We start from the raw sequence: 113,108 nt of genomic DNA, 5'->3' as shown, positions 1-113,108 counted from the left end.
GGAGATGTTTATTCCAAATTCCCAGGTACCTGTCGGTGGTAGATCTCAGTCCTGGTATGGCGGATCCTGTAGATCGGGGTCTCGCTATAAGAAGGAATGCTTCCGTGCCTGGATTGCAGCTGGGAAGTCGAGTGATCCAGATACCAGGGCCCATAAAAGGTAGTATAACTCCGCTTCCAGGTTCTTCAAAAGAGTTATAGCCACAGCAAAGTCACAATCGCGCACAAGAGCACATCAGCAGAATTGGTAAGAGACTAAACAGTCTTCCATCTGGATCCCGGGCTTTTTGGTCTCTTGCCAAAGCTGCTCAGGGAAATTTCTGTCAGTCATCTTTCCCACCACTGCGCAGAGAGGATAACTCGTTGGCCCAACATGCTAAAGAGAAGGCCGATCTCCTTGGGTCTCTTTTTGCATCCAACTCGACACTGGACGATAAGGAGCAATCACCGCCGGTTATCTCGCGGTGTGAGATTTTTATGCCAGAGGTAAAATTTACCCAAAAGCTGGTACGTAGTCTCTTTTCTCCCTTGATATCCACAAGTCGAGTGGGCCTGACGGTATTCCTGCTATTGTGCTCAGGACGTGTGCACCTGAGTTGGCTCCGGTACTAACGCGTCTTTTCCGGTACTGCTACTCTACAGGTGTAGTCCCGAAAGTTTGGAAGACGGCTTTGGTTCATCCGATCCCTAAGAAGGGAGATCGCTCAGATCCAGCTAACTATAGGCCCATAGCCATCACCTCCTTATTCTCAAAGACCATGGAGTCGAATGTCAACATTCATTGCTATGCGGATGACAGTACCGGAGATGCCTTGTACAGCGGCCATGCTAAAATGTCGCAGACAAAAGTTATAGAGTACCAGAACAAACTTGTGTCCGAAATCGAAACTTCACTCCATCAAGTTTCGGTTTGGGGTCAGGAAAATTGTGTTCAATTCTACCCCAAGACACAAGTTTGCGCTAAAAACAATCCATTTATCGTATCTCATCAGTTTCAAGACACTCTCCTTGATGTGAAGCCAAATTTCGAGGTTCTTGGCGTTGATATATCCAGTGACGTTCAGTTTTGTGGTCATTTGGAGGACAAGGCTAAAATAGCCTCAAAAAAGCTTGGTGTGCTCAGTAGAGTGAGACGGTATTTCACGGCGGACCAACGCTTGCAATTATACAAGGCGCAAATCCAGCCGCATATGGAATACTGTTCTCATCTCTGGGCAGGAGCACCACAATACCACAATACTTCCATTTGACCGCATTCAGAACCGAGCAGCCAGAATCATTGGTAATCAAAGTGTATGTGACAGACTCGACCCATTGGCTTTGCGGCGTGATATTGCATCTCTGTGCATTTTCTACCGCATATATCACGGGGAGTGTTCTGAGGAATTGTTCGGATTAATACCAGCTGCTGAGTTTCACCACCGGCGGCCAGAAACTGAAATACCATCCCGATCATCTGGATGAATGGCGGTCTTCCACAGTACGGTTTTCTAGAAACTTTTTGCCTCGCACAACCACATTGTGGAATCACCTTCCAGCAATGGTATTTCCGATCCGATACGATATTAAAACCTTCAAGAAAAGAGCTTATTCCTTTTTAAAAGACCGACAACGTACTTGCAATTCCCCTGGTGTTGCGGGTGAGCACGAGATCAGGTGATCCCGCATGCTAGTTTGTCCCTTGTGTTATAAAAAAAAATGTTGCTAAGCCTAGACGTACTGTACTGTCTTTTTAATATAATTAAATTATACCGTTCATGCCATTGTCTTATAGCTATTTATACAGATTACAACACATTTAATGTAATAACACAGTTACGAAGTAGTCCATAACAACCGAGATGTCAACATTTTTTAATTTCGTTCATCCTGCCACTTTGTGGGACATAAACAAGAGTTAAACAATAATTTAGTTCAATCAATGAAAGGGAACATAGTTGATTCAATTGAAAAGCAAATTATGTTTCATCTTCTGATCTAACCAACTACAATAGTAGTAAGTATATATTACATGTAATGTTCAATTTAACAGCTGTGAAAGTAATAAATTTTTACCAATAGAATAATCCATTCACAATAACGGTAATCCAAATCCATATTCATTTATATAATTTACGGCCTGAAAGACATTCTACGAAAGTTTTTTTATGAAAATACGATACCGCATTACTTGACATTGTCAACATTCATAGAAGAAAGTTGGCATTATTGTATATTGTACGAGTTACGTAAATGCGCAGTAGGGCGGCGAACTAGGCGCAACGGCGGTGCTGGGCGGCGGACGGCGCGGCGGGCGGCAAACGGCATTGGCAAAATACGAAGCACCAAGGACGCTCGCCCCTATTCTGGATTATTTGTTTTGACTGAAAAACTGCTTACCAGCTGCATTGCTACACTGCGCCTCTGTAGGAACACTAAAACAATCCAAGGTAAGTTCCATTAACATCCATCAGCAAAAAATAATAGTTTGACCTATAACTATGATTACAAATACCCATATTGCAGTATAAAAAGTAAAATAAACAACCACTTACGCCCTTTCCCTTGAGAGGGATTTCGAGATTAATAAAGATATAATTATTTTTTCTTGTACTTTTATTGAATTACATTATTATATACAATATATATATAATAAATTTGAAAAGATAATGATTGCTTATTAACTACAAGCCAATATTATATATTTTTTTAAATTAACATAGAATTGTTTTCTCCATTACAATTCATTAGTATAAAGTCTTACGCAATAAATAAACCGACTTACGAATATTTCTATTCTGTCGTCATTAGTTGATGTAGCCATGAATTGGTTGATTTGATATTTTCTTGGCCAACGGATTGTTATTGCTCAAGATTCAACTACATAGTTACAAATTACAATATTTATTATGTGAAGTAAAATGTTATCGAATAATTAATTTAAAGTTAAGTTACTGCTAAACTAATTAATCTATATTCAAATGGAAAAAAAGAACCTGAAACAATTTGTCCGCTTTTGAAGAAAGAGTACCTACTTTAAATCTTAATACGGTCACTGATACTTTAGACTATTATGCCTCTCTCAGGGATATAAAAAAAATAGTCAATTCTGATTTTCCACTCTCTCTTTGGATAAGGTTACGATCACTAGATACATGTCTCATTGGTCAAAAGATATTTGAAAAAAGTCGATACATTTAGATTTTATAGTCGAATAAAATTCACGTTCATTATTTTTTAATTTCGATTTGTAATACACATGGATGGATATTTCCGCAACGCATGCGAGAAAAGCCATTTTAAACAATTTTTTTTACACCTGTGTTACATTATGGAATAGAGTATCACAGTAGATCACAGTTTTCTTTTTCTAATATAGCCATATTTATATCTTAAAAATCTTTTCAAATCGGTTGAATAGTTTTTAATTTTATTCGTTAAGAACATTCAATAATACAAATCTTTCCGCTTTATATTATTAGTGTAGACTACGGATGGACAATTAGTTCATTGTCCCTATAGATATAAATATTATAAATCCTAACATTTATCAACAAAATATAATTCGGGTCTAAATATAGACATTTCAAAGTGACTTTGCAAAATAAAGTAAGATATGAACCGACAATGTAAGGACTTCGGTACATAAGCCAATTGGAGGCTTCATGGCATTACGGAGAATTTGAGGTCAACAAACTTTTGCCGTTTGGTCGATAGGGACAAACGTTCCAAACTTCGAATTCATGGCAGAAATGTAATAGATTCTCATTTCATTTAAGTATGTACCTCTTATATTTAAATACCAACCTACATAAATATTTTCATTAATACGGAACAGACAAACTTAGATGTTTTAAAATATTAATTTTCTTTAAAAAAGGGACTAAAATATTATATTACAAAAATATATTACACACCTCTCTCACTAATTTATACCGTCAATATCACTCGAATGTTGTGTGGGAGGTATAACAGTTCCATAACGTTAATATTATAAAATATCACGACACACAGTTAAATTTATGCCCACGTAGGTTAGGTGTGGTTTCATAATGCTTACGGTACGTTACTACTACCCCACTCTAAACTATTACTTTGATCACATTCAGATATTTTTTATGAAAGCAATGATGCGCAAGTTTGATTGATAATACCGGATAATTTAACTATGCATAGAAATGTATTGTGATTAATAGACATCTAAAAAGATTGATACTAGAAATTATTTAAATTTCATACGTTAAGAAAATGACTAGATTCTAATTCAATCAATTCCATTATAAATACCCGAGTATTTATAATGGTATACATAACCCATGCATGTGCAAAACCGCGGTATAATAAGCTAATTTCATTTTTTTCCTCAAACTTATTCAATAACGTATGACAGTGTAGTGAGTGAAGTGGACTCACAAGTTACATCAAGTAATAGTGGTAAAGAAATATTACTGCATAAACGCTTTTCTGTGCTCTGTAAATTTACACAAGCGCCCAAATTTAAACTGTTACGTCATTATGCGTTTGAATAGGTACAGCCAACGACAGTAAACAGTGAGACCAAGTTCCCACATTGTCGTGGTAACTACATGTTACTCATTAAAATTCGATACATCACAAATTGTTAACTGTATGTGAATACAAGAGTACGTGCTTTTGAACACCGAGTTACCACAACCATTATTGCTATTGTCTAACGGTCATATAAAAATGTATCTACCCATCGGACATTATTGGTTTGTTTCGGTTCTAATAAAACTAAACATTTATCTAAGCATGACTTTAGTAACAAACAAAAGTAAAACGTATAAAATAGAAAATTACATACAGTTCTATCTTTACTGTAGTAATGTAATAATTATAATTAACGTAATGTAATGCTTTCGTAATTTAGCTTTTAATCCAATTCTACCCCTAATAAAGATAGGGAAAAGGATTTGTTGGTAATGGGACCATCGTCGTTAATTCTGGCTGAGTTTGCAGAAATGGCTAATTGACCCGATTTGTCCTCATCCTTTAATAATTCTCTGTGTCACTCAGTAACCCAGAATATGGGTACTGAAGATGCGAACGAGATCACTATTCTGTTATCTAAAAACTAATATGCCGGTGCCTAGAACAAGACAATTTTAGTGTTCAGACCAATAGGTACAATAAAGTAACTACGCTGGAACAAAATGTTCATATTAGTACTTGACGCTATATCGGTTGAGCTCAATATGAAGACAAACGTGGCGTGTTCACGGAGACGCATAGACGCGCGGCCGTATCAGTATTACTCACGCAAACTAATTTTGTTGCTGATATCGTAACTTACATCATATGAAAGATATCTTTACAATTAGAGAACTAGACATTTTCGTAAAAAATAGAAATAAACAATAAAATATTGTAACTAATAAAATTAACGTGCTTCAAAAAGTGATTTTTAGTTTATTGCTGACCTCTTACGTACGTTAGTACGTACTCGTATTTCGGACATTATAAACTGTGATTTTGAATATTGTAAAAGTAAGTATACATTTACCACCAATTTTTATTTATTGTAGACATATAATAATACTATGTAATATTATGTTATCTGTGATAATACTATATATATTATTAGTAGAATTCAGCTTAATATTTTAAAATTTTTGTTTCTTCTTAACTCCTACTATCCATAAAAATGTTTTACTTGAAAGAGTTTTTTTCTAAATTGTTTTTTTTTACTTTTTGAGTCGTTTTTTTCTTAAAGTTATGCCCGTTTTACTCTAACATAGTTAAAATACATGTACCACCTACCTACCTTATAGTAGATATAATAATATGTTATAAATCAGAAATTAAATAATATAAAATTTTATTTCATATATTGAAATAAAAGTCACAATTATATTCCAATAAATGTTAGTTATGATTTTATTGACAATGTTATTAACCATTGATAATGATAATTTTATTAATCAGAAATATTTTAGGAACCTCTAGACTTTAGTTAGTTATTTAATATTGAAAACGTAAATGGGTCAAGGAGGATTTCCCACCCACTGTGCTAGATCATCGACCTAGTTGCAAAAAGTTTACATAAGCCAAATTATACGACCATAACTTCGATAGGGGAGCGTAGATTTTCTTTCATCTCCTATTCTGCATTAAATTATAACATTAAATAGGCATTGAATAATCAAAATAGATAGATAGATACTGTAGGTATCTATCTATCTATTTTGATTATTCAATATGTAAAAGAAATCAAAGAGATACCTATTAATTTAAATACTATTCCAGTGTTTAAAGTCTACACTGCCATAATTCTCCATCATTGATCTGAACTATTGTAATTAGTACCATTGAGATTCCATTAATTATATGTTCACTAGCTGTACACCGGACCTCGTATGCGTTGTTAACATTAGATTTACTTTTTTTATAAAACGAATGGAATGAAACAAGTACTAAATATTACGAAAAATTTGCCTCAGTTAAATCGGCTAAGCCGTTTCTAAAATAAAAATAAAATATATACATATAAAACAGACAAAAATAAAAAATACGATGTTTTTGACCTGAGCACCAACACCGTAATAAAACAACATGTACATGCATATCTATGATTTTTAAATATATTTTATATACAAATACAGCTAGTTTACATTTTTTGTTATATGTACGTTTACTCATGTTTCTCTATCCGTAGGTGAGTGCGGCTCCACCAAAATAGGTGCATGCAAGTATACCTACTGTATCGCATGTCAAACTTATTGAATTTAAATATATACCATACACGTATGTATACTTAGAATTAGGCAGAAAGGAGGCTATTACTGTCACACGATGACACGCCAGGCGGCACGAGCTGGATCTCGTTAGCCTATATTGATATGAACATGTTACGCCGTTGCGTCATGTCGTAGGTACGTGCGGGTCGTGGTCGTGGGCGTCGCTTCGTCACAGATAGGGTTGCCATCTATACCTACCTTTTATTTCTGTTAAAGGTTCTACACAGAATACATAAATATTTACGTAATACCACAGATAACATAATATTACATAGTAATACCAACTTATGCCTACGTACTGCTATGAAACTTTTAGTGACTTCCATTTTGACTTCCATTGTAAAGTAGAATACTGTATAACGCGATTGATAGTAGTATAAAAACACCGTTATCCGAAACAAATTCCACATGACAAATGTCCATATTAATTAGTTCGATATAAACTTATTTTAAAATGTTGGCTAGGCGGCGAACTTGTATATTTATTTCATCATCATAATAACTACAGATGCGATCGTATCATGCGTAATCAATTTTGAATCATAGGGTAGGTGACATCATATAGTGTTAGTTTATTTATTAAAATATAATATAATAATTAATAATAAATTAATGGTATTCACATTTGCTGCACCCGCGGCTTCGTCCGCGTGGAATTTTACTTTATTTTCTAAAATAAGAGTAGCGTAAACTGATGTAATAAGGAGTACCTTATTACATCAGCTACCTGTCAAAAAAAGTAAAAATCGGTCCAGCCATTTCAGAGATTAGCCGGAACAAATAGAGACAGACAGACAAAAATTGTAAAAAATGTTATTTTGGTGTATGTACCGTATTTATATTCATATGCATGTAGCAAAAAACGGTTTCAATATTGCAAACAGAAATTCCAATTTTATTTATATGTATAGATGTATAAAGAACTAACTACCTATAATATTTATTAAAAATATGTAGTATAGCTCAACAGCTGACAGACATTAGTTCTTCGTTGGATGATAAATTTTTAGCTGTTAGTATATGATAAATGCTTAGTGGATTGTCACAATACTATGATCCACTTATCATGGCTTTGGAAAATTCTAATCATATATAAGTTAACAAGTGAATTTATAAAAATGAAACTATTACAAGAAGATTTACGATGGAATGACAATAGTCCAGAACCGACTGAAAAGGTCTTAGCAGCGAAACATCGTCAAAAGCAGATAAAATGTTTTCGATGTAAGAAACCTGGACATTATGCTAAGGATTGTCCGAGCAGGTTTACAAAGAAAACTGATTCTTCCAGTGGTTCTTCGGCAGAAGCCACGATAGTGTCTGCGTTGTCGACGGCTGTACAAAAAGATGTATTTTACATTGATTCGGGCGCGAGTTGTCATATGTGTAATAATATGAATATGTTGTCTAATATTGTTTGGGACGATAGTGTAGAAGTTACAGTAGCGAACGGAGAGAAAATTCGTAGTGCGGGTCGCGGTAGTACGAACTTTTTAGTCAAAGCAGGATTGAAAAATATAAATGATATATTATTTGTGCCAAAGTTGTCATGTAATTTGTTGTCAGTCAACGCATTGACAAAAGACGGGTATGGAATATTATTTTCGTTTGATTTTTGCAAAATTCTGTTAAACGATAAAGTAGTAGCGTCTGCAAAAAGGGAGAATGGTTCGTACAAATTACAAATTAATTCTGTTATTCGTAATGATGTGCGTAAAGTGTGTAATGTGAATAATGAGTACTTTAATTCTTCTACTGCACAAATAAAGGTCCCGGCTGCCTCTTTACTGTCGTTAACAAAGTCGAAAATGCCTGCATATGAATATCTTGTACCTACTGGTAGACGTATGTATCAGAATACGTGGCACCGTCGGGATGCATCTCAAAATACTCGAATCATTGGAATGCCAAAGCATGGAGTGGTAGATAGAATCTTGTTTGGTAATGATTACAAACCTTATGTTACTTGCATTGAAGGTAAGTTACCAAGAATACCAGATAAAAAAAAAAGAATATTATAAGCGACCGTCCATAAAATTGGGTTGCTATACACTGACGTGTGTGGATCAGTACCGCTGAATTGATTTTGCGAGGGTAAATGTTTGTATGTTGTATTGTTGTGTCCAAAATTAATTAGCGCAGAAGTTTAAAAAATGCTTTGTTTGAATGCATTGATTGACAATAATTGCACAATTATTATTTGTTTTTTACAAACGTTGTGTTTTTGTGTACATAAAGTGTATATGTGTGACGATTAGAACTTGAATTGTACCATTGTGATTAAGGGGCTGTGTTGTAGCATGTAACCTCAATGGTTTATAATATTTTGACGTCGATCGTCAACTCTACTTCTTGTATTACAATTTTACTAATGTCTACCAATACGTGTTGTTTTCTTCAATAATATTTTTCTCCAATACAATTGACAAAATAATTGTTGAACAAATGTGGCTTCAAATTTCTCCCTTTACTTGCCATTGATAGAAACCCAAAAAATCACGTTCTCTATTCCTGGTACATGAGTATTTTCATACCTCCCATGGTGGATTCATATTGTTTAGTGAAATGCAAACTGAGAAAATCGAGTGATGATACTTTTAGCACAGAAGAGTAACTTTTTACAAGCTCTTATTTTACGTAACTACACAAAAATACTGGTCAAATGAGTTTCGATCAAATACGTATTGTTAATTTCTATTCTGTTTATCAAACGATACAACTGATACAAGATCTAGGCCAGGGCCATCCACCAAGTATTGCGCGCCATATAGTAACGTATCGCAACAGAAAAACAAAATTGTGCAGGTGCAATATTGTTACAATAATATGTACCTTCAGAAAGCATATAATAAAAAAGAAATCATTTATAAAAAATTAGGAATTGTTAGTAATAAGGACTATAGTCGACGGTACATTGCTGGCAATGGGGTAGCATTTGGTAACAATCAATTATATGCAAAATAGTTGCAGTTTGACACACCGCCTTACTACCGCAGTCGCGGGTGACACACCTTCTCACTCACTTCCTCGCACGTTACATTTGTATTCATGAGTATGATAGTTTGTATAGGTATACAAACAGTTTCTGATGCCTGTAGTACTCCTCACTCTTGTCTTTTCTGACAAAGTCAATTAGAGTAGCTTTCTAACAACATAATCCTAAATTATAATAAACTTCTAAATGTATTTTGCATTTAGCATATACAAAATAGATCCTAAAATGTATTTGAAATAATATCCAAAATGCTTTTGTAACAAAATGTTGAAAGAAGGGGTAAGAGGTTTTTTTGTATTTCAAATACTGTCATCTTACATACATCTTATATGTACCATATCAGATTGACCACCACGTGGCCCTTCTTGGATCTTGGTTATTTCCTGGTAAGTTTAGTAACGTCGGGCTAATTCATCTGACTTCAGTCTCAACTGATCATAATCCAATGGGGCACCTCCAGCGAATACTGTTAGGCCAGGTTTTGCATCATAATGTCATAAAAATATCTTATAGACAAAACTTCAGACAAAAAATTGTGTACATACATATAAAATCTACTAATTTATGATTGTCAAAGTCGTAGTTGCTGCTTGCATGCTCCAGATTCATTTGGGTCACCCCTAAAGCGACGTTACTGATTACAGGATGTGCACTTTGTAACGCTTGTACATCAATTAGTAGGTATTGTTTTATATTATTACTTTAATAAATTAACACAGTATATACACAAACACGCAACTGAACATAATAAATACCTATTGTAATGTTATTTAATTTAGTATAAGAATATTAATAATTTAAGGTAGATACATAATAGCATTATCGATCATGTTCTGATGATGTGAAATTTTTAACCTAAAGACGCAGGTTCTGATTGAACTATCAACGCAACCGTAATTCACAAAACTAACAACAAAAATAAATAGCAAGCTATAGCAAGAGTACCTACTTATAATTTACAAGATGTTCGAGTTCACATTAGTATAATCATGTTAAAATGTTAGTTACCTATTATATATATAAATATATGAGAGTAGAGAACAAACTGGCGTTAAAAACTGGTGACTAAGGGCACTGCACCTAAGGTAACTACACAATATGAGATTTCATATTGCTAATAAATATCGCACCACCATCGGAACATTACGTATATAGATTGTTGATGACAATGTTAGTTATCTTCTTATACCTATGTCCGCCCTATGGTACAATCTATACCTATTCACGGAAATTTCATTAAGAGTCTATCGATTTTATAATTTTATTATGAATATAAATGAAGATAGCATTTTTAGTAATATCACAGATAATATAATATTACATAACCTCTTACATCTACCTAATATTCACAAATTGTTCTCTTCGATACTAATTTTCAGTAGAATGGAAATTTTGACTATTTTGGTTTTATAATACTTTTTAACATTATATAAATCATCCTAGTAGATCTATGTCCGTAGCGGTTGGCGGTCTATTTAGGTATTTCTAGACAGGGCAATGAACCATATTATAATATTCTGCTCTACTTATATAGTTTGTCGTGTATTTTCACTCGCAAACTATCATTGCCCGCTAATTAGTAAAAAATTCACTGCATTACGTTGGCTGGTCTTCCAGCCGAGCGGCCTTATCTCTGAAAGAGATCAAGAGATAAGGCCACCCTTGCTCACATTAATTTTAATATTCATGTACTTACTATTTTAAGTTACAAGTGCAATAAAGAGTAATAATTTCAGAATGACGTCGCCAGCTATTACCAAGTCTCCAGACAACCAGAAGGGTGACAAGAAATCGCCTACACACTCAGCTGGCGGTGCAGAGCGAGCACCGTCCCGCGCCGAGTCTGCCAGTACCTCGGCCGCGATCGCTCCACCGCAGCAATCCGAGTCATTTAGTTGGCTTCGAATCTTTAAACTTGCCGATCTTATGATGAAACAGGGATGTTAAAAAGAATCCATACTTCCGATTTCCTGATTTTTTTAGATCTTTAGATTTTTGCTGTTATAGATAAATTTGTAAACTTATAGCAATAAATCACAATAATAGTTACTGAAAATAAAAAATTAAAAGAATAATAATTATAATATTGCTGCTGTTTAAAGAAGAGGAATTGTTAATCCTGTCGTCAAAATTTTGATGCTTTAAAAACTATTTTACATATTAGAATTAGGGTTTTAGATACAGAGTTTCTAGTGTAGTTAACATAAATTCCGCCTTTTATAAAATAAAATATTCCGGCTCTTAATAATGGCTCTGAAAAAAATTGTGCGTTACAATTATAAAATATTTTAATATCCATTACAGTATAGTATATGAAAATATGTTAATTGTAGCAACATAATGTGAAATTTAAATTTAGTTATTATTTTTAAACGATTCAAATATTATTATTAAATACTACACATGTGAGTGTTCCATCGCTATGATAGAACTCTCATGCAGGAACAGGTTTGTTAGCCATAGATTCAGTTGTCACTTGTCCAATCATAGTCATAATGTTACGTTTTCATACATTCACTTCATAATACATTTTAGATAATCGTTATATTAAACGATACAAATTAGTAGATGGAAATATATACAAATATTTTTGTTGGTAGTACTATGTAAATTATAGTGGTTTAAAAAAATTACATCAACATTATATAAGCTGGTATGATTTAATTGATCTAATATGTCATTTGTTAGACACAAATAAATGTTGTGTAGTTTTTAAAGATTTAATAAAGTTAGTAATTAAATAATCAATTGAATCACTCAAACCAATGTTTTTTTTACAACAAAATAGGTATATTTATATACATATATTCCAGCTGCCGTCGGCAGACGTCATAAGTAAAAGTATTTGCGTAAAAAACAAAAACTCTTATAAAGATAGCTTAAAAGTCACTCAAGTGCTCTATGCCAGTGATTTCTGATGTACAATGATAATTTTGGAAAAATCTTCTGGCTGTATTACCGTCATTAGTGTTGCCACTAACTTGCTTCAGTTTATCTTTTAATCCAAGTTCTTCTCTGAACCTTCTTTGTACATAAATAATTTGAATTTGAATTTAAATCTTTATTTTCTGTTGTTGTGGCAGGCATGACATTTTTCAAAACTTAGATTCTAAGATTCCTCTTTTCCCTGTCGCAGTAGAAGGTTCAGTTTCGCATGTATTTTTTTCTAGATTTACAGTGAAAATGCCATCCAGCTAATTGCTATTTTGCAATTGCAATTGCTTTTCGGATGCGAATATAGCAAAAGTATCGCAAGTATTCTTGCGATAATTTTTGCTATATTCGCATCTGAAGATTCGGTAAAATTATTTCGTATATATATATTAGTTTGAGATAAAATCAACATAATTTGTATAACTTTCAATCAATAAGAGACCTGCGTACCAGACAAGAATTCACTCATTGCGGAGAGAACAATTGTTTAGTAATGACAAATGCTTATGAAGAACTTGTAATATTTCATATGGAAATGCACTATTTTATACTTAATAATGATCTATGATCATTATTAAGTATAAAATAGTGCATAGTGCACGTGTGCAAAATTACTTGATAAAAAATATTTATCATTATGCGGTATAGAATAGGTCTGTATGGGAATGGGAACTATATTCTGCGTGAAATACTTATAAAAGATTAAATATAAAGTAATAATTGAGCTAAAAGTATCCAGACAGAGAATATAAAATAAAGAAAAAAAACTTAATATACGTACTTAGAAAAAAAATTTCTCAACATGATATTATACTAGATTTTTTAAATATAGGTATTAATAACAAATATATTATTTTTTAAACTGCAAAAAAAAATGTTATGCCATCCAATTACATTATATTTCTTAATAAATAAAACCAAATTCAGAACTTCAGCAAGCTTCGGCAACCGTCAAATCTCCAACTGAAAGCTTGAGAAAAGAAAATAGTACATATAACGATATACGGATCTTTGGTCAAATAATATTCTACTAAACTAAATATATTTCTATTTTGTAGTAATGTACACATTCTAAGCATTATAAAATGGTATCACACTATATCACTTGATATTGTTTTGATACTATAAACTTATACCAAATTTAAGTTACAAAATTATTTTTGTATCTTTTTCATTCCTTGACTTTAGATGCTCTATTCTATGAAGTATGAATAGTTGAGAGATTTAAATATTTATAACTAGGGGTACCCGCGACTTCGTCCCGTGGAATTTAACTTTATTTTTCTAAATTAAAGTAGCCTAAGTTACTCCTTATTACATCAGCTACCTACCAAACAAAGGCCCGTCAAAATCGGTCCAGCCATTTCAGAGATTAGCCGGAGTAAACAGACAGACAGACAGACAGGCAAAAATTGTAAAAAATATTATTTTGGTGTATGTACCGTATTTATATGCTTATTATTATTCCTGTAGTAAAAACGGTTATTTCAATATTACAAACAGACACTCTAATTTTATTTATATGTATAGATGATAGAGTAACTCTTTAGCTACAATTTGAGGTATTATACATGCATATCCACGGAGTTTTAGAAAAACTATTTATGAGATGGCTTTCTTAGGCGAGTTCCCACTGTGCGTTGGTAGTGTTTCTAATTATGCGCCCACCACTGTATATTTAGTACCATATATGAACTATGCTACTATATATAAAATATTCATTGACTACAGATATATATCTGTAACAGGAAATGTAACACAAGAAATATAAAATAAAAACGATTTTGTGTAATATTTTTTTAATAGTATTGGTAGGTAGGAGGTACATAACACGCAGGAGTCTGGGTTGTTTGGATAAAGGGAAGTAAAGATACAATACTATTTTCAGTATGTACAAAATATACAATTATCTCTATAACCTAGCTTTTAAAACTACAATATAATTATGATCACAATATTTTTATAACCTTACGCTCTGCTAAATCAAACCGAACGTTAGAAATCGGCAACGGGTCATATCTGGTAGAGGTTGTTGCGTTATAACAGTCTAGCTCTCACTTTCACTTTTGCTGCACACTTGAGATCAAATGTTATTTTTACAAATATTAAAATTCTAACATCTCCCACGCCAGCAACAACCCCGGCCAGAGAAGGCACGCCTTACATGGCCATTCCATCCTCATATTACCATCCAGAACATGAGTACATGTTCGAGAACAGAATGACATATGTGCAATATAATTCTCAATGTTCAATGTCATAACACTCTCAATTATTGTTGATTGAGGGTGCTATAACGTGGAACATTTATTTTAAAAAAATACAAAATAAGCAAAACTATATTATACTTCTCACGTTAGATTTGTTATATGTATTAAGTCTGCATTAAAATATGACTTTTCTGAAAAAACCGACTTGATTCTGCGGCTGAATTCACGATTATGAAGACTGAGAAATCTTTAAAAGCATCTTTATATTAGTAATTGACATTTAACAGCGATTGCAAGGATGTCATAAAGTCTTCAGTGTTTTTGATTCAACATAATTAGCCAAAAAGTTTATCACATCCTTGTTACAAAGGAAAACCAGTAAATACCAAATTTACCGTAATATACATATTTTTCATAATTCTCATTTGTTACTTATCTCTTATATTTTTTAATATCAAGTCTAAATACTGTACTGCTATGTTTCACGAAGACAATTATTTACATCAAGTTCCTTCATAAGGATCCAAATAAGAATAAATAGTGTACATTATTGGGCATCTGTTCGCTAATAAAATTATATATTAAAATTAATGGACGAAGTGATGAGTTCGTTAGTGTTCCTCCTAGCCAAGTTAAGAACTGTTTGCGACGGAAACATGACAAACAATCTTTATAATATTTATACAGTCTACAGTTTTATCCTTAAAAAGAATTTTTATAATAATTATTACCTGCACTATTTATTCCCTATATCGTACATATAAAAATTACAATACATAAAATATTTTGTACTTTGTTTTTACGTACGACAGAAGAGTCGCACCATTATCTAACTACACAATGTTATGCGAGATGCCGACGAATCCAAATCATCAGCAGTCCAAAAAGCGCAGAAATAGGTCGCGTCGCACATCAGTTATCATAACATGCTGTCAACATGCAGACGATTGAGAAACTTATGAGAAGTACAATATCGTTAGTTATTAAAGTGTCGCATTATTGCTTTCCAGAGATGTAGTAGAAAAAAAACCCATCAAAATTATTCCAAAAACGATTACAATTTTTTTTTAAGTTTGATCATATACTGTAAGCAACGTTTTCAAATGAGAATGGCGAATAAGAATATATTGATGTCACTTTGCTAGTGAATTACGTACTGTTTGTGAAGAAAAAAGACTGTAAGCAAGAGAAGATGGGCATCTTTACCCGACGTAGAGAGCGAGAAAAGACAACAGTCTCATCAGATTACAATTATAGGCAAAGAAATTAAATTAAGTCAATGTTATTCATTCAATTAATTACGACATAATACACAATACCTACGTTCCCCATGGTTTATAACGATAATCTCACTCTGTTTAGACTACCGTTTTCCATCGTATGATGAATAGCACATAAACCATACAAGAGAAAACACACGACTAACTGTTGTACTAGAGCATACTACTATGGTTATATCCTCACAAGGTACAAAGTGATCTAAGTATTAGAACAAAATAATTGCTGAACTCACATTATGAAAGATGGAGACAGTTATAAAAATAAACTAGCAGTGTTACAATAAGTTAGTGTTATAAATTTACACAAGTTATCGGTACTATATATATATAAAACAAACATATATTTATGGTTATATTAGTCAGCGTGAGAAAGTCGTCACATCGTTTACTTTTAGTAAAGTGTCATCTTCACATATTCTTACACACGGTTATGCATTATTAAGAGTTTCAAATGAAATCGTTGATCATTATTTGCTAAGAAAACAGTGCAGCTCATCCTATTCGCAAAACACTGTTACATTCTACCCCTGTTGATTTATAAATTAAAACATAGATAATGGAACATAAAACCCAATATATCGGTAATTATTCACAGTGGGTAAATCGCACTGCGACATCTACTCTTAATGCTTCGTAAGACTAACTACAGTCTATTATATTAAAAGTCAGAATCACAGTTTATTTTCCATGTTATTCTTACTGTAATTACAAGTTTTATTCAACTATCATATTCGTTACAGATAGTAATCATTCGACCCAGTATTTATGAGTTTTCCAAGCGAAATAAGTCGTATTTAGTATGAATAGATTCAATATTTACAGAATTTAAATTACTTTAGACCTAGTTGCTTAAAACAAAATAACAATTTACACTAACAATAAAAATGCTCGATAGATTGCCACACATCTAATCGGACCCCAAAAATTAAAGATATTTTTATCAACTGACTTTGCCATTTATTATTCATACTTTTATAAATTTAAACTCCAAATAACGTCGAACCCTGTCGACTATAACAAAAGTTTTTTTTACAAATAAGCTATTACTTACATCTAATACTTAAATAAGTGACGGCTTACCTAGTTACATGAGACTTTATACAAATGCGAGACACGTCACCGTCGCAGGTGCGACGTATCACGCGATAACAATAAATAAAACTAACATTACATCACTACGACGAGAGTTCAGTTTCACAGAGGTAATCCATCTCAATTCCTACGAACATTGTCATACACGAAAATCGATTTGTTTACGCAGCGATATTTTCACGACTCTACCAGGTCGATTGATAGATAAGATAAAAAATTAAAAAGATTCACAACCTGGCCATACTTAGAATTAATTATTATTATTAATCGTCTAAGCGTCCTTTTCAGTAAATTTGGTGTCATTTTTCTAATCCAGAAATCTCACAGTAGCGTTCGTTTACAAACGAAGACACTGGGTTTGGTGAGCGTATTATAGAATATAAAAAATGTACTACAGTATCGCAAAAGAATAGGCTTCGCTCACGTGTCACATTATGTGGTGGTGGTAGGGCGCAACATGTAAGGCTCACACGGTGGCGATAACGATGAGCAGGTGCGCGATATCGGCCACACGGTGCATCAGGTCTGGCGCGATGCGGTTAAGGTTCTCGTTTGCAAAGTCGCACGACGGGAATATGTGCACAGTGAACATGGCCTATAAGTAAATAATACAGATTTATAACATAATATAAGAACATAACAATGATATATGCGTAAACTTAATATTATCATGGATATTTGTCAAAAATTTAATAAAATGTTATGATTATCAAACCTTACCACACGAATTGAAAAATATTCACGATATGGTCTGACCAAATTAATGAAAACAGATTACTTGACAATACTTAAACAGCTAAATAAAGAGCTTTTTTATAATAAAAACAAATATTTAAATAATGACTAATATTTCCATCCGGTCATCACATATATGCCATATTTATTCAATCTATATTTCCTACTTTATTTCAGTTAGATGATATCCTAGTAATTAACCGGTTAACCGGAAAATTCCTTTCAATTACTCAACATATAATGGACCCGTACTTTTTCACTAGGATGTGTCAGTACGTCACGTCAGTTTTTTTTTATTTATACTTAATATTAATGAATATATAATAATATGATATATATATATATATATATATATATATATATATATATCTCATAAAATACAAAGACGTATTTATATGTCGTACACACCTGTTTTCGTTCGACACTCGCTTATAATCTAATAATAATATATTCACCTGTTGATGTCCGGGTGGCGCTACGTTGACTATGCCAGCGGCTTGTTTCCGCTGCAAATATGTGATAAAGCCGGCAGTCAGATTGGTCGACTGCTGTAATACGTCCATGTGATCACGGCCACATGGTAGCGCTAGTAGCATACAGTGTTCACTTTCCATCTGTAAATAAATAAACAATAATTATTTATTACTAATATATTATTCACTCTTCATAGCTAACCTCAGTATGAATTCCATGACGTCGCTAAAGTACAAATATGTAATTATAGAAGTTTCGTGCGTTAATAAAGTTTTTGTTTTAATTGTTATTCTTTAATCAATATTATTCAAAAATAGCTCTGACTTGACTTACGGTGTACGGTCACGTGTAAACGAACAAAGAGTTGCTGTGAATAAACTAAACTGTGCATACTTGTTGCTGAATAATGTAATAAAAAAAACCAATGACTTGAACCATGTTAGGCTAAGAACTTTTCAAATGACCCTCGTACTTAAATAGTTTGTTTGGCCTGTGTTTCCAGTGCCATCGTGTTATGTAGCCGTGTGTAGTGTAATATTGCGTGAGTGGTACGGACCTGCATCTTGCGATGCACCTGGTCGAGCTGCGCGGGCTCGAGTCGCATGCGCTGTGCGATGCGCAGCAGCGGCGTGGAGCTGTCGGCGTGGCGCGGCAGCGTGTCGGCCGCCACGCCCGGATTACCGCCTACGAAATGCATCTGCACGGCGGCCGAGTCGTTCTTCAGAGCCAGCAGTCCTTGCCACATCACCGGGTACCGCTGCGCAACATATCAACACGACATTAGCTCCACTATATCTTGCATCATTATGTATATGTGTGCGTCGAATGGTCACACATAACATAACCGCGTCATTTCAAATGTGGCAACATTCTTTACATACGAGCAAAAAATGTTTAATGATGTCCCTCAATTTAGTACGATCTTTTATGAAGTTATCACAATAACTGTTTAAATTAAAATAACAGACTTGTTTAGTTTTAATAATTCCCACCTACTTAAGATATCAAACTAATTAGTTTCGGATCATATAATATAATCATAATGTGGCTGCTATATTTTTAACTATTAACGTTTCGCTTAAAAATATGTGGATAAATTACGAAATAGTTTTCACAGAACGTTATTAAGTATAGATCAGCATATAGGTTAAGTAAAGTTGGAAAAAAGAACCTCAAAACGGGTCAATAAATAATAAAATAATAAAAAGACTCGTATATGCGGATGCTGTCGCTCAATCACCATCAATAGACTGCGATCTATAAGTGTACATGCGTAAAAATCCGCTATAGGCAATCACTAAAATAATGTGTAACTTATTCTAGAGAAACAATATGAATGTGTGTGGTATTGTATAGCGTATGTAGAGGTGCACTCACCCGTAGCAGCATCTGCAGGCTGTCGGCTTCGCGCGGCACCTGCGAAGCATGCGGCGGGCCGGGCGCGGCGGGCGGCGGCAGCGCGGCCGCCAGCCGAGACGTGCCGTGCGCCGGCGGCGGCGACCGCGGCGACCGGCCGCACCCCACCGCGTACACTGCGCCAACACACGGACACACATTACCACTGCGGGCTCTATCCGCCGCCGTCCCGTCTGTCCCGTCCGTCCCTCACCCTGCCGAGGTGGCCGAGACGGACGGCGGGAACAGGCCGACGCCAGCGTCCTACACGAGCCCGTTCGAGGCATTCATAAGGCCCGCTATAGCCAGTATAACAATAGTTACAGTAAAAAGTCATCCTACACACTCAGACGTGAGAGAAAAGTGAACGTTAATTTAATTTTGATTACTACTCGACGGTTACTTGAACAATAAATGCATCCCATAATAGTTGCGTTAAGAAAGTAATATTTAATTTGGGTAACAATATAACTGACATATATTTATATTACTCGTTCACTGACACTTACGATTTTTATTTATAATTTCATCATAATTGATGAAATATTTCGAGTATCACTATTTAAAAATATATATAATGAAATAAAAGAGCATCATAAAGAATGGTTAGATCTTAAAGATGTAAACGTGCGAGTCCCTTCTCTCGCAAACGAGACAGTGTTAACATATGTCCAAACTGGTGGAGGTGTACTGTAAGCAGCGGACTCACTGATGAGGCGGTCTGCGGGCGAGGGCGAGTGCGCGGGGCGCGGCACGCGCGCCGACGGCGGCCGGCGCAGCTCCAGCGGCGGCGTCGGCGCCTCCGAGCCCTCCGCCTCCAGGCTCCTGTCGCACCACACACTTACTGTTACATCCTCACATTCATCTACACCAGTATTCATGCCCCGCACGCACGAGCTTACATTATTACAATTATGCGATTAATGAAAACAGACTAAAATTATAAGAGAAATAACATTTGATTTAGATAGTAACTAAAGGGCGAACTAATTAAAATTGAAATTAAGTTTGGATTGTAGATACGTATAACTATTGGGCGACAGCACATTCCTCGCAAACATTGGTTGCATTTCATATAAAACTTTCAAATACTACAGATAAAAACTTAATTTTGAGTTTAACTACAGCATTTGTACATTATAGAAACGTGTACTTACTAGTAAGATTAGGATGAAGACTATCCTAAGTTATTATTGTGCTTATTTAAAAAAAAATGTATTCTAACATGTAATGAACATTTTTATTCTTGGCCAAAGAAGTTCACAAAGTTCAGAATAAACTCAAACAACATTACCTGGTATAAGGTGAAGGAGTGGCACGATTCTCATGTTGTGTAGCACGGAAATGTTGTTGGTACATCTGATAATGTTGATGTGAAAAATGTGGATACATTCCTTCGCCCTGGAAAAGAAAAATTGTTAAGTACTGGTTCTATTTCGATTAATTGCATAAAATATTGTCATAATAAACGACAAATGAATAAATATTTAAACAATAATTACATTGTGGTATACCGAGGTGATAGGAGATGTCTGTTGGTGTGCCGGCGGAGGACTTCGAACTAAATCCGCCGACTAATCCGGGTAGCGTGAACAGAATGACAATCATTAACAATTTGGAGAATGCTTTCCAAACAAACTAACTTATTCATGTAATATATTTAATTTGTAATTACAGTAAAACTACACAGCTAGTTTGTAGATTGAATATGAATTACGTATGGTATGGTTTATTGAATGCGAAATTTTGAACTCACCAATGCCATTTGACCTTGTGGGCTGACGTTCGGAACACTCGTAAGAGTAACACGGGAAGTGGACCCTGAAAACAAAAAAAATGTGGAAATACCATGTTAATAATATAACATAATGTTTATATCTATTATTTTGGCTAAAAAGTAATGAGATCCATATTCAGGATAATAATTATATTATAATTCATACATGCTTTACATATCTATCGAAAAGTACGAGTATATATACACGCGTGCAGTATAAACGCGAATAGTAAAGTATTATACTCCACATTCACATTATAGTTTTATAGTTGAGTTTATTTAAAATCAAGTGTGTTGAAAGTCGCCGTACGATATACGTCCGAAACACACTCAGCTGTATTACACCCCTGCCTTCGGCTCGGACTGAAATTTCGCCTCATGTGTTGTAACCATCATAACGCACTTATATCGTGATATATTATTACCGAATCGACGTACCGGAATGTTGGTGGTGGGGCCCAACGACGGCGACTTGCTTGATATGGTGGTGCGCGGGGTGCGCGGGGTGCGCAGGGTGTGCGGGGTGCGCGGGGTGCGCGGGGTGCGCGGGGTGCGCGGGGTGCGCGGGGTGCGCGACGTGCGGCGGGTGCGTGGGCGGGTGGTGTGCGCCGCGCGGCAAGCTGGCGGCGTCCGCGTACGCGGCGCGGTAGGAGCGCGAGGAGGCCGCGCCCGCCGCGCCCGGGCCCAGGCCCGGCTCGCCGCCCGCCGCGCTCGCGCCCCCCGCGCTGCCCTGACCCACCACGCCTGCCATGCCGCCCTCGCTCTCTCCTCCCCTAATGAGTAACGAACATATTTTACTTAAAATGTACTTACTCGTCGACCTAATAAACACTAATTTATGAACGATATGCACTAATGTTATAAGAACGAAAGTAAATCGGGTTGTCCACTTGTTACACCTAAACCGAAACCTTTAAGAGGTAAAAACATAAAAACAGGAAATTAAATTAATCTGAATTGTTGTTAAATTATTAGTAGATACCACAATCGATTAGTTGTGTAGGTATGTAAATTTTATTTAACAACGGATTTGGCATACTCCTATTTAAAGTAACGTAGACTAAGAAAAAATTAATTTAATTTTAAATTATTTGAATAAGCATTATTTCTATTCGATTTCGTTATATTGTACTTTAAATTTATGAAAATAATTCTAAATATTATATGAGACCTGTAACGATTCAAATGCTACATGCAGACTACCATGCTAGTGTACGAAAATGAAGGCAGCTGATCAATAACAATAATACTGAATTTTGATGAATTCTTCCACAAATCCATAATAAATATGATACAATACGATTGTGATTTTCAAGTCGAGACTATTTCTATTAACAGTTCAGTCGTCGTTTACACAACTACTCTAAATCTTACCTTATAAGAACAGGTGTAGCTCGGTCCGCAGGTCGATGACTCGAAGGTGGCCGATGTGGAAGTGCCGGCGATTGTACTCGCGCGTCTGTCGCTTCAGTGCCTACCGGCATCATTGGACCCGGGACGCTATCAACAAGGCGACGGGCGAATCTGGCATCGGTTCCTTGCTGTTCAGCCCGCACTGCACTAATACCGATACTGGTAGCCGTTGCCACTATGTCAGAAGTTGCAGGTGTTGCCGCGGCCGGTTCCAATATCCTAGGATCACGTAGTACTGGAGCTTGTTTATCAGCCTCTTGAGGAACGCGTTCTATCAAATTTTGCATCGTAGTAGTGGCTCGCGGGGGGCCAGCAGCTGCAGCGGCCTCGAATGCGCTAGCCAATTTGGCGCTGATCTCCGATATCATTTTTTTGGGAGGTTTCATAATAGGAGTTGATGTAACTGCCGGTTGAACGATAGCTTGTACTGCTGACGCTTTACTAACCACTGGGGTATCAGACTCAGTTTTAGCTGCAACTATCAGGTCTGGCAATTTGGGTATCTTCGCTTCCTTTACAAGTTCTTCTTTTTTAACTATTTTCTCATCCCCGCTGTCAATAGAAGCATCCGAAAGACTTCTATCTCGGGTTCTCTTAACACCTCGTGGAGATTTTCGGGTATCTGAGCTGTTCTTATCTTGATTCACTTTCAGAGCAGTCTGCTTAACAACTCTCTTTTTAGCTGTTTTTGTAGTTCCACTAGATCCTTTAATAACGTCGTCTATGATTTCATCAACAGTATTCCGTTGTACATCTTTTTCTTGAAGTCGTCTTGATTTCCGAGTGTTTGGTGATGGTGAGATAAAATCTTCCATCTTTTCTTCTTTAGTTGTTTTTTCGTTAATTTTACTTTGATCTTTTTGTATACTTAGTGAAGATGTAGCTATAGCATTCGATTGTCCTGACTGAGGGCTTTTTATAGTTAAAATTAATCTTGGCCGCGTTTCAGATTTACTTGGAGACGCAGCAGTTTCGTCACCAGAATCTTCATGGAAATCATAAACGTCTCCGGGCATATTACTAGAATTATTATTAACAAAGCTCTTTATTTTTTTATCAGTTTTGGCTCTTCCTCTGCCTCTTTTGGCTGATGTACCTCTGGTGGGTTTAGATATTTGTCGGGTCTGTACTCTATCTTGACTCTTATCCGATCTCTTTCCTCTTGTACTCCGACCCCCACGTTTACTAGGAGTGGCTGTCTTATCCAAATTTAGTTCATCAGTAATATTATAATTCCTTGTTTCAGTATGTGTATCCACCTTGTTCTCAGCTTCTGTAGACAACTTTTCAGAAATATTAGAATCCGATTGAACATCTTTTATTGGCTCCTTTGCTTCCAAATCTACTTCTTTTTCATTATTTATATCTATAGTTTCATTACACAATGAATCAACTTTTTTAATTACCGAATCTATATTAACATCCTTAGCACTCCAAGAATCATTTTCATCTAAAGTTTTTATATCTATAATTTCGGGTTGTTTTGAGACAAGACTTAAAAAAATATTTTCTTCTGGTTTCAATCTACTAGTAACATCTAATGAAATATTGTCTTCAGTTGAAATATTGTTATTTGATATAGTATCTATTGGATTACTGTTACTCGAAACTTCAAGACTAGACTCGAATATATGAGAATTATCATTTTCTTTCTCTAAAATAGGAGAATCTCTTATATGAGATACACTTTTATGGCATTCTATATCGTTTTCTAACACCAACTTCCTTTGAGTTTCTTCAGACGTCGATTTTGTTTCTACACACTCACTCTGGGGACACTCTGTACTTTGTTTTCTCTCTCGAATTGGATTAACAGCAGAAAACAATGTTACGGTTTTACCTACATTTACTTCGAGTTTTTTTTCAGGATCATTAGTTATTTTTATTTCATTTGTGTTATCTTTTAGTAATTCTTCAAAATCAGTTTCACACTTAGCAATATCTTCTATTGATGACACAGATTTAATATGAGATATGTGTTGCTCTTTTTGTCTGTCTATGGTGTCAAATACGGGCATTTTACAATTTTTTGATTGGTCATCTATTTTTAGTTCATTCTCTCGAGCCATGGGATTTTGCAGCAATTCAGGTAAATTATTAGTTTCAGTTTGTTCAGTTTCATGTTTTGTTTTAACTCTGACTGTCCCAGGAATAGTGTTTGTTTTTAATAACAACGGAGTCATTACAACATTTGTATGACTAGTAGTTGTAGCCGCTACAGAGGTAGAAGATTCTAATTTGGTTAAAACAGTTGGAGATCTAATTGTTGCCATAGACAATACAGAAGGTGGGCCTTTACTAGTATCTATTTGAATAACGTTACTTATAGGCGCCGTCGTTAATAATCTTTGAGAATTTAAAGTATGTATCACATTTGAAGCCTGTCCCCTGTTAACATTATTTGATTCTTGAAGTGTACATACAACAGGTTTAGCAACCGTTTGAATAATCGATGGAGTAGAATGGTTTATTCCTGTAACATGTATAATTGGTGTGGTACTAAATGGTACATGATTCTGTTGTTCTGATTTCTGAACTTGACTATCTCTTTTGTCACTTAACTGGTTTATATTGTTTATTAAGACCTTGTTTGGCAAATGTAAAGTTGAATTCATATTGCTGCCCTGTATAGCATTTTGCATTGATATCAAACGATTTTGTGCCATTACAGTAGGATTAGTGCTTTGTAAGCTTGTAGGAGATAGTATTATTTTAGAACTTTCTGTTTGGTCGTTTTTTCTACAATCGGTTGTTATAATTTTTGGTTGATGGACAGAACTGTTTAGACCAATGGATTTATTTTGTTGAACAATATTATTAGTACCTATCTGTTTGGATATCGGCGCCAATACTGGTGTAACAGGTAATCGGTTAAAATGTAATGGAGCCCCTTGCGTTTGTACCAATACAGAATTCGGTCTATTAGGAGACACCATAGTTCTTCCACCATGTGGTATATGCATTGTTTGAATAGGACTTAATGGAGGCTGTTGCATTCGCACAACAGTTACTTGACCTGGAGATCTTTGCTGTAACGCATTGGGAGTCGTTGGCATTCCAACAGAATTAACATTTTGGGGAGAAGTGTGAATAGTCACGTTTGATAATCTTGGTGAAGTCACTCCCTCGTTTTGTGCTTTAGGGCTCTGCAGTCTAGGATCACCAGTAGTTCTCGGCGATATAACAAAGCCTGAAGGTTTCTGGTATAAAATATGAGGTTCCGGTATCTTAATAGTAGGTGGTTGAATAGGCGCAGTGGGGCGAATAATTTGATTAATAACTTGATATGGAGCTCCTACTCTGTTAGGTGCAATAATAGGTCGAAGAGTGTTGTTCATTGGTACGTTTTGATTTTGGCCTTTAATTTGAACTATGTTTGCAGTGATATGAGTTGGTTTGTTTTCATTTTTGTCCCTGTTTGACAATTGATTTGTTTGAATATTTAATACGTGAGGTTCCAGTAATTTATTTCTTAATCCCAATGAAGTTATAACAGGTGTTGATGTTGAAGTAATTTGTTGGACAGTTTCACGTTTAGCTAAATGAAATTTAATTTCAGTTTCACTTACTTTAACATCAGGATCATTAGTTTCAGGATTCAAAACTTGTACTAAAGTAGTTTTGGGTTTCGCAATAACTATATTTGACATTTCCGTAGATTTACGTTGATCTGCGCAAGCGTTTAAGGTTTGATTAGTAGTGATAATATTTACAGGCAATTTTTCTATTGCATCTTGAGGAGTTTCGTCTACTTCTTCCGTATCAGTATCAATTAACAGAAGATCGTTATCAGATACAGGTGTATCTGGTTTTATTTCCATTTCACTAGCGTTTAAATTTTGAACCGCTTGTCTCATTTCCTCGGCGTCCTCCTCGGGTATGTTTTCGTTCTCTACTGATGGACTTTCAATCTCCGTTTGATGAGACGTATCATTTTCAACTTGTTCATAATCGGAAAATGTATTTACCTTTCCTCCAAAGCTTTCCCCCAAAAGTGCAGCGACTGCATCTTCCGTTTCTTCTTGAGAAATAATAGCCCTAGGTTTCTCTTCAGATTTTTTATCTATTTTACAAGTATGAGTATCTATTTTATCTGCTTGTTGCTCATGATCTGTGACATTAGGTATACTACGGACGGCATTTTCGCTATTAATATCTGTATTAATATCACCACCAAATGGTATAAATTTTTCTCTTTTACTTTGATCCATGGTAACAGGAGCAGGATCGTTAGGTAATGGTACTTCACTTATATCCTTTATAAAATTTTCAATTGGTGCCGGCATTGGAATATCATCGACTTCAATTACTTTTTCATGAATAACACTATTTTCAATATTTATGTTAACTGAAATCTCTCCTGAATATCCACTGATATCTTTACTATCCGTGTTTTCTTTTTTTTGTTTGTCTGAAACAGGTGGACTTTCTGTCAATCTTGGTAAGCTTGGAGATTCAGAAAGAGTTCTACGGTCATCTGACTTATCAATATTGGCCTCAGTTTCGTTTGGTAGGGGTATATCTAATAACGATGTTTTAGATGGTAGCTCTAAAAATGTAGTGGTTTCGAATACTAACTCAGATATATTGTGTGCTTTATCGTGATAATGATAATTATGATGTTCTTTACGATTTTGTCTTTCATCTTTATTTTTCTTTTTCTTCTTCTTTTTTTCTCTACAATCTCTTTTCATCTTCTCATATTTATCTCCTAATCTTACATTTTCATTGGTCTTATACTTTATTTCATTGGTATCAGTTTTCTTTAAGCGCTCAGAGAGTGCCTCCAAATTTGAGCGGTTATCTTCATCGCCAATATTATCAGCGAAAAGCCGGGCTTCAATAGCTTTACTGACAGCATCAACATCTAGGCTATTGTCATCTTCTTTAACGTAGTGTCGCTTTTCCTTACGTCTTTTCTCCTTTTTGCGTTTGATTTCATCTCGATCTTTGAATTTATTGTCATCAATATTTGTTACCGTTATTTGACTGTTAGAAACACTATACTCGGACTCATAATCATGTGATGAAAAATCAAGTTTATTAGTCAATGGTGCTCTAGTATCCTTATCCGACTCGTCTGATAGAGGTCCAAATATGTCTTCCATTTTCCCTTCTTTTTTAGAAATACATTCTGTGTTATATTCAAAGCTATTATTAATGTGTTTCTTTTCCTTTCTCAGTTTATTTTTATCATCGCGAGTTTCATCTGTATCAATACTTTCGCGAATCTTATCTTTTCGTTTCTCCTTTTTGTTACTATGTCGTCGACTTTTATGCCTGACGTCACTTTCTCCATCGTTATTTTCAATTTTATTATCATCATCCGATAGAACTTTGTGCTTCTTTTGTTTACGCTTGTGCTTTTTACGAACTTCTGAATTTCTATTCGACATTATAGATTCACTTTCTGAAGAAAAATCATTAGGATTTGTCTTCATGAAACTAGGTTTATACTCAGTGTCTATTTCTATACTAGATTTTAATTTACTATCATCGCTATCGCTTTTACCAAACAGATTTAATAATGAATTTCTCTTTATTTTATCATCACATTCTTTACTAAGAATTGATTCGTCTTTTGATCTCTGTAAAATCTCTGAGTCTGATATTATCTCTTTTTTGATGGCGACAATATAATTAGGACTTTTACTCAAACTTCTTTTTGATGTTTCATCATCAGATGTATCAGACATTATACGCGATCGAGAATTTTTACGAGATAGTTTGTTACGAGATTCTTCATTACTTGGCATGTTGAAATATTCATTATGTTTGTCATGATCATAATCAATGTTACAATCTACTAGTTTATCACGTTTTTTGTTATGTATGATGTTTTCGTCATCAGTAGAACTATCCATAGATAATTTTAGATTTTTCTTCCTATCATGGTCAGAATCACTATCTTCATCCCAACTTGACCTTTTCTTTTCCTCGCGTTTAGCTCTACTTTGTTTTAACTGACTAAACTTAGCTTTAATTTTTTCTTGACGTTTTTCTGCTTCTTGCTTCTGCATATTTTTACAAGAACGAGCCTTAACTTTGTCGTACATTGATATATAAGTAGGACCGTCGTCAATTATATCAAATATGGAGTGTTTCTTAGGTTCATCCGAATCAGAGCTGTCGGTGCTTTGTAACTGTTTTCGACTTTTTCGTTTATTGCTATCGTTTTTGTCTTCTCTACTTTTGCGGTCTGTTGACATTCGCTTTTCGCGAGCTGCTTCCTTTTTCTTGTCGTCGGGTTTTTGCTTTTTCTCTTCTTTTAATTTATTCAAAAGGTCCGCTTGAATCAAAGCGCCTTGTTGTAGCTGAAGTTCCTGGATCTGCTGTAACTGCTGAATGCGTTTCTTTTCTTTCATTTCTTTTCTTAAGGCTTTTTGCTTTTCATCTTCCTCGCTTGATCTAAGCTCTAAAGTAGCTAAGAAGTCTAAATCATTGTGTAAACCTTCAGTTACTCCATCACTGTTTGTTTTATCTTCAACATCTGTTTTTGGGCTCTTTTTAAGTTTAATTCTCTCTCCAGAAAATTTCAGTTCTTTCAGGTCATCTTTCACTTCATATGTATCATCTGGTGGTTTTACTTGATTCTTTTTATCATCTTTTGTCTTACTTTCTATTATTTTAGCATAATGACCTCTATTAAACTTAGCAGTTTTGTGTTTGTCAGAACTTTTTGAATCTTTAGAATCTCTCCTTTCATTTTTTTGATCATGTCTTGATTTTTTAAAATCTTCATTAAAGGACTCTAAACTGTCTTGTGATGACATTCTTCTCTTGTGACCAATATTGGAAGGGAGACTAGAACAAGAGTTCAACCGTTCTTTGCGTTTGGAATCAAGACTTGGCGAATCCACAGAATAATGTCTCGGTTTTTCAATTGTATCTCCTTTGAACTTGCCTGTGTGATCAAAAATATTATTTTTTACTTTAGAATATGTTTCCAATTGATCTTTTTCTTCTTTTATTTCCATTTTAATTTTCACTACAGGCTCCAATTTAACAGTATCGATAGACTTCATAAGCATTGAATCTTTATCTTCTTGTTTACAAAATAAGTCATTGTAATGCCTAACTTTCAATTTAATTTCTTCTTTAACTTCATTCTGTTCAAAATCTTTGAGTTTAGTTGAATCATGAGAAGCACGTGATGTTGATGAATCAGTGGAGTCTTTGCGACATAAATCTCGAGAGATTTCATCTCGGGACGACTTTCGTATTTTAGTACAATCAGATTCTTTTTTATTATCTCGTTTATTATCACCATTATCTTTCTTAGATTTTTCATGTTTATGTTTCTCTTCTTTCTTTGTTTTAAAATCTAATTCGACACTGTCCTTTCTTTTATCTTTTCTATGATGCTCATGTCTCGACTTATCTTCTGTGTGTTTAGTTTTTTCAGATTCACGATCACTTTTATCTTTACATATTTTCTCAGAATCACGATCAATTTTATCTTTGTGCGATTTATCTACATCTCTGTCTATTTTATTTTTTTCGCTATGATGATGTTTATCCGCTATAATGTCTTCTTTGTTCCTTTTCTCTTTATCACTTCTATCCAAACTTTTATCATGTTTATTGTTTTTTAATTTCTCTCGTTCGTAATCATGTCTATCTTTTTCTACGCGATCTCTGCCGTGCCGTACTTTGTCACGATCATGTCTAGTCCGATCTTCTTTGTCGCTCTCAGTAGTCTTTTTTTCTGAGAAAAATTGTGTGTTAGAGGTATATTTATCTTTATCAATACATTTCTCGAATTCAATATTCTCTTTTTCAAATTTGGTAATTTGGTAGGCTATATTTTGACTAAATCTCTCTTTTCCATTTTTGTCACTACCTTTCATAAATTCTTGACTGATTAATTCGGAAACCTCTTTATTTACTTTAGCTAAATTAGTAGAGGTTAAATGATTTTGTTGCGACTCTATTTCAATTAATTCTTTAATATGGTTTGGGGTAAATTTTTCTTTGCAATTATCATTTTCGTGTTTCATTTGGCTACCAGAATCGTTACACTTTTTTCCTCTATCTAAATGTGCTTTAATTTCTTTTTGAATGTGTAAATCAGTTTTTATGCCATTATCATTTGTAGTTTTTAATTGTCTCTCTTCAGATATATCTCCTTTAACAGTATCTTGTTCATCAGTACCTTCATTCAATAATATATCTGCTATGTCTCGATCGATATCACATTGGTTGCCGAGTGAAATACTATCAGTCCGTTTTTCATTCTGTTCGAATAGTTCAGTTCTAGATGATATTACAGAAGTCAATTTATCGTTATTACACTCCACGGTTTTATCTGATAAGCGTCTATGAGATACAAGGGTATTCTTTTGTCTGTTTTGGTATTCTTGATCAATTCCGTCAGAACTGTAACAAATATCCTTTTCGTCGCCGATATCCGTGCTGGTCTTACTTTCACCAAAAAGAGAATCCCGGCGCCTACGGTTTATGATACCTCTTGGATCACTATTGAGATCTCCGTCTATTCGGGGTGACTTCCTTTCACTCGAGTCGGGCTGCGATCGATCCGTCGAGGGTGTCCTCGGTCGAATCCTCGACTCAAGTCTATAGTCACTCTCACTAAATTTAGATAATCTGTCTAACTGGAAGTGCCTTTCATGGCGATTAAGTCGCGGATCCGCCGGCCGATCTGTGGTATCGACGTCAACATCGAGATGATGTGCATGTAACAAGGACGGCAGTGTTGGAGTAGTAGGTGTCGACGTAGGTGTAAGCGGCTGTGGTGGGTGCGTCGGGTGCACCGGGAACGGATAGCGAAGTGCGCGAGGGGTGCACGGAGCTGACCGGCGAGGGCTGCTAGCCGGACTCGGCGCCCGCGCCGCTCCTTCCAGCCGCTCAGAGTCCTCATCGAACACGGAACGTTTCGCGAGTAGCGATCGCACCACTTCCGATGGTTTTACTTCGTTGATATCGACATCGAGCAAACGGTGTCGGAGACGGGATCGATCTGGTGCATCTGCGATAGCACGTGAACCACTCCATCTCTCGTACTTCTCGTCGAGACTCCGAATACGCTCCTCCAAAGAAGGCGAATGTGGGGCTGAGCCCGCGCTCGAAGAAGACGCAGAAGGTGGGCGCGGTGGAGAATCCGGCGCCGGAGCAGGCGTCGGTGTCGGCCGTGGCGCCGAGGGTGCAGCTCGTAACAGCTGCGCAGCAAACTTGGGCAGAGGCAGAATCATAGGCAGCGGCGGGCGTTCCCGCGGGCGACGCGGCTCGCAAGGCAGCGCGTCCGGCTCGTCCCGTAACGGAGTTCCGGCGCGGGAGCCGGAACCGTCCCGCCGCCGCCGGTGCCGCCGCCGGCCGACGTGCCGTTCCCCTCCGCGGGATCCGGACCGCGACCGCCGTGCACTGCACTGTCCTGCCACTATGGAACTGCCACCGCTTGCGCCGATGCTCCGATGCCGCTCCTGTTTTAATATTTTAAAATCAATATTGAAACAAATATATTATTATAAATATATATTAAATGTTTTCCCAAAAATATATTACAAAAGTAAAGACTCAAAACTCAATAATATATTTTTACATTTGTTAATTATAATTATGTAAGACACATTGTTATATACGTGAGAAAAACTTACAGGTCAAGTAAAACCGATTTAATCTTTACATAAATAAAATTGGAGTCTGTTTGTAAAATTGAAATAACCGTTTTTTATTACATGCATATGAATATTACATAAGGTACATACACCAAAATAACATTTTTTTTTAAATTTTGTCTGTCTGTCTATTTGTTCCGGATAATCTCTGAAATGACTGGACCTATTTTGAAGGGACTTTTTTTGGCAGGTAGCTCATGTAATAAGGACTAACTTAGGCTACTTTTATTTTAGAAAAATAAAGTTAAATTCCGCGCGTACGAAGTCGCTGATACAGCTAGTTATTAATACAAACCTTTGAATGTTTTCGATCTTCCGTGCTAGAGTCGCGACGGCGGTGCCGCGCGCGGTGCGGTGACACCACGACAGACTGTAATCTGTCATCATAAGGTGCGTCTTCCGTCTGCGGACTCGAGCCTAATTCTTCGTATACCCTGCAACAGAAAACTTTTATTAAAACTACAACGAAATCAAGCTTTATTAAATTAATATTCAAAACAAGTTTCGATATTTCTGAGTGCTATAGGATGCGGTGCGTTCGGCCTTGATTAGCGATATAACGGAACTGTCATAACTTTCTTTAGTACCGCAAGGATACATGTACAATGCAGTGGAGTTAATAGCTGCCTTACATGGACGCACTTTCAGGCGCGAATAGGCTTTGATACGGAAAAAAGGTAGAGAAAATAACAAACAGAACAAGAAAAGTTGACGCACTAATCGTGCATTTCCGCGTGCTTAATGCAAAATATCGGAGATCTGACTACGGAGCAAAGATCAAATTAGAGTTTTGTTGGTAAGGAATGTATAAATATTAAACAACCTTTGGAAAAGAAGATCTGAAGAATATGTTAATAAAATTAATAGAACAGGATACAAGAAATACAAAGTCAATCGCGAAAGAGTGAACACAAGAAAAAAATAATCAAACATTCGTGATTGCGTGCGTTTTATCAAAGTAAAATCCAGCGCACTGCTGATCATTTCAAAGAACATATGGTTATAAAAGCAACTGACGAAGATGTTTACGAAACAATCTACAATATATAGAAATTAGGCTTGTTTTAATTACCCTGTTACGCTAATTAATGTAATTTTACAGTGTATTATATCTCAGCTAAAATATCTTTAAGTGAAATTAAAAAAAAAACCAATATATGTACGTATAAAATGTTTTACTCTAACTTCTTTGCACGACAGTTCAGCAGCAACTTCAAAAAAGAAATATATACTAATAAAATAAAACAAGCATTTAGAAGTACTAATAAATTTTGTATTCAGTAGAAAATAAATGTTCAAGTGATTTAGTATAAAAACCCAAGAAAATAAATATTTAATATGGCGATGGCGAAAAAAATTCAATATGGCGCATGGAGTTAACAAAACATATTTTTTTAGGTTCCCGTATATATACAAATTTTTACGGTGTTGAACTACAAACCACTATTTTTATCTTTCTAATTTAAAGTTTTATTCCAATATGACACCGTATGAAGGGCATTTACTTTATAACAATTGGATTGTATTAATTTTGGAATGGAATTACTCTCAATTATCGGATGCATTGTAAGCAATCCGAGAGCACTAACGATATAATACATGCTTAATATATTTATATAATATTAAATATTACATCGAAGGAGCTGCTTTCATATATAAATAGGTTACACAACACACCTGTAACGTCGATCCGCAGCATAATCAGTTGGATCGTAATGATCAATCGTTGTAAAACGGGGTGTTCGCGATGATGCTCGGCCATAACTGGAAGCTCGTGATCTTGAGCCGCAATTATCATAACTGAAAAATAACAATAATATAAAATAAAACTACGAAATAATAACCATTTGACAATAGGTAAATACAAAACAAAATTAATAAAAAAAAATCTCCCGTCTTTCTTTGTAATGTATAAAATAATTTCAAAGTATTGCTCGGATATTGATTAACAAAAACCATCGTGATCAATTTCTTGATAGATTTTGAATACGGAGGATGCAACATATAATTAATGTGAAATAACAATCGTAGGTTTATTTTAAACGCTCATTTTACCATAGACATGCAAATATAATCTGTTTGACGGTATTTTGATTTGATCGCGATTTAATTTTGTATAATTTTATATTTTAACTAATTACATCCTCATCATTCTTGCATAATTCGCCGATGAATCCTGGCGTAAACCAGACTGAAAGTATACTAAATATTCTCACCGAAGCGGATCATGTCGCGTACTGGGTAAATATCGCGAGGCGAGATCACCAGACAGTCTTTCGGCACCAGCGACAGCAGACGGACCGCCATGTTTTTCTAGCTGCTCATAAAACGCCTCCTGTTGGTAAGAACACATTTTTTTTATAAAGGCATACAATCATGTTTATTTAGGATTGTTTAAAGTGACAATTCTAACTTCACTAATCTAAAGGTTCTAATTCTTTTATGACTTCATTATGCCTACATCTACAAAAGAAAAGCCCTTTGGTGTCACCATACCAGAAAATTCTCTTAGATATGGATGACGATAGCAGCAATAATAAATTTTATAGCGTTAGGTAAGTATTGTGCTAGTATATATAAGTATATCCAATAGAAGCCGTATATACATTTTGAAGTGGTAGAGCAAGCTGTACGACCACACGTGGTTGTTAAGCTCGATTGGGCCGCCGGAACGGAAAATACCACACCTCGGCAGAAAACCGGCGTTAAGCGATATCGCGTTTCGCATGGTGAGCTGTAGGTTCCGGACGCCCTTCCCCCCCCCCCTATCCCTTTCCTACTTCCTTCCCCTACCCACCCCTTTCTTACATACCATGGCAGCGGATTACAAGAGATTTTTACCCCAGAGTGGTACCAGTAACCATTTTACTGGATAATCCACCCCTGAGATATCACACTCAGGCTGCCCTGCGTATTCTGGGGTGGGCAATACTCCGCTCAATTTGGCCTGTCCATTTTATGGTTGCGTGTAGATTGCGATGACCACCCCCGCATCTATGCATGCTTATACAGGTCCCATAGCGGTAACACCGAAACTGACCGATTCATTGAACACGTCCAAATGGCTACAGATTTTTTGCTCCAACAGATTCCCTCCGCTGAAGTCGTGATTATAGGTGACTTCAACGTCCATCACGCTGAATGGCTCGGTTCACGTACCACCGACTATGCGGGGAGATCTGTTCATGGCTTTGCTTTGGCGTATGGTTTGACGCAACTGGTATCCTCGCCTACGCGAATTCCTGATGTTGTTGACCATATATTCACTGTTGGCCCTTCTGTTGACTTCTTATCCGGACGGATATCAGATCTCTGTGGAAGCCCCACTGGGATCCTCTGATCATTGTCTGATACGGAGCGAAGTGCCTCTCACGCGTCCTTCTTTGCCGCGATCTATTGGTCGACGTCGTGTTTGGTATTTTAAGTCGGCAGATTGGGATGAGATGCGAAGTTTTTTAGCATCTTATCCATGGGGGCGAGTTTGCTTCGCACTGGATGATCCTGATGTAAAAGCTGAATCTGACACCGATGTAGTACTTCAGGGAATGGAGATGTTTATTCCAAAATCCCTGGTACCTGTTGGTCGTAGATCTCAGTCCTGGTATGGCGGATCCTGTAGATCGGCGTCTCGCCATAAGCAGGAATGCTTCCGTGCCTGGATTGCAGCTGTGAAGTCGAGTGATCCAGATACCAGTGCCCATAAAAGGAAGTATAACTCCGCTTCCAGGTCCTTCAAAAGAGTTATAGCCACAGCAAAATCGGAGCACATCAGCAGAATTGGTAAGAGACTGAACAGTCTTCCATCTGGATCCCGGGCTTTTTGGTCTCTTGCCAAAGCTGCTCAGGGAAATTTCTGTCAGCCATCTTTTCCACCAGTGCGCAGAGAGTATCACTCGTTGGCCCAACATGCCAAAGAGAAGGCCGATCTCCTTGGGTCTCTTTTTGCATCCAACTCGACACTGGACGATAGGGAGCAATCACCGCCGGTCATCTCGCGGTGTGAGATTTTTATGCCAGAGGTAAAATTTACCCAAAAGCTGGTACGTAAGTCTCTTTTCTCCCTAGATATCCACAAGTCGAGTGGGCCTGACGGTATTCCTGCTATTGTGCTCAGGACGTGTGCACCTGAGTTGGCTCCGGTACTAACGCGTCTTTTCCGGTACTGCTACTCTACAGGTGTAGTCCCGAAACTTTGGAAGACGGCATTGGTTCAACAGATCCCTAAGAAGGGAGATCGCTCAGATCCAGCTAACTATAGGCCCATAGCCATCACCTCCTTATTCTCAAAGATCATGGAGTCGATTGTCAACCGTCAACTCCTACGATACCTAATACTCAATACTCAATACTCAACATTTATTGCATTCCATAATATTACAATGAAAGATGTTTATAATTCGTTTTCGATCATTATGGACCCTGATAGGGCACGCAAACATAACATTATTATTACTATTATATATATATATATATAATAGTAAATCCTTTAAGTATTTTATAAATAGGCTATTTTATTTAAAGTTCTTATAGAAGTTGGAAGTTGGTTAAATATTTTAACAGACGATACCAAGGGGCTACTAGAATGTAATTTGAGACGAGAGGTGGGTAATTGTATTTTTTTATTATTACGCAACGCGTAATTATAGTATACGTCCTCTCGCAACTTGTACAGTTCCGGATATTTTTTTACAAATTTACACACTTCCAAAATATAGATGCAAGGCAGGGTGACTATTTTATTTATTATAAAATAAGGTTTACAGCTATCTCGGCTTCTTATGTTAAATATTATTCATATTAATGTCTTCTGGAGAGTGAAAAGAACAGATGCGTCCACGCTGTTCCCCCACATAACCACCCCATAACTGAGCCATGCATGTGCAAACGCATAATATGTGGAAAGAGCAGTAGAGACAGTTCACTTCCCGAAGAGCAAAAACGAAACACGACTTTTTTGTTTTTATCTTTTCTATGTGTGCTTTCCAATTTATATGGGTATCTATTACTAAACCTAGAAGTGTAAATTCATTAGCTGTTTCTATTGTGACGTTGTTAAATTTAAAGTTTATATTTAGGGGTTGTTTTTGATATGGATGAAAGCTGATTATTTTAGTTTTTGAAAAGTTAATAACTAGATTATGTAGGTTCATCCAATTTACTATTTTAACCATAATTTTATGTAATTTGTCGTTTAAATCATTGTTAATATCATATGAAGTCAAAAGTGACATATCATCCGCAAACAATACGCACAGTTCGTCTATAATTTTTGGCAGATCTTAAGAACAATAAGCATCCAATTACACTACCCTCGGGTATAGAAGCGTTTGTAACCGTACCACTTGATCTTATAGTTTGTATTTGTTTAGTGTCATAATTGAAGTATTCGATTTCTACAAATTATAAGCGATCTGCCAAATACGATTGAAACCATTCATGAGTTTTTCCTCTAATGCCAATTCCATATAATTTATTCAGTAATTAGTTAATTACCTAGAAGTGAACCAGTTGATTTCTGATCGTCAGTATGGCTTTCGCCAGGGTCGGTCGGCTGGTGATCTTCTAGCGTATTTGACACATCGATGGACAGAGGCTATTGAGAGTAAGGGGGAGGCCCTATCTGTTAGTCTGGATATTGCGAAGGCCTTTGATCGGGTTTGGCACAAGGCTCTTCTTTCAAAGCTACTATTCTTTGGGTTGCCTTCGAAGTTATGCAAATGGGTCGCCAGCTTTCTCGCTGATCGGAGCATCAAGATCGTCGTCGATGGTGCTTGCTCCGACCCACACTCTGTGAATGCTGGTGTTTCACAAGGCTGTGTGCTATCTCCGACTCTGTTCCTTCTGCATATCAATGACACGTTACAAGTCAACAACATTCATTGATATGCGGATGACAGTACCGGAGATGCCTTGTACAGCGGCCATACTAATATGTCGCAGGCAAAAGTTATAGAGTACCGGAACAAACTTGTGTCTGAAATCGAAACCTCCCTCCATCAAGTTTCGGTTTGGGGTCTGGAAAATTGTGTTCAATTCAACCCCAAGAAGACACAAGTTTGCGCGTTTACCGCTAAAAAGATTCCATTTATCGTATCTCCTCAGTTTTAAGACACTCTCCTTGATGTGAGGCCAAATCTCGAGGTCCTTGGCGTTGATATATCCAGTGACGTTCAGTTTTGTGGTCATTTGGAGGACAAGGCTGAAATAGCCTCAAAAAAGCTTGGTGTGCTCAGTAGAGTGAGACGGTATTTCACGGGGGGCATCGCTTGCAATTATACAAGGCGCAGATCCGGCCGCATATGGAATACTGTTCTCATCTCTGGGCGGGAACACCACAATACCAGCTACTTCCATTTGACCGCATTCAGAACCAAGCAGCCAGAATCATTGGTAATCAACGTCTATGACAGACTCGACCCATTGGCTTTGCGGCGAGATATTGCAACTCTGTGCTTTGTCTACCGCATATATCACGAGGAGTGTTCTGAGGAATTGTTCGAATTAATACCAGCTGCTGAGTTTCACCACCGTACCACCCGCCAGAAACTGAAATACCATGCTGATCATCTGGATGAATGGCGGTCTTCTAGAGTGCGGTTTTCTAGAAACTTTTTGTCTCGCACAACCACATTGTGGAATCACCTTCCAGCAATGGTATTTCCGAACCGATACGATATTGAAACCTTCAAGAAGAGCTTATTACTTTTTAAAAGGCCGATAACGTACTTGCAATTCTCCTGGTGTTGCGGGTGCTCATGGGCGGCGGTAATCACTTACCATCAGGTGAACCGCATGCTCGTTTGTATGTTATAAAAAAAAATACAGGTGTCCGGTAATGAATGGATAACCTACGATGGATAAACAATACGAAACAAAATAGATCGTAAGTAGTAACTTTGTTATCTTCATTTTAAAGAAAAGTAAAACTGCCCTGATCACTAGACTAGAAATGAATGAATTCTATTGGTTTTTTGTTGTTTCCTTATTATACACTAACTGTGCTGATAGATAGAAAGTGAATAGTATGTTAGCTATTGCAGTTTTTTTTTTTATTAATACCTAAGCTAATTATTTTTTGAAAAATATGCAAAAATAAGCAAAATTCAAACCTCTTGGGTATAAAAAAAATGTATGAATATGTATTCATACATTTTTTTTATACCCAAGAGGTTGCTTGAAACAGACATTATTTTAAAGTTATTGGGTGACCAATAACTTTAAAATAATGTCTGTTTCAAGTAGATTTTACAATGGTACAATTCATAACTGTATCTATCATAAATAGTGACTTATTGCCATTAATGTAGAAAAGGAGAAAATTTAACTAAATAACAAAATTTGTAATGGGAACATTTTTTTAAATAAATATATCTCATCATTTGGGAACAAACTGAAACCAAATTGTTAGAAATTTAAATTTTTAAATGTAATAAAAAAATTTTAAATGTGATAAAATGATCTCTCTAATTTATTAGAAGAGGTTTCCGAGGAGCTGAAGGAATCCTATTGGCAGCAAAATGACGGTTGTCCTATACATTATGCTGTACCGGTTCATGCATATTTAAATAGGTCTCCAAAAAGATGGACCGGGGGCCTAAGGCCAATTCTATGGCGTCCACGTTCACCGGATTTAAATCCATTGGATTTTCTTACTGGGGCTGCCTCAAAGAGGAAGTGTACCGTAAGCCTATAGTCTTTGGACGAATTACACAGTCGTGTCAGAGCAGCCGCGTCGAAAATAAACGAGCGACGGTACAAAAGACTGCTCAGAAGAGCATTTATCCGAAGATGCAGGGCATGCATAAGAGTGGTAGGAAAACAATTTGAGCATTTATTGTAAATTTATGTGAACTAAATTGTTTTCAATATTAAACGTTGTTTTTTATTAATCCCCAATGATGAGATATAATTTAATTTAAAAAATGTTCCCAAATTACTAATTTTGTTATTTATTCAAATTTTCTTCTTTTCTACATTTATGGCAAAAAGTCATTATTTATGATAGATACAGTTATGAATTGTACCATTGTAAAATCTACCATCTAAAATTACCATGTAAAATTACTAATAAAAAAAAGTACTTTTCTTTAAAATGAAGATAACAAAGGTACTACTTATGATAGCCATAAGTTGAACTAAGACGTTTCAAGGTTATCCATTCATTACCGGACACCCTGTATAAACACGATACCTGAACTACAGTAACTAGACAATAATAACACATTTAAGCATGTAATGTAATTAAGCGATTTATGGAATAGTCAGGGAAGATAAAATATAATGTAAAATTAGTCCATATGAACCTGGCACTCGCGCGACGCGTAATCGACGCAGAGTCGCGGATGGTCGGGCTCGGCGGCGGAGGCCTGCGCGGCGACGCGGCGCAGCTCGCGCACGGCGTTGCCGGCCGTGGTGGCCTGCTCGAAGTGCACCAGCGCCGCGCCCGCCGCGCGGTCCACGCACACCGACGTCGCCGCGCCGCATCGCGTCACGGCGCCCAGCACCTGCGCACACGTGCGTCTCATTACTAGCTCCTTTATCACCGCCAATTATTGTTTTCTAAACCAACTAACTAAACAAAATATCAATATATTTTTTCTACAAATACTGATGTGAATAAAACAAAACTATGCAAACGCCTCATATAAAAAATCTTAGAAATTATAATTAGAGATCTTTTCAACTATTAAGACATTCTTCAGTGTTACTATCGTGTTTTAGAATTTTTAATCGAGTATAATATAAAGAACAAAAAACGCTGGCCAATCGAGATTTACTGAAGTGATCAGAAACAGAGGAGAACAAACTTCTACTAAAACAGACTTATAAAATATAAAATAATTATATATTTAAAGAAATAAAATGATTTTTTTTTCTAGAATAATAAAATTTTGTGTTAATTAAGTAAATACTATTTACTCGATTTGACGTAATTTAATGTACTATATATGTCATACAAATGAAAACACAATATACCTGTTTCTCAGTGTGTTCTGTGAGGCCATCTACCCAGACGCAAGTGGTGGCCACGGGCTTTCCAAAACCTAATTTCACTCGTGAACCGCCGACATATTCCCCGTCCATTGAACGGATAGCTTCCACCACGCTAGATATCGATGCGTATTGGCAGAACGCGTAACCAGCTCCCCCTCCACTGCCTTTTTTAATATCGATCTCTATTATTCGGCCAAAATGCTTAAATTTATCTCTCAGCTGCTGTTGCGTTACTTCCTTCTCCAAATTACCGATAAATAAAGTTCTTGTCGCCTGTAGGAACAAAAGTATGTATTAAAAGTGAGAAAAAAATAGATGACATGAATTATAATAAGACGCTATAGAAAACCAAAAGAGAATCATGAACAGTACTGCAGAATGTAATATCCTAATATTAAAATGTTCAAATACTATGAACCTATTTTTATTTATATTTTTTCCAATCAATATTTTGTCTAATTGTTTAAGGCTTTGCACACACGGCAAGTCACGGCATGGTCGCGTCTATGCCTTGCGAGAACATGCCAAGCCAACAACAACGAAGTACCCAGAAGGGTTGTTCGGGTTTGGAGTACCATCTGCACTCGCCGCCTATCGTTCGGTGAATAAGCTGTAAAGGTCAGCTGCGGCCAACAGCGTTACAACAGCTCCAAAAAAAAACTACGCTATGTTTCTGTAACATACACCAATTAACCACATTCTAATTATTAATCACTAACCTTTGGATGATACTCATCAATATCAGTCTCGTAAGGTTTAGCCGAATCGGCATCTTCATCGCAACTTTGGTGGGGCGCAACTGAGATCTTGCATCCAAAAAAAAGTTTATCTTGAGAAACTTCGAGTGCTTTTTCTACATCGGACGGCTTCTTAAAACGTACAACTGCATACCGATCGGCATTCTGGCCGACCACTTTTACCCAAATCACTTTCCCGTGCTTTTTATATTCGTGGTAAAGACCATCTTTCAACGAAGTATCAGTAGATCGTGTAGGTAGATTTCGTACGCAAATTGCGAGAGGTCTACCACTCGCTGTTGATGCCCACTGTAAAACAAATATATTTGATTACTCCCATATCTAAAACAACACGCGACACGAAACTAGTGTTTCAAATCATTTCATAATATCAAAACGTTTTCTGTGGTAGTACGCAACTCAAATCAATTCCTAAACATGTTCCATTCAACAGGTTCGGAAACTATAATGTCATCAATAGATATTGTTAATATCATAAAAAAACCCTTTTAAATAAATATATGATTATTGATAACTAAATAAATATTAAAATTAACATTATTTTCAATAGTTCTTCCCGTCAATAATAATTCTAAATATGAAAACAATTATAACCAGCGCGATCAATTGTAATTATAATAACATAATTCAGCACTTAATAATCGATTCCTGTTTGTTGAATGTTTAACACATTGCTATTAAAAATCACTAAACTAACTATGGTTGTGTTAATGACTCGTTTCTGTAACTGTTCTTCGAGCTATATTGAAACAGAGTATATTGCCGTAACGCACAAAAATTGGAAAAATCCATGCTAATAATGAACGAAGGAAATACATATAATAATAATAATGTAAAACTAATTACACAGACCTGATATTGTAGTGCGGGGGTCGTGCGGTGGTTAGGGTGATGAGATAATGGAGGCGGCGCGGCAGGAGTGGAAGCGCGAGATGTGTCACTGGGCTCGGGCGAGGAGGATTCGGAGCGCGACGAGCCCGAGCCCGAATGGCGCCGCCGCCGACCGCCCTCCGTGCCGCCACCCGGAGTGCTTGGCGTGCTTTCACCACCCGTCGCGCCCCCCGCGCCTCCAGTACCACTTCCGGCCCGGTCACCACTCGTGTACCATCGATGATGAGGAGTTGATCTGTAACAAAACAATCAAGTATATAACATTCGACCTTATGTTATCTTCAAACTCTTGATTAACCCTACTAAGTATAGAAAGCTTACAAGTGTAGAAGAGTGAGGAGAAACACTTGCGAATTATCAATCTAAATTGTGCGCAAAAGAATAACTCAATTTACTTATTCACGTAAATTGAGTTATTCTAACTAACTAAGAACTGAAGGTATACAAGCGGTGCATTTAGGTTTATACGGTCTGACAATGATGAAATCTTAAAAGTTACTACTACTAGGCTCACAAACATATATTGTACAGTTTTATAAAAAATATCATAATATAGTTTTAGCAATAAAATATTTTGATCTCTACAATTGAATAAGTGTAGCAGCAAAGTGTAAAATAAGAGACAATAAGCATTGGCCGATAAACTAGCAACAGATGTAGATCAAATTCATCCCGGACGAAAACTTCTAAAATGGGTCACAATTAGTTGTGAACCGTAGTAAACGTCAGCTGCGATTCCGAGGATGTTTTGAGAAGCAGGACCCCTCATAAACATTTAATTTTTAAATATAAAAATAGACCTTATGCAAGTAATAAAGTTAATTTCGGCTCTTATTTAGATAAGAATTTATTTTAACAGGTTATCTCATTCTCACTATATGTCGTTGTACAAAATGTAGACGGTGCTATTAATTTATCCTTGCTTTTCATAGGATATTTTTTTTTATTATAATATTGTAATGAAAAAATATTTTTAACTTTTATATTATATATACGATGGTGGTTTTACAAGCACATTCGACAAGCACGTTTTATATTTACCCTAGAGCCTGTGAACGCCTGGAGTGATATGTGTGGGTTACCGACCCTTCAGAAACCTTAATATACCAGTCTTCTAGAAAAACTTTCATACATCATAATCTAAGTGTACGCGGGAAGAAGCTTATCTGAAACCGAACTATCGGAAATCTTAGGCTTAGGTTCTTAGTCTAGGAAAGTTAGGTTCCTCCGTTTGGAAATGAATTGCCTGGTATTCTCGTTGGAGAATGAACTACCTGTGAGAAACTATACCACCAGGGCAAATTCGTGAGCAGTCGCCCCGGCGTGGTCGAGAACGGAACCACTCGTTGTGACGTTTAAGTCTTCAAGTACTTGAATTCGCGGAGAGTTATTACACAAGAACTTTATCAGACATCAATTAAAAGTGCTCAAATAACGAGTCGTAGCCTTGTCGCCGCTATGAGTCCTGTATAAACATGTATAGATACCGGTGTAGTACACCCTGATCTACGCGTACCCAAAGAACTTTTCATTTAGGCCAAGAAGGCGGCGACAGCAGACACCCCCAAGTCATACAAACATATTTTCTGGCACAACGCATATATTTGTGCTCAACCGCACACCCGGGATACAGTATCTACCAGGAAGTATCAGCTGGACAGTGAAATACGTATGTCTACGAAAGGAATCATGATATCCTAAAAGTTTTCTCAAAACCTATATATGATAGAGTGTACGCGACTATACAAAGGTAACAAAAATCTTTGATTGTACTTTTTGTCTATGGGTTTTTTACTATTTGTAGGTATTAATTATTTTATTTATTTAACTTTAATGCACAAAATCAATGTGTACATGATGGCGGACTTAATATCTTGCGGCGTTATCTACCAGTCCACCATGAGTGGTGCAGAGAAAGATTGTTGGAGGTGCACTAATATAAATGATAAATGTCAAAAAAAAGATGTATAAATATAAAGCAAAATATTTTAAATATAAATATCTATAAAAAAAATTATACACATACATAAATATATATATAAATATAAACATAAATATATAAATAAATACATAATGATCAGATAATCAAATTATAAGAACAGCCTCAAATTGAATCTAAAAAAAATATAGATAGAACTATAGGGAAAAAGAAGGACAGTAAAAAAAGTTACAAATGAGCCGGGATATGAAGGAAGACTTTTCTGGTAGTCCGTAGAGAGCGATTGATGTTGTCCCCATATAAATGAAATTTACTACTAATGTATTCAGGATAATTAGGATCGTATAGAATTGAATATAGTGTGCATAGCATATGTATATTACGACGACGAAGCTGAGAACGAAAAGAAGAAATATTATCGAATTTACGCAAATTATAGATAAAACTGATAGAATTATTCAGAAGACGTTCCAATTTAATTAGAAGATCTACGTTCATGTCAGAACAGCACACATCAGCATAATCAAGGGTGGGGAGGATTAAGGATTGGACAAGGAGGATTTTGGTACCTACAGGAAGGAATTATTTTTAGACTGTAAAGTTACGATATTATAACATTGTAGAGGATTAAATTCCCTACAACTTTTGTTTTGATATATTTTTTGTATGTAGAATTGATTTGGAGATACAGCGTGGGGTAAGTGCGGTTAGAACATCATTTAAGGTAAACCTACCTCAATATATAAAGTTTATTAATTAATAATAGATATTGGTATACAGAAATAAAATTTTTAACGAATATTTATTAATAATTTTATTTTTATATATTAACTAGCTGTACCCGCGACTTCGTCTATGTAAATAATGAAAAAATATTTAACTCAATTAACACAATATAAGTCAAATAAATAAGTTTCATCGTTTTAGCTTCAAAATAGATAAAAACTAAATTTTAATTTTTAATCAATAGGCTAAAAAATAAATTTCAAGCTTCTAGCTTTAAAGACGACGATAGATCTATATAACCTTGGATCTATCCTTTCAATCCTCTTGCAAACCTTTTTCACATTAAAAAATAACCTATGTCCTTTCTCAGTATCTAGTCTATCTATATCTGTTTCAAATTTCAATTTAAATCGGTTCAGTATTTTTGGCGTGTAAGCGAGACAACAGACAAAGTTACTTTCACATTTATATATCAGTAAGGTATTTAATAAACTAACTTTAAAAAGACAAAGAAAAAAGTTTAATCGTTCTAGTTTCCACAAACACACAAAAATTTTACAAACATTGAATGTCATATTTATTGATATTTAAACAACAGCCTAAAAATGTGAGGCTAATTTTTAGGCTGTTGTTTAAATATCTAATTCAACTTCTAGTTTTAAAAAATGACGATTCTTCCATACAGCGTACCATTGCAACCCTCTTACAATCCTTTTTTCACATTCAAAAGTACCCTATATTCTTTGTCCGGGTGTAAACTAACTGTGTATCAAATTTCATTTAAATTTTTGTTTTGATTTGGAGCGTAAGACTGACAGCTTCACAGCTATAATATTAGTGAAGTATTTAAAAATCTACCCCAAAAGAACCAATGAAAATAGTTTCATCGTTCTAGTTTCAAAAATTACGAATTTACATAATACCTATCATCCTCTATTTTATTTTATCCCCTTAAGGGTAATTTTTTTATAAAAAATTAATGTCATATTTATTTATATTTAATCAACAGCCTCAAAAATAAGTTTCAAGCTTCTAGCTTCAAAAATGACGAATTTACATAAAAACTTGCATGCCATGTCATTTTTATTTATATTTAATCAACAGCCTCAGAAATAAGTTTCAAGCCTCTAGCTTAAAAAATGACGAATTTACATAAAAACTTACATCCCTTATTTTATTTTACCCCCTTAAGGGTAATTTTTTTACAAACAATGAATGTCATATGTATTTATATTTAATCAACAGTCTCAACAATAAGTTTCAAACTTCTAGGTTCAAAAATGACGAATTTACATAAAAACTTGCATCCCCTATTTTATTTTACCACCCTAAAGGGTATTTTTTTACAAACATTGAATGTCATTTTTATTTAATTTATTTAATATATAAAAATTATTATTTAATCAACAGCCTCAAAAATAAGTTTCAAGCTTCTAGCTTCAAAAATGACGACTCTTCCATACAATCTTTCTTCCCCCCTTAACCCCTAACAACCCTTTTTTCGCATTAAAAAATAGCCTATGTCCGTTCTCAGGGTCTAGACTATCTGTATACCAAATTTCATTCAAATCGGTTCAATAGTTTTGGCATGAAAGCGAGACAGACAGACAGACAGAGTTACTTTCGCATTTATAATATTAGTAAGGAAGTAAGGATTTTTGACGCAGCACAAAAATATATTTTTGTCGTTTCCGTACAAATAGTAATTTTACAGTATTAATCTACAAACCAACATTTTGTTTCTTACAATCAATCAGCTAAATAATTTAAATAGTTTCATAATATATGACACAATGAAATGGTCATTTAAACTATAAAAAAGGCAGTTAGTTTTTATTTTAGTGAAAAATAAAAAAATTCTATTTCGATACAACAACCATATATTTATTAATACATATACTTTATTAATTTAGCGTTAATGTTTTTTAAATAAACACCCACACATTATTTCTGTATAACTTACAAAAATGGGTAAATAATTTAATTTCGGATAATGCCACACCACAACCTTATTTAAAAAATGTAAATAATAGAATGTGAAGAAATTGTGATTGTTATTAAGTTTTTTTTTTAATAAGTTCGTCAGAACAGAGAAACAACATTTGACATTTATTATTATTTGACATTGGACATTGACTTTAATTTTTGTAATTTATATTGTAAAACTTTATGTTGGGCTAAAATATAACAAATTAATAAAAAAAATTGCCAAATTTGTCTCGCAATCGGCCAATTTCAGGTTTAAAGAAAAAACACATACACACGATATACGATTTTATCATAAAAAAGTGTCAAAAAACAATATTTTCGCTAAACGTCAACGTCATGTTTCCGGCAAGATCTTTCGTTTTACATTATGTTATCTGTGGTTTTGTTCTCTGTAATGGATACCTTATTGGCGCAAACGCACGCGATGTGTTGATTGGTTGTTAGCTAGTGAAATGAAAAGATGGCGAATGGCGCAAACGCACGCGATGTGTTGATTGGTTATTAGCTACTGAAATGAAAAGATGACGAATAAGTGTGCGATTTATTCCACCGCATAAAGATAACCTTGTATTTCCATTTTGAACCCCTTACAACCCTTTTTTCGCATTAAAAAGTAACCTATATACCTTTTACCTACTTACGTTTTTACCTATATCCTTCCTCGGCGTCTAGACTATCTGCGTACTAAATTTCATTTAAATCGGTTCAGTAGTTTGCGTGAAAGCGAGACAGACAGACAGACAGAGTTACTTTCGCATTTATAATATTAGTAAGGATAATATTATTATTATTCCTTTTATTTTAATTAATTAAATATCTATATAGATACTCGTAAATAGATATTTAACAACACTTAGATATAACCGATTCCTAAAACACAAAGAGACAATATTTAAGAGATATTCTTTATATTCTCAATTCTACTAATCACATTTTAAATATGTAAGAATGAAGTACATCTTAAATAAATCCTTAAACACGAAATTTCTTGCATAATCCTAATAATTATAATTATGCCTTAAAAAAAGGAAAAAAATACGTTTTTACAAGCATTTGAGAATCTGCAGAATTTGGAATAACGGCACTTGGAATAAAACTGCCCGGTTCAAAAATTACTTGTGGAATGGATATATATATAATGGAATACAAATCTTATTAGTATTTCACGGTGGTTCAGCGGTTTTAGCACACCGCTTTACTTCCAATGTGGCAACCGTGGGGATATTTTTTTAAATTCATACATAATATAAATATCCAGATCGATACAAACAATTATACTCATGAACACAAATGTTTGTACCGTGCGAGGAATCAAATCCGCGACCATCGGAAGAAATATGTGCTAAACCGCTAGACCACTAAGGCCGTCTGTGTGGAACGATAAGTTTTAATAATATTTTAAGTTTTTAATAATTGTGTCTATTAAAAATTAACAAACTTTACATGACGTATTTTTACCGAGACTACCGGATCAAAACATTTTAATTTTCTAAATAAAGGGGTTATATAAAATTCCAAAGTAACTTACTAGGATGACTGGGTTATAAGTTAGTGAGTAGTAACCTATTTAAATAGTTTTCCAAGATAAGAAATGTAATGAACTTAAAAGTTTATAGGTCAATTTTTAACAACGAAAAATTAAATTGATTTAAAAGGTCCTGCTCCTCAGACATGCAGTTCACGTTTACTAGGATTCGAAATATGAAAAGCTTGTCGTGACGCTAGCAGTAATTTGAGGTATTACACATAATCTGATATCTAGTAATTGATACTGCGATAAGTATTGTATATTGATATAATTGATTAAATGACAAATTTATTTTTAATTCCATTTCACTGTCGATTTTGTGTATAGGTATCAGAGTGTATAGATAGGATCTCGATACATGCGTTGTGGTGAATATAAACTATTTACGGCGCCAAACAGCGGCGCACGTTACTAACAAAATAGTTATTACATTCGTTTGATATGAATAGCCTCACAAAACACACAATAGAGCGCACCGCGTTGTGGTGCGAAATTTTGTACACTACTATCCAAAATAGCATTTCGATTAACGCATCAAATCCGGTGCGCGGTCTGCATGCGTTTCTACGGTACGGAATTCGAATATTTACTATTCCTTATATGGATTTTAAATAAATAAACTTTCGACGACTAGAAAATAAATAAACACGTATGCGGCACTACATTGGGATACGGCAATTCACTTTTCTTTCGAGCAATAGGTTTTTCAATATGCTTTGGAGTACTATCCGTTTACACAAAATGTCTACGTAAAATGTAACAAGTGGCGGGCTTATACAAGTAAACCTGGTGACGATGGTTGATATTCACCCTCCCACATTAGAAATACCAAATTTGAATTTTACAGAATTTATCCAAATTTATATAAACTCCCATTAGAACAAATTTATCTAACCTTCTATTAGAATATTTGTCATAAAATTTATACATATATTATATATACAGCCCTGGCCAAAAGTATTTACCATCCTAAAGAACTTGAGAAATTACCTGGGTCTATTGTCGCATAGTACACATATAAGGGTACAATAAGCCAAATAAAAAACGCACCATGTCATAAAACTATAAACAATAGAGGTGACTCATATCACCTCTATTGTTAGTAGAATTACCCTATCAGGTAAGTAGAATTTTAGGAAACTTCTACTTACCTGATAGGGTATTAATTTCATTGTTGTTTACGTAGGCAATTCATAAAAAAACTGAATAAAAACCCTTAGAGTCGGGAATTAAGAAATTACGTAAAAAGTAAAACGTAAAACCGTAATACATACGTAATAATATAAATACATACGTAATAACGTAAAAAGAATTAACGAAGAACGATTAAAAATCAGTTTATTAGTTATTCAAGAAATACCAATACATAGCAAGAGAAGACAAGTTAATGCCAACTTCTTTGAAAAACTTCTAACATTTTCTAATTTGGCTGCTGGGCTAAACGAGACGCTGATTATACCGAGCATTATTTAAAGCGAAAATACGTTTGAGATGTAATATATAGAAGTAAATAGTTCAATAATAGACATGTTTTCAAATATATTATTATTTTATTAAATTTCAGGTATTCAGGTAATACAGGTATTTCATTGGATATGAGGATCGGTGATACGAATGTCGATTTCCCGTCTCGTTATATTATGGTATGTGGCATATTCCCGTTTCCAAGAGGATTATGCCCGCATGCCTGAGTTCAGAACCACTATGAGTCGGTTTGAGAAAAATTGAATAGAGTTTCTAAGTAGGCCTCTTCAGACTCCGAACTTAACCCTGTTGAATATTTATTGCACATTTTAAAGCGTAAGCCGACCATTGGATTACTTTCAACGAAACTTTAATTGATTGTGAGATTTGTTTGATATATGAATGGAATGCATGCACAAACGATTGCTTGTGTCAAATTATGCAAAACTTATATATATTGAAAGAAATGTATTAATATATCATACTTAGACCCTACCAAGGATTCAAATATTTGTATTATGTGGTAATCACTGTTTGATTACACGGTACGATTAGAGAATAAGGCAGTATGTTAAACCACCACTGTATAAATTAAACCCAATACATTGTCAATAGTAATTATTGTTTGTCTGTTTATTTATGATTTTAAAAATGTTAAAAATATCATTCTGAAAAAATATGTACATAAGTTTAATTTAGTGTGCAATTTGTTTATAATTCTTAAAATAATTTTATTAAAATAGATTTATTTTCTAATGTTTTTATTTTTTTAGCAGTTGATGGTAGAAAGGTGAAAATTTGGCTTGTAAATGTATTTTTTAATTCCGAATCACGAAAAAGTAAAATAAAAAGTTTGAGCATAAAATAAAGAAAGTGTTTACCACGATTAGGGTGGACTTCGGGGTATGAAAAGTAGTTAGTCTTATCCTAGTAAATATACACAAAGAAAAAAGCTTAAGAATCGAGCCAAGCTATTTCGGAAGAGTTTTATTACGAACTTTGAGGCAGGAGAATTTTTACAGGTGACAAGATAAAGACAACAATAAACCAAAAGTAGATGCTATCAGAAAAATAAACAAATCTTCACCCTGAGGTTATGAAACTATAGGTATTTATCATACTTGTGAACAAGTGCTGCTTGTCAGGGAGTGGTCTGCTCTATCACTACGACTGATTTAATCTTATTGTGTTTTTATATTTGAATCTAATAAATTAGTGCTGGTTGGTAGTTTGTATTCACACGTTTTGACTCGTAAAATGTGAACTTACAAGGATTATTTAAAGAGCAACAAGTTCTTTCTTCTTGTCTACAATCAAGCTCGTTTTTCTTGTGATGAGATAGCTTTCCGAATGAGCGGTTTAAAGAAATTGTTATTACTATTCAAAAGTGCTTAAATTAAGTTGATTTCAATAAATTATTTTCTATTCTATTCTATTTAAAAAAAACTAAAAAACAATTACCTATGTGATCATCATTTCAACCTTGTTGCTACAAATTGTAAGTTCACTCGGCTACATTTTTGGAATATAGCCTTGCTTTTAAAACTGAATTCATAATAATGTTATTTTCTATACATATTTCTTTCATATACATCGTCAATTGTTAAACTTTGTCTGCCTTATTACAAAAAGATAAACCTGGTTTAGCACCAGTAATAAACCATTGACCAAAGTGACTTTAAATTTAAGGCTACAATTTATAGAAACATTACTCAAGGGCTATATTTCAAAAACTAAAACCCAGCAAGTTACAATAGGTTCAAATAATCATTGGGTACAGGATATTGATTTCATAACCTTTTTTTTTAATACCTATTATTTAATAACCACAGGAACATTTCTTTTTACTTTACTGATATTTCTGATAGCTGTGATGAGTTCTTCGATCTCCTGATTCTATATATAAGTTAATTGGTAAATTTTAAATGTCTGTTTTATATATCAATTAGATCTTGGTTTTGCATTATTAATGAATGTGCATATAGCAGACACTTTTGTACCTAGGGTTAAAGTGTATGTCTAACCTACCTATCTACGTTGGAAGGTGGTGGTGTCGCATACGGCGGGTTAGAGTTGTTGTTTCTCTGGTACCTGCCGTATGCTGCGGGCGTGTTTCCCCGCCGACAGTAGTCAGAAGCGCTGTCGTTGGTACCTCGCCAGTTGGCAGGAGCCGCCGCCGTCGCAGCGATTGGACACGTGTTGCCTGTACTTTCCTCACCGCCACTGTGAACAAAATATTTTATAAATAACTAGGTATATATACTAGGTTTGTTACCGGTGTGTTGTTTACAGACCAGGTCACATGTAGAGCGGAGCATGTTTATTCTTGAAAACTCGACCTTGACCAATCGGATTTTTTTTTAGTGGTAAATGATGGAGGCGTGAAGTCAATCTTCGCTTAAATATGGTCTCGATCGGTCAAACCGTTTCGGAGCAGTAACGTTACAAAGAGTGCAAATTTGACCTCTAGATTCACGCTCCGCTCAATAAATAAACTTGACATTCCATTCTAATAATATTTGTAGTAAATACCATTTATATTTTAATTAGAACTTCTTATGTATGGACTAAGCAACATAAGAAATAAGTTTGCAAATTGCTATTTTCAGAACCCAGAAACTATCATTAGTTATGAGATTTTGATTTCTATGTTATACTAGCTATGCCCGCTATTTCATCCGCGTTAAACATCAATATATAAATTTCGATATAAAATATATATTATTCTAATGCATAAGCTATATTACTGTAAAGTTACATCAAACTCCGTTCAGTAGTTGCAGCGTCAAAGAGTAACAAACATCCGAATTAATAATAAAAAAAAGATTTATAAAACAAAACTTTATGTTGAGTAACTAATCCTATACCTATCTAATGCATTTTTTGAACTTTTGTTATCGCTAGTAGGGAATTTTGTAGTTTATTGTCACAAAATTTTATAATATTAGCTCTTGTTAATATTTTTTTCGACAACGTCATATTATATAACGGCATATATATACATATATATAAATTTAATTATATATGCTGTTATAGATATCTGGAGACATGCAGTTTTTTTATTAATGATAATGGCGCAGCAGCGCGTATGATATACACTGGACGTACACCAGTTGAGGATGATAAGATGAATATGAAGTCAGGTCAGTTAACCCATCATGACAAGTTCACCAGGAAGTTATCACGATTGTTTCCAGGGAAATGCGCGTGGAGGTCAACCTAACAAGTACATTGCTAGCAATGGGTTTTATAATCCACATTATTAACAATTCCATTCCCCCGGCATGCAGTGCTGGAGGTCGCGTAAATGCGTGCCCAATGTTTAAGAACTTTACGTGTAGTCGATTTTCCAAAATCCTTGGTGTGGTTAATAGGAACTTAAGGGAACGAATGTTTTTATTCGACACCGACGAAGAAAAGGCGGATTATAATTTCACTGATATTCTTTCCATTACTATTCGTATGTAACATTTACAAAACTATAAACATAGGAGACAAATGAACATACTTCAATATAGATTATACGTATATGTGTGTTCCCTTTTACCTTCTAAACTGTAACTATTTGGATCATCCGTTGATTACACTAAACAACAAAAAAAATCTTTTTAAACTCTCAAAGGTCTTATTACAAAAAGCTTAACCTGACTTTTAGCTTTCTTGGTTTATTCCTCGTATGAATACTAGGAATAAACCAAGTCCTAAAGTAATTCGTATTACTAATACAGAAACCATTCTAAAGTCTAATTTTACTACTTGAAAAGTTTAGTGATTTAAAGCGTATGTTCCAATATTTTCATTTGTCCGATTTCGACCACTAATCTTTCGCCGTTCAGGATATTAGTTTGTAAATGTCTTACATATTGATATCACAACCAATACGAATAGTTTTTTTAAACGTAAATTACGGGATCTTTACTTGTATTTGTAACGTCTTCTGTTCTTTATCCCTTACGTTTTTCTATTTTACTCTATAGTTCTATGACTATTTGGTATACAGAATGTACAAGAACTCAACGTCAATCCGAAACGGGGTGATACAATTGATTGTAACCATCATGAGAAAAATCAGTAAAAAATCTAACCCACACAGTATTAAAATTATGGACATTTAAGAACAATCTAGAAATTTGGTCAAACTGTAACCATTTTTCGGTTATTGTGGTTAATTTTTATTGTTTTTATTAATTTGTATTTTGGAACAGTAACCCTAAATAACATTTCTAGAACCACAGTAAAAAATAATGACAGAATTGTTCAAGTTTTCTAAAATGAAGACTATTTGTAAATGTACTAAAGTGTTTTGGCAAGTGCCATTAACAGTTCGCGCATTTAATCAGGATTATACATAGTACAATACTTATTAGTTGCATACTAAAAAAAAATTCATACGAATAGGCAGTATTCGTATGAATTTGTCTGAAAAAATTTGAAGAAATCCCGTCAAGATTCTATCTCGCGAGATGAAGATAGCTTAAAGAACAATGTCACGTATTTTAAATATGACTTTGAACTTGCACCCTATAAGAGAAGAACTACTCATTATTTAACTGACTATTTAAAAAAGGAATAGGGTGGTAAATTTAAAACAACCACTTAAGCGGTGCGCAAAGGAAGATGACAGATTTTTATAACAGATAGGAAAATTTTTGGAAACTTGAATTTGTCATTCTGTACGCAGGCATAAAAAGCGTTATAAGAACGGAGACACATATAGTCGGACTGGGAAAGGCGCTCAATTCCAGTCTCTAAAAATGTTGACCACTGTGCTAATTACGTAACACTATATGAAATCGTTTCTGTTGAAGTTAAGATGCAATATATTTCACTTCAATTTTAACAATGCGATAAATAATGTTGTAACGATCCTCCTGAATTAAATAAAGATTATTATTATAATTAATCAATTTATTTTAAACAAATCACCGAGCACCATACACGTTTCGTATTCCGTTGAGCATTAAAATAGTCAAAGTTTTTTAATTATATTAATATTATAAACAAACCCTTATTTCATATTAAATGTTTAGTTGATAGAACTTTTTTTTAATAATATTTGTTCTTCAATGTGATTTTGAACAAAAACCAAATACCGAATTGGCAACACTGATGTGGTGTCGTGAGTCGTGACAATTTTCCAAATTTAAAACCCTATAAAAAATATATGTAATATTGAAAATTACCAAAACAAGATAAATAATGCTGATATTTCAAAGATTTTAACCAAAAGAAACAACTCCTAAATTGTTTCTCTTACTCTAAAAACCGTTTTTTCGGCAAAATAGCGATTCCGTGATTGCAACTAGGTTACTGAATCGACATTCGATAGAAATATTTTTATCGATATGTAAAGTTGCGTTTACGTTGCAATGCTAGTTGACACCGTCAAATGGGGTCACTAGAATCGCATTATTGACAAATGATGTCATTTTCACTACGTTACATATGAAACATATCGTATAAATAGTTGCGATCGAAGTTAGAGAATTAGCCCGTACGGTAAGGGTAAGTTTTCCGACCTGGAAATTGAGAGAGAGGCCAGTCGCTGTGCTGTTGCTATCCGGAAATCGCCCATTTTAAAAAACACGGACGTAAAGGACGTCAATAAACAAATTGAGGCAACGAAATCCCTTGCCTCAATTTATAGGGCGGTGGAGTTGTCTAGTTGCGGTCGAACTGGTCGAGTGTGCACAATTACGAACCGCATACTCCCGTCTCCAGAAGATGACACAAGCAAAAGCAAAAATCGCTTCAGACAGAAATTTGCGTGTCTCGATGCAGAATTGGCATTCCACTGGAGGTGCCACGACGCAAGCTACAGCCGGGCGACTGTAACCGAAGTACCGCCAACTAAAACTGAGACAGTCCCGAATTCTGGCAGCCCCTCTGGGACTCTCTGAATGTTCAAAACCGTGAAGGCGAAACTTGTCTGAAGGCGTATGGGAAATATTATGGATGATCGACTTACGAGTATCGAAGGTCATCTCATCTCAGCTCACCGGTTTTCGGCCGAAGGATTCCGTTCCCCAAGCTATAGCAGGTGGCACAAGAACAGACGCATAGAGATCAGCACCTCAGGCTAATGGCGGTAAAAACCTGAACCCCAAGACACGGCCGAAACGGCCTACCAAACAGTGCAAAGAAGTTTTCCCCGGAAACAAAGCCATCACAACCAATAGAAGGTGGGCACTTTGGCAATGGAAAGCGAACTAAGTTGGAGAAGGCAACAAAAGGACAGACGGCGACAACAACAAGCCGCCAGGGAGCTAAGTCGAGCTCGTCGAAACCAACTAAATCAGTTACGTCACACTTAAAGCCGCTCCACTCTGCGACTGTGGTAACAACTGACTGTGAAAATACCATACTTTGGCATCGAAACTCTAGGCATTCATCCCAAAGACCGTGGCGAAGGTGGTTAAGCTTGTTAAAACAACAGGAAAAACACGTAATGAACCATGACGACTGGGACAACAGAGGAAGTTGCAGCGGCAGTCGCGCAATTTGGAGATCAGTGTCAATAGCAGGAGGCTATTCTAAAAAAAAGTAGAGATCCGGTATGGAAAATTCTTTTAGCGTTGGATCGGGGAAAATGTGACACAGACAACAGTGTGGCTAGACGAAATTCGCGGGTCTACTAATAATATTATTTATAAACCAAATCAAGAAATCATTCATTTGCAGAATACAATGTTAAATATAATGTACAGTGTATTCAGCCTGCAGCCTGCTGCGTGCAATTTTTTGTATAATATTTTGTTATGTTATTCCAATTCATAAATAAAGTAATAATCAATAAACAAATTTAAATAAATACTTCATTGGAATTTCCGGCATACGTATTATAGGCAATACATTGAATTAGTAAATTGAATAAATTCTTTGACACTATAAATTCGATATGCCAATCGCCATTTGGTTAAATTAACTAAAAATTAAAAGCTCGCTCGAACAATAATTTTATATTGTAGAACTAATAATTATAAAGAAAGTCATACGTATTTAATACATTTATCCAGTAAATATTTTATGGCATTGAGGTTGGAATAATTTACTCATAATTCTTGCTCTAGTTTGCCTCTGATTCAATTCGCTACATTTCTTCCAGTATTGTGGGTAGAAATTGATAAAAAACACACATATCACATAAAATACATGCATTGAAGTGGTAAAATATTTAATTGTTGAAACATTGCCCTGCAGCTATCTTTATACCATGCTTTCATATTTGCACGAATACACTTCTTTTGAGCTCTAAAAGCTTTCTCAATATCTACAGAGTTTACCCAGAGTGTCCAGACCATAACGGCTAACTGACGATACATAACCATGGTTTGTGGCCAGCGTCGCCTCTACCGAAACAGTTTGCCGTAATCTCTAAAAACCAAAGACAATGTTTATGGCAAATATGCTTCTTCCTATTTAAATGCCTATTAAGTGTTAAGCCAAGAAATTTAAAACTATTTCTTCGTCTATATAATAATTATTAGAAGTCAAGTTAATAGGAATAGAATTTAAATTGTAAGAAGCAAAGTACATTGATTTCGTTTTACTTAATTAATATTTAAATAGTTTGCATTCATCCTGCCTAATAGATTACAGAGTATTACATTTACGACTGACTCGAAAGTACTCATATTTTCACACTTTATTATAAGCGTGGTATCATCTGCAAATAATATACACGTATGTGCAGTGACAACGACAACAACAACACTAAGGAGAAAACACAGTAGATAAAGCCAAGAATGCTTCCTTAAGGATGCCTTTGTTTTCATATTGAAACTGCGATCTGTAAGTTTGTTTATTAACTAAATTGGATATTATATTTCAGCAAACTTTGTGATGTTAGTACATTGTAGCTTATTTTTCAGAAAATTTCTGTTCCATTCAAGTGTCCTTTCGCCTAACACCTTAAGAATCTAGCTTTTTTTTATCTATTTTTATTTTTGGTTATCGTTTTTTACGAAATAATAAACATAGGTTGATCATAAGCTTAGGGATGAGATGTCTATGGGTATCTGTGAGAAATACGCAATTAAGTACATTGAGCGCATAGAAGAAATACAATAAGAAAAGTAAAGTATTTATTGGATTATTAACTAAAGTAGTATAAGTCGAAAGAATATTTCATAAAAAATTGTTAAATAGAACAATTATTGAAAAGTTGAACCAATGATATCAGCATTATAATCTTAAAAAAAATTTGAGGTCCTGCACTTAAACGCTTATTTATTGTATGAGTTTAAGTGCAGGAATTGTTGTCAAAACATTTAATCTAGTTATGCATGTGAATTTATACATATAAAATAAAAATAAATTATTATTATAATGCAGATTACATTAACATCCCTAAAATACAGCCTTGGCCAAAAGTATTAGACACCCTACATTTTACTAAAAATAATTAAATAAAACAACTTATACTTTTTGAATTGATTTATTATCATTAAATTACACAAAAAATAATAACAAAAACTTAAAATCTAGTCGGTCCGCCTTTGGATTTAATTGCTGCACTAATTCTAGCTGGCATGCTGCGTACAAGCTTATTGCAATCCTCCCTTGTAATGGCATGCCATTCTTATACTAACGCATTTTTAATGCCGTTTTCCGCCTTCAAAATGCTCCAAAGAAGCTTAATTGGGTTCAAATCTGGGACTGTGCTGGCCAATCCAACAAGACAATGTTATTTTCAGTAAACCAACGCATCGTAGTCGCTGACTTATGACAAGGTGCATTGTGTTGTTAGAATATGACTCCGTCTGAGTTGGTATCGCCGAAAATACTCGTTAGCGAAGGTATAAGCGCAGTTTCAAGCACTTTTAAGTACTTTTTGCTGTTCATACTACCTTCACACACAAACATTTTGCCAAGCCCTTAAGCAGCAGCCATGCAGCCCCAGATCATTACGCTGCCTCCTCAACGCAATCTGGATGGTATTCTTCGCCCACTCGTCGCCTCACGAAGGTCACACCTGGCGTTCCAAATATATGTTGAAAAAAAGAAAAAAATAACTTTTTTAAACTACCTTAACTTTTATTATTATAGTTAAATAAATAACTGACCATGATCATTAAAAAGAAAAGCAGTAAAATTTACTTGCCTCAAAGTTATATTCGTCAGCCCACACCACATTGGCCCAATCTTCCTCAGTAAAATGTTGATGCCATAGAGCCCATTCAAGCCATTTTATTTTGTTAGCTTCTGAAAGCCAAGGCTTCTTCCTGGCTTTGCATCCTTTTAAATCAGCTTCTTGAAGTCTTCTTCTGGTAGTCCAAGCACTTATTGGCTTTCCAGCCTCTTCGAACAAAGTAGAAGCAAGCTCTGATGATGTTTTCTTCCGATCTTTCGTAGATTCGCGTATTAATTTTCTATCCTCGCGCTTCGAAGTCACACGTTTTCTGCCTGTTCTTGGTTTATTAGTGTGAGTGCCAGTCTGAGCAAACCGTTTGATGGCATATTGCACGGCGCAATGCGAACATTTTATTGACTTAGAAATTTCTTTTTGCGACTTCCCCTGTTCATGGAGAAGTTGTATTTTTACTCGATTTTCCAAATTAATTTCACTACTTTTCGGCATTTTTTACTTTTGGCCAAGGCTGTATATGTATATATTACTAGCATTAAAGATAACTTTAATAGCGAGGCTAGAGCACAGAATATATCATATAGATTACAATTCGATAAAGAGATAGTATTTCAAATAGTATAAATTATTGGAACACAAAAGAATTTAAGTTTAAATATGTTAAAAGTTCGATAAATATTTAAATAAACTACTCCGCACGATTTTTAAAACAAAAAATAAAGTGAAATAGATATTTTTTAATATTAAAATGTTTTTTATTACGGCAATGTCTAATAAAACTACATGTGTTTTGTTGTCAAACTACTCAAAGCAAAAAAGTGACAGCTCGCAGGTTTCTTTAAAATAATTATCATACGTACCACTTATTTTTTACTTATCAGGCGCAAACTTGTAGCTATAATAAAATATAACAAAAAAATTCGGTTTTTTTTTTATTTTAAAATCAACTTATAACAAAGTAAGAAACGAAATCTAATTCAAATTAACCTGAAAATGTACTCGCATTTTAAATAGACTATGTCCGAAATAAATAACATAATATACCTAGTCTTGTTATAAATAACGTAACGTGGAAAAATCTTATTTTTTTAATTTTAGATAAGATGTGTTACTGTAATGAGTGTTAGTTCAAATATTAATATAAATATATTAAGAAATAAAGGTGCAATTAGCCATTGAGGCTAGTTTCCAATGGAAGCAGGCACTCTTCTTTTATGGAAAGAGCCAAAATAAATCCTAAGTCATTTTTTGTTCTACTATCTTCAGTTTTCTTTCAAATTCTTTCCTGTACAGCTTTAATAATCATTTTCGTACGAACACTGCGTAGGCAGCGAAATCTTTTTCTGTCACAGAGATTTCATTGTACCTGTCAATAGCTGCACCGCAAATATTCGATTAAAAACAATCGGCTGCAGAGTTTTAAAAAATATATTTGGCTCCATACCTTACTTTGTGTAATGCAATCACAGCTAATCGGTTCTCTCTATTACCCCACTCCGTTTTAATATCACAAAAATATTGGACAACCGATTGGTCCGAAAATGAGAAAACACGATGAACATTCCTTAAAGAATGACAGATAAGATTATAAAGTACTATACATATTAAATAATGAACATATAAGTGTGTATCAACCACTATGTGTTTACCCAGTTTGGCATGCTGCTGTACACCAAGTTCCTTATACGATTTTGGAAAATATTCTCTCATTCCTTTATGAGAGTAATGTTGAGTTCACGAAGCGTAATTGGGTGAGGGTTTTGTTGTTTTACGCATCTCCCTAACTCGTCCCAAGCATGCTTGATCGGTATCAGGATATCAGGGCTGAGTGTTGACAATTCCATACGAGTAATTTTCATCTCTTGTAGGTAGTTATATATTCACAATTATACCAGTATGAAGTCGGGTATTGTCATGCATAAAAATAAAATCTTCGCCCAAATTTACCATAAATGGCCCAACATGTTCATTAAGGATTTCTTCCACATATCTTACGCTAGTTAAAGAGCCGTTTTCTATGGACATCAAGTTCTGTGCGACTCTCAGATGAAATTCCGACCCACACGAGTACAGACCCACTACCATAGCCTACTTTTTTTTTTATGCATGCTTGCTTGAATCTTTCCATCGATCTTCTATATATTCTGTGTCTTCCATCGTGTGCTCATCATACATTTTTATCGTCGGAGAACATAACTTTCAACCAATCTTCAACAGTCCAATTTAAATCGTTCTGGGCACATCTTTGTCTTGAAATACGATGACCATTACGATGACGATTACGAAGCATGGTGTTCAACAAGTATCGATCTTCTCGTGTTGTGGTATATCTAGTTCTGTCTGTTCCTGGTCTACGTAGGTTAGAACCAGTTTCCTCGTAACGTTGGAGAACTCTTTGTACTGTTGACAGCGACACACCGACAGTCCTGGCTGTATCGCGCTGACTCCGGCCGATTTCCAGTATTGTGAAGATTCTGGTGCATTTTCAGGAGTAAGCGACAATATTATTAGTCAACCTGTAGACTAATAAATATTGAACACTATAGTTATATACCCATTTAAGTGACAGATTAGAAACAAAAGTAAAATCAAATACTTAAGTAAATTCATAGATCCATCTTCGAAAGTCTCCCTTTTTCAAATTAGTTTTTATGACATAACCCTTATTTAAGGAGTATTTAATTGTCTACTAAACACAATTTATTTCATTAAGCTAGCATTCTTTGTTTCTGAGATATATATAGAAAACTTTACCTTGAATTGAGAGAGGCGATAATTTTTTCTAAGTAAATTATTCTCTTGGATCTACAAACTAGATAAAATTAAAATAGTCATTAGTTTCTTAAAACTTAGGCGAAGATCAATATTGTTGCACATTATGAAGAATTTATTGTAGTAAGACTCAACAATTCCACCTAACATAATACTTGTAACCTTGTATCTTGTTGTACACAAGAAAAAAAGACGAAGAATTAAACTATTGTATCTTTGTCTTAATAAATACGTAAAACCTAAATTTAAGACAACATATGTGTTTGAATATATATACAAGACTTTCATCTTGTCTTAGGTCAAGGAAACTTACTTTGGATCTATATTATTTATGACGTAAGTCGTCGTTCAAAAATTTTGGGCCTTGGTACACATGGTATTGCGGTAGATGGACTCTTAAATACATTCTGAATTGAAATTATGAATAATAACTTTGGGAATTTATGAGGATATCTATATATCTTATCTAACATAGGATTAGGTTTATATTTACAAAATTTCATTACGCATGTGGATGTACAGGTAAATAGAAAATAAATATTACTGTACAAAATTATAGATACATTTAAATTCATTCGAAAAATACAGTAACAATAATCAACTACATCTTAATGATACATGCATGTATCGTAATCACATCCACCCGAAAACTTCATACTTTGTATAGTTAATTCAAATTAATTAATTTAAAATTCGCATCTATACAAACAAGCGCCCTAAAATAACTAAGGTATCTATTAAAATGAATAAGCTTAGCGATAAGACCGCCTTTTGGGTATCTGATTCAATAAAGACTATAAATAAAAAAAATCTAAACAGGAACTGAAATGGACTTCAAACTTAACTGTCTTATTACAAAAAGCACTAGTAATAAACCATTGACCAAAGTAATAAAGTATTACAAAACAAAATTTATCGCTAAACCGTGATTCATCTATGGTCTAAAGTTAGACCTGCAATGCCCCTAGTTTAACAGTGGTCTAAATGAAAAAGTGCCCGACTCCATTGTTGAGTTGATGTTTTATGAAAAATAGCTAACTATCTAACTAAATTAAAAATAGATTAACTAAAAATATTTAAAGAATTGTACAATAATTAAAATATGTAAAAGACGTCCTTTATATTTTTATTTTTATTGAATAAATGATTTCTATGTTGAATAGAATAGAAAATCATTTATTCAAATAAACTGACATTGAAGCACTTTTGAATAGTCATTACATTTTTTTAATCTACCGCTCATCCGGAAAGCTGTCTCATCACAAGAAGAACGAGCAAGAAACTTGCGTGTTGCTCTTTTAAATAATTTTATTATTTCTTTACATTTTTAAGTTTAAGTGTGTGAATACAAACCACCAATTAACACTAATTCAATTAGATACTCAAATAGAAAAAATATTGAATATATAACGAACTGGTTAAACAATTAATAAGAGGAAATCAGTCATATGATTAGAGCAGACCAGTCCCTACAAGCAGCACCCGAGTATGACAGATGAGCCAGCCATCACTGCGCTCGACCATATTTTAGGGAGCCCAATGACCCGGCCCACCACGCCGCCACAAGTCTGGACATTTTAGTGAGCATGACTACTCAAAACACCAGACCACGTCAAAGCTACTTACAATTGCCATCTGATAGCTATAGTATTCACATTTTACATAAGAATGCATGCGGCAATCAATACAAAAACCGCTACGCTTTCATATTTCTAAAATAATTAAATCAAGAAATCAATGAGAAAAATAAACTATAACGTTGTATGCTAATAAACTATTTATTTACTTGAAATGTTGTCATCTATAGACTTATTGACTTGAAATAGTCACTCGAATCGATCCAATAAAAATATCTCGTCATTCCTTTTCTCCGCGTACTTGTAATTTAAAACTGATAGTGTCATAGTACGTTCATAAATATTATATATGAATGAAATCGTTATAATGAAGACATACAAATAAATACAAATAAAATTATTTTCACTTTATACATTTTTCTTTGAAGTAATGTTATTTTTTATCGTTTCAGTTTTCTGGTAAAACGGAACGCAATTGTACGCTGTCAGACATGAGTGACTGATTTCTGTATATTATCTGTGGGGAATACATTAGGTTAGGTTTATTCCAAGTATTAACTTCAGGAATGGTTCAAACCTCGACCATTTAGACCACGTTTCGTCAAGGTGAATCAAAGGCCAAAGTGTTACTTTTATGAGCAAATATCTTCAGCCAACAGGTTTCCCATCATTACGGATATTACGTGTTCCTAGTATTAGTTGAAATATTAATACTTAATAGTTATTAGTACACCACGCTACAGCCAGCTGACAATTTTTTATCTTCAATATATATAGGTATAACTATGATTTGATAGAAATTTAATCGAAATCGAAAGGAAATGACATATTATTTTTACATGCTTGCGAGAATGCTGCTTCTCAACCCACCCTCGGAACCGCAAGTGATTTTTACTAGGATTCATAACAAAACTACTAACCATTTTAGAAGTTTTGGACCGGGTAAAATTGGTCACCACACAGTTGCCGGCTGGGGGGTTACTATGTAATATATAAAAAAAGCTATTCTAAACTACTTCATTTTATAGTAAGTAATATAAAAAATTGTTCATAATATGTAGATTTATAAATCGAGCATGGATTGTTGATCTAAATCTTATTCTATACCCATTTAACAACACTCGGAAAATAGTTATGTGTAATAACTATTTTTCATTTACAGACTCTCAATGACACAAAAATAACAATAATTTATATATTTTTTTTATATAAAACTATTTGTAAACATTTATATTTGCAAAACTATTCTGGCTGTAGAAGAGCTTAAAGGACATTCCTATGAAAATTTATTGCGCATATGGTTCTATATCATGAGTATTTCAGGAACGCATAGAGCTTACAGATTGCTAAAATACCATAATATAAAGACAGGAAAAGAAAAACAGAATTTAGGTAAAATATGTTTGAGCTCGAACCCGGTTTCGTACAAAGTCAAAATCAAAACATGTTTGGAACGTCGATACTGACTATGAAGCGAATTCTGAATAAGCATTCCAGTACAAAAGGCTTAGCAGGATTGCTTTAGCTTGTTACAAAAGTTATTGCAAGTTGTTGTCTTGTCCTTTTAAAATTCACTACTGTTAATTTTCAAAAGAGTAATATATCAATAATCTAAAAGTTCTACTGTCAAAGCCTGGGGAGTCATACTCCGAATGGTAAAGCTATATCGAAATTTATGCTATAATGTTAGGTTTATTGCACACTAACACAATATTAATTTTGTAACATCACAGGATTTAATTAATCTCGAGAAGTAAACCCAGCGCGATACTCAAAGTAAGTTTACATAGCATATTAACGATATTTTTTATTTTTAGAATAATTATTTGACAAAATAAAATAAGGCTATTACGGGCTGCTCATAATAAACAAGTTTTGTTTATACGTCAACAAGTTGCACTCAAGGGTGTTTTGACCAAGTTTTGTTTCGAACACTGATTTTTGATCGACTGAGATGGTAAAGTCAGACATCCAAGACAATTTGGATGAAGTTTAACGTCATTATAGTTTAGAATATACTTTCTTCAGTACAGCCTATGACTTGATGATGTTACATTTTCTTCTTTTATGTAGTTCTTATTCTGCATGATTGCTACAATATTTACTATGTCACCAATATTTCACTAAAACATCTCCAAAGCATTACAGACTATATCTACGTTTTAATAATATTGGTGATGTCGAGATTATTGAAGCGTCCGCTGTCGCCTAAGAAGTGGTTTCTTTACCGCCACTTGTTTACGAAGACCACTACTTACGAACACCACTTTGTCTAGAAAGGTAGTGGACTTGAGCTTGGAACTGTGAGTTTTCGGTTTTGTCGTCTTAGAAATTCTATATCTTATATATAAAATTCTCGTGTCACAGTTTTCGTTCACATACTCCTCCGAAACGGCTTGACCGATTCTCATGAAATTTTGTGAGCGTATTGAGTAGGTCTGAGAATCGGCCAACATCTATTTTTCATCCCCCTAAATATTAGGGGTAGTCCACTTCAAATTTTTTTTTTTTATTTTAGACAAAATTTTTAGTTTCTATTTTTTAATGATACAACATACAAAAATACATACAATCCTAAATTTTCACCCTTCTATCATCAACCCCTATTTTTTTATAGCGTTATTAATTTATATGGCAAAACAACGTTTGCAGGGACAGCTAGTAAGTATATATGTATTTATTTTTAGCTTCAGCTGTTTATAAACGGTTCCTCTCTATGTACTTTTTCACGTTGTAGTCGATTGTCTTCTGTGATACCTTTAATTTTGAAGCAATTTCGTAGTTCTTTTTAATTCTAAAGACTAACATCTTATAGTACAGGGTTGGTTTTCAATAGATATTTTTTAACAATAAAATACTTGATCTTGTTGCTGCGAACGCACTTGAAACTAATACGATAAACACTCTAAATAAAAATAAACATTTGGTAATTGAGATTTAGTTTTAAATTACCAAAGCGTATTCATTGTCTAAGAATTAAACTTATAAATATAAGCAGTGATTTCGATAATTGCAAGTCTCTTATTCCTAAAGCACTGTAAAGTGAATACAGAGTACAATGCAGTTTTTTTATACTACCTATTTGACAAACAAGCATACGATCCTTCAGAAGGTAAACGGTTATATGGACCGTGTCCTATGGACACGCCTATAACATTTGGGATGTCAGGTGCGCGTTGCCAACCTTTACGAAACCTTAAAATAGCCTTCCTGAAAAATTCCATACTGTCTCTCGGACTTGGCAGGTAGGTCATTCCGCAATCTAAAAGTACGCGGGAGAAAGTTCCTTTGAAACCGCACTGTCTAAGACCACTTCGGTTCCAGCGTGTGGGTATGAATTCCCCGTCCGGTCGATGGCGAGCGGTGTGATAGTAAAAGGCATATAAGCATATATAAGCATAATGTCGAACAATTTCGGAACACTGTATATTTGGTAAAACATACAAAGCGATGCGATTCTCGCTCTCTCTCAAAGTAGTAACACTAAAAGCTTTTTTTTCGAAATCGTTTTTTCCAATTGGGCCCAGCAGTAAAAAATTAGTAAATTTTCTCTCAATTACTTCGAATTTTACCGTAGCTTCTTAGATACGATAATCTACTAACATACATAGGATTTTATTATCGATAATCAATTACATCATTTGGATAAATAACCTTATAAGATTTTTTTTGTCAATACTTTTTTCAAATTGGTCTAAAAATCTCAAGTTTTTAATAAGTCTATGTTCTTCAGTAGCAATATTCATGTAGGTTATAAAAAATGTTTATTCCTCTAGTCGCAGACGTACGATACTACTACAACCGACCGTGGAAGTCTTTAAAAAATATGTTTTAAGAGTACCACTGATCTTCCACTATTATTATTATATTACGAACGATTTAGAATTTATTATTATAAATTCTAAATCGTTCGTTTCATTTATAGAGCACAGAAAATATCTAAAAGGCCTTTCATTTTCAGGCGTCAAACAGATATACTAACACTTACGGTGCAACAAATAGAAGATAGATGTAAAATCTAAATAAAAAAATTAAAGAGTCCAAGGATAAGATAAGGACAGTGTGGAATATTATTAACAAAGAAACTGGCAAAGTTAAAAGTCCATATAACGATTTTACGTTAAATTATAATGATAAACTAGTAACGTCCACAAAAGAAATTGTCAATATTTTTGAAAATTTTTTCGCTAATATTCCAACTGATATTACTTCCTCTTTGGACTCTTCTCCTAGTACAGCTAAATCATTCCTTATTGACAATGTTGTTTCTTGTCCGGTTACATTTAAATTTACATTTATTGACATTGCTACAATTACTAAAACATTTAAACAATTAAATTTAAAAAATACCGAAGACCATTGGGGCATGTCTGTTAAAGTTATTAACATCGCTATAGATGTTATTGCTCCATATTTAGTAATTATTTTCAATAAATGTATTTCTGATGGTGTTTTTCCCAATTTAATGAAACATAGCAAAATAACTCCACTCTTTAAGTCAGGAGAAAAAACTGTGGTAGGTAATTATAGACCTATATCTATCTTACCAGTATTGAGTAAAGTGTTTGAAAAAATTATGCTCAATCAAATGCTGCAACACTTTAAAGTAAATAAACTGCTTCACAGTCGACAATTTGGTTTCACGGCCGGTAAATCAACTACTGATGCCGGTGTAGCTCTCATTAAATATATATTTGATTCTTGGGAGAGGTCTCAGGATGCAGTCGGTGTATTTTGTGATCTTTCAAAAGCATTTGATTGCGTTGAACATGAGACACTTTTGCTCAAACTTGAACATTACGGTATTAGATATGAAGCACAAAGCATGATGAAATCCTATCTAAATAATAGAATGCAAGTTGTCGAAATAAATGGTGTAAAGTCTGAGGGAACTAGTATTAAAATGGGTGTTCCTCAGGGCTCTATTTTAGGTCCTTTCTTATTTTTAGTTTACATAAATGATCTTCCTTATATGGTAGAAAAGATAGCTGACATAGTTCTGTTTGCTGATGATACTTCATTAGTATTCAAAGTCAATCGACATATTGATGATTTGGACGAAGTAAACGGTGCTCTTTCTTATGTTTTAAAATGGTTTACGGCTAATAATATGTTACTAAATGCAAATAAAACTAAATGTATCAAATTTACTCTCCCCAATGTAAGGCCGGTAGATTCAAAAATCACGTTGGACAATAAACCTATTAATTTTGTGGATGATACTGTATTTCTAGGTATCACATTAGATTCCAAGTTGCAATGGGGCGCTCATATTACTAAATTAGCGAGTCGACTTAGTTCCGCCGCTTATGCGGTGAGAAGAATTAAACAATTAACAGACGTGGCAACCGCTAAACTTGTGTACTTTAGCTATTTCCATAGCATTATGTCGTATGGTATTTTGTTATGGGGCAAAGCAGCTGATATAAATACAATATTTATTTTACAAAAGAGGGCCATTCGCTCCATTTATAGCATGGGTTCCAGGGAGTCTTTGCGAGACTGCTTTAAGGAATCAAATATCCTCACCGTTGCTTCTCAATATATTTATGAAAATATCATGTATGCCAGGAAGAATATAGACAGTTTCAAAAGAGTTAGTGATTGCACTAATAAAAGCTTACGTAACAATAACAAACTGATTTTACCTAAATGTCGTTTGGCTAAAGTTAGTAATTCGTTTTATGGCAATTGCGTAAGGTTTTACAATAAAATACCAGAGTCTGTTATAAATCTGCCAGAAAAAAGATTTAAATGTCAAATAAAACACTTCCTTTGCAAAAAAGCTTACTATAAAATTGAAGAATTCGTTAACGATAATAATGTTTTTGTGAAAAATTTTAAATACAAAAAAATTATCTGATTACACTAATGAGTGCGTAGCGATTTCTATGTTGATTGTCGCATGCCTCTTACTTGTTACACTGTAATTATTTATATAAAAAAAAAACATCTATTAAAAAGAGCAACACACAAGTTTCTTGCTCATTCTTCTTGTGATGAATCTGCATTCCGAATGAGTGGTAGAATCAAAATATGACTATTCAAAAGTGCTTGTAATGAGTTTATTTGAATAAAGATTATTTCTATTTCTATTTCAAAAAATGTATGGTACTGCGTATACTCATTTCATAAAGATTTCCATAAAAAGCAACATTATTTATTAACTAATTAATGTTTAATTGGACATGCATATACAATAAATTAAGAATATACACATGGACTTTGATAAAAGTGTAAAAATTTCGTAGCTGACTCATTCCATATTTTATAAACAGCTAAAAGCGTCCGAACATCTATCAGTTTGCTACGATAAAATGAAGAATGGTAAGTTGCCACTATGCATTCCGTATTCATATTCCTTTTTAGTATAAATAGCGTATATATAAATAGTTTTGTTTTCGTACTAGATATGCTTTTTCTAGTTTACGTATGCATAATATTTAAAAGAAGTTAGAAATCATATACCCAAACGGGCCAACCCTGAAAGTCTTTTAATAAAATTAGATAGAAAAGATGGCCTATTCTAAAAAAAAAACAAGGCTGCCAAACAGCTGCCTTTTCTTTACACGTACGCTTTTTCACGCGCGAATAGGTTTTTATGCTTGAAAGAGTGTGCTTATAAAGATAAATAAACATTCAGAACGAAGAAAAGGCAGCTCGCGTCCTGTAATCGTATGTGCATCTGTGTCATCTTGTAAATAAAATAAATACTTAATATTGAATTGTAACTCTGAATGAATGACATCTGATTATAGAGCAGCAAAGACATAATTAGAGAGTTATTGATAATTTATAAATCTTAAACGTGTCATAGGAAAATAAAATATGCGGAATATATTAAAGACACCATACATGCACAAAAGAATGAACACACAAAATATATGAAAACAATAACTGAAAAACAAAAGACGCGCAGTATTCACCGCGTGATAGAACGTGTCATGTAAAGAAAGACAGCAGCTAATGGATTCAATGGAGACCGCTAGAATTGCATATTGCAAAAGATGGAAATTGAGGAGACTGATAATAAGAACTTCATATACTTGATTTTGTGATGAATAGTACAATTAGCATCTGAGAATAAAAACATTGAGAACAGATCACGTGCAGAACAGCAGAATTAATTATGCAAGAAAGGCAAAAAAAAACTTGATGATCAAAAAACAAAAGGAAGGTGACAGGCCATAATATCCGAGACTTCTGTGCTACATTATGAATAATATTAAGATGCAGTAATTTTATACTCAAATATTAAAAATAAATCCAAATTAGTCAATTATGAATTTCATTACGTATCTTCATAAAGTCTATTATATCATAAGTTGTACTAAGACTATCGTGGAATGACATGTATTTTAAGAATTTGAACCAATTGAAGTGTGTGGCAGTTAGCTTATGCTAAAATTAATGGAATTACACACATCAAAAATGTCTAAGCAACACATACAAATTTTAATATTACAGTATTTTCGGATTAAATCCTTAGTATTTTCTTATTTATATTACTTTTTTACATTAAACAACAATTGTTTTTTTTTTTTTAATAATCTTAATTAACAATAAGTACGAGTAAGTACTGTATGTACATAGTACAGAGTAAGGCGCTTAAGCAACTAAACTGAAACTAAATTAAATGGTTAATTTATGCAATTTTGTAATTTGCATAAATTAATACAAAGTGTGGCCTCCTCTGTAATGGAGAATTTACTGGCACTGATTATTTATAGAATCGATGAGGCTGGATAACATTAACGTTATCCTGCGGCAATTGGTCCCAATGAAATGTTAGTATGTACATCAGTTGTTGGACTGTTATCACTCCACCATGCATGCTGGATTGGGTTGAGGTCTGGCGATTGTGCAGGCCAAGGAACACCAGGATGTTTTCCCTTGCCAAGTACACCCGTGTGCAAAACTGTATGCGAACGCGCATTGTCATGCATCTACGTGAAATCGGAGCCAATCGTCTGTGCGGATAGACGGACATAAGGCCTTAGAACATCCACAACGTAATTTTACAGCGTTCAATTTACCATTTACAGAAACGAACTCAGTTCGTCTGTACGTCATAATACCCGCTCATACCATAACTGTTGAGCCGTTGTATAGATGCACTTCCTGAACGCACCTCGGTCTTTCAGTAATTTCCAGGACGACGGTACACTCTTACCCTAGTATCAGGGCTTGAAGCCAAATCGAGACTCATCGCAAAGTAAAATTGTTCCCGGGTCCAGCTAATGTGTTCCCTACAACATTCATTTCGACAAGCGCGATTCCCGTGACATATCAGTGGGCACCTAATTGGCCGTCGTGCTCGTAGGCCATACTGATGCAGTCGACTTCACACAGTTTGGCAGCTAACAACAACACTACTTGAATTTTGTAGTCTTAAACCTATCTCTCGGGCGGTTAACATCGGCTGGTGTCTTTCAGTTAGTTGTGTATATCGATCTTGCCGTGTGTTCTTCCTCGACCTGTGTGCTGCTCAGCAGGATCTCCCGTGTTAGTGTATCGCTGATGAAGACGGCAACTAACGCTTCTGTTGACACCAAAATACCGAGATACCTGCGATTGACTTCTTCCCGCTTGCAACATCCCTACAGCTCTTTGCATTTCATCTGCGTTCAAAGGACGTCACTCCATGACGTAAAAGATGTCTCAAAATCAAATTTGCTCAAACCTTTTTTTAAATTATATTTATATCATAAAATTGATACAGAATACTAAATAAGTAATTTTAATAAACAAAGGAAACGCTAAAAAAATTTGTATAAAAGCATTCGCTTGTATTTGTGAAAAAAAAAACAAAGGATACTCGATTTTCTTTTACAACCAGCCAATATGTCAAAAAAAATTACATAGATATTACCTACTTGGTAAGAAATGATACAATTGATTAATAATTTGAAATTGTATGTGTTGCTTAGACTTTTTTCATGAGTGAATTTAGCTACTTTAATAGTCAGTATATACCATTTGCTACGAGCTCTATCTTCGTTCCAATAGAACTTAATAAAAAGGTAAACATAGCGGTCAGCGGTCCCAAGTTAGTGTACTGATACCAAAAGCAGTGCTAATCATAAATCATTATCAATACTATTATTTTCAGTAAAATTATCTGTTTGTGTGTTGTAATTTACTTCCAAGTAAAAACGAATGGGAGTATTAGGATGAAATTTTCGCAGAAGATGTGGTTAAATATGGCTAAAGAATAATTAAAAATTAAACAACATTGTTCTTTGAATATAAATTTGACATAGTAAAATTCCTTTGAAGATATATAAGCTTACATATATTATAAGTTTTTAGTTATAAAGACATTCAAGATCTGGATGGATTCGAATGATGCATAGTTTGAAAATATCATTAAATTATAGTTTATCACATTTTATAATTGTATTTTACAGATACAGGTCTCATGCCTAGTTCAGTTCCAGGCTCATACAATCACAAATTGCTTACATCTATACATATATACAAAATTGGAGTGTCTGTTTGTAATATTGAAATAACTTTTACTACATTCATATGAATATAAATACGGTACATAAATACACCAAAATAACATTTTTTACAATTTTTGTCAGTCTGTCTGTCTATCTGTCCGTTTGTACCGGATGATTAAATGAAAATCCCGTGCATAAACAACTATTGCCATGGACGTTCGTTATTCAAGTACCTAATCGTTTAATGAGTAATAAGCTTTGCTTTACACAAAATATTACATGGCGTTCTATAATAGCTTTATTTATTTATATCGCTTGATTATTATATGTATTAAATATACATGATATATGAAAAAAGCTTTATAAATGCTCTGAATACAAGTTCGTTTTCTAACATAATTGAACCAAATAATATTGCTTAAAGAGAATAATCTTAAAGCAACAACACATTACCAACGTCTTGATCTATTTCAATTAATAGGTATTTAAGACATTAAGAAAGGGATTTTCTTGATACAAAATAGTTTTTTTGCCAAGGCAATCCACCAGTATCTTTTGGCCGTCTCGACCAATTACATCACATTACTTTGGTTGTATAAAAATACGCATATCTCGGTTTTAGTCAATAAAAACATCAATTACCATTTACATCTTTAAATGTATTATTTAATCAAATTTGTGAGAGATCGGATATGTTGCTGTACGTGAAAAAATATTAGATAAAGTGAGAAACATAATATTCGAGTGAGGAGAATGTAAACGTATGACAAACTTTACATGAACGAATAGTCAGATTAAAACGAATATTAAACTTACTTAGAACTTTTTACCTGTTGAATGTTTATCACATTGAGAATAGTTGTATTCTGACTACTGTTTATTAATAACTAGCTGTACCCGCGACTTCGTCCGCGTAAAATAGTCCCCTTGACCAAACAATGAAAAAATATTTAATGGCCTAACTCAACAACAGTCAAATAAAAAAAAATCATAGTTTTAGCTTCAAAAATGACGATACAGAATTCCATACAAATCAATCAACACCCTAAAAAATTATTTTCAAGCATCTTGCTTTAAAAATGACGATTCTTCCATACAACCTTTCATCCCCTCAACCCCTTACAACCTTTTTAATTATAAAATTTAAAAGTATTAAAAAGTAGCCTGTCCTTTTTCAGGGTCTAGACTATGTGTGTACCAAATTTCATTTAAATCGTTTTAGTACTTTTGACGTGAAAGGAAGACAGACAGAGTTACTTTCGCATTTATAATATTATTATACAATTATATATAATATAAGTATAGTATAAGTAAAGTACTAAGGAGTAAGGAGTAAGTATAATCAGGTTATATTAAAGAAGCAAGTATTCAGTATATTGTAATTTTTTTAGTGCTGTTGGTACATAACTTAAACTTATTATTCATCTTAAAATTTCTATGTAAAATTACAACTATTAAGATTTAGCCTGCGATGTTTTAAGGTGGAACAATACTGACTGCGCTGGACACAGCAGGGACTATGACAAACATCAAACATCTCGGTGGAGCTGCCTAAACAATGTCAGGCAGTGGAGCTTGTAAATCAGATAAATTATTTTTTATATTATGCAAATGTAATGGCAAGCAATCAGTAACCTCAACCTATATATCATTACAGAGATCACATTATCATGTGACATCCGTGATATCATTTATTTCACAGGACTAAGATGTCAGGCCTCTAATCCATTAATTTCATAGTCTAATCTAAGATTCTAGTAGCGAAGCACGCCATATAAAGCTACTACTACCTACTACTACCTACCGCAAGTTACATTACTTGTTCATTTGATACCTACACAAATAATTTACAACAATAAAACATTTTTTTTTAATATTGATTATATAGAAATCTCAAAATTAATGAAAATATCAAGTAATGAAAAAAAAATTCGTTCAAACTATTGACTACATCTAAATTATTGTATATTTACTTCAAAATGTAGCTGTAATTTCAAGATATAATCACATATTTTGCACTGAATAATATTCTTGTTTACTACTATATTACTTGCTATACATATCTTTTTATTAGGTACAGATTACTGTTTCATTTTTAGATATTAGTAAAAAAGTATTTTTTAATGTGTCACAAAAGACGTAACGTATGCAAAATATATACTATATACTAATGTGTATGATTATAACCAAAACTTTCTGGTCAAAGAAATTAGCGTTTCTAGAAATATTTCATATGATGCCTATGACAAATCAAATGGAAAAATATGAAATAACTAGTGAGTTGTGAATGTTTTTCGATTCAATTAATGCTATTAATTTCACTAATATAATTTATTTTTAAAAGTATCGGCGACGTTGTTGACCTCTGTAAGTACACATTTCATATATCAATTCAATTAATTGGCCACATCACAACAAACAATCAATTCAATAAAATAATAAATTTCAACCCTAATCATATTTCTATGAACTCAACGTTAGCTGATATGTTCATAATATTAGTCCATGTCATTAAAGTAGGATAACCATACAAATGAACATAATGAATGTGCTAGTTATTTATAAATTATTATTTAATTAATAGACTGCAATCTCATTCCCCATTAATGCATTATTATTCACTTCGAATGCAAGACAACTGGCACAGTTTATCACGTACATTTTGTATAGATAAATAACTCGTCGTTATCGCTGCTAGTTATGGATAACAAGACAAGATTATTTCAAAATAGGTTTGTTTTTTTCAATATTTGACCATGACATGAAAGTTTATAGTCATAGTGTTCATTTGGTACTGAAGAAAAGCATACGATTGCTGTAAGTGTTCTAAAATGAACCTAATGGTTGAAGTTGTAAAATATACCAGTATGTGTGCCAAAATTATTTTTTTCTAGATTATACTAGGGGCACGATAAGAGAATATTCCCGCAAGGTCCAATACAAGATCAGAGTAAAAATAATGACACGCTATAAATAAATTCAAACATATCTACAAAGAGTTGAGCTTATTTATCATTGTCATCACCACCGTATATACGTATAACAAATACCCCATGAGCAAGTTGGAAACAAAACAGACGATGCGCTGCAGAAACAATATATATTTAATAGCAACATACACACCCTGGATATCTAGTTTAAAATGTTCAATGACGTCATTGGAGAAATGTATGTATCCTTGCTCTTGTTGTTCAAATCGTAATAAACAAGCAATGAATAAAAACATTAAATTTCAATAGGGCAAATTATTGTGTCATAATTCAAATTTAATGTTTTATTCATTGCTTATTTATTACGATTTAAATTTGTCTGCAAAATACACAATACCACCAGAAGTTTACACAAAGTAGAGACTTTGTACAGAGTCGTCTCCGTGGATTCCTCTGTCTCAATTAGTTCAGCTAGATACAAAGCTGTTTTTTGTAAGCTGTGATTCGGTTGAAGTATGAGGTAAAATAGAGAAATGACAGGGTCACCGGAGACATAACATTTAGTCCTCGTGAATGACACTGCATGAAAATATATACATATATAAACAGCGGCACTTTCCGTGAAAAACGGAAAAGCGCCACGGACGTTGGTGTTCTTCGTGTATGTATATATATATATGGCGCTTTCGCTTCTTTTTCGATTTTTTTTTATATAACTGGAATAGCAAACAAGCTGAGAGTTAAAATAATGGTAAGATGGTTTACCAAACCACAAAATTTAAAAAAATAAATATCTATATTGGTTTTCTAGAAATGTTATTGCGCTACTTTGAGATATATATGTGACGAAATTTCTGTATATAAAATATGTGATTAATTTAATTAGACAGGGTTGCAACAAGGACAGGGAATATTTAAGAGTAAAAATTGGAACTACATTTGTGATTAGGTAGTAGAAAGAGCTACTTCATAATCACGTGACTGCTGTCACCTAATCATCGAGTCAGATGCTTTTTCGTCATATATTTCTTCCCGGTCTAAAACTATTAAAATGGTTAATAAATTTGAGTTATGAGCATTAGTGAAAGTCAACTGCGTTTCCGATGCTGAGTTGAAGATTAACACCCTCATTAACATATAAAAACAATATTCACTCATTTACTCCCGGTTCTAGTTGCTATCAAATCATGATTAAAACTATATATTGCAGACAAATAGTATGTAGTCTGCTGGCTGTAGCGTGTGGTAAGTTATATGTCTGCTGTCAGGGACACTTAAAAATCTGTGATTTTCACTGACATATATTAGTTTGTATGCTATTTTGGTTAATGTTGAACAATTTAATAAAGCTTTATAACACAACTTACTTAACCATAATTTGAAATTGGTCACCAGTTTAAATACATTATTATTAAAAAATAGTTTCTCTACAAAAACTCGTACGATCCTAAAACTAGTAGCATTCCACAGTTACCGACAAATTAAAACAATTGGGAAAATGGCAATGATTTGCCGAATGCTGCAGAGCGTTAAAATTCACTATATCCATTACGCTCATTAACTCATTATTTTATGGGATGAGAAATAATTCCAAACACTTCTAGGCCAACGTTCAAAAATATTTAGTTATAGACTTTGGCACATTATTTAATTTTGAAGCGGTATGAAGTCATCTAGCACTTAATAAATCACTTGAATTTATGTAGATCGAGCATACATATACAAGTATATGTATATCAAACTGACGATATACTTAACATGGTGCTGTATGCAGATGACACATCACTTATTTTCAAAGTGAAATGAAATACACCGGATTTTAATAATATAAATAATGCTCTTGGGGATGTTCTTAACTGATTTTCATGAAATAATCTAGCCGCCTAATACTATAAAAACAACTCTCTTTACCAAATGTAACACAAGTAACGACACATGTCTGATTGAATCATCATGTTTTGGACTTTGTTGATGAGTCTTTTTTCTTGGCATTGTAATAGGTAATAAATTGTGTGTAACAGTGGGGGCCACATATATTCGCACTAGCCAAAAGACTTACTCGGCTGCTTTTGCTATCAAAAAAATTTGACAGTTAACTGATACTGCAACAGCTAAGCTAGTGTATTTTAGTTACTTCCATAGTATAGTGTTGTATGGTATTATACACCTTCCCCACAATATATCGAATAAATTTTTGCATTACAAAAAAGAGCAATTCGTTGAATATATATAATTTATCGTGTTGCGAATCTCTTAGAGTATGCTTCAAAGAAACAGGTATTATTATGTACGTACGTAAAAACTTAAATTTATTTACAAAGAATAGTAGCTTACACGCTTTTAATACAAGAAATAAAAATAATTAAATATGCCTAGTTTTCGTCTCAAAAAAGTAAGTACACCTTGTTAGAGAGTGATGTGGACCGACTTTTAACATGTTGTAAATTTGCGATTTTTGAACTCTGAGTCACAAATCAGGTATCATTGGAAAGGATATTTCTCCCTCTAGAAGAAAAAAGCAAAGTCAAAACAACAATGCCGCCAACACCAATCTCTCCAATTGTTGTTGGCATGGTTGAATGATTTTTACCACAAGGATGGTCACATTGTATAATTATTCGTGAGTTGAAAAAGAAAAGAATTTTAAACGGTATCTCCTTAATCTAAAGATTTGATTTGCAGTATCGTTCTTATATTGCTAACAGTATCTAAAACTACAGTATCCAGAATAAGGAAAAACATCCATGTTCATTAAAAATCAGAACAACAACAACCGGCAATCACAACTGCCCTTCACAGTTCAAGAAGCTTGACAAGAACGAATTGTACGTACGTTGTGTAAGATACAATGTCATCCAAGAAAAGTCCACCAACTTAACGAAACATGGCAAGGTCTCTTAATTGTTCTCAGCCAACTATCCACTATCATATTCATAAAACACTCAAGAAAAACAGTTCTTTGTAACCCAAAGTGCATGGATTGTCAGAACGAAATATTCAATTTCGAAAGACAAGATTACTGAAGTTATATAAGAAATTAAACAAGAATCAATGGCAAAATGTCATCACAACTGACGAAGCTTGGATATATATGCGTGACTGTGATCGTGGAGCAAGAATTCAGTATGTTTTGGGCGACAAAAAGAATCCTGAAAAAATAACAACTCAAAGTCGGTCCACATCACTCTCTATCAACCTGTACGTCTTTCATGGGACATTATATACGTTATTATAATGAATTGCCAGATCTTTTGAATTTAAACTAAGGGAAAATTAAGATACATGAAAAAAATACACTTTGCGTTAAAACTTTTTATAAAATAAACGACTATTTTGAACATTACAATGCTTGGACTTAATTACAATTTTAACTTCTGTTATGAGGTATATAATTGTCCCATTGACGTAACTATCAATGTATTAAGAATTACAGAAACTTTTTATAAATTATTGTAATGGGTGTAAACTAATTTAAATGACGTAGTCACTCTAATAAACTTGAAACTCGCTATAAAGTTAAAACTTGTGGCGGCCCTGGGGGAGAGTCAATGTGCGGGGAGCACTCTAATATGGTTGATTGCAATTATGGCTGGCTCATCCGTCATACTCGTGACAGGGTGCTGCTTGTGGGGACTGGTCTGTTCGGGTTACGAACACTAATTTGCTTTTACAATAGATTATGCTGCTGGTGGTCACTCTATTCTACCAAATTTGAAATTAAAAATGAATCTGAATACCAGCTGAGTTTCTTGTCAGTTCTTCTTATCTCGAAATCATTCCGAATAAAGATATTTTGAATTTGAATTTTATAATACAATGGGAATAAAAAATAACATCCTGATCATTGTACACTCGTCGCGTATGTTCCGTAAAATAATAATAATGAGTAACAAATGTTTAAAATATTGAAATAACCGTTCTTTACTACATGCATATGAATACGGTACATACACCAAAGTTTTTACAGTTTTTGTCTGTCTGTATGTTTGTTCCGGCTAATCTCTAAAATGACTGGACCGATTTTGACGGGAAATTTTGGCAGGTTGCTAATGTAATAAGGAGTAACTTAGGCTACTTTTATTTTAGAAAAATTCTTTATCTTATTGAAGTTAAATTCCACGCGGACGAAGTAGCGTATACAGTTACTAGTTATTAATAAATCAGTAAAATAATAATACATATTACATTTACTATTTGTTCAATAATATTTACGTCATCTGTCAAACAGATTTGTCAGTCATACTTTGTATTAGTAAAGATTTATTTATTGTAAACGTAATGAAACAAATTGAACAATTCAAAAGATTAATCGAAATATTCAATACTATTATTGATTTGTTATTCATTCTGATTTTGGAAATCATTAGCCACAACAATGAATAGAGAAAATGAAGAATTTACTTGACTTTATTGCGAAAATTTACAAATAATAAAAAATGCAACAATGAGTGATTATATTACTTTACTACCTGGTTTGAAATTAGGTCATATGACTAACGCATCATTTGCATTTTATTTTTTTTATTTGCATAATGACTTAAAACACACCCCAATTCTCTTTAGTTCCGCATGTCAAAGACATACTTCTTGTCGAGCTCATTGCCAAAGCTAAAATTAAATCCTCATTAGTCACAATATTAATTGACGATGCACAACATCCGTGCTAGCTTACTAGTAAAATCACAAATTCTTTATGTATGTGTATTTTAGTTTAACAAATCTAGCTCCACATGTAATTGACTAGATTATTATTAATTGTAGATATAATAAACTAGATACTCTCCCCGACTTTGCCCGGGTATACATGTATTATAATATATAAAACTTCCTCTAGAATCACTCTATTTAAAAAAACCGCAACAAAATCCAGTGGTTGGTTCTAAAGATTTAAGCATACATAGGGACGGAGAGACAGCGACAGCGACTTTATTTTATACTATGTAATGATAATAAAACTTTAAGTGTCTGTTTGTAATTTCACAATAACAACTTTTTACTAAATGCATATGTATAAAAGGTATTTAGGTAGATCAAAAATTGTAATTCTGTCCTGTCTGTCTGTTTGCTCTTACTAATCTCTGAAACGGTTGGACTGAGTTTGAAGGGACTTTAATTTGTAGTAGTACACTAATGTATAAGTTGTGTGTTATAAGGAGTGACTTAGACCACTTTTATTTTAGAAATTTTATTTCATTTAATAAAATAATATTCCACGCCTACGAAGCCGCTTGTAACAGACGGTAAGGTAGACTTTTTCTGTGAAGTCATTAGAACATTACAACAGACATTTCTTTACGGAATCGATTGATGACAGTATAAAGCACAGAGACCCACGCTAACCCAGCGAGTAATAGGAAATACGCAGAATGGGAGAACTGAATCAGCAGTTTTTACCAGTTTGCATATTATACACTAGTATAGTTACATTGCGCTACCACACGTAAAAAACTGTAAATTAACTCAAGAATGAAAAAGCCCGATGTGAGACATAAACATAATTAAAAACATTAAATGCCTTACAACTTTTTCTTTTACTAGTGACTATTTTTTTTAATGGAGCAACTTTCTGATCACCTAGAAACTGTGCTATGTCAACGAGATGGTAAAATCATCATCAGAATGTTTTGCCAGCGCCGTAAGATGCCAAGTTTTGGTGAGGATACGATACCATACATTAATAATAGCACCATACATTAATTAACAATCTGTCAGTTCATAACAGAGGTCTACCAGCCTCTGCTACACAGATGTACGTTAAGTGTCAGTTGCCACATATACCTGCATCTCAATATTTAATACAAATACGTTGTCATACGTCAAAGACAGATATCGACATCTTTGTTGTTGTCCGTACCGACCGTTTTACATCATCTTTAAAGGAACTCTCTTTACGTCAGTGTTTCTCCCTTAAAACAAGGGTTTTTAAATTTGAGCTTCCGTCTAACAGCTTACACACTATTATCACTCTATATGAACATGCGGTCGAACATAATGTAATTACGTAATGATAAAGTTAAATCTGCGATAAAAATATGAAATAAAAACACAAGTACAGCAGTACAGCATAAAACAAGGAAACTCCCATACTTTTGTGATTTTTAAATAGGTATATACAGATAAAAACAAAAACAGAATATTTTACAGTAAGGATTAAGCTTAGTGTAAAATATTCTGTATTGTTTTTTGAGTGACGTCTTCGTGACATATATTATTTAGAGGGACGGGATGGCTGTTTTATCGTAGTAACTTAAAGGCTTAGCCTTTGAATGACGTATTCACTGAGCTATTAAAGCAAATTTCCTGAAATATTCTATTACAAGAAATAAATTACATTGCTTTAATTACCTTCAATATCATATAAATAAAATCCTATGAATATCATATTTTATTCCGACTCCAATGACTTCACAGAAAAAGTTATGTTAAATCTATTACAAATCCGACTACATGATTATGACTATTACAATCCGATAACTCTAGTACAAAGGGCGAGCTTATTTTTTTATACACAATGTAGAAAACTTGATACTGAACAGTCCAATAGTATGAAAAGTGTAGATTTTATCTTAGGATAAAATACTCTATGTACCTTCAATCGCAAAACACATAACTCATCACGACAAAAAACGTCAATATTGTATTGTTAACTTGACAAAAAATTAATTACAACTTGTTTATAAACGCCTTTTTTTTAAGAATGGCAAACCAGCTGACGGCCCACCTAATAAGCAATCGTCACTATATCTATACATATAAATAAAATTGGAGTGCCTGAATGTATCTGAAATATGAATATATATCAAGTATTCGAATATAAATACGGTACATACACCAATAACATTTTTTTTTAATTTATGTCTGTCTGTTTATTCCGGCTAATCTCTGAAATGGCTGGACCAATTTTGACGGGACTTTTTTTGCAGGTGGCTGATGTAATAAGGAGTAACGTAGGCTACTTTAATATTAGAAAAATAAAGTTAAATTCCACGCGGACGAAGTAGCGGGTACAGCTGCTACTACTACATATTAATCCATATGCCCCATATGATAAGTTCAGAACAACTATGAGTTGGTTTGAATATAGTTACTTTAAAATCGACTATATTCAAACCAACTCATAGTCGATTACTTCTAAAGAAACTTAAAGAATTGATACAAGAGCGAAATGACATAAAACCAGAAGAATGTAAAAATTTAATTCACCTTTACCCAAAATAATAAAAGCTGTAATTAAAGCTAAGGGTTTCAATACGATATATTAATATAATTTTGCATTCAAGGTATTGAAACAAAAACATGTATATAATTTTTTTCTCAGTCTGAATATTAAGTACTCCTTTAGTTAATTGTACTTTTCTAAGGTGGCAAATACTTTCGGCCAAGGCTGTAGTATCTTTTAACAAAAAAAAAAGACAGATGCACGATATCAGAAACGGTGGATAATTAAATGTTGGATGATTAAATTAATCATTTCACAAAAAAGTAATGAACTATCACAGGTATAAAAATGTACAAAACTTAATAAAGAAGGTTGGGAAATACAAAACAAAGCACCTATATATTTATATACACTCGCGAGCACAAAATCAATGAACATCTTGATATTTGATCAACATGTTAATTTGCGCAATTAGGGCGTAAGGGACAAATTACTCACTACGCTACCTGCGTAGTTACGCTACACTGTAACCCCTTAAAAACCTCGTGACCTTCGGTTTCTTGAAAACAATGAATGTAGGTTGTGAAGATGTGTATCAGTAAACTGGTGATAAGCGACTGATAAGGATTGAAGGTTCACGGGGGTTTTTACAAGGGTACATACAGGGTAGTGCAACTCGCAGGTAGCGTAGTGAGTAATTTGTCCCATACGCCCTAATTACGCAAATGAACATGTTGGTACATGGTTTATTTTATGGTGTTGTTTTTTTTTAAAAGCTTATGTTTCAAGGTTTCATATGACTATAATTATCTTTGTTTAAATATTGTATACTTTTATTTAGAACAAACTGTAGAGGTAGCGCTCGAGTCGATTTGGTTGCTTGCGAATGTAGTTCAATCGCGGCTTCCGTTGTCTGTGAATTAGTACACCACCTTACTTCCGATTGTCACGCGTTGGACGACTTGCACTGTACAAACATTTGTATTCACTAGTACGATGGTATAGGTGTCAGTATTTTCTATGTGTATATATTAAAAAAAACCTCAGTATTTATTTCCGTTATCTAATATACCCATAACCAAACTCTGGTTAGCTTGAGTCTAGATTTATTGTCTATCTTATAAATTACGCATCAAATTTTAATGGCGTTTCAGATTCAAAAGGAAGGTTAATATGAATAATAGATACGTTATACCACGCACGAGGAAGTGAAAAGTAGTGCAAAACTTAAATGTGTCTTAAATTCGGAGATCTTAAGGATCGGATATGACGTACCTACATTTCATACTGTTTTCATTAAAATAAAAAAAAATTATACAAGAAATAATTTTATTCTTTTTATTTTATTTATTATATATAGAAAAGGAACAAAAATGTACTTCACAATTATGAGGCATGAGGTCTATTTTTATTTAACGATACAATAAAAAATCTATGAAATTATGTATATATTATTATTTTAATAAAACATAATTATCATAGCTCTGATGTTTGGAACTGGAGTTGTTATATACTGTATTCTGCACGTTATATCAATAAAACTATCTAGTGACAAGTCATATTGCATAGTCAACCTTAATAATGTGCAATCTTATAATTTAAACTATGGTCGAATTTCGATCATTGTGCAACCACTAGTAACAATAATAATATAATATTAACCACATGAGTAAAAACATAGCCCGAAAAAATGAAAATTGATAAGCTTATTTTCTGAACTTTTATTCAGAAAATAAGATTACCGATAAACTCCGTCTTTAATTCTTGAATGTCGCATACGCCGATACAAGTAAGTCATAATTTTGTATGTAATATTTTACTTTACTGCATAAGTGGTATATACAATATTTTCCTGTCAGAAAACTTTTAAAACAAAGAACGTCGTAACTTCACATATTACACAAACGAATAACAAATCTGTTTAATGAAACGAAGAATTATTTTTATTTGGATGACGTAGCCAACTTTTTTAAATTATTTTAGTACAGAATAACATTTATCATACAACAATAACGATAATGACAGCAGCGTATGAATTATTATATCAAATAAATGGAAATATAACAATAAAATAAATTGGAGATGAGATTACATAAAAAAACACAAGAAAATATAATAATAATTTTAAGGAATTTGGTTCATTTTTGGTACGTACATAATTACATATTTATGCTTACGACATAGTTATGTGATTTGCTTTAAAAAGAAACATTTATTTTTATCACATTGCGTTATTAAAGTAGATTTATTTTACTTGTACACAAACCAAGTTTATCGATTTGACCAAATTAGTTGTAGTGTTTACGTACCTTAACAATTGTTAGGTACTTATATGTAAAATAATCCTCAGATTATCGTATGGTTAATAAAAAAAAAATTCCCTACGATGTATCAGTTATATAACAGTAAAAATATACAACATTTATTAATACTGACGTAATAAGGTACCACTACGCATTATTTAAATTATTCAGGTGTACTGATGAATATAACTTTGCTACTTTTTTTTAAAACAGATTATATCTGTATATATAGTGAACATGTATTTGATATAGTATGCTAAAAATATTTTTTATTTATTCATTACACGTAGACCTTCACCAAAACCAACCTTTACCATATAATTTACACGTAATGGAATAGCGGGGTCTTCTAGCATACAATTAAAGCATCAAAATAGTGTTTATTTATTGTAAAATTGATCTTAAAAACAATAAAAGTGTCCTCGACGGTTAAGAAACCATTACGGGAAAATATTATTACAGTGTTTAACAAAAACACACAGCGTTATTAACAAGGTGCATAATCGAAAACTTTCAATAGGGGCCGCCGCCTGCCAGTTATTGTTGGGAGGGAATATTTGCTTGGAGAAGGTCGATCCAAATTCACTGTACTCCGTTATAGAGACACTTATGTAGGCACTGTCACATTTTATCACTTCACTGTCACTGATTGATGCGCGTTCCGCACTGCAATCCAGATATATCACTGCAATCCATACAGAGATCGCCGTATATTCACTTTTGGCGGCGGCGGCACCGACTCATGTGTGCAATTTCTAAAGCCGGGCATGCTCTCAAGGATTTCAAAATTCAAACATACCACGACAATGCAACAATAAGCAGTCCTTATATAATCAGGTAGAACTTCAACCACATCGTCACAGCCGCTCCATTATGCTTGTGCTGTGGTGCCGTCAATAGGCAAAATCGCAGCGATAGCAATTTAGTGACAAGCGTTCACTCATCTAATCCAGTGGTCAAGAATGTAAAAATCAAATAGTATTATTATTTATAACAATTTATTATTAATATCTGTGACCAAATAGATTAGAAATGAATGATATCAGTGTGTTTCATCATGTTCCAAATGGCCACTATAAGTAAAAAGTAATAACATAAAGATTATAAATTATTATTATATGTAAATATAGATAATTATTTATATATTAAACTTAAGTCATCGTAAAAATGGAACATGATTCATCACGTAGAGTAGAAAAAACTTTAAAGAATACTCACGATAGATGGTAACGGGAAACCGAAGCGGGAGCTGGTGTTGAATTCACGGAGGACGAAGACCCTGAGTAACCAGAACCAGCGGGCGACGAGCCAGCGGACGGTGCACCCGCCACCGTCGGTATCGCTGCCGGTTCATAGTATTCGGTGGTAAGGGTACGTTCATCAAGCACATGCTCAGCGTTGTGTGCCTTCGATGCTGACTTGATGTCCATGAAAGCAACTGTAGCGCAAACCCCACTTGAGCCACTAGTACTAGTAACTGCGCTTGCACTTTCCGTTCTACCCAGCAACTTGACATTCTGGACTCGGCCATAGCTGTAACACGAAAGATGTTTTCCGAATATAAATAATAATAACTACAATTTCTTTATTTTTGTATATATATGAACATGAAACAGGACAATTATTTTGGATAGCCAAATACAAACATATAAAGCACAAATAACAACTAAGTTTAGGGTCGGCTACATTTTACTGCTCTTAAGAAATAACAGAAAGAAGAAGTAATTATTGACTACAATAAATAGACAGGACAGGCAATACAAGTGTGGGTCAACATAAACAGTGTGACCAATATAACGTCACAAAACTACGGTTGTAGCTAATATCTCAAATAATAAAATGTTTCGTTATCAAAACATATTTTTGGAGCCAGTATAATGAAAATTGTTTAAGCAATAAAATGTACACTTATGTTCTTTGTTGTTCTATCAATTTGTTATTAAAACTATATAAAAAACGTAGTATTGGGACTTAACCGCTTCTTTTCTTCTCCATTCCATAAAATAACTAAACAAGGTGTAGTCGACCTATGTAACTTTTGGCAACAGTTGCCATTTTCGTCCGGGAAGCGCTTGCTTGTCTTTTGCCATTCAAGTTTAATTGTTTATTGACGTGTTAAGTAGGATACGCATAGAAGTGGAGGTAATAAAAACTCGTAATCCTAATTACTCGTAATACTAAATATATATTTCTTTCATAATTTTTAATACACTTATTGAGGAGCTCAATTTATATTGTGTCAATTGTCAACTGCTCTAGTAACGAACTATAATCATACAATAACATTGTTAACAAACAGACAGTCAAAACTTTATTTTAATGTAAAAATAAATGGATTTGAAACTTAAAAACTAAAATATGAAATACTACTAGTGGTAACCTTATGGTAATTTTATTCCTAAAACTTTAAAAATATATCGTGTTCCACATAAATGCGACATTACACTATATATAATTAACGTTCACGTTCAATTCCATACAACTATTTGAATAATCTTATATATATAATTCTCGTGTCACAATGTTAGTTACCTACTAACATTGTTATACTCCTCCCAAACTGCTTGACCGATTTTTATGAAATATTATATGCATATTCAGTAGGTCTAAGAATCGGTTACTATCTATTTTTCATGCCCCTAGATGATAAGGGTTGTCCACCCCGAATATTATTTATTTTTTGGACAATTTTTTTTATTATGTATCATTTAAAAAATACATAGAACCCAAAATTGTCACCCCTATTTTTTTAAAGCGTTATTAATTTATATGGCAAAACAACGTTTGCCGGGACAGCTAGTATTTTATAATTATCTGAATATGTATATTGTCTGTGATTGACAGGTAACGCAGACGTTGCGAAACCTCGGCGGTGTACTTTTAACACAATACAACAGACATTGTTTACAGCCACTGTTATTTATCGTCAACTTACAGGTAAATTATTAACACGCTAATTGGGGCCGCTAGCTGTGAATACTTAAATATCCTTTCAACATTTGTATTTTTTTATGTAGGTATTATAATGGAATGCTGCAGACGTCTGCGCAAACGGAATAAGCTGCGGGTCACCAATGTAGGATGGCATGTTGATGTCTAGTCAGTCAGTACATTAGAACAAATTCACCAGTTAACACAATGGTTTCCAGTTTATTTTGAAGGTGAATATGAACATTTCTTGCATTCATGTCCTTAGTATTTACAATATTTTTTGAGTATTGAATTGGTTATTGCTTATATTATATACTTTATTTGTAGACATACATAGGGCATATAACTTTTTTATAGTTTGTTACGCTGTTATAATTGAAATTGTAAAACAATTTGATTAATAATAAATAATAGAAAAATAAATAAAACATTTATATAGTTATTCAATATAGTCAGTCAATAAAGTGGAAAAATCATTGATTTTGTAGCTTTTAATGAAAACACTTATTCCTTATTTTGACAGTTTAACTTTGAGTAATAAAAGTATTATATACATTACTAATCTTAATATAGATTACATTGGACGTAATTATAAAAAAAAGTAACTCGAAGACGTCTGACCGGCAAGAAGCGAGCGTCAGCTTGACTCGCGAGAGCGAGCAAGACTACAAAAAAATGCGCAGTTGCCATGTTGGTTGCTCGCACCGAACGACCGATAATGCGCTGTTGCCGCTTTGCGAGAGTCGTTATATCTATACATGTGTATATTTAGCTCTACGTTTATTGTGATGCTGCATTCGGCCGAAAACTTCGTTAAAGGAATCACTGGGTAGGTAACATTTATTATTTCTATTTTTAGGTTTTATACAAATGTTCATTCAGTTAATAACAAAATGTACTCTTTAAATGGGTAGTATGGGTACTTGAATCAACTAGATAGGTATATATTAATCACTTTGTAAAGTAATCGCTTTGTAATACGCTGCAAGTGACAAGACGGTTGACTGTTTTTTTTTTTTTTTTTAAATTTATTTGTTTCTCGACTGTTTTTTTATTGTCCCATTTTTTTTTGTATTATAAATATATTATGTAGTACTTCAGCCGCGATTTGATACGGCCAAAGTTTTAATTGTATAATGTGTTCCTCTGGAGGGGATGTTAAATTATAGAAATAAATACATATATATTATAGTTATATACATACGTAAATGAATAAATATATATTTCTATTTGTATGTTGTGATTTTGCAAATTATTATGTTTTGTTGATCTTTTTGAGGTTATTTACAATATGTTTATAAATTATACGAGTCGGTTGACTGTTTACCATTGTTAGAGAGGAAAATCCCTGGATGCAATTGTTCTAAATTTATGGTGAATTCGCTATAAGTGCTTCGTCCTCCGGGCCAGATATTTTGACTACCGAATATGTAGAATACAAAATAATATATTAAAGTTCTCTCAATTTTTAACACAGGTTTTTAAAAAAAGGTACTGATAATACAAAACTGTACTTGCTTTGTAATAACTAGAAGTCGAAATTTTATTAAGTTTAAAGGAGCTTCTATTGTCAAAGAGTATAAACAATTGAGTAGGTAGTATAATATTTGTTTATTAGTATATGTATTTGTATTACATACTAAATATGTGTACAAGTGCGTGTAATTTTTTCTTATGAATTTATCTTTTAAGCCTTATAAAAATAATAGCTTTCTGCGCTTTTTCTCTACTAATAATACCATAGAAATACTCCTCGGTCCGTATTTTTAGGTTAAAGGAGTAAATACAACGTTTTTGCTTCTTTATTATTATAATATAGAAATCCATATGAATGGATTAAATAAATAAGTGTAATAAAAGTAAATACGTACAGTAAACTTGCAATAAAAATGTGAACTTAGGTATAGGCTACATCAAGTTTAATCAACGGTACCAAAGTGATTAAATCGGTCGATGTCTGGTGCGCGACGTTGCCACATTTACTCTTACAACATGGCCGCGCTTGCTGTACTCGTTTCCGTGTGAAACTCAACGACTGCGTCTGTGTTCGAGTACCAGTGGCAGTCAGCGACGCGCTAGTGTCGGGGCAGGGTGGTAGGGTATGAGGGGGAGGGAAATACCGGCTCAGTGGGTGACGTCAGTCTACTTTCTGAATAGCTACTTCGTGCGTTATATTCTGCTTGGTGGAGAATTTAAGTTTGCCTTATTGTGTACGACCTTTAAAGATAGGTGTTTGGATATTTCGAATAATATATTTTAATAGCACTGACGGTTCATTTGTTAATAACAATTATGTTTTTAAATGTAACGTTAGTAAACATTTGTGTGTACTGTATAACTGTATAAAATGTATATTTCAAGCAAATAAATAAATAAACACGGAATAATAGTATAATAATATTTTCTACCAGAACTACATATAATGTGTATACTAACCACTATAGTTCGGATTAACAAGTAGAATAATAAGACTTAACATGTCTTAGCGAAGTTCAGTTAATGTTTTCAGAATATTGTATATGCTTCTACATATTCTAGCAAAACGTAACTACATCGAAGTATTTAAATAGGCAGGTACACCGGACGCTTAGATGTATATTATTTACAATACGTTCCATGATTATGCAGATTAATATATTTAAAAATAAACTTAATATTAATTATGTATTATTACAAATGTAAAGACACTTAGATAAATCAAATATAAAGAGACGTTTCAATAAATATTTTTATAAATACTATTCTACAGCATTAAATACAAAATGCTATCACTTTCATAAAATTTCGAAGCAGTCCTTGCAGTTCACCTCATTGTGAAATAAAATTTAATTAGACGTGCAAATCCTATCAATCAAAGTAGAATCACCATTGAATGTTATCAACATTGTCATCAAACACCGTTAGATTTTTTTTTTCAAATTAAAGCCCGAATTTAAATGCTAAATGCTAATCTCTAACACGTAATTTTGAAGCAATAATCACGCATACATATCATAATTAGTCCATTGGTTTAGGAGCTATACTTCATTCCAATAGACATAAAAGGTAAACAAACGTTTACATATACATCTTAAAAAAATTAAGAGAAAAGAATTTGGATGGGTGAAACTACATTTGCCTATAGTCACGTACGATAAAAAAAAATCATTCATGCATTATATAGAAATCATAATAATCGCAATGTATTCAATATAAATATCAATAATAACCTAGTAAACTGTAACAAAATTTAAATTATTATGCATATTTTTAATTCTATCTCTGAAAAATATCGTTATTATTAATAAATAAGTAAAATAGTATTCATTTAATAATATACTTCATCTGTCACACATTGATTATGAATGAATATGACGTTAACGTACTTGTATGACGTATAACAAAATCAGTAAAATGAAACATTCATTAAATTTATTTTTGATTCTTACTTATTTTGGTCATCTGTGGACTATCTATAGTCAGGTTAGTGACCCCTTTGTTTACCTTTTATGCAAGTTCCATTGGAACGGAGTATAAGATGCCATAGACAGATACACAGATTCCGTCAACATACTTCTGAGTAGGAGGTCAAAAAGAACTTGTCTGCATTCAATATTTTCCATGTTTCTCAATTGTTTTTTAGTACGCATTGTATGACTTTGTAATGATCCACCGTAAGACTGTTTGTTCTGAATTCCAACAGCAACACATGGCAGGCGTCATCGCTTCCCGTAAGAATTAAAAAATACCTTTATTTGGAATGCTTTATATATATATAAAATAAAAAGAAAATATAAATAGAAATTGAATACTCAACATGAAACTTTTGCCTCAACGAAAAGCAAAAAGGATTATCCACAGATGCATCACAAACCTTAATGACGAGGTGAGTTAGGAAGGAAAATAAGTAAGCAAATACAATAGTTTATATGTATTACGATCAATTTAACATTTTGTATATTTTTTGTGTCCTTAACAATGGAATAGTGCACTCGACTGCAGTAACGATATACTCTGGCACCAGTGATGGTTAATAGAATGAGCCCGACTGTATATGTTAGTTCACCGTAGCGAATAAGAGGACAACATTTGTATACTTTGGTAAATAATTATGACATTTCATAAATATTATATTATATTGGTGTATGCGGTGGCGCCAGTTTAACTAGTTACTATAGTTGCTTGATAGAGAGGTAGTGAAGTCAACACAATATAAATAAATAATACTGTTATATAACATTGCTCAATTGATAAATTTATTTTCTACTTGTTTATTTTATATAACTGCTATAACCTTATGTTATAAATAAACGTAGACACACTATATGTTATAACATTTTAACTTGATACTGGCGAAACAATTGAGGATTGATTTGTTGTATCCAAAATAATGTAAAATAATATTAAACGAGTGACGCATAACAGACTAAAAATCACGAAATTGGGACCTGGGTTCATCAGTAGGATAATAAAAAGTTAATTAAAGAGAAATATACTGAATTGTAAAATCATGACAAAAATGATCATCATCGTGACAAAAAATGCAAATTCTTTTTCTAGTAAGATTTGTGAAAGGTTTAGGTGAAGGTTTAGGCTAAGGTTATTAGAAATAATGCCTACTAAATGATATTTTTTCTGCAAACCTCTGACAATGAGTATAATGTATGTGGTATCAATTATTCATTAATTGATAACACATACAACAGTTTTTTATTTAAAATGAAGCGACATAATATTATGCGCATTTTTATTTCCGTAGAGTCAGGGGGTATTGCGGTGGCTAGGACTACGAAACGGACTAATAGATGCTATGAGTAGTACGATATAAGTTCAACACGGTCGTGTCGGTCGCCGAAGCCCGGGTTGCCCGCGCAGGTCGATAGAGCGAGGGAAGTGGGTGGGACCGCGGTATACTGTATTGGGTGGTGCCCTCGCCCTCACCCCGAAATCCCGTCAGCAGCCAGCAACTTTCACGTTGCATAATAATGTTACAACACCTAACGTCCAAGCCGCCACCACCACCTTATCTTAACCAATATTACCCCATCCGCTAACTACACGAACCCTCATAGAATATATAAAATGTTCCATTATATTTTATTACTAACATTTTACTCTATAAAAAGATGAAAACAGAAATATGTTTTATGATTCAAAATTATTTTTTAACAAAATTATACAGGGTTTATAACGTTTTAAAATATTCGTCTGACTAACATTTACAAAAAGGGAGCATCAAATAATAACCCATTTTTAGTTTCTTAAAGTGCCTGTGAAATAGATAATATTAGTATTTGGCAATATCGTTGTATGTTTTTGACAATATTCTGTGAAAATAGAAGTTAGTAGCGTTAATTTTACATATAGGAAAGTAGATTATAGTGATACTAATACGAAAGAGATTTTCGGAATTATTATGCCTGCTGTGCTTTTGTAAATAACTATATTTTGCACAAACTATGTCTTAGGGTACAAATTTCAAACTGAAATGTATAAAAAAGCTGAGATCAGTCCAAGTTTTTTTTTTAACTTTAACTGTCTATTACAGAATTGACCTGCTGACACGAAAATTTTAAATTCAATAAATGGCAAAATCACGAAACAACTCACAACTCGCAATCAATATACTTTGATACATATATATATACATTAACTGCTTACTGAATTAGAGAAAGCAATAAATAGAGAATTTTTTTTTATACCTAATACGAGCAGGTGCAGCAATAATTTTAGGGTAGTAAATTTAGCGCGTACAGTACCAGAACACAAGTCCTCGGCCATGTATAAGAGGTTTCTGGGTCGTCACATATTTTCTAATGACCGTGGTGGAGTTTATGTCTATACGCGTTATTTCCATCAGGAAGACAGATTTTTTCAAAAATACTAATAATATCACTGGACAATTCATATAGCGTCATGTAGTTCCAAGCTAAGCGGAACTATACGTTATGGGTACTACACGACTAATAAAAATACTTAAATACATCATCATCATCTGCTTCTCCTTATCCCATTTATTTGGGGTCGGCGTTATATGTTTTTCCCTTCTTTTAGGGATGAATATCCCTGTTTGCAATCATCTCGTTATTTACTTCCTTTCTTACCATATCATCTTTCACACAGTCCATCCATCTCCTTTTCGGCCTTCCTCTGCCCTTATAAACATCCACATTCATATGTAACACCTTCCTTAAAATATTATCTTCATTCCTAAGCATTACATGTCCGTGGTATGGACGATTACTCTTCAACCTCTCCGACCCGGCGCCTCTTTGATACTTGCTCTAATGTATTCATTCTTTATCTTATCCATTCTTGTCGCACCACACATCCACCTCAACATTCGCATTTCAGTTGCAAGCAGTCATCTTTCATTTGTCGCCTTTACGGGCCAGCACTCTGATCCATATAAAACAGCAGACTGGATCATGGTCTTGTAAATTTTTACTTTAAGCTTAAGGGGAACACGCGAGTCAGACGTTGTAGCCGTAACCTGCTGCCACTTCATCCATCCTGCGTTAATTCTGTGCTTTATATTCCTGTCTAATTCACCATTGCTTTGGAGGAGAGAACCTAGATACCGGAAATCGGAACAGATCGGTAATGGAGTTCCATTTAGTGATATGGCTGCAGAGCCGGAAAGACCCGCAAAATCACAAAACATATATTTACATTTTGGAATCACTAATTTTTAAGCCACCGCTTTCCAGCTTCCATCTACTCTGTATACCAGCTCCCTCCTCACCAACGAGCACAATGTCATCTGCAAATAGTATGCACTAGAATGCCTCTTCTTGTATCTCCAACGTCAAGGCATCCATTATCAACAAAAAGAGGTACGGGCTTAAAGCCGATCCCTGATGCAAGCCTCCAGCGAGACTAAACCATGTGCATGTTCTTGGGAGCACGTCTGTATTTTGCACACAGCTGACGCAGTGAAAATATGGCATCTGTGGTACTTTGGCCTGGCATAAATCCATAAATATATAAAATAATAAAGAATACTTTAATACAGTCTTTTCTAAATGTAAGTAGTATTATACACAGAAAACAAGAACAATACGAACAATCAACTCATGAATACAAATGTTTACAACTGTGAGAGGACTGAACACACGATCATCCGAAGGCAAGGGCTGTGCTATATCTACCGCTGGACCACCAACACCGTCGACATTTATTTAAACGCAAATACTTTAGTTGTTTTTAAAAATTTTAAAGATATTAAAAAATAGAATAGCCGTTAGGATGTCCCGCCTTAGCATGTTTCCTTCATCAGGTACTAACTTATATGTGTAGACTGCAATTAATATATATGTATATTTGAAATTATCAACATCAGGTCAAAAAAATGTGAAGTAAAGAGAAAACACTACGATTACTACTTTAATTGCATACTCCTTGACAACGACAAAATAGCACAATAGCTGAAGGTATATTAGAAGATTAACATTTTGACAAAAAGGGTCACTACATTGACTTAAATTAGCCCAACGTGTAATTTAAGTCAATGTAGTGACCCTTTTTGTCAAAATGTTAATCTTCTAATATACCTTCAGCTATTGTGCTATTTTGTCGTTTATATAATTTGTTTTAAGTTTGGAGATAAAACACCAACAAGCGTTGCTTTTTAATAATAATTTAATCAGGAAATTAATTATTACTGTAAGACTACACATATAACACATATAAAAAATATCTTTGTAATTACGATAGTGGCCTAAAGACGATAGTATCTGTTAGAAACTCGTAATATTGTATAATTTCTGTTTTGACTGTTTTAATTTTTAAACTACGTTTTTTATTAACTTATAGCTTATATAGGTGATCTCAACCTCGTTATAATCCAACTACTAACACATTTTTTTTTGTTTTTTTAAAATTAAAATTTTATGACTTAATTTAAGAAAATACGGAATATTATTAAATAAGTAAAAGGTTGGAAACTTTATATGATATAGACATCTCTCAATTTTGTATTTAAAATCATTCCACATAGGGAGTAAGATGTTTGTTGAGAGTTGTAAGATCTTTTTTAAATAACTTTGATGTGTAAACATCATTATTTAAACAAGACCAGACCAATGTTAAATGTTGCCTTCCTATGGACGACATCATAAGATATTTTAAGAAGTTTATTTGCTCATTGTAGAAAATTTTTATGGTCTTTGACATAAAGCAGTAAGTTGTGGAAGCTTAGCAAACTTGTTTTCGAATTTATTAGGATACTTTTATTTTGTAACTTCCTCTAGTTTAGGTAATTACGTTTTGTCTGATTTTTTATGTGTATTTCTCTGTTTGAAACAGGTAATATAGGTAATATCACCCTTATTACCCTTACCCTTAGAGAAATACACATAAAAAATAAATTCTTTAGTTAAGATTAAACATATTATATGACAATAGATCACAAAAAAATTTTTACTTAATACACTAAGCACTCAATGAACACAAAAATAAACAAAATTATATAATTAAAATATTAATTTTAGACCGAACCGAAGTTAGTCACGACAATTCATACAGCGCTATCTAGTCCCAAGCTAAACTGAAGTTGTGTTATTAGTACTAGACATAAAACAAACTGATTTTAGAACATATATAATTGCCAAGTATAGTAAGTTAGTCACGACAATTCATACAGCGTTATCTAGTCCCAAGCTAAACTGATTATAATTGCCAAGTATAGTAGTGAACATATGTACCAAACAAAGATGTAATATATGAATCGTCGCGAGCACACCACCCGTCATCGAGGTACGGTCGGCGCAATGCCGCTTTGCGCACCATTCCCTCACCCTCGCCGTAACATGGGAGGCCGGCTAGAATCGATCGTAATACCAACTGCGCCCTGCGACCAAGCAAACTTGCGACTCTACTATGTAGGGGTCCTATTTATACACGACACTTCATATGTATTATATTTACGAATGTCAAGCGAATATCAACCACACACAACCAGAGACGCAGGTGATATCAATGAATTACGAAATAGAAAAGTTTTTTCCACATTCATTAAAAATAAATATCATTCGCCAAACTACTGGTCTAATTACGATAAGTAATTAGATCAGCAGTTTTAAACTATCGTGAACCAATCGTAAGAAATTGTAAGAATATGGAGAAAATCACGCTGTTATACTTCCTTACCAAGCAAGTAAAGCCACTTCAAACAAGATTTATTGTCCGATTAAGGGGACTCTTGTCCAAGTTAAATTATGGTTTACAAGTGACATACCCTCTTTATGAGTAGGTATAGTGTAAACTTGTAAAGTGACAGCAAAAGGCTCGCAGATGTGGTTGTAGTATTAGATACATTGTTTTAAGTATTTCATGATTTCTTTGTCATGACTAAAATCACTCCATAAGTCCTTATTTTTTTTATCAGATAAATACAAAATATTGTTTCTTTCGAAGGAATACCTAAGTTAATTAACATTTTAGAACACAGTATTAGGGAAGCAGGATAACTTTGAAAAGTAAAAATAGATATGCGTTTTATTTTCTGATATTATTATTACTAAATCTAAGTTATAGAAAATTCCGTCTAACTGCCTAGTTAAGATGATCCCTACTTGTAATAAATTAAAAAAACATAAGCCTCAAAAATATCGTGCATATACCATTTTTGGCGTTTTTCATCTAGTTTGATTTGTCGTTTCTCATTATAAGGATAGCATGGCTTGATGGAATTAATATGTGGCAAGGTAGATAAATGTAATTATTCTTGTTGTGATATACGAAAATAATGATAGCAGCCCGCTGTTGTATCGCTACATTAAGACTTATCACCATTTTCGCAAGTTTTTATCAAGTCATCGTTGCTATATTATTAAAAATATAATATTTCAGTATAAAATGGGCACTACAATTGCTGCTTTTACACATCATAGAAAATTCGTGTTAAATTAATAGAAGTTATTTTTAATCTTTAGATGATCATCAATAACAATTATAAGGTGCAATCGACGAGACTTTAATAAAAAGCTATAATTTATTAAAAAAAAAATATAGCTTTTTATTAGTCTCGTCAATAAATAGTAATTTTCAAAAATAATCGATGTAATATCTCTATAACCTCTGTATACTGTGCTCTTCGTGTTGATGAAGTTAAATTTACGTCAAAATCTAGCTAGCAATAACAACATTGAAACCATAAGTTTAGTAGTTGTTATGAATCTCTTTAAATTTTTGACGTTTTAGTGTTTAAACATTAGGTACGCAGTACGCACGTATGTAAATAAAAAATTTTATTACGGTACACACTTTATATACCGATGATAAAAATACATATAGATCATGTGACAGACGATGTAAACGCGTAACGTGAGTGAACAGAATAATAATAATAATAAAATATTCATTCATTTATTTTTTTCAATTCGAATTTATGATAATTTTTAAAATCATTACAGTTTCAGTTAGCCTTATATATTAACTGAGGACAGGACAGATATAGTATTAAAACCTTAGTTCGAAAATATTTATTCATTTGCAGTTTCTGTCGAGAATACATACACTTAAATAATACAGTGGTTATTGTGTATACCAATATATTTAGATTAAAAACGTATTTTTTCTTTTCAATTTGATATCAATAGTTTTATTGTTAAATTTTTTTACCTAATACCAATGTAACAATTTACCTACATTAGGTAAATTGTTACAAAAAAAAATAGTAATTGTAATAAATATTGTTTGTAACAATAAGCTACAGCAGGTAAAAAAATTAACACGATTTCAATTTTAATACGTTTTAATAAAACATTTTTCTTTAATATATTATTTAGGTTATTAATTATCGTGCTAATATATATAACAATATGGAAAATATTGTCCGGAAATAAAATACATTACGAGTAATAGATATATTTTTAAATATAACAGATTAAAAAATAAATATATATACTGTTCAATAAAAAGCTAGTAGTATTTATATAAAAATCATCCAAAGAACGAGTGGGCAGCAGCGCTACGCGTCGGATACGTGCCTTGCCTATAATATCTACACAATAATTTATCTAGTACGTAGGTACATACGAATCAGTCCGACCGACCCGTACACTAAACTCAAACGTGCGGCGTTGCCAGCTCTCATCGGGCGCCACTACCTACCTACACAACTACGTATACATAACCCAAGGCGACTAGCGAATAGAGCTGTATGGCGAGTGTACATTATCAGTTGGTTGCTAGTTGTACGGGTGGATCGATATATAATAAATATTGCGTATTTGAATAAGGAGATATATGAATTTTATTAATTGGTTTTGGCTCAATGTATAACTATAAATTTAATTATATTAAAAGTTATAGTAAGCCCATATAGGCCATTAAAATAATAAAAGCATAGTATATCTTGCGTCAGATAGAAAATTTGTACTTTAAAATCAAGAAAGGCCTGCTGATGGAGTGGATGGGATTTTTTTTATTATGGGAAGACAATAAAAGAGCGCTACCCCGGGTTGCCATCCTAAAACATTTACGGTCTTATTACAAAAAATCTGTTAAAACTCGGACGAAACGTGGTCTAAATGGTCGAGGTTTAAACCATTCCTAAAGTTAATACTTGGAATAAACCTAACATTATTACGAATCCAGATCTAACAGAGGACTACTTAGTACTACAGTTAAATCGTTCATTATGTATTACATACAGAAATCAGTCACTCATGTCTGTTAGCATACAATTACGTTCCGTTTTACCAGAAAACTGAAAAGATCAAATATAGTATTACTTCAAAAAAAAATGTATAAACTAAAAATAAATTTATTTCCATTTATCTATGTCTTCATTATAACTATTTCATTAATATATAATATTTTTTAATGTACTATTAGGCTGAAAATCAGTTTTAAGTTACAAGTAGGAGTCCTATACGGAGAAAAGGAACGGCGGGATATTTTTATTGGATCGATGCGAATGGTGACTACTTCAAAGTCAAATGAGTGAAAAAATAACAAATACCGTCTTTTATATATTTTTATTATCGTAAAATTAGCTTTAAATATTTTTAGTTAATATATTTTTAATTTAGTTAAAATATTTTTCGACACACTTAAAATACAATTTTTAAAATGGAGTTTGATTTTTTGCATTTAGACCACTGTTAAACTAGGGGCATCGCAGGTCTAACTTTAGACCATAGACGAATCACGATTTAGAGATAAACTTCATTTTGTAATAAGGAATACATTGGTGAATGGTTTATTACTAGTGCTAAACCAGGTTTATCTTTTTGTAATAAGGCCTTTAGGCGTTTAGATCTCGTATATTAGCTCAATTTGAGTTTTTTATGTAATGTACATTATCGTATTTTGACGGAATGTCGTAGATGGGTCTCATAGAATTGTAAAAGGACGAAAATGTTCTCATATCAAAGGTGATTTGTACGAGGTTTTTGTATTAGCATCATTAAATTAATAATTTTCATGTTCGGGATTTCCATTTAATGTTAGACATAGACACCTATATAAATATCTATGCATTGTAAATAAACTGGATTTTAAAGAAAAAATAATTCAATTGAGTTTCTTGCCAGTTCTTCTCAATTGGATCTATATACCGAACAAGACGGTAGGAAAAAAAAATATAATTTAAAAACTTGACGTTCATAAGCGGCTAAAATGTCCTACATGGATAAATGATTTTTTAATTTGAATTTAAGTATACCTGACGTTATCATCCTTAACGTGGTGACCAGTCAGCGTATAGCGTTAAAGCAAGAGAGTACCACATGATTCATCCAACATACATTCATTGAAAAAAATACGCTCGACCTTCACATCTGGAAACCATTATGGTGAATATGACATGATGGTAAACTGGTGCTAGACCAACGCAGGCTATGGAATAGCGCACCCTACTATTCCATTCCATAGTCACCAATAAAATTATAGTTGAATATTAATTAACTCACATTACTTTTACAGAAACAACTGTTTGGAGTTTACATATATATCGCCAATCAAATTATAAATTTTAGTTTACAGTACAGCAATAATGTGAAGACAATAGTTAAGTTTAAAATAAGATAAATGACAACTTAATGACACGTATATTAAGTTCTTCGTGTTATTCATATGCTGAAACACCGATATGGAACTTTGAAATCTGTATCCTACTTATGATATAAAACTACACTTACGTCTATTAGGTACGATCCATTCCTAAGAAATTAATAAAAATTAATGTCAAAACTCCAAAATCGTAATTTTTAAACTTAAAATGACCATTGAATAACGAAGTTAATATATTTTCATTTATATAATAGCATAGATTGCATTAGCAAAGTCCGTACAAACAAATAAAAAAGTATTTAAAGATGCTTTAACTAATAAATATTTATAACATCTTAAACACAAAACTTAATACGCACACAGACAAGCAAGCAACTAATATAGTTTCATAGCCAGTACAAAAAAAATATATTTTTGTCTGAGATACTTACAACCCAGTATATTTAATAATACGCTAAAGGTAACTCTCTGGATACTTGCGTTGTGATGTGTTGGCGTGCATTATCATTTTATTACAGCTTACATACATTTTGTAAAAAACTTCTCGAAGCAAGCGTTGTGTTGGGCTGCGGCAATTTGATGACCGCAACTTGAAATAGCATCTCGATACTCGCATTTGTAACCGATGCGTAGTAGTTACTATGCGTTGTGGTATTTCACTACTGCTTATATGAATTGTATATGAAGAGCATTACGACGCATGAGGCACGGCACCTTGAGGTGCAGCAATTCGTTCAGCCGTGTTGCGCTGCGTTTCGATGCTCTTTACGGTTATTTGTATTCAAAATGTTAATTCCGGAAATTCGTGACATAAACTTGATAAGTCTTGTACAGGTAGATAATTTTTAATAATCTTCACAATTTCTTCCAGGTCCTATTACCATCAAAAGATTATTAAAAATATATACTTTTATTTAAAAAATACGAATGTAAGTAATATACATACTTTATCTACATTTATTTCAGTGGGACATTGTATACTAAATATTTAACAGTAATTATCGAAGGATGATCTGTGTTTCAAGTAGCATAAAGTAATTATTAAAACAGTAACCTGAATGCAATATTTTATATTTGAAAGACACTAATGTATCACATAAGTCGACAACGTAATGAAAATTAATATAGAATATGTTTATTATTATTTTACATCAATACGTAAAATAGTAATAATAATAAATAAAAAATCATACATTTTATTTCTGTTAGATGCTGATAATTATGATTATTTTACTGTTACATGTGCTATTTGGTTTTCTTATTACATTTTTGTTGGTTAATTATTGTACTAGCTGATCCAATTTGTCTAAGCCCAACTAAAGCAACGGCGATAAGATTTTGATACTCTACAGACAAACCTGCAATTTGGACAAGTAAATAAAATGAAACGTATATTCATTTATTTTTGCCTGATTTGTGTAGTATTTCGTGATCTTGCCCCGAATTACACGGCCCTCGTATCCAGCCATGAGTATAAATAGTATCAGATACAACACTAAACATCTAATCAATCAAAGCATTAATGCAGCATTACCACGCGGTGTATCTGATAGTGTGTAGTGATTGTCTAATATAAAACAATTTCAAATTATTGCATCTTTTGACGTCTAACGACGTCTAGTGATGTTTTTACACGACATCCGTCAATAAGAATCACGAACATTTACTTTTACAAAGTTTTTTATATATTGTCGAGAACCCAGCCGGGAAAACTTGAATATGTCTGCACATTAACTTTAAAGAACCCTGATACAGTTTTTTCATGATATCTTTGTACAGTGAATTTCGGCGTACAAAGTGCGAAATAGCTTTTTACTCGTAAATAAACGAAATCGTAACGTAAATAAGAGAAATATTACAAAAAAAAAATATTCGTTTCGATAAGCTAGATATGTAAGGAAAAATATACTTTTCGTAGATCACCGCTAGATAATTGGGTAGTTAATAAAATTTCATAATACCATCTAATTTTAAAATAGATTGTACGACTGCTAGTACAAATCAAACGTTATGAAAACCGGAGTTTATGTTGGCGAAAACAAGAAACGTGTAACTGCTCAACACGGGTATACAACATTTTATTCTTTACTGACTGGTTTTGTTCGAAACATGTCATAAAGACAGACATTTTAAATTATAAACTATAGCTTCTTGCCAGTTATTTTTGCTCGTAGCGGAGTTCAATGACCTTACGGCGTCCCCCGCCCGCGCACCTATGCTGCTTTTGGAGCGCAACATTGCAAAAGCGTGGCGGGGCATAACTGCCCGATTCTATTGCCGCTTGGACGCTGCTGTTTTAAAAACGATGCGAAAGTTAACACTAAAAGGCACCACAATAAATATCAATTTATATTATAAATGGATACATTTCATAAACCACAAATTCGCGTGTAGTGCATAATTCAGTGTCAACTAACTGTTTACCACAATTTAACTGCAAAATATAATAAATGATAAGTCATCATTCGTTACGTTACATTTACACACTAAATGTATTTGCTTATTTATATAGCTACCGACTAATACATGGTAGTAGTTAGCAGATGATGTTCTCTTTGTAATATCTTCAAGAATAAATTATTTGTAGTATTATTACTTTATATTTGCCTTTAATAAACATGACACATTCCAGGCTTGACAATTTTAAGTTTGTCCAAACACATTTGTAAATAAGCCCAGTGGCCAGTACGTATAAATTACAAAATGTTAATCCGTAATTACCATTGTCATTGTAAACCTTAGTTTGAACATCTCCGTCTACGATACGTTACTATCATTTTGATATATGTAATAAAGTATTTCACATCATCGCCGTTATCCATCATCATTTATTGGTAATGTTTTGTACATTACTTTATCACCATTATCATGTAATGCCTTTTCTCATTACATTATGGCGTATTGTACTCGCCATGAAATTAAACAATTTCGTAGCACTATACAAAATTGTTTCTGTCACTATATGCACATTATATGTTATAGGAATAGCTAAAAGGCTGATACGCAACCTATTGATAAATAGCAATTAGTCGCCTACATGAACAGCACAACAGACACCATGTTTTCATGAATGGCCCCTGTACTGTGAACTCCTGTGAACTTGGCACACGATATTCAAAAATCGACTTTTTTTTTTTTAAGATTCTGACATCCTTTTGAATATTTCTAGAGTTCTTTATAATCATTTTAAATAGTTCCGATGTTTAAATTAAAAAAACAACAAATTTAAAAATTTCACGCAGCGCACGAAATCACGAACATCACAAATTTCTTCGGTGTTCTAGCTTGCTTTACAATAGTTCTACAGTTCTCTATCAGTTATATCAATAGTTCTAGCGATTAAAACGCAAAAATTGATTTTTGCAGTTTCGCCGCGTCCCAATTATAATTCATATAAGAAAAGAGCAATTTCCGACGCGAGTTCTAGCCGATCTGATAATAGTTCTGGGCAGCTTTCTCCGAGTTCTACAGAAAAGCTTCATAACTTTTTCCTGGAAAAGAATTATTTTGCAAGTTATTGCAAAATATAAATATACAAAAAAAAAATTACGAGTTCTAGCCGATCTGATCGGAGTTCTGGGTAGCGCTACCTGAGTTCTATCGAAAAGTCTAGTAACTTTTTCCTGTGAAATAATTATTTTCCAAATTATCGATTTTTAACTTTAAAACGTTAAATTTTTGTTTTATCTAGGAACTATTTAAAAAGTGATTTTTCCTGTGAAATAATTATTTTCCGATTTTTTAAAATTAAATATCGGAACTATTTAAAATGATTATAAAGAACTCTAGAACTATTCAAAAGGATGTCAAAACTCTTAATAAAAAAATCGATTTTTGAATATCGTGTGCCAAGTTCACAGGAGTGAACTAACATGATATGCCTCTAATCCGGTAATTTCACTGCCTCGCCCTTTAACAGAAACATATATTACAGAGTAACCAGCTTAGCAGCTGAAATAGGCAAGACTGAGTTATTCACACGGACGACTTTTCTTCACGCAGTCTAGTCTACCTTTAACATTACTATTCAACATTACTGTCATCTATAAGTAAATACAGCTACTAGCAATGTCTGCAAACTAAAAATATAACAAAACCTCACAAAAGAATCACAAAGAAGTATAGCGACCAAGCCAATTATCACATTCAAAAATAAAATTTTTTTTTACATATACTTAATAAGTAATTTATGGGAAGACGCATTAAAGTTTACAATATGATATCACAATATATTTTAGATCTACCTTTTACAATTCCATTATTTTTATTACGAATTACTACTTACTTGAATTACTTAAATAAAGGCTATTGATCTGCCTTTTACAATTCCATTGTTTTTATTACGAATTTCTACTTAATTGAATAAAGGCTATTACTCAATATACGATTATTTAAGAAACGACCTAGCCTAGCGTTAGTTGATCAGACAAGCAATTTTCGATATTTTTAATATGTTACAAATATACACTATTGAACGCTATTATTTTCAAAGATAGATATTGATTATTATTATTAAGTATAATAATAACCGATTGATTCAGTTGATTAACTAAATTTTAAGATTAAATTTAAGATTCTAGCTAGCAGAATTGCACTAGTATTAAAAAAATTACACGCCGCCGAAAGATTAATATTATGAATTTGAAAATCTTACCATTAAATTTAAAACAATTTAACTATATCACATCGATACTTTGCCAGCATAAGTTAAATATCTAAAAAATATTAATTACCCATTATATCTTATGGATGTTAGTAATATTTGAAATTAATAAAAGACTATGAATCCTTTTGTCAATGCAGTCAAATATCTCGTATTTTTGAACTCACTCAGTGTTTCATGTGTATTAGGATATGTAAATAAACGAACTTACGTAGGTATGTAATTTCACGATATCCTCTTCCATAATTGCGACAGAACCTAGTTATACGACATAATAAAGCATTAAGTCAATACTCAGACGACGCGCAACGTGTGTGATTTATCTCTCATTATAGTAGAATCTTCCTGTTATACAAAGTTTCAAATCTTTGTTTGTGTAATTTTTCATTATGAGTTTAGGATATTTAACTTAAATGCAAGACAAAGTAGGCCGACAATACTGTTCCCATTTTTTTTCAGGACTTATTTTCGCCACTGTGTCCCACTGCACTAGTTTTTATTTTACTGATGATCATCGAATCGCGCCTGCGCTAACAGTATGTTGTGAGTTGTTGAGGCACCAGTGGAAGACAAGAATTATGTCAGGTCAGCTCAGTTAGCTCACCATGGCATACACAATCCAAGAGGGACACGGGAGTATTGGCACCTAACATGAATGTATGAATGTGAACCATCCTAATTATAGCCAATTCATGATGACTTCGTCACGTATCAAGAGGCCTGATATTTTAGTCCTAAATATTAACAATATGTATTGTATGTACACAAATACATACAAATTATGAGTAATAATTTGGTAATATTGAAAATTGTTCATTTACTATGGAGTCTACAGTAATGAAAACTTTTTACTCAGCATGAAGCAATGGATAGTGTACAACTGTACATAGATTCATTAATTTTAGCATAAACGAATATATCGGATTTCTCATATGTATAATTATTTATAATTATATGAATACTTTTCAATGGGAATATTATAGCCCAAGATGTATTTTATTTTATATCAAAAAGTTAGTAATCAAATGATTGGTGAAAAATTATATAATTTGTTTTTAGAAGATACTATAATAACAAAATAAGCTCTTATTTATGTTCGTAGTCAAAAACGTAAAACTCAGCAATTATGGTGCGACTTTCTTGGTCTCTACGTCCGTCTGACACTGCGCTATATGTCAGATTAGACAAACTTGAAATTTAAAATACTTCTAGATGATGTTGGTTCAACTTTAATAAAAAATCTTGTAAAAATAAATGCATATTTTTACAAGAGGATCAAAAGCAAGGACTAGTATTAGTGCCATTGGTGAATTTGATATTCATCATATACCTGAAACTGTAATATATCGACTAACACACAAATAAAATTACCATTTTACAATATTTTTGCGTAACCTTGAGTTTGTAAGCCTTACACTTTACGGTTAAAAACCACTGCTTACTGTTATTGGTTTTTATAATAATGAATAGATATAAATAAACGATAGAACTAGGAATTTTATTTAACATGGTACTGTATTAAGTTGCACTACTTAACGTTGCACACTATTAAATAGTGGCTTGGTACAGGCTAAGATTACAATCTCAATGGCTTAATTTAAGCACAGTCAAATTGAGGTAATTACAAAAAGCATGATTAAAAATTTTCGTATTAAGTACTGATTCATAGCCATTCTACATATAAAATTAAGGGTGTGCTAGATATCAACTTAATTATTTGTTGATTAAAATAAACATTAGTACCAATTTATTATGTTATGTACAACAATAAGTGATAGTGTGGAGTAAGTAGATATGAAATGAATTCGATATAAGTATTACGTTGGGTAATAGGTATATACGTAATACTGTATTTTATAAATAGGAAGGTAGATAATTGTAAACAGCCTATTAAACCAAGACGTCCACTTGTTATCGATTTTAAATTACATTTGACTTTAAAAAATTAAAGATAATAGGCATATCAATATTTGGCTAGTTAAACATGTACACAATCACAAACCCTACAACCAGGCAGTAGAGCAGAAATAAAATTTAATCAATCCGCATATTATTGACACGCCTACGCTTCACCACTATACAAGTCAGTTACTTCTGTGAAAAGCGACTTGTCTTGGCCATTGCGACGTTGCAAGATGTCGTCATTGACATGCCGTGTCGACCGCCGCCCGGCGAGGCGAGGTACGTGTGTAGGTAGTCAACGGAAGGAGACGCAGCTCGACGACGCTTGGTACAATGCTTTGTTTATTTTACAATTACAGTATTCATAACAGCAGTAGGGTAGAAGATGCAAACATTAAGGTTTCTCATACGCTGTAGACTAAATTATAGGAAAATATCAGTCTTTCAACACAGGTTTAGACAAACACATACATAATAACAAGCACTGAAATTATACACAAAACAGACTTTGATCTGGTCTCTTTTCGGTACATCTTATTATTATGTTGTAAATAATGTACAATATAGTTATACAAATAAGTCTGAATACGACGAAAATATCCCTGAAATAGAATTAAAAACAAACAATATATTACCGTTTGAAGTGCTCCCTTATTCGGTCTTCACGAATGTTATCGGGTAAGTTTCCAACCCACAGATGCCGAGTCTCTCTAACCATCTTGCTTCAAACTCCACATTAGGAATCATTACCCGTTTGCGTCACTACGTGGCAAAAATCAATTTTGCACAAAACGGTGCTTCGCACATTTTGAACAATCACTTGAATTTTAACATTACCATTGTTTTGGACACTTAAGTTACACTTCGTCATAAAAACAACACTATCTTTCACTTCACGACATTCGATAATCTCATCACAAAATCCACTTCACTATAAACACACCACGTAATAGACGCGAGCGTACTCTTCGCAGCTCTCGAATTGACAGTGAAGCTAGCCTCGACGCGAGTTTGCCGATAAGCCCCGCCTTCTGACCGCTGCCGCGCAAAGTGGAGTAGGGTGGCCAGCAACTATTTAAAAAATATCTTTTAATGTTTTCTTCACAAAATTTTAAAGATTTAACAAAGATTTTTGGCATACTTTAAAAGACAGTTATTTTTTATAGTTGATTGCAGACGCTATTTTTGTACGGGAATTGTTGTTAAACACCAGATATTTCATATTTGTTTAATACTTTATGCATTTTATTTGCATTTTTAAACAAATACCAGATTGTTTTGTTAATAGATAATAAACAATTGCACAAAACTCGCCTAGAAAACAATCAGTAGATATGTAATATGACGGTCCGCTGGCCAGCTCACCCTAATAGTTGTCTGTCTCTTTCATATTTTCATGTTTGTATCTCACTTTAACTTATGGCATAACGTTGTCAGTGTTGCAGTAAAATAAAAATACCCGTAGTGTATGTAAATAATATATATTATATAATATGGAACTGATATTTAAATTTCGAATGACTTTTTAATTCATATTAATTATTAAACACTCTATTTTTAGAAAATTAAATATAAGTAAAAGTGTAACTTGTACTCTAAAAGTGTAAAATTATGTGATGGTGATTTGATACTTCTTATAACTCATTCCTATTAAGTATAGTTTTTTTAGTTACTATTATAACTAAGAAAAAACGATACTTCATGTATAAAAAACGATAATCTTATATCTAATATCGTACTTAATTGACTTTTAATTAGGTATATTCCTCTAATACAAATACACCAGAGATGATTTGGAAACAGGACTTTTAACCGTACTGTCAAGTACGGTTAAATGTCCAAGTTGCTATGGTACCCAAAGAGTTATCCTATATTGTCAGCTATTATTTTTAATAAAGTATTTAGAAATTGCACTTTTGGTTTAGCAATAAAGAACGTCTCATTTATATACTAATATTATAAAAAGGTAGGTAGTTTGTATGCTTGCTTGTTCAGGGTAATCTCCGGTTCTGCTGATTCGATTTCAAAATTTTTTACTGTTAGAAGGGTATTTATTCCCGAGTGCTATAGTGTATATAACATCATGCTACAACCAATAAGATAAGAGTAGCAATAAAAAATGAGGCAAAGCTATTTATTTTGAGTGCTTCCGCTGCATGCGTTGCGTAAAAGTTACACAAAATATATGGAATTGATCTCTTCTTGGACTTTGGAGGTTGCGACAATATATGTTTACCTTTTATGCTACTTAGCCGCTTCCCCTGCCACTCGCGCTGCCAGTCCTTAAACTCGCACACGAGAAACTGACAATCGAGTGAGCGCCGGGCAGCGCGAATGGCAGCGCCACTGGCATAGAAAGTATCGTATTTACACTCTCGCGCTGCTCACTTCCGTGCATATAATATAATACATTATTTATCCAAATGATATTATATAAGATATTTAATTTTATTAACGAAATTAAATTAATTTTCAACAAAATTGTCCTTTACATCATTTAATTTCAAGGTACACTTTAGGAGATATCTTAGTTTTAATAAAAGAACTTACTGATTGGCGAAATGACATATCGACGCAGTCTTAGAGAATATTAGTGCATACTTTCACACACGCCAAAAGACAGTTTAAAAGTAAAAAAAAAATATTGGACCCATGCGAAGTCGGGTTACTAGTTTTAGATATAATATTATAATTAATTTTTAAGTTTATTTATATTTTGTTTTATTGCTTTCTATATTTCTATTGTATATATTAATAGAGGTGAAATGATGATTAATTTTCTTGCTCTTCTGATGATTTTGGTAATACATCAAGTCTCAATTCTTCCCTTTCTAACGGACAAAATACAGACTATTTTTGCTAATCACTCCAAATACATAGCAAATACACTTCGGCATATCAATGCTCAGAGCATATCAGCTCCAAATTTCGATATTCTCACATCTGTCACTGCAATTCTATTTTATCTATCTGTAACAATTTTTCACAGAAAATTGCTAATGAGTGTTTTGTACAGTCCAAATGATAAAATCCATTATTTTAATACATTGGAGATTATTGTTAAAACCTTAGTACCACGGTTGGATCATGTAATTGTGATGAATGATCTAAATATATGTGTTTTGAAAAATGATTTTAGTACTGGAAAATGATTTTACTAGTAGTAAGCTTATGGGATTGACATTTGACCTTAAACCTTATTAAAGTCTTCACATATCCATTCTTACCGTACTCTCCAAAGCTCTTAAATCTGTTATTTGCAGTCAACTTTAAAACATATTCTTCCAATAACCCGATATGTTCTTTCCGGTCAGGATTCGACCCCTCCCGCAGTCGAAATCTAAATTGACTATTATTATATTATCGGACTTCAGATGTGCATTCAATTCTATTGATTTCTAGATTCTCCCTGCTCACACTTCTATTTCTATTTTAGAATGATTCATTTATTTTATTTTGGGTCGCCGGTAATGCGTTACAATAGCAGCTTTAAACAGTTATCTTGTGGCAATTAAAAAATATTTTTTTTGAGTTGAAGAAAATCATTCGTTCCTTACCCGCCCCGGGTTAAACGGGGGATGTAAACGGGTGTTGTAAGACTCCTACTCATTAAAAATCCAAGGTATTCCGATAAATCGCCTAGTCACGAGATCGCGATGTTAGTGCACCGTGACTCCGACGGCGTCGGCGTCGAAGGCTCCCTGTCTTTCAGAAGGCGCACGGGGTACGCGCGCCAACTTTTCGGGTATTTCTGGAAGGCGGGACCGCCTCCGCGCCTTAATGGTCCTGGTCCCTCGGATTTCTGTAGATGGAGTCAGCCTTTTTAGGCCGTGTCTATCCTAGTCGGATGGCTCTCGCAGTTAGGGGCTTGGGGGCCTCTCGGAGTTAGAGGCTTTAGAACTGCAGTAAGTTTTATACTAGAACGCGTATCTAAATCTAAATCTAAATGTGCACTAGTAAATTCCTACCAGATATGTCTTGGGCAGGGAGAGAAACAACAACGGTGAAGGCGAGTGCTGACGTACGTTGGCCCTTAGACCTACACGCGTGTCTCAAGTCTCAAGAACTGCTCGGAATTCCCTCTGAACACGGTGAATCCATGGAATGTTAAGATGTTAATTACACACAAAATTACTGTATAGTATAGTTGGCCCTTAACTTAGAAATAATGCAGAACACAAATATAAAAAATTACATTACCTAAGGGCATTGTCACAATGTAAAGAATTTGATATTCAGAGGAGCAATATTTTATTTATAGATATCTCACAATTATGTGCTTAGATCTCCTGTCCATAATACCTTTATTAATTAAATAAATGGCAGATTATCTTTATAAAATATTGTAGTAATTTCTTTTTAACTTCTAA

General features: G+C 33.6%; 1 protein-coding gene across 1 annotated transcript; it reads right to left on the bottom strand.

Annotated features, from left to right (window-relative positions):
• Positions 1-15,422: 15,422 nt before the first annotated feature.
• On the bottom strand, positions 15,423-109,699 carry LOC131847112 (protein split ends-like). Its single transcript, XM_059196579.1, has 19 exons — positions 109,374-109,699; positions 87,462-87,776; positions 52,994-53,188; positions 43,281-43,554; positions 42,390-42,716; positions 41,653-41,943; positions 40,980-41,180; positions 34,893-35,011; positions 34,354-34,476; positions 32,972-33,110; positions 23,003-32,481; positions 22,067-22,401; positions 21,608-21,672; positions 21,146-21,252; positions 20,561-20,676; positions 19,834-19,988; positions 19,013-19,213; positions 18,438-18,596; positions 15,423-17,842 (listed from the first exon to the last, which is right to left on the bottom strand). The coding sequence occupies exons 1-19, from the start codon at positions 109,454-109,456 to the stop codon at positions 17,714-17,716; spliced, it is 12,813 nt and encodes a 4,270-aa protein (XP_059052562.1). The 5' UTR covers positions 109,457-109,699; the 3' UTR covers positions 15,423-17,713.
• Between the last annotated feature and the right edge of the window lie 3,409 nt (positions 109,700-113,108).

The sequence above is a fragment of the Achroia grisella genome, unplaced genomic scaffold (assembly GCF_030625045.1).
Source record: "Achroia grisella isolate CSIRO2021 unplaced genomic scaffold, CSIRO_AGI_Agris_v1 utg516, whole genome shotgun sequence".
Classification (NCBI taxonomy): domain Eukaryota; kingdom Metazoa; phylum Arthropoda; class Insecta; order Lepidoptera; family Pyralidae; genus Achroia; species Achroia grisella.
Note: the sequence above shows the minus strand (reverse complement) of the source record. Positions and strands in the feature narration are given on the sequence as shown.

What these genes read in the sequence shown, in the direction of transcription:
- LOC131847112 (XM_059196579.1), bottom strand. Translation starts at nt 109,456, where the DNA reads ATGGTTAGAGAGACTCGGCATCTGTGGGTTGGAAACTTACCCGATAAC. An exon ending in ACTCCTTCACCTTATACCAG is followed by an intron (nt 20,677 to 21,145) that starts GTAATGTTGTTT and finishes GTGGTGCGACAG; the next exon opens with GAGCCTGGAGGCGGAGGGCT. An exon ending in GCCCGCAGACCGCCTCATCA is followed by an intron (nt 19,989 to 20,560) that starts GTGAGTCCGCTG and finishes GTGTTGGCGCAG; the next exon opens with TGTACGCGGTGGGGTGCGGC.